Below are 121896 nucleotides of genomic sequence, written 5' to 3'. Positions count from 1 at the left end.
ATGTGATGTTTCAGTTTTTTGTATCCTTCCATCCTCTTTGTAAACCTGCTTTATCCTGAGCAGGGCTGTGTGGGAAACCAGAGCCATCCCAACAATCATATGGCACAAGGCACAAACAAGCCCAGGACAGGGCACTTTAGTATCAAGGGGTCAATTTAGTATCGTCAATCCACCTGCACGTCTTTGAGGGGAAACTCATGCGGACATGAGGAGAACATGCAAACTCTGTGCAGGGAGGTCCTGGGATGTGAATCCTGGTCTCCTTACTGCACAGTAGCAGTGCTACACTACCGTGGCATCCTTATTTTTATTAAATTTGTGAGAATGTACAAGATCCAGTTTCCGATTTCCGAACATGAATTTTAGCACAAGGCCATATCACAGCAAAATGTGAAAAACGTGAAGAGGTCTGAATACCTTTGGAATCCTCTGTAAATCTTTCTCAGGTCATCTTCAGATAAATGGCACTTCCAGAAATAAAAAAAGATTGTAAAATAGTTTATTTCCACGATACTACTTTCATCGACCATATATATTTGTGCACACCTGTCAACAAAATATATTGGGTGGTATGAACTAAATTGATTACAAAATAGATCTTTACACATCACAAAAAAAAAAAAAAAATGAAGACACCTTCACATGCTATTTGTCTCACAAAAGCCTTGGCATGTGTGGCTCACGGTGTGGAAAGATGTACTAATCACCTACTACAATTTTTAAGAGTTTTATTGCTCTTTTTCCTTGATGCTCCCACGGATGGCTCTGCAATCTTCACTAGGGCTTGTGGAGAAGTTCATAGTGGAGCAGTTGAGAGCTTCTAAGAAGTAACAAATGCCTGGAATATCACTGGGGAAGTTGGCTGGGAGGTCCTGTCTAGTGCGGGGTGTAAAAACAAAGCCAGGATGATCTTTTAAAAGCCTGAAAAAGGAAAAATAAATTAGTGTTTTTGTCATGTTAGGGTGACCAGATTCTGTGTTTAATAAACTATATTATGTGGTCCTTACCGGGAAGCCCCCAAATCCCATACAGTTACCACACTGCCAGAATTAACTGCTACTTTCCTCTTTCTTTTACATTCAACAACACCTGGCAATTAAACAGAGTACCACAACAAGCAGTTTTGGTAGAAAAAGTAGAAAAAAGTACAAATAGAAAAAAAAAATACAAAAACAACTATGTTTTGTAGATAACATGCCCAAAATAATCAAGAAAGTAAAATGAGAGTAACTAAAATACCATTACAGCCTAAGTAGCAGTTGATCTGGTGTCCCTGTGCTTACTACCTGGTGTCTGTCTTACAGTATTAGTCTCTGGTCTGGCTTGGTTTTAATCCAGCATGTCGCCTACTTAGGGCAAAGCAGCATGGCCTGTATGAATATGGTTGTCAAGAAAGGTGGTCCCCTAAGAATTGAAAATGTCAGAGAGAGTCCGTACAGACGTTTTTCAAAACATGGCAGGATCTAATCAGTAATATTTTAAAATAAGTTCATGAAGCATAGAGAATTTATTAATTTAGGTATGTTTAAAAGCTGTAAAATTTTTATGCCGTTTGGCTTGCTCTCTCTCTCAAGGGTGGGGATCGATCTGTTCTTAACTCTATTTTTCTTTTTGTAAAATCTTGATTGCTTTGTATGGAGTGCAATAAAATTAAAAAAAAAAAAAAAAAAAAAAAGAAAATGTCAGAGAGAGACAGTTTCTTTTTTACCCTGTCTTTATGTTTGTGCAGCTTCCTTAATGCACCTCCCAGAACAATGGGATATCATAGTGCAAGGCGTCTCCCTGTTTATTTCCAATCCTGTTTAGACAGGACTCAGCCCAGGTAGATTCAGCCTCCATTCCAGTCCATACTGACCTCCTGGAGGGAAAAGGTGTGTCAAACGTTTTGCCTGTTCCAGTCTATGCCAGCTTGTTTAATGGCCTTTCAAATTAGCCCACCTGTATTCTCTCAGGCTAGCTAATCAGAAATTGTCTGAGATTGTATCTATAGATAGATAGATGATAGATAGATAGATACTTTATTAATCCCAAGGGGAAATTCACATAATCCAGCAGCAGTATACTGATACAAAGAAACAATATTAAATTCCATCCATCCATTTTTTAACCCGCTGAATCTGAATACAGGGTCACGGGGGTCTGCTGGAGCCAATCCCAGCCAACACAGGGCACAAGGCAGGAACCAATCCTGGGCAGGGTGCCAACCCACCGCAGGACACACACAAACACACCCACACACCAAGCACACACTAGGGCCAATTTAGAATCACCAATCCACCTAACCTGCATGTCTTTGGATTGTGGGAGGAAACCCACGCAGACACGGGGAGAACATGCAAACTCCACACAGGGAGGACCCGGGAAGCGAACCCGGGTCTCCTAACTGCGAGGCAGCAGCGCTACCACTGCACCACCGTGCCGCCAATATTAAATTAAATAGTAATAAAAATGAAAAGAATTAAAATAAAATTAATGTTCGCATTTACTCCCCCGGGTGGAATTGAAGAGTCGCATAGTGTGGGGGAGGAACGATCTCCTCAGTCTGTCAGTGGAACAGGACAGTGACAAAAGTCTGTCACTGAAGCTACTCCTCTGCCTGGAGATGATCCTGTTAAGTGGATGCAGTGGATTCTTCATGATTGACAGGAGTTTGCTTAGTGCCCGTCGCTCTGCCACAGATGTTAAACTGTCCAACTTTAATCCTACAATGGAGCCTGCCTTCTTAACAAGTTTGTCCAGGCGTGAGGCGTCTTTCATTTTTATGCTGCCACCCCAGCACACCACCGCGTAGAAGAGGGCACTCGCCACAACCCTCTGGTAGAACATCTGCAGCATCTTACTGCAGATGTTGAAGGATGCCAACCTTCTCAGAAAGTATAGTCTGCTCTGAGCTTTCTTACATAGAGCATCAGTATTGGCAGTCCAGTCCAATTTGTCATCCAGCTGCACTGCCAGATATTTATAGGTCTGTACCCTCTGCACACAGTCACCTCTGATGATCACAGGGTCCATGAGGGGCCTGGGCCTCCTAAAATCCATTAAAACTATACTAGTTTTAATCATTATCTATTACAACAATTGGTTTCTAAAATATTTTTCTTTCTACTTTTTTATCATAATATTACACAGAGGGTGGCACAGTGCCAGCACTATTGTTTTGCAGTAAGGAGACCAGGGTTTGCATCCTGGCTCCTCCCTACATGAAGCTTGTATGTCCTTCCCATGTTCAAGTGGGCTTCCTCCTGGTTCTCCAGCTTCCTCCCACAGCCCAAAGACATACAGGTTAGGTGGATTGGTGATACTAATTTGCCCAGGTAAGCGTTTACTCTGCCATTGCCTGAGCATCTTGGATTGATCCATATACAGTGCATCCGGAAAGTATTCACAGCGCATCACTTTTTCCACATTTTGTTATGTTACAGCCTTATTCCAAAATGGATTAAATTCATTTTTTTCCTCAGAATTCTACACACAACACCCCATAAGGACAACATGAAAAAGTTTACTTGAGGTTTTTGCAAATTTATTAAAAATAAAAAAATCTGAGAAATCACATGTACATAAGTATTCACAGCCTTTGCTCAATACTTTGTCGATGCACCTTTGGCAGCAATTACAGCCTCAAGTCTTTTTGAAGATGATGCCACAAGCTTGGCACACCTATCCTTGGCCAGTTTTGCCCATTCCTCTTTGCAGCACCACTCAAACTCCATCAGGTTGGATGGGAAGCGTCGGTGCACAGCCATTTTAAGATCTCTCCAGAGATGTTCAATTGGATTCAAGTCTGGGCTCTGGCTGGGCCACTCAAGGACATTCACAGAGTTGTCCTGAAGCCACTCCTTTGATATCTTGGCTGTGTGCTTAGGGTCGTTGTCCTGCTGAAAGATGAACCGTCACCCCAGTCTGAGGTCAAGAGCGCTGTGGAGCAGGTTTTCATCCAGGATGTCTCTGTACATTGCTGCAGTCATCTTTCTGTTTATCCTGACTAGTCTCCCAGTTCCTGCCGCTGAAAAACATCACCACAGCATGATGCTGCCACCACCATGCTTCACTGTAGGGATGGTATTAGCCTGGTGATGAGCAGTGCCTGGTTTCCTTTAAACGTGACGCCTGGCATTCACACCGAAGAGTTCAATCTTTGTCTCATCAGACCAGAGAATTTTGTTTCTCATGGTCTGAGAGTCCTTCAGGCGCCTTTTGGCAAACTCCATGGCAGGTTGCCATGTGCCTTTTACTAAGGAGTGGCTTCTGTCTGGCTACTCTACCATACAGGCCTGATTGGTGGATTGCTGAAGAGATGGTTGTCCTTCTGGAAGGTTCTCCTCTGTCCACAGAGGACCTCTGGAGCTCTGACAGAGTGACCATCAGGTTCTTGGTCACCTCCCTGACTAAGGCCCTTCTCCCCTGATCGCTCAGTTTAGATGGCCGGCCAGCTCTAGGAAGAGTCCTGGTGGTTTCGAACTTCTTCCACTTACGGATGATGGAGGCCACTGTGCTCATTGGGACCTTTAAAGCAGCAGAAATTTTTTTTTGTAACCTTCCCCAGATTTGTGCCTCGAGACAGTCCTGTCTCGGAGGTCTACAGACAATTCCTTTGACTTCTTGCTTGGTTTGTGCTCTGACATGAACTGTCAACTGTGGGACCTTATATAGACAGGTGTGTGCCTTTCCAAATCATGTCTAATCAACTGAATTTACCAAAGGTGGACTCCAATTAAGGTGCAGAAACATCTCAAGGATGATCAGGGGAAACAGGATGCACCTGAGCTCAATTTTGAGTTCCATGGCAAAGGCTGTGAATACTTATAAACATGTGCTTTCTCAATTTTTTTTATTTTTATTTAATTAAAACCTCAAGTAAACATTTTTCACGTTGTCGTTATGGGGTGTTATGTGTAGAATTCTGAGGAAAAAAATGAATTTAATCCATTTTGGAATAAGGCTGTAACATAACAAAATGTGGGAAAAGTGATGCGCTGTGAATACTTTCTGGATGCACTGTACCTCCCTATTAATTAAACTTGAGTAACACTCACGGCACACCACTGTGACATGGCACACTGGTTGAAAAACACAGATCTATTTTATAATGCCTTTCATATCTATCTATCTATCTATCTATCTATCTATCTATCTATCTATCTATCTATCTATCTATCTATCTATCTATCTATCTGTCTGTCTGTCTCATTTTACATTTTTTTTATTAAATGGTTAGTTTTCATTATTCTGCTCAATGTGGCCCATGTTATTATATATAAATGAATGAAATGCTCTGTGACTTCAATAGTGTTTAGCTCTGCTGCTTCATAGCTCTAGGTTCCCGTGTTCAAATCTTTACACAATCTCCCCGTTGTCTGTTTGGGCTTTCCCCTGGTGCTCTTGCTTTTCTATTACATCCCCAAAGATGGGCCTACTAGGTAATTTCCAACATTGACCTTAGTCAAATGAGTGTAAGTGCAGGTGACTGCATGAGTGGGCTATTTGATAGAATGGCATCTGGCGTCAGGGCTAGATCTTGCCTTGCACCTGATGTTGCTCTCCCATGATCCAGATCTGGTTTCACAGTAGTTTCAACGGCTCCATACATTATACAGTACCTATATGAGGTTGGGCTGATGTTGATTTTCCTTGGCATGCTGCATGATTCAAATTTGTTGGCCAGGGTTACGTTGTTTCCAAAGAGACAATATCGTGGCATTTTCACCCCAACTACTCCAGCCAGGACAGAACCAGAGTGAAGGCCTATGCGCATCTGTTGAGGAAACAGATTTGAATATAAGTCTTTTAGCACGTCAGATTTACTTACTTGGTTCTTGTTTCTGCATTGGGTTGATGTAAAAGTAAAATCTGTTGGAGACAGTCAGTGTGATCTCATGGCTAAGACTGCTGGTTCATTGGCCGTCTCAGAATCACAGCCTGAGCCTGAGTAAATCACTCGTGGTTAAACATATCTACTCTAGGGGGTCTAATCTTCAATGCCCTTGGATGGTTTTCATCATAAAGTCGGGATCTTCATTGATGCTTTTGGAGGGCTGTAATGGCTGCAGGTTTTTACTTCTTAATTAGAACCCATTAATTTGCTAAAGCAAGATGTTTTGTGGCTAAAATTTTGTTAACTCACATGTTACAATTTAGAAGCCCCAACTGTTCATTTAAGCTTTAAGCAGCTCCATTTTGGTTTTAATTGTTTCCTTAAGCAGCCACCGTTAATGACGAAATGCAAATAACAAATAAAGAACTGGTACCGGCTCTACTGCTAACTGGGCTCCATTTACAATTGTGAATGTGCATCATGAAATATGTGTGTTAATAAAATGTCTACATAAAATTAGAGAGAAAACGGAATGATCATGAAGTAAAAATCTGCTCTGCTCTACAAAACATATATAGTAATCCCTCGCTATATTGCGCTTTGACTTTTGCGGCTTCACTCTATTGCGGATTTTATATGTAAGCATATCTACAGTAAATATATATCGTGGATTTTTCTGAGCTTCGCGGATATCTGTGGACAATGGGTCTTTTTATTTCTGGTACATGCTTCCTCAGTTTGCCCAGTTGATTTCATTCAAGGAGCAGTATTGGCAGATGGCTGAGAAGCTGCCCAATCAGCATTCGGTTAAGTTCCTGGGTGCTGATTGGCTCAGCGATGGAGAGCAACATTCGATTCTGCTTTGTGTTAGCCAGCATCTCGTCTCGCTCATTCAGCATCAACGTATTTCACTGTGTAAAGAGTTAACTTTTGTGCTCTTTTGTGTTTATCTTTGTGTGTAGCCATGCCCTTCGTTATGTCTCCAAAACGATCTGCTCCTGCTACTGCTTCTGGGGCCGTGCCCAAGCGCCAATGGAAGATGCTAACGATTGCCAAAAAGGTAAAAGTTTTTGATATGTTGAAGGAAGAGAACAGCTACGCCACGGTGCTACACAGTCGCCTGAAAAGGTTCGTTTAGAAGAGCTGTAACGCTCTCCTTTATTGTGTAGTAACATTTATATCATCATTATCGGACAAGTCATCGTGTCATTGTTGGTGAGTACCCATAACTAATTTTCTACATACTTAGTACATGCACGTACGTTAAAATTTTAGTTGCGTTGTACATATTTATTGCTAGTGTATGTCTGTAACATATGTGATATCTGTTTTATTTATAAATAAATATATAAAAATAACCATATAAACATATGGCTTTTACTTTTCACCTAAATTTTCAGCTTTCGTGGGGGGTTCTGGAAAGCAACCCCCGCGATCGAGGAGGGATCACTGTACGTAATGTTCTTAGAAAAGGAAACTCATTAAAATGTGCCTTGGAGGAGTGAGAGCATTAACAAGGAAACTAGTTAAACACCAAATATCATGATCAGCAAGGACTGACTTCTAATTAGGAAACTGGTTGGGATGAAAATCTGCAGCCACTGCGGCCCTCCAGAACTGCAAGTGAAGATCCCTGCTCTAAAAAGGCTCTACATAAAATAAGGAGGACTTATCTTACCAGATATGATAGTACTGTAATTACAATTTAACCAATTAAATTCTACATAAAGCACATTGACAGAGATGCCATTATGAAAATGGACCAGCGGGGCATGTTTCATGAATGTCATTAAATTTTAAATAGATAAATTTCCCATTTTTACCAATCAGTCTACACTCAATAACCCATAATGACAAAGTAAAAATGTTTTCAGAAAGGGTCTGAAAGTTACTACAAGTCAAAAAATGAAAATATCTCATTTCTATAAGTACTGAGGCCTTAAACTCAGTACTCCATAGATGCCCTGTTGCCAGAAATTCCAGCTTCAAGTCTTCTTGGTAAGTCTCTTTAAGCTTTTTATACTTGAATTTAGGCTGTTTATCCCATTCTTCCCAGCAGACCCCCCTCAGGCTCCGTTAGATTGGATGAAAGGCCTCTGTAAACTTTCATCTTGAGGTCTGTCTCTCCACACAGTATTCCATGGGCCTTAAGTCTTGGCTTTGGTCGGGCAACATAAGGACACTCAGAGACTTGTCTTAAAGTGTTGTCTTGGTTGTATGTTTTGGATATTTTGTGCTCTAAGGTGAACCATCACACCAGTCTAAGGTTTTGTGTACTCTGGAGCAGGTTTCCTTCAAAGACCTCTCTGGATCTGGCTACATTCATTCTTCCCTCAATTCTGATCAAGTTTTCCTGTCCCTGTCGCTGAGAATCATCCCCATAGCATGATGCTGCCACCACTATGCTTTACTGTAGGGAGGGTATTAGGCAGGTGATGAGCAGTGTGTGGTGTTCACCAGGCATAGTGCTTGGTGTTCAACCCAAAGAGTTCAAGTTTTGTCTTATCAGATCAGAGGATCTGCTTTCTTCATGCTTTTCAGCGTCCTTTAAATACCTTTTATCTAGCTCCAAGTGGGCAGTCATATGTCTCTTGCAAAGGATTGGCTTCCATCTGGTTGATGGTGTGGTGCTGAGATGATCATCCTTCCAAAAGGTTCTTCCATTTCAGCTGAGGGCTTCTGAAGCTCTGTTAGCATGACCATTGGGTTCTTGGTCACCTCTAGTTACTAAGTTTGGCCAGACAGCTATCTCTAGAAAGTGTCCTGGTGGTTCAAAATTTCTTCTATTTCACAATTATTGAGGCCACTGTGCTCCTCAGAACATTCACAGCTTTAGAAATGGTTGTATCCCTTTGCCCTGATCTGTGCCTCAACACAATTTGATTGTGGAGGTATACAGAAAGTTTCTTAGGCCTCACGGTTTGGTTTATGTTCTCACATACAGTGTGAATTGTGCGACCTTCTATACACAGGTACATCTGTGCCTTCCTAAATGATGTCCAATCAATTCAGTTTGCCACAGGTGGACTCCAATCAAGTTGTAGACACATCTCTGACAGAATTAAAGCAAACATGTGCTACGGCAAATCATCTGAATACTTCTAGATATGAGAGATTTCAGTTTGTGATTTTCAACAAATATGCAAACCTTTCTAAAAACATATTTTCATTTGGTTATTATGGGATATAGAGTATAGATTGATGGGCAAAACTGGCAAAATTAAATCTACAACACAGTAAAGTGTGCAGAGAGAAGGGGTCTCTGAATCCACAGTATAACAGGCACACTTTGACCAGAAGTTAATACTCCGCTACAAAAATATGGACAAATATTTCTGACATAATTAACTCCCTTTTGTTTTTTGCTCTTCAGTTGCCAATAATCCTTGCACTGCGGTGGCCATTTTGTTTATGGGTATGATGTTCACTGCCAGGCATGATGTCAGTTCGCAAAACCTATTGAAGATGGTGGCTCACTTAATCTGGTATGCAAGCTTCTGAATAAATCTAAAGAATACTCCTACAATTTGGTTGGTTTAGTTATGGTTAGGACTCATTTTCAGGTTTGTTTTTGATTTTGAATTTTGGCTCTCAGTTGTTCTTTGATGATCTGTAATGTTTTACCATTTGGTATACAGAGCCTGGTCTGCCTCATGACTGCTCTTGATAAACAGTGTGTCACACACGTGCACTTAGGAGACAGGCTAAGGGCTTAAGTGAGAGCGGAAAACATGAGTAGGCTTTTTGAAGTGCACTAACCTTTCTTCTGCTTCTCCTACAGATCCCCCTTGCCTAACTGCGCCTCCTACCAAGGTCACTTCCAGCCTCAATTATTGGACCCCACCTCTTCCTCCCTGGCTATTATAAAAGCCCAACTCCTTTTGTGTTTCGTTGTTGCTGTTTTGGACGTGAAACCAGATGTTGCTCTGTAGCCATTTATTAAAACTTTGAGTTGTTTTGCTTTGTACGCTGTACAATATAGGGGACGGTTCCTCAAACCTTTTTCTGCCTTCTTTGTGTATCTTTACAAGTGTATGAGTGCATTATCTCCCGGATGGATTACCAGCCATTAATCAGCTTTTCCTCTGCCTGGGAATAATTAAAAATAAGCACCTTCCTCAGATAATAGATGTTTCATTTTAAACCAACCTTAATTATCTCTCCTTCAGGAGTGAGCACCTCATCTGCCAGTTCCATCATCTTTAAGGCCATCAGTGCTATCTGCACAGCGTGAGTCTGGCTCTCCTTATGTAAACCTCCTGCTACACAGTAGGCATCTCCAATGGTCTCCACCTAAGACAAAACAACAAGGAAATTTGAAAATAAAATTAAATTCAACGCTTGCTTATGGTACATGGCACACTTCCATATAGAACAGTCTAGAATTAAAACACAAAAGCACCATCTCTATATATGTAAAATCCAACGTCTGTCTGTCTGATTGTATGTCTGTCTGCTTTTCACAAGAGAACTACTTAACAGATTTAGATCGGGATTTTTTCTATAAATTGTTTGAACAATTTCAAGTTGATTTTGCGACTCCTCTCACTGCCCTAAGTATCATAGTTCACTTGCGGTACCAATTTATTTGCGCAGATGCAAAAGAGATGTAGCGGGCCAAGGGGAGGGGGGCGGGGCCCTCCTTAGTCACGTGCTAGCCTCAGGGTGTACCTTACCTACCTTTATATCAAAAATAAGGAATCCTGTTATCTTTTGGGACACTTCTGGCAACCGGAGTGGTACTTTAACTGAATACATTTACGAATTTTCAAGTAAACTATGGTTACAATTACAGATAGATGATTCAAATTTTGTATATATATTAATAATGATAAGAAGCAAACAGATACAAAATTTGAGAAAAATTATTCACCCGGAAGTATTTTATTTAAATAACCATCCAAATTTTTTGTATAATGGAAAAATAAATGTGTACACAATATTAAAAACTGTATTCAATACATATTCTTCAATAACTATTATTAATTTTATTTAAATTTATACATCATCAGTTTAACAATAACGTGTAAACATTGAGCATGCCATGTTAATATCTGTAATGGGAACAATAAGCTGCCACGTCCCCGTCGTGTTCCTGGTAAAACCTTTAACTTTGATTTTTTTTTTAATTCCGCCATCATTATCATAATTAAATGTAGCTAAATGCAGTTTTACCTATAGCAATTTATTGTAACAATGTGTCTTTGTCTTGTGAACTACGGCCGGCCGGTCATCCCGGCCAATACCCCAAAACCGCTAGATGGAGCCCTTCCGGCAGCATGGAGGTGCCCCGAATTCCAGCAGGGCATCATGAATATTGGAGTATTGCTGGATACCATGGGGACCGCAAGGGGACGCTGCAGGTAGGCTCAGAGACTTGTATTTGCCCTATACCCCGGAAGTGCATCCTGGTCACAGGGACAGAAGAAATGACGTACTTCCAGGATGAAAAAGAAGAGTTTTTATCTGACCAGGAAGTATTACCAATCACATGGACTGAGAGGAGCGAAACACTTCCGGGTCAGGGACTATAAAGGATTGTGGGAATGCCCAGATGATGAGCTGAGCTGGGTGGAAGGGTGGCAACGCGTCTGGGAGAGTGGAGGATTATTGATTATTGTGATTGTGTATTGTTTAGTATTGGTTTATTGTTCATTAAAGTATAGGGGAGGTTGAGGTGCTTTGTGCACTTATTTATAATAATAAATATTATTATTGGTCTTTTACCTGGTGTCTGACGTATAGTCTGAGGGTTCAAGGGGACGACAAAAGCCATAATCTGTCACAGTCTATGTTTGTCCTTTTTTCACGAGAGAACTACTTAACGGTTTTTTTCTATAATTTGTTTGAACATTCCAGTTGATTTTGTGACTTCTCTCATCGCACTAGGAATCAAAATTCGCTTGCAGGAGCGATATATTCACACTAATCCGAGACAGAGGCTGTGGGCCGAGGGAAGGGGGAAGCGTGACGTCAGGAATAGGGAGCCGGGCAGGGCCCTCCTAACTGTCCCATTTCACTAGTACGCGGGCAGTCGCGGGGAGATAGTAAGTCTAATATATACAGGGAAAAGTACAATATACACTATATGAACAAAATGTATGTGGACACCCCTCCAAAGTATGGAGTACTCAAGTACATAAGAACATAGAAATTCAGTCTCCATTGACAAACATTGGGTGTGACCAAAGAGCTCAGTGACTATAAATGTGGCACTGTAATAGGATGTCTCCTTTGCCACAGGTCAGTGGGTGAAATTTCTGCTCTTCTAGATCTGCCTCATTGTGAAGTGGAAACGTCAAGGAAGAATAACAGCTCAGCCATGCTGTGGTAGAGCAGGCAGACTCACAGAGTGGGGCTGCCGATTTCTGAAGTGTGTCAATATCACTTATCTTTTGTTGCATCATTCACAATAGGTTTCCAAACAGACTCTGGAAGCAACATCAGCACCAGAACTGTTTGTTGGGAGCTTCATGAAATGGGTTTCTATGGCTGAGGAGCTGCACATGACCCTAAGATCACTACGTGCAATGACAAGCGCAGGCTGGAGTGGCTGTAAAGCACGCTGCCATTGGACTCTGGAGCAGTAGAAATGTGGAGTGATGAATCACGCTTGACTATCTGGCAGTCTAATGGATGAATCTGGATTTGGCAGACGGATTAGAATGCTACCTTCTGGACTGCAAAGTGTGTACTGTAAAGTTTGATGGAGGGAGGATAATGGCCTGTCGCTGTGTTTCGGGCTTGGTGCTAGGCCCCTTGGTTCCAGTGAAGGGCACCATCAATGAAACAGTAATACAAAGACATTTTAGACAATTAAGCATGTCCAAATTTGTGACTCACTTGGATATGTCAGAAGATGGCATTCAGTCAGAGATCGGCACATACAGTACATCCCAGGAACGTTTTAGAAAGACTAGACAACAATGAACTTGCATAAAGAAATCCATTTGACAGAGAACTAATAATATTTGCTAAAAATCTTGCCCGTTACATGATCAAGCCAGAAAAACTATACTCTCTGTCAGCCAAAATGGAAGTGTTGGTAATGTTTTGCTTTATGGCAACAATGAAAAATGCAGCTTTGCAATTGAGAAGATTTGAGTAAGTTACAACAAACCATTTCTCAAATTTTCCACCCAAATTTGAATGCCCTTACTAGACATGAGGTAATATGCAGACTACCACACCACATGAGGGTAATGTTAAAGCAATACACCATTCATGCAAATCGAAATGTACATAAAGGTCATTGATCCCAAATGTGGAAGTGAATTTCAAGTGATATCACGTAATCAACCTACAGGTGCTCGCCAATGCAAAGTGCATTGTAGTAGGCGGCATATTCCCCCTAAAGTAAGCAGGGCTGGACTGGTGATTGACTGTCAGATATCACACAGGTACACTGAGCTCTGCATTCCACAAACCACACTGATGTTTCTTATCACATTTTCTAAGCCCGGGAGAGCTCAAGAAGACAGTTGGAGACTCCTCGGACATTGGATAAATAGCATCTCACAGAAAATAAGGGGAGATCATGGAGAAAGCAAAGACACATACTGCTTATGGTTTACAAAGCCTTAAATAATCTCGCTCCATCTTATATATCGGAGTGTCTGACACCTTATATTCCAAATCGTAACCTTAGATTCACAAATGAGTGTCTGCTTAGAATTCCAAGAGCAAAATGTAAAAGAAGTGGTGAGGCGGGCGGCCTTCTGCTGCTATGCACATAAAATCTGGAATAGCCTGCCAATAGGAATCCACCAGGCTAATACAGTGGATCACTTTAAAAAACTGCTGAAAACACATTACTTTAACATGGCTTTCTGATAACTTCACCTTCATTTAATCCTGATACCCTGTATTTTCAATTCTTCATAATAACTATTCATGGTGGCTTTAAAATCCGTACTGACCCCTACTCTCTCTTCTGTTTCTTTTCCCGGTTTTCTGTGGTGGCAATCTGCGCCATCACCATCTAATCAAAGCACCGTGATGTCCTACATTGATGGATTAAAAGCCAGAAGTCTACATGACCACCATCATCAAGTCCTTCCAAGAGAACCCTAAATACAAAGAGGACTGTTTCATTAATGTTAGGCAGAATGCCCAGAGGGGACTGGGTGGTCTCGTGGTCTGGAATCCCTACAGATTTTATTTTTTCTCTCCAGTCATCTGGAGTTTTTTTCTGTCCTCCCTGGCCATCGGACCTTACTCTTATTTAATGTTAATCAGTGTTGTCTTATTCTTATTCTTACTTTGTGTTTTATTTCGCTTGTCTTCATCATGTAAAGCACTTTGAGCTACATTATTTGTATGAAAATGTGCTATATTAATAAATGTTGTTGTTGTTGTTGACACATGAGTCTGGAAGACGATCGGAAATACTGGAAGAGTGAACATGACGTCAGACACATCTCTGGAATAGCTGTGGATAGTTTGAGTAACTGTTATGTTATAAGGTGCTTCCTGAGGCCATAACAGCAGAAAATGATTGTTCTGATAGTATGCCTGTATGTAGATTATTCATTGTTAAGTAAATGTGCCCAATAACTTTTCTATCAGTGTGTCTCAATCTATCCATCTGACCACAATTACATGCAGCTAGGCGCAATACCCTATCTTATTATGTTCTTCTTCTTCTTCTTCTCCTTCTCCTAATACTTTGATGATGATTATAATTATTACTAGCTGTGTAAGCTCATGCTGTAAAAAGCCTGGGCTCCTAGAAACTATGGATTCTGACACTTCAATCAATCAGTCAATTGGTTGTGCATTAGCCGCTAAGTAAAGTTTTCTTTCCTCATCAGTGAGTTTTTCTCTCCTCGGAGGTTTCATTTTGCCGATATGCTTGCCTCGCATGTGTATTAGTGGCTAAGCGAGTTTCTCGTATGTCGGTGGTTTCACTTTGGCGACAGAGTCGATTTCTTTGACCTTCATGCTATACTCTTGCACTTCTGGGCCTCCTTATACTTACGGGCTGGACAGACAGACACACACATTTCCATGTGTAGAGGTTTATATATAAGATTATTATTATTATTATTGTGAAGCCTTAGTTTTAGTTTTAGAAAACTACAAATTGTCATCATAAGTGGCAAATTGCAGTTCAGAGTGACATAAAATTGTAATGTCATTTCTTCTTACTCGAAAGTGTACTCGGATGCTTTAAAACTACTGCACTTCTTATGTCCTACTCAGAAGCCTGACTTATATTGCAATTCCTAGGGGTAATTCTAGGACACTTGATAAATACGGGCTCTGGAACAGGTTCCCACACAGTCTCCTCTGCTTGAGACTAAACAGGTTTAACACCCTGTGTCACAGTAGAACATATCCTGAAGTCCTGTGATGTACCTGGTTGCTCTCCTCTGCCTGGTTGCTCAAGTGCTCCTTTGTGTTTGACCAGAACTGCACACAATACTCCAGATGTGGTCTCATTGGTGCATCATGCAGTCTGAGCATACACGTACCTTATATTTTACAGTTAGTACAATATAACCTAATGTTTCATTTGCCTTGTTTATTTGCTTCTTCACATTGCTTTCGACAATGAGAATGGTGCACCAATTTCCTTTAGGAGAGTATCATCTAGTGACATCTAGTATTTATAATTAACTAGCAGGAGTACCCGGCGTTGCCCGGGAATCTAGAACCAGTGAATTTCCGAAATGAAAGAAACAGAATATAGAAATAGAACAAACAGTTTTCTGATTCACATTTTATTGTAATAGGTAATATAAGTCTTTGGATACACTATATTTTTTGTTTTCCCTTGTGGTGAGAAAATCAACAAATTCTGAGGATTGCCCACACTAGAACATGCTACGTAGAGTTGTTCCTGTGAAAAGCATGGATTTTCAGTGTAGTGATTGCCCTTGAGACTTATTAATTGACAAAGCAAAAGCCAAACGAACAGGAAATTTGAGCAGTTTGAAATCAAAGGGTAAATCATTCAGAATCAGCGGTGTTCTTAGTATGAAAACATCTTAACGTCTTACGCAACGTGCCATGATAGTTGCTTCAATAATATTTGGATAGAGAGTCTTGACACAAAGACGAGTGGTATTACACAGTAAGGAGCGTCTGTGTTGAACCGTGCTGCCATCTAACGGACGTTGGCAATGGTAACTACAGAGAGAAGTGACATACAACAGATGCTGTGTGTGTGGAAAATGGCGGGGGAAGGATGCTGTCTTTTTAATGCAAGTCTCTGTTCAAACGTGCTGCCATATAACAGACGTTGACGAATGAAATACAGTACTATAAGTGCGTGTGGGAGTGTGACTCTCAGAAACGCTGGTGTGTCAGCCGGTCACGCGCACTAGGTTGTTTTACATCGATACAGCAGTTCCTCTTCACCCGATCAAAGCAGTCGGCCTTCTCATACTTGGACAATTCCGCCATCTCTTGGCAATTTAAAGAAACATGGTTAAAGAGCGACACACAGGTACCAAAGCTGGCGCTAGATGGCGCCACGGTGAAGTTCTGTTGCAACGTGCGGCCATCTTAAGTACGGGGACGTGTGCCAAACGTCGTGTCGGTGAAAAGGTGCCCTGCGGTTCACCATGAACATACTCCATGACCTTCACCTGGTCACAAAGGAGCCCCATTCCCAATTTGGTGGTGATCGGACGCCCGGTGCAGATTTGTATGGCAGACAAACAAACATACACACACACATACTGTACATCGACTCTGCTTTATATATTAGATGATCCTGTTGCTCCTTTGTAACACTTTGAACATTTGTACAATAAACTGCATTTTCCAAGTGTTTACCCAGTTCTAAACATTGTCCAGGTGTTTTTGAATTATTTTTTCTGCCTACTCAGTATCTGTGAATTTCACAAGTTTACTAAACTACACCAAAATTTATATTATTAGTATTGTCACATATGTGCATATGGAAAACATATTGAAGGCTTGGGTGATGGTAATTCTCTGCTGAGACAGGAGGTGGCACTGTGAACTAATTACCTCTCTTCTTCCCCTTCTGCTGAAAGGATGACTGACGCCATTCCACCTGACATTAGCACCGCAGTTTGTCCACCTGGACCCAACTCTTCCTCCCAGAGCACCTAAAACTAGTCAGCCTTAGACAGAAGTCAAGATGACAATAACACACATTTTCTTTAAATTTATTGTTGAGAATTATATGGGGTTGGATGCAAAGGTGTCCCAAAAGTCTAACCCTGTCCTGTTGTTACTTTTACAGCATAAATCAGAAAAAATAGGCGTCCAAGGGCAGACCCCTGAGAGACTACACTGACGAGTGCACTCAACGTATTCCCTCACTCTTACCTGTAATTATATGCATTACCCCATCATTGCGTTGTAAGTGTCACTAAAGGTTCTTGGTTAAAGGAAACAGTTAGATTGGTTGATCTACTGAATATGGTAGCTGGATCCTAACTGACCAAGAGAATCAATTGTGGAGTGGAAAATGGTACAAGGAAACAAGATACACTATCGTGCAAGGACTAGCGTGAGGTGAAGTGGTGGGCTTCTTTGGTAGGACCTGCTTAGTGACTGATTACCATTCATGTCCACTGTATAAAAATCAACTAAGTAATAATACCCTGTAAATAAGAAAGCAGAACAATCATAAAGATTTGGGGAATCCATCAAATATTGTCGCTACCAACACAATATGGTCAAGAGTAGTCATAAAAGACTGAGTCACATCAGATTGATCTAGTGAGTGGTAGGTTCGTTCTTATATTTTCTTTGCAGGAGGAGGCAGGATAGGAAGGGAAGTGAGGTCAGTAGAAGGGCGTGGTCTGGAACCGGAAGTGGGTAGAGTTTTAAGTGATCTTTCCTTCTGAAGATCAGTGGAAAAGAGAGAAAACGCATAAGCCCTTAGACTACTTCCCACGAGCACGTGTGTGACAACACCTAAGCTTTAAAATATCAAATACCTTTACTCGAATCTGGCGAACAAACCCGTTTCACTATGTGGCACAAATTTCTGTTTTAAACTTGATCAAACTGGATCAAAGTCAAACTATTACATTGCACCTCATTTGGAGCACAAGTGGCACTAACAAATTTTATTATCAATAACTTTTTTCCTTCTCTGCAGCTTCGCTTGATCAGTATAATCCTTTAACACTAGAATTACCAGAGCCTACGAAAAAACTCGTATATCCGTCCCACCTTAAATCGCTTCTTAAAACCATGAGGAGGACGGGGGGGGTTTGATCGTGAACGCGACTGAGAGAATGGAAGTGAATTAAAAAAAAAAAAACCTTTACAATTATCATGCATTTACACTGGCTCTTACAGACTGATTGAAATCAAATGTATGTTTTTATTCTAAAATAGTACAGTACATGCAATATTATTTGAAAACGAACAGCGTCAGATCAGGTTTGAAACACGCTGACGCTCTTACAGAAGGCATCAGCTTATTCAGTGCAGCAGTTTCAACGCACCGTACATGCAATATTATCTGAAACCGAACAGCGTCAGATCGGGTGCATATTCAAACCCGATCTGACGCTGTTTGTTTTCAAATAATATTGCATTAGTGCGATGATGTTTTTACATATATTGTCTCTTTCATTCATCTTGCGGTTTGTAATCAGTGGTCGCGTGTTTTTTTCCCCGATCTTGCCAGTTCGCACATGTTGCTGTATGGTGGTGTTTCTTTTGTACTCCAGGACATGCAGAGGACAGAATAGTACAGAGCAGTAAGTTCAGTGCTATATGCAATCAGACAGACAGACAGGCAGAGAATGCACTAGATATATAAATAAACAGGGAAGGCACTGTATAATAGATATATAAAAAACAGCTAAGGGGATAGATATAGATAGATAGGAAGGAAAGGCATTATATGATAGGCAGACAGGGAAGCTCCTATATAATAATAAAATTACTGTTATTACTATATAGATAGACAGGGAGTTCAGGCAGGCAGAATGGCGAAGGTTATTTATTTATTTATTAATAAAAACATACATTTGAGTTCAGTCAGTCTGTAAGAGCCAGTGTAAATGCATGACAATTGTAAAGTTTAGCTTTTATTTTTTTTTAATTCAGTTCCATTCTCTCAGTCGTGTTCAAGATCCTTCCCTACCTCCCCCCCAATCTGACACTGCTGTTTTCACATAAAGACGCGCTATAGCTCAAATGTGATTTATTTGGAGACGCGCTATAGCTCGAATGTTATTTATATAGGGAAGAAAGTACAGTGTCAGGTGCTCATTCGGTGTAATAGGAACCATAGCACAGAGAGATTTGTACACTGCAACAAGTGCACATGTCGTGAATGTAGAAAGGGTGTGTGGGAATTGTTAATATTTGAATGTGATGATTTTATATAGCACGGATCAGAAATCAGCAGTCCTTAGCATTGCACCACGCAAGCTGTCGTATCAACCATCTACTGTAACTTGCTTTATTTTTTCTTCACTTATAGTCTAGAATAAAAGTGCACTTGCTTTGTTATACTTGTACATTAACATATGTTCCTGTGTTTGAGCGACACGGGTATGCTCAAAAAATAGACGTGTAATGCCACGAAAAGTGCACGCAGGCACTGCAGTTCACAAGCATTGGTACGAGAATGCAGTCACAGGTACGCTGCAGAGCTACAGCGCATCTGTATGTGAAAACAGCATTGTCAGATTAGGTTAGGGAAGGATCTTGAACATGACTGAGAGAATGAAAACTGAATAAAAAAAAAAACCTAACCTTTACAAATATCATAAATTTTTGTAAATTAAAGAATAAGAGCAGTTTACTTCTCAAGAGAGAATTGTGCAGGATCGAACTCATGACCTTTTGATTACTAGTCAGCAGCTGATACCATTACACTACCATGGCATTTGTGATAAGTATGTGTCAATGTGGCATGTTAAGGCGGCTTTTTTTCTGCAGTTATATTTTTGAATAAAAGCATACTTGTTCTGTTATATTTGTACCATTTGTGAAACTGTTAATTTGATATTTGGACTTCAGGCTTCATACATTATATAGTTTATGCCTACATTTTGTCATTTACTACTACAATATGAAAAATGTTTCTGTTTTAAAAATGTGTTTACACAGATTACTGTAGAAATGGAACACACGTGAAATGCGTGTATTCCAAATAATGATCTATTATTTCCACTCTAAAACTCCACTTCACTCCCAGATAATCAATCGAGGCATGAGCTGGGAGAAGTTTGTGCATGTTCTAAGTCGGTGGAGGGATGGAATAGCCGGCTAATTGCAACTTTTCCTTATCAGCACATTTAGATTAACAAAAGACGCTGTCGGAGAGGTGAGAACGGTTTTAAGAAGTGATTTAAGGTGGGACGAATCTACGAGTTTTTTCGTAGGCTCTGGTAATTCTAGTGTTAATAAATGCTTTTGATATGTTAAGTTCGTGTCTACAGCTCAGGAGTCAATTAAAATGAAGATAAATAGCAGTGAAAATAGGTCACTAAATTAGAAAAGGGTGTGCGGGTGGCTGGAGCCCTTGCCTAGCTGGGACAAAATCCACGATGGAAAGAACGTGTGTGCTTACACTTGTGCTCCCTGCATTTGTCTGTGCCAGGGTTGCCACAAGATATTTTAAAATGGGCCCCCTGCCAGTTGAAGGCCAGGAAGTCCCATCTGGGATGCTATTTGTGAAAGCCAGCCCCAACCCAGACAGATGCAGGAGGTACAAGTGCAAGCACACACAAATTTTATTTTCCTTTTTCTCTTGTGAGAAACACCTTCCCTGTTCCCCACAAGCACAACACATTCCCCAGCACACAGCACAACACAATGTTTCTCCTTTTCCTCTTTCTTTCTTCCTTCTTTCTTCTCCTTCACTCCTCCCGGCAAGCTTCATCCTCCTCCTCCTTACTCTGATTCCCCGAGTAGTGTCTGTTGGCCCATTTTCTAAGGCACCCGGAAGTGATCCAGTTGCTTGTTGAAGAGTTTTGGGCACACTTCTGACAGAAGAGCTGCCGAGAAGGGCTCAGCAGCTGTTGCAGCACCTCCTGGTAGTGCACACGGATCCCAACTTGGGCTGAATCCAACTCTCATTCCCATGGAGCCCTGTGGGAGTCCGAGGCACCATTGCAACCTAGGGGGTCTGCCACCTAGCGGTCTTGGGGAGGTAATGTTCTGGCCATGCTTCTTCCCCTGATCCTTCAATCGTGGCGGTGTCCCGGATGGGTAAGGGCTCTGGCCGCCCGCCACTAGAGTTAGAATGAAAACTTGCAGCCACTGCAGCTTTCCAGGGCTGGAGTTGAAGACCCCTGCTCTACAGCATTGTTATCAGTCCACTACTTTTTGAATATAGGAATGTTTTGATGCAAAATCAAAAAAATTATCTTTGTAATATATATATTATGCATTATTGTTGTTAGAAAAATTTCGTAATTAACATATTGTGCACTTTTCAGGAAAAAAACATGCCCGAGAAACTAAAGAGTCTATTCTACATTATCTGTCAACAACTTTTCAAAACATTTCAAGTAGAATTTTTCAACTCAGAAATGTTTCTTCCCATGCTTTTGTGATTTTTGATTAGAATTCATCCACTGGAAACGAGAAAACCATGGAGGAAAAAAACAAAAGTGTGACGCTTTCAGTTTTCAACCATTCAGTGTGGAAGACTTTATAGCGACCTTATGAAAGACCCAGTCCATAAACCAAACGCTTTCTTTTTCCATGGCATCTGGGTGAACGGCATATAGACTTCCTTACAACAATTATCTTTAAAGTTGTTATCGCAGTGGATGAAAGTAAGGAAAGGCGAGTCTGTTTAATTCTTTAACATTCTTTCCCTTGTTTCTACTGTTTAGTATATTTTTGGTGCAGTCAATAAATGTGACTTTTAATGGATAATAACCGGTTCAAGTCAAACCTTTTAGTAAGCTCATCTAAAAGCATGCTTTAGTTTGCCTGCAAAGCTTGTCAAGTTAAAATCACAACAATAACTTTTAAGTATATCATGAAGTATGAATTATTGTGTTCCCTTAAATAGACTTATTACTTTAAAATAACATGGTTGCTTGTCTTGCCAGCTATAAATCTCTGGCTTGTAAAGCTTTTGTCTTAGTGTGAAATCTACCAAGAAATTTTAAGAGGTATGGGGATTTATTTATTTATGTATGAATGCATGTAATTTATAGTGTAATTATCACAGTATGTACAGTATGGTGCCCAGCATATAAAAACCATTGTTTAGCCTGTGACAGATAGGGGGCGCCATCGCTCCCTTGAACCCTCGGACAATACGTCAGACACCATGTAAAAGTCCAGATTTTGACTTTATTAATTAACAACAGTGCACAAAGCACCCTCCTCTCCACAGTACTTATTGCCGCCCTCTCTGTCCACATGACTAGGAACACTCAGATAAAAATCCTTCTTCTTCAACCCGGAAGCACGTCATTCCTCCTGTCCATGTGAGTCGGACGTACTTCCGGGGTGCAAGGAAAATACTCTTTGTTCCTCCCTGCAGCGTCCTCTAGTGGCCCCTATGGTATCCAGCAGGGTTGTAAATAAACACCCCATTGTCCAGGATTCCCTGCTGGTCTTCAGGGCACCTCCATGCTGCAGGGAGGGCTCCATCTGGCGGCCTGGGGGTATTGGCCCAGGATAAACGACCGGCCATATGCCACAAGCCTTCATCCTTCAAAGCGGATATGGCATGCCGTGAATGTCCCTTCAGTTCAAGTAAATAAGCCTGACTGACTTTGTGAGCCTGAATCTTTCCACCCTACTTTGAGTGTCCAAAGAGCGTTAAAAGAAGCCTGACCCGTGAAATGGCGCATATGCAGAGTGATCGGAGTTTGTTTCAGTCAGGCACTTGTTTCTGGAGGCAGGTACCATCTTTAGCTCAAATGATGTCAATTCCATGTGCATGTTGTTTTGTATTTTCACTGCATTGCATGTGTTATTGGTTGACTTATAAGCTGAAGTGTGCATTGTAAGAGAAAATTGAAATTAAAACGGAAACTAATGTGCAGTTTTTTCACTAAGCACTTGAGCCTATGAGGTAGTGTGGGTGCTTCATCGTGATGGACACTTTGATTATAATCATTGCAAACATTCATTGGCCGTATTTCTCCTCAGTGAATTGATTGCCTCGATTTATTAAAATGAATCTAACTGGGAAAGCTGCCCATTATAGAGTGACTTTTAAAAATCACTGAACCAATTATAAGCAACTTGCAATTCAGCCATCATGTAAAATTCCAGATTTGGGTGCCTTATAAAAAAAAATGATCACTAAGTGCTCTGGCAATTACAGACTGCCAATAATAACAACAATAATAATAATAATAATATTGACCCCCAAAGTTCTACCACCTTGTTGTGGTGGATGTCTTGTAAATTCTTATGGTCCTTAGATCGATACCAGCAAGATCTTTATGCTCTTGGTGGGGCCATCCATGCAGGTAAGATTGAGGTGACAGGGTGAGATGAAAGGTAAACCACTGCTCACTGTGGCAGAGATATTAAACATTAAAAATATTTATAGAAAGAAATACTGACTTATCATTACTTATAGACTAGATCTGAAGATGCCGGCCTGTTTATGAATCCAAGGATTAATAAAATCACAGTGGGAGATCAAGCTTTTAGTTACAGGGCCCCAAAGTTGTGGAATGGTCTGTCTGCTACTATAAGGGATGCCACTTCTATCTCATCTTTTAAATCCTAGCTGAAGACTCACTACTTCAGTTTAGCACACCCTGACTAGACCAACCGACTAGCTGTGCACACTGCATCATTGTTGTTAGCCATTAGCACTAATATATAAGTAATACAATATTTATAAACTGTTACTCACCCTCCTCTATTCTGTTTCTCTTCTCGGTATCATCATGTGTCACTTGGTGCCACTGCTCTATTGACAAATTGTTTGCCTGCCTATGGAAAAGTCAACGCAGATAAAGGAGCACTGGAATCTTGTAGTAGAAGGGTCCTTTCATCTGATTGGCTGGCCCAGCACCGACTCAGCTGTTGTATGACCAGTTGAGAGTAAATGACTTGTGGGTCGAGGTCTCCAGGATTCTGACTGTGTCTGGCTTGTCTGACTCCTTTTCTACAGTCTGGCTGTGGTTCTACAATTAGCTGATGGACAAATATTGTTGCTTTTTATTTTTGTTCATTGGCATGACATCTGCACAGAGGAAGTAGGAAAAGGAAACCTGGTGGTGGAGTGGGGAAGAAGAGGAGAGTATACAGAGGAACAGGTTGTCAAAGAAGAAGTGGGATAGTCAGAGGGATGCAGAAAGTGGACAATACTACAAGGAGATAAGGCACAAGGTGAAGAGAGAGATGGCAAAGGCTAAAGAAAAGGCGTATGATGAGTTGTATGAGAGGTTGGACACTAAGGAGGGAAAAGGACCGATGAGCTAGACAGAGGGACAGAGCTGGAAAAGATGTGCAACAGGTTAGGGTCATAAAGGATAAAGATGGAAACTACTCAGAAGTGAGGAGGGTGTGTTGAGAAGATGGAAAGAGTACTTCGAAAGGCTGATGAATGAAGAGAATAAGAGAGAGAGAAGGATGAATGATGTGGAGATAGTGAATCAGGAAGTGCAACGGATTAGCAAGGAGGAAGTAAGGGCAGCTATGAAGAGGATGAAGAATGGAAAGGCCGTTGGTCCAGATGACATACTTATGGAAACACAGAGGTATTTAGGAGAGATGACAGTGGAGTTTTAAACCAGATTATTTAATGGAATCTTGGAAAGTGAGAGGATGCTTGAGGAGTGGAAAAGAAGTGTACTGGTACCGATTTTTAAAAACAAGGGGGATGTAGTAACTACAGAGGAATAAAATTGATGAGCCACAGCATGAAGATATGGGAAAGAGTAGTGGAAGCTAGATTAAGAAGAAAGGTGATGATTAGTGAGCAGCAGTATGGTTTCATGCCAGTAAAGAGCACCACAGATGCAATTTTTGCTCTGAGGGTGTTGATGGAGAAGGCCAGAAGGAGTTGCATTGTGTCTTTATGAACCCGGAGAAAGCATATGACAGGGTGCCTCGAGAGGAGCTGTGGTATTGTATGAGGAAGTCGGGAGTGGCAGAGAAGTATGTAAGAGTTATACAGGATATGTACGAGGGAAGTGTGACTGTGGTGAGGTCTGCAGTAGGAGTGACGGATGCATTCAAGGTGGAGATGGGATTACTTTAGGGATCAGCTCTGAGCCCTTTTTTACTTGCGATGGTGATGGACAGGTTGACAGACAAAATTAGACAGGAGTCCTTATGGACTATGATGTTTGCTGATGACATTGTAATCTGTAGCGAGAGTATGGAGCAGGTTGAGGAGACCCTGGAAAGATGGAGAATTAATTAAGAAAATTCTTTAAACAGGAGAGAAATGAAGGTCAGTAGGACCAAGACAGAATACATGTGTGTGAATGAGAGGGAGGTTAAGGGAATGGTGAGGATACACAGAGTAGAGTTGGCGAAGGTGGATGAGCTTAAACACCTGGGCAGAATAACAGGGAGTGAGGAAGAGAGGTGAAGAAGAGTGTGCTGGCAGGGTGGAGAACACTGTCAGGAGTGATTTGTGACAGACGGTTATCAGTAGGAGTAAAAGGGAAGGTCTACAGGATGGTAGTGAGACCAGCTATGTTATATGGGTTGGTGATGGTGGTTTATTGGCTGTGACGAGGATGGACAAGATTAGAAATGAGGACATTAGATGGTCAGCTCAGGTTGGAAGGTTGGAAGACAAAAGTCAAAAGTTCACAGGGTTGCAGGGGGTGCCAGAGCTTATCCCAGCATGCAAGGCAGGAACTAACCCTAGACATAGTTCCAGTCCATTTCAGGGCAAACACACACAAAAACCCCAACCACATACTAGTGCCAATTTAGTATTTCCAATCCACCTAACTTGCATGTCTTTGGACTGTGGGAGGGCGCACCTGGTGGTATCCCATACAAACACTGGGAGAACAAACCGTGCTCTCCTTACTGCGTGGCTGCAGTGCTGCCACTGATTACCATACCATCCTAACATATAATAGAATTATAGAATTAGAAATAGACACCAATTACACTTAGCATTTACACAGATATACCTGAAACTGCCAATCACAGAACAAAGAGTTTCAGATCAGTGATGAACTATCCTCACATTAAAACATCATCCCAAAAACAAGACTCAGCAAATAAAACAGTGATTTGCTGGTAACTGTCAGAAACAAACAGAAAATCCCAACAAAATCTCATGTGACACAGGTAGATAACACATTCAACAATGCAAATACTAGAACAGTATATGCAATAAATATGATACATGTGAACAGTACATGCAATAAATGATATTATTATGGCCAAAACCACCAAGACACATCAAAGATTATACCTTATACTAATACGACACAAACTGAGAGAAGACATTGAAAGAACACTCATACAATGTACAGGGACAGTTCCCACTCAGTGTCCCCTTATGCCAAACACACTAAACACAAAGAAATTGTCATGGAACAACAAAACTCATTAATAAAAATATACTTCCACAATACAGAGGTAATGGAAAGGCTAATATGCAGGTATGCATTGGCAGTCACCACCATCACCAATGTTTTCTTTTTTATTTTTTACAACTTATAGGAAATGCTGGACTTTGAACACAATATTGTGTGGCAAATGCATTGTGACTGCTGCTGCAGAGGGACGAGACTGCTCTTCAGAAACCCCCTCTTAAACAGTTTTTCAATGGGAAACAAACACACTCTTACAGCTCCTCTTTGTGGGATCAGCTGCAGGCTTGCTGGATTTGGCTTCGAACATTTAAAAAACTGAGCAGCGGCCATTCTGAGGTCTCACTCTCTTGTCTCTCTTCCCCCAGACTCCCTCTGCTCTGGCTGCTTCTTCTGAGCTGCTGTACCCCCTTGATGAAGAAGCCTTTGTGTTCTTTTGAGCAGGAGTTGGGGCCGAGGCTTGAGGTTTGACAGCTGTTCCCTGTGAGACCGGATCACCTCTATAAGACAGTTGTGTTTGTATCTGCCTGAACAGCAATAAAAGTTTCTATTCCTTGGAGAACCTGATACCACACAGCATATATACCGCGATTATAAAAGGAATAACTTTGACTTGAAAAGTATTGAATGTATCCTTTATTATACACATGCGAGTAGGAGGGAGCTGTATGGACCAAGTGAAGGTAATTCCACTTCAGGCCAGGGGGTGGCAGGGTGCACTAAACCCTCTTCTGTTGTCTCTACACACCAAAAACGGAAAAACCTGCCAGATTCACCCGTAAAGACATCCCGTCCGGTTCCGGCGCCCAGGAGAACGTCACTTCCAGTTCCAGTGCCCAGAAGAACATCACTTCCAGTTCCGCAATGTCACTTCTGGTCATGGCCTTTAAAGCCGCCGTGTTTTGAAGAGTAATTCAGTTCAGTTCAGGACTCGATTTAGTGCACCTGAGTTCTCATTCTAAACCCTTTTGCAGCCAGGGACAATATATAGGTGGCTGCCCCAAACGTTTTTGTGTGTGTTGAGGCTGTTCATTTCGCACCTTCAAACAAAAACCCTAAGTTAAAACACAGATACAAATTACGCAAAGCTTGAAAAAACATGACTCACAATCCCAAAACAATGAAACACTATTCAACATACACATATTGAATAACACAGCATTAGACACTAATGGCAAACCGACAGCTCCCACAGTTATTGGTCCTCCCACTTGTCGAATGAGATTCAGCATAATAGCACGGTAGCTCAGATCAAGGAGGAGCGTAAAACACGGATAATATAATGTCTTAACAGATCTCACAGAAACAATAAAAGGCACCAGGACTGGATGGTGTTCACAGTTTCTGGTATTAGAGGATCACCACTCTGCACTTGATACTTACAGACAATTTGACAGACATTCTACACAACCCACAAGAACCCCCTCAGTTTTCAACAGAAGGCATCACATACTTGAAACCCAAGTCCAAAGATACCACAGATCCCAAAAACTGCAGACCTACCACCTGCTTGCCGATGCTCTACAAAGGACTTACTGCATGTACAGTATAACAAACAATATAGACACACACATGGTTATAATGAACTGCACTTTGTTGATTCTGTGATGCCCCAGCAGGCATACAAAAGATACAGAAACCAACACACGGGATTCATTGACTACAAAAAATCAATTGAGAACATCCCACACACATTCTTATTTATCAAATCGATTCCAGTATGTACAGAAATGTACTGACAGCACCCCATCATTATACACAGGGCTCAGTACTCGGACCTTTAGTATTTTCATTTTACATGCTTCCACTGGGATCTCTCATTAGGAAACATAATGTTAATTTTCACTCGTATGCAGATGACACCCAGTTATACCTTTCATTTAGATCAAATGAAGTTTCTCCGATGTTGTCTTTAATTAGTTGTGTTAGTGAATTAAAGGAGTGGATGGATGAGAACTACTTGTCTTTAAACACAGATAAAATAGAGATGTTAATTGTTGGAGGGAATGACGCTGATCACAACAATATTTTGTCATCATTTAACTCAGTTGGAATCCCCATTAATTTCACTGAATCAGCCCGCAATCTCGGAGTTCTCTTTGATTCTAGCATGTTATTAAAAGCGCATATTACAAAGTTGTTCAAATCATGTTTCTTCCATCCTAAAAATGTTAAGAAATTAAGGCGCTTTCTAAATAAACAGGATTCAGAAATTCATTCATGCATTTATATCTAGTAGGATTGACTTCTGCAATGCGGTGTTCGCTGGATGTTCAAACTGTTCTTTATACAGCCTCCAGTTAATCCAAAATGCGGCTGCAAGAATTATTACAAGACAAGTTAAGTTAAGTTTAGGGCAGATTTCAAAATCCTCCGTTTAACATATAAAGCGTTAAACGGCCAAGGTCTGGCTTACTTGTCTGAACTTATCATGACTTACAAACCAGAGCGCACATTAAGATCTCAAGATGCCGATCTGCTTCTAATTCCAAGGATTAATAAAATAACAGTGGGAGGTCAAGCTTTTAGTTACAGGGCCCCTAAACTGTGGAATGGTCTGCCTGCTACTATAAGAGATGCCCCTTTGGTCTCAACTTTTAAATCCCGGCTGAAGACTCACTACTTCAGTTCAGCATATCCTGACTAGAGCTGCTGATTAACTGTACAGACTGCATCTCTGTTGTTAGTCATTAGCACTAAAACATAAGTAACATGATAATTATAATTGGATACTAACCCTCACATATTCTGTTTCTCTTCTCGGTACTCAAATGTGGCACTTGGTGCCCACGGCCCACGTGCCAAGTTGTTTTGCCTGCCTAAGGTAAAGTCATCCCTGATGGAGGATCACAGGAATCATGGGAAAGAGGGGTCCTTTCTTCGGATTGGCTGGCCCAGCACTGTTTCAGCCATACAATGGCCAAATAAGGGAGGCAGCTTGATGGATGAGATCTCCAGGACTCTAAACATATCCAAATCATATTATGGGATATCATCTACTGTTAAATTGTGCTACGTACTTCTAAAACTTTTATTTTATACTGCATTGAGGATTTGTTCTTTTCTGTGTATTGTATTGTATTGACCCCCTTTTTGACACCCACTGCACGCCCAACCTACCTGGAAAGTGGTCTCTCTTTGAACTGCCTTTCCCAAGATTTCTTCCATTTTTTCCCTACAATGTTTTTTTTTTTTGGGAGATTTTCCTTGTATTGTTAAAGCCCATTGCAGCACTACTTGTGTGATTTTGGGCTATACAAAAATAAATTGTATTGTATTGTATTGTATGGCTAGTCCAAATATTACACTAATACAATATACACCTAGTATTCATATACTGCCTATAAACAGTAATGGAGCACTGGAGAACAACACTACATGGATGTATGGACAGCACATCAATACACATTGACTCAGTACAGATACAATGAGGTGTCTTCCAGGGAGACTCTTTAAGTCTATTCTGGTCCTATCTCGCTCTTAACCCATTATCAGACTGAGTAAATAGCACACAACATGGATACAAAAGCCAATAATACCAATACACCCTATTACAACTATTCTACATGGGCGACATGAAGACATATGCAAGAACAAACAAACAAATCACACAGTTACTGGAAATAATCAAAATGTATTTACAAGACATACAGACTGAGTTTGAACTGGACAAATGTAGAACACTTCATGTAGAAAAGCTAATCCTTATAGAAGGTGGGTATCCCCTTGAAAATGTCAAGGTTGTGGTAGATGGTGAACTATACAAATGCACTGGATTCCAACAGGACAAACATATACAATGCAAACAAAATTAAATATAATCTTGCACAAAATATATACATCACATTTTTCACAAATACTAAAAACACACCTACAAACGTTATACCAATATTCACAAACTCCTTCAGAGTGATACAAACAGAACTAGAACAGCTTCAAAGGAAAACTACTGACAAAACACACACAACACCACCCTAAAGCTGCCACAGAGCAACTCCAGGTCAGGTCAGGTTGGGGAGCGTGCACTGGTACAGCGCATTGCTGTACCCACCACATGACACAACAGTTTGGGATCCCAGTTGTGAACCCCTCAGGCAGACAGTGGTCCAGTGTCACCCTCCAGAAATGACCGTCTGTCTGCTGCAGCCACGAGTTACATGGGCGTCTCCTTGACCTGGTCCAGCCACTCGGGTCCTCAGCAATGAGCATCTAACTAACTAGATCACCCTCTGGGAAGGGCGCCACATAGACATAGTGCTTTAACTGACACTCCCTCACAATGCAGGTAATGTGTCTCATTTGGGACTCAACCACAACCACTAGTTTGACACAAAGTCAAACCAATGGTACCCAAGGACTCTCCAAAGAGACACAGTACAGAACGAGTCCAGTCTCTGTCTCAGGTCACTGGATAGCTTCCACGAAGAATTGGACCTTCATCCTTTCGCAGAGATATTGGGAGCGCCACACACGCCTTTCCATTGACCTCATGACCCCCTCATGCTCTCCCAATCCATCTACTGACTTCATAGGAAGAGTCACCAGAGACATGAATGTTGCTGCCTAGGTAAGTTAACCTCTCGACGAGGTTGACACTCTCTCTGCAGACAGACACACTGCTGATGGCTGTGCCTAAGAGGTCATTAAAGGCATTGGTTTTTGTCCAGGACACTCGCAAGCTCAGACACTCAGATTCCTCACTCAATCTCTCGAGAGCCCTGATCAGAACCTCCATTGACTCTGCAAAGATCACAGCACCATCACCAAAGTCAAGATCAGTGCTTGGGATTAATAAAGTATCTATCTATCTATCTATCTATCTATCTATCTATCTATCTATCTATCTATCTATCTATCTATCTATCTATCTTTCTTTACCAACAGATGTCCCACAGCCGCTGGACCCCACAACCCTGCCCAACACCCAGTCCATGCAAGCACTAAACAAAGTAGGAGGAAGAACACACCCCTGATAGACCCCAGAATCAACTGGGAAAAATGCAAAGGTTCTGTCTCCACCCTGCACCACACTCACAGTACCAGTGTACAGGCCGATCATGACATCCAGGAACTTCATGGGAATCCTGAGTTGAACGCTTTACCAAAATTGACAAAGTCTGCAAAGAAACACTACCGATACTTGTGTTTGCGTTTGATTAGAACCCACAGTGCCAGGATGCAGTCGATGGTAGACCTCTTAGGTGTAAAACCAAACTGCTCTGGTCACTGGTGAGCAAGTGATCACAGATCCTATTGAGGATGACCCTAGCAAGGACCTTACCAGGCATAGAGAGCAGTTTTATCCACTTGTAGTTGCCATAATTCAGGCAAACACCCTTCCCTTTCCAGATAGAGATGACAAGTCCCATTTTCCAGTCATTTGGGTTGCAACTCCATAGGAAGATATCTCCTTAATATCTTTTGGTTTCTCCTAGACAACAGTGAGATCAGAAAGAATATAAAATGGAGACATTATCTTTTATCTCCTGCTTTTCAGATTTTTCTCCTGAAAAATTTAATCCCCCATTATTGTCACAAGTGTCTCCTCTCAGGGTTCAGCGAAGATCTCAGCAAACTCACACAATGAACTCAGGTTTTCAAAGTGAGGTCTTGACATTTTTTTTTTGCAGTATGAAAGCATTTACATTGTGTGCTTAGTAATATATGGTGAACTGGATGGACAGATGATTTTGGTGATAAGACACTGTACTACGATTACAGATCTGTAGTCCTTGCTTCAGAGTAATACTATTACATGCTCTAATTTACAGTATTTTTCTGTGCTTCAATTCGATCAAAGTCATTCTGGAAGAAAATACCAATACCAATACCCACAAACGCCTTCAGAGCTATACAAACAGAACTAGAACAGCTCCAAAGGAAAACTACTGACAAAACATACACAACACCACTCCAAAGTAGTTAAGACTTTGGACTTCAATCCCTGAGGTTGTGGATTTAAATCCCACTACTGACACCACTGTGCCAGAACAAGAAAGTCACTTCATCTATCTACCAGTGCTCCAATTGAGAAAGACAAAAGAAATGGAACCAATCGTATCTCAGACGTTGTGTCACTTCAGTCCAATAATAAGTGAAACATATGAAGTCTTGAAAGAGATTAAAACACGACTAGAAAGAGACTATAACATGCTTTACAAACCAAATTCTCAATTTTGACTCCTGTATCTCATGTTTTGTCTAAAGTTGATTTTTCCAAAGGAATTTTAGGAGAAACATCTGTGACAAAGTTAATTCTTCATTGAAACATAAATGAAAATCTCATGAGCTATCAAAGATCAGCTTCTCAGCAGTAAGATTTTCTGGTGGGCCCAGGATCGGAGGTGGACACCCCTACACAGTGGAATTAACAAGTTCAAAAAATTAATAAAACTTTTGTCATTATGAGATTTGACAAAATACTGTATAATATGCATTTCAAACCGAATTCTCAATTTAGACTCCTTCTCCCTCAGGCGAGTCTCATGTCTCCTTTATGTCTAAAACAATTTCTCCTAATGAATTTAAGGAGAAACATCTGTGACAAAGTTGAAATAAAACATAAATGAGAATTTCTTTTAAGCTTCGTGATCCATCAGAGATCAACCTTGTAGCAGTCAGATTCTCCGATGGTGACTCCCTCTTTCACATGCTGAAGAAGGACAGGGTCTCATAGATATAACTAGTTTACACAACATGCAGATTCATAATTTACGAAAATTCTTCCACACAAAACAGCATATATCAGTCAGTCATTTAATAAGCACTGGGGTTTGCTGGAGCCTATTTCAGCCAGCATAAGGTGCAAGGTGGCATCACAGCCGGGATGCCTCTTCACTGAGAGGACTGGGGGAGCAAGCATGGCCAGAATAGTTCCTTCCCCGAGATGCTAGATGGCAGCTCCCATGGGTTGCAGTGGTGCCTCGGGCTCCTACATGGCTTCATGCGAGATGGAGTTGGATAGAGTCCTTTTGGGATCCAGGAGATGCTACAGCTGCTGCTGAGCCTTGGAGAGCAGCTCTTCCGCCAGACCAGGAAGTGCTGCCAGAATTAGGTCAACGAGCACCTGGATCACTTCCAGGTGCCTTATAAAAGGGGCCAGCTGACACTACTTGGAGAGCCGGAGTTGGGAGGAGGGAGACAGACAAAAGAAAGAGAAAGTATGGTGATTGTGTTTAGTGCTTGGATTGTGTTGTGGGCTCATGGGGACGGGGAAGATGTTCCACACGAATAAAGAAAAATAAAAAACAGCTTGCGATTTCATAAGTGTGCCTCCTGTGTCTGTCTGTGTCGGGTTAAGCGCTGGTATAGCGCCATCTATTGTTACAGCAGGAAACAAACCTTGGACAGGATGCTACACAAAGCACAAAGTACACACCACAGGCAACAGAGGACATAACAACCACACAACAAGAAAACATTGCATGGCAGACATCCTCGTGAACTTGATTGGCCTTTTTGAAGATACGATTCCTGGGAGGCCTTTTTAATGGAATGTTGTCGATGGATGGGCATCAGAATCGGATTGGTTAGTGACACTTTTCCCTGTCAGAAGGTTGTCATAATGACCAAAAACTGAAATCTCTCATTCACAGAACTATTCAGACCCTTAACCCTATGTACGTGGGCCTCTCTAAATGATGTCCAATCAATTCAATTTGCCGCAAGTGGACTCCCAACAAGTTTTCACCACGTCTCAAGGATAACTAAAGCAATCAGGATGAGACTGAGCACAACATGGAGTGTTGCAGCAAAGGGTCTGAAGACTTATAGAAAAGAGAAATTCCACTTTACGTTTTTTAATAAATTTGCAAACCTTTCTTAAAACATGTTGTCAATTTGTCATAATGGGTTAAGGCAGCGTTTCTCAACCTTTACGTATTTGCAACCCGAGTTTTCATAACAGTTTTAATCGTTTTTTTGAAAGGAGCCCACTAATACCAATTTGTTCTTTTTAAATTAATGATATATCATAGATGCATATTTTATCATACCTACTTAACTTTTATCGACATTTATCTGACTCTATATTTATTTTTCTAGTATCAGAATGTAGTTTAAGTTAATTTGTTTTGGCTTCAATAGATGTATTTTTCATATGTTCGATTGTTATTTTCTTTTTTTCACATCTTCGCACCCCCCTTTTTGTTACTTTGTGCCCCCCTAGGGGGGTCCGCCCCACAGTTTGAGAACCACTGGGTTAAGGAGTGTAGATCGATGAGCACGAATAACAAATGTATCCATTTCAAATTAAATTTACAACACAATAAAGCATGAAGAAAGTGACGGGGTCTGAACACTTTCTGAATCCACTCCAGGAATTAAGGAAAGAGCAAACCCTGAACGGGACACCAGGACGTTCAGGCAGACCCTAAAGCTCACAGTCACAAAGAGTCATTTAGAGAAATAGCGTAAGTTAAGCAGCATGTCTTTGAGGTGTAGAGACCACTGACTGCTATGAAGTGCCAAACAATAACTTGAGGAGCTGGTGGGGCTGGAAGGTTTACTTAGACCCTCTTTGGTAAGATCTTCTTAGTGACTAATTATGTAGCAAACTATTTAACTAATCTTGTAATATCACAGGAGATAAAAACACTGTCACCAACACCCTTCACAGTGATGTGCCTGAATCCCTTCACTGATACATACAAATAGATGCACCCCACTCCTGGGTGGTCCCATGGATGTGTAAAAAGAGTTGGACTCACACATGCAGTGACCTATCTGGAAACTGAGCACAGGTTTCTACAGCTGGAAGTGTCTAACACCTGTGTCACCATGCTTTTTAAACTATTTAAAACAAATCTGTCAACCTGCTTGTGTGGCCTTCTCTCTTGGACTCTTTTCAAATATTCTCAACAGCAGGTTGTTTGGCCGGCATGCAGAACCCAACACATGATTTATTTCCACTGTACCTTATACACGTCCAGCTCTCCGCAATAGAAGTCAAAGCGCGTGTATAGCTCACTCAGCATGGTGACCACCTGCATCGGGGTGCACTTGGCACAGATGGCGGTAAACCCAACTATGTCGGAGAACAGCATCGTGACATTATCGAACTTCTTGGCCTGGACGTGCTGCCCTTGCCAGAGTTGCTGGGCCACTTCCCCTGGGAATATCGCAAATAAGAGATCCACCGTCTTTTTCTTTTCTTCCTCCAGAGCTTGGTGGGCCTGCTCCAGATCGGCCTTTGCCTTGCTTAGTCTTTTCTTCAAGCCATCTTGAGCCTTGGCTTGTTCTCCCACCAATACCACATCTCTAAGTGCATTATGGATCGGGATGTCAGAGAGGTAGAGCCCGCGACCCATCAGCTGCTCTAATTTGTCCACCCAGGGTGAGCCCAGGAAGAGGATGGTGTTGGATTCTGGGACATAAATCATCTGACCTTTAAGATCCATCAGCTTTAATTAAAGAGAAAAGAGAGAACAACATTAAACTTAACAAGCACCACCAATTGCTACAATCATGAAATAATTGTAACTATAATGAAGTATTGTCATAGGAAATGCAGTTAATGTCAGCAACTAAATTAAACACAGCTTTTAAGGTTTACTTTCTGATAGGGAAACAATGTTGGTGATTAGGGCTTTTTTTAGGATCCTTTTGGATTGGGAGAAATGAATATAATGAGGTTTTTAGAAATACACTTGATCCATTAGGCTTGAATGTCAAGACAGAGGTAAAGAATTTAGGGGTAATTATTGACAGCATTTTTTCACTTAAGAAATAAAGCAAAAGTTAGACCCCTTATAACTTTGCAAGATACTGAGATTACTAGATTACTGTAACACACTCCTCTCAGGACCACCCAAAAAAGACATCAATCAGTTACAACGAGTGCAGAATGAAGCTTCCAGAATATTAAAAAGGAAAAAAAATCTGAGCACATCACGCCAGTTCTGATGTCACTACACTGGTTATCTGTGTCATTTAGAATTGACTTTAAAATACTGTTTATGGTTTACAAAGCCTTAAATAATCTGCTCCATCCTATATTTCAGAATGCCTCTCACCTTACACTCCAAATCGTAACCTTAGATCTTCAAATGAGGGTCTGCTTATAATTCCAGACTTAAAAGAAGTTGTGAGGTGGCCTTCTGCTGTTATGCACCTAAAATCTGGAATAGCTGACCGGTACAAATTCAACAGGCTAATATGGTGGAGTACTTTAATAAACTGCTAAAAAGTAATTATTTTAACAATGGCCTTCTCATAGCATCATTATAGTTTAACCCTGATATTCTGTATATGCATTTAATTATCATTTTTATCATGGCTCCACAATCTGTACTAACCCCTACTTTCTCTGCTGTTCTTTTTTCCCGGTTTTCTGTAGTGGTGATCTGCACCCCCAACACCTGATCAGGGCACCGTGATGTCCCTCCATTGATGGATTGAAGGCCAGAGGTTCACATGACCGTCATCATGTAATTCTTCCATGTGGAGCCTGAAAACCGTGAGGACTGATCGAGATCACTTATGTTAGGTAGAGTGTCTAAAGGGGGCTGGGTGGTCTAGTGGCCTTGGAACCCCTGCAGATTTTTTTTTTTCTCTAAACATCTGTTTTTTTTTTTTTTGTTTCTTCTGTCCTGCTTGGCCATCGGAGCTTAGTTTATTCTTTGTTAATTAGTATTGCCTAGTTTTATTTTTATATTTTTTCTTTTTTTTCTTTCTTCATCCTGTAAAGCACTTTAAGCTACATCATTTGTATGAAAACGTGCTATAAAAATAACTATTGTATTTATTGTGCAAAATTAACCCTTAACAAGTTTCGGACAAATTTTGGACTCCATTGGACTAATTCCCTTCATAATTTTAAACTCTTCAGTCATGTCTGCTCTTCACCTTCTTTTGCTTAAACTGTAAAGGCTCAGCTCTTTTAATCTTTCCTCATAACTCATCCCCTGTAGCCCTGAATCAGCCTTGTTGCTCTTCTCTGGACCTTTTCTTGTGCTGCTATGTCCATTTTGTGGCCTGCAGACCAAAACTGCACACAGTACTCAAGATGAAGCCACACCAGTGTGTTATAAAGCTTGAGCAGAACCTCCTGTGACTTGTACTCCACACACCATGCTATATAACCTAACATTCTGTTTGCCTTCTTAATGGCTTCTGAACACTGTCTAGAAGTTGATAGCTTACAGTCCACAATGACTCCTAAATCCTTCTCATAATGTGAACTTTCGATTTTCCGACCTCCCATTTTGTATTCACATTTTTACTTCCTAAGTGTAATTCTTTACATTTACTGACGTTAAATTTCATCTGCCACAAGGCTGCCCAAGTCCCGTCTGCTATCCAAGTCCTTCTGTAATGATATAGCGGATTCCAAATTACCTGCTAATCCACCTATCTTGGTATCATCTGCAACCTTAACCAGCTTGTTACTTATATTCCTATCTAAATCATTTATATATATTAAAAACAGCAGCACCCCCAGCACTGACCCCCGCTGGCCACCACTCTTGTCGATTCTGAGTTGGTTTCTCACACCATCACCCTCTGTTTCTGTGTCTGAGCCAATTCTGCACCCATCTACACACATCACCCTGAACTCCCACTTCTTTTAGTTTGATGCCCAACCTCTCATGTGGCCCCTTATCAAATGAGTTCTGAAAGTCCAGATAAATAATATCATATGCACCACTCTTGTCATAACCTTTTGTTGCTTCCTCATTTACAGGCTGCACATTTAGATATTCCACACAATGAACTGAATGCTTAAATGTTTGGGAGGCTTGTCTAACAATCAGGGGTCACCCTTTAAAGTCCACAGATCTCAAACATGTATGTAAAGAATTCTGGAGAGCTTGAATTGCAGGACACCTGTAAAGCAAGCAGACATGCATGTAAATGTAAGCTATTTTGGAGAGTGGGATGAGGTCCCCTCTGAAGGTCTATAGATGCCAATGTATATTACAATGGAGTAGCTCGTAAGTTACCTGTGATTTTTAAACCAAGCTTGTGTTCAATCAGAGGATGCCATCTCGCCTCTACTCTCTCCCTGCCATTTTGTTCCTAGTGAAGCAAAACCAATGATTACAGCCACAGTACCTAACCCCCTCACTGGAGCTTTATAGCCAGCTTGCTAACCATTGAGCTTCACCAAACATTTTCCTTCCATTATACACTTTACCGCAATCCCCAAACCCGATCAAGTCTCTTTTTTCACGCCCAGGACACCGTCTCTTCTTCACTTATCCTTTCTCCCTATTGGTTAGTGGTGTTGTCAATCACCTCTGCTGTGGTCTTCATTTGCATAAAGTCTATTCTCTGCGTGTCTTTTTGACACCCGCTGAACGTCCAATCTACCTGGGAAGGGGTCTCTCTTTGAACTGCCTTTCCCAAGGTATCTTCCATTTTTTCCCTACTAGGTTGTTTGGGAGTTTTTCCTTGTCTTCAAGGCTGGGGGGCTGTGAAGAGGCAGGGCCTGTTAAAGCCCATTGCGGCACTTCTGGTGTGATTTTGGGCTACACAAAAATAAATTGTATTATATTGTATTGTATGTGCACTGGCATAATATTAATACAAATAAAAAAATGATCAACAAAAAAAATGAAACACAGGTCAGCTAATATTTCTGTTCTCTTCTCCAAAATTCAATCAAACCACTCAAAGCATTTTGGAGTTTTTCTAATGTGTGTGGTGGTGGTGGTTTGGTCATTTTACCTCTAAATATTGATATATCAAAATGTCCTTTCTTAGCTGATGCCTAGTGCCTTAAATCACTGGTTCCCAAACGCAGTGGCCTGGGGCTGCCGATTTTTGTTCCAACCAGATTCACAATCAGTCAAAATAATTAATAAAAACTGATCTCATTCATGCCCTGTGGTGTGCTGGCGCCTTGCCTGGGGTTTGTTTTCTGCCTTGCGCCCTGTATTGGCTGGGATTAGCTCCAGCAGACCCCCATGACCCTGTACAGGGTGGTCCAGATCTAATTATGCAATTATGAAAAGGCGAACACATCGCACCCGCTGTTCGACTGACAACCATCTCCCCGCCATTTTGGAATGGAGGGCAGGAGCTGCCATCTATCTGCAACAAAAATAATTTTTCGTGAATTCTCTATGTAATAAACTTAATAAGTTATAGTGTGATGAAAATTGCATAATTAGATCTGGACCACCCAATAGTTATGATATAGAGGGTTGGATAATGGATGATCTCATTTTTTTTTTGCTCTCTTTCCTTATTCTGCATTCAGCACAGCAGTTTGACTTTTACCTTATAAGACATTTAGAAATATTTTTAATTGTTCAAAAGCTTTAAACGCTGAACTCTTTTTTGTTATTTTCCAATTATTTTCTCTTATTCTGTGTAGTTTGCTCCATTCGTTGTATCCTCTTCTTCTTCTTTTGGATGCTCCGAAGACTGACAATTAAAAACAAGCAAAGAGGGCACCCGGTTAAACAACACTAAGTGATGAAAACTGCTCCAGCATCAGACCGACTAATTAGTCAATAATTAAAAGGCAGAATGGAAATCAGGATGAACATAAAAACTTTATCCACATTGTGGACCCCAGGGGGCACTCCAGCTCCCCAAACCCCACGCGCAGACACGTTCCAGCACTACACAGGCTTTTATTTAGATGTGGGAAACTCCTCCCAAACGTTTCCCACCTAAACAGCACAGTTCACAGCACAAATAAAGTAACATACAGCACTTCTTTTCTTTGGTTTCTCTTCTTTCTTTCTACTTCCAGTCCTCCTCCGGCAAGCTTTGACCCTCTTCCTCCTGACTCTGGCTCTTTGAATGAAGTGAGGCGGTCCCTTTTACTGTATGCTGCGCTCAGGAGCACACCAGGTGGCCCATCAGCATAAACTGGAAGTGGGCTCCTCAGTGTCTCTTGTTGGCACCCATGGAACCCAACAGAGCTGTGTTTAACTCCAACTCCCATAAAGCCCTGTGGGAATCGGAAACACTGCTGCAACCCAGGGGGGCTGCCATCTAGTGCTCCGGGGGAGGTAGTGCCCTGTGCATGTCCTCTCCCCTGGTCCTTCCACTATGGAGGCATTTCAGCTGGGAAAGGGCCCTGGTCGCCCTCCAAAACTTATTTTTATTAAAATGTATTAACACATTAGCTTTTCTAATTTCTTCATTGACACCAAAACTTGGAAATTTGGAAATAACAGTTCATTTAATTAGGGTAAGAGTTCAATCAAGAATAAAACTTGGTTGGAACAAAAACCTGCACCCTCAGGGGGTCTAAAGGACCGAGTTTGGGAACCACTGCCTTAGACGTTGCATCCTACCAAATATCAGAACAGCTTTTTAACTAAATGGGAAATAGTGCTTGTATTGATGAGAGAGTGAGTGTGTGAGTGAGTCAGTCACCCTTGAATTATTTAAAAATAGATAACTTTCATGTAAAAAAAGGATATAAAGCAATGGCTCTCAAAGTGTTTTAGATTGAGGACCACTTTGTCAAAGTCAACAATATGGAGGACCACCAATGGCCAACAGCCACTCATTACCTTAAATTCCCTCTTTACAATTATCACTTTCTTTTTTCCACATGTACTTGTGTGATAAATACTGTCAGGACCCGAGGTGAAAGGAAAAAGAGTTGGCACACAAACTCACCATCATACAAACTAAATTATGAGTATGTTTGCCCGAACACAGCTGCTTATCACAAAGCACCTCCTTAATTTACAGTAAGTTATGGCTTTATAAGATATTCTAAGAAAGACAACAAAATAAATAATGGGTGATATTATTATATTGTTGATATTATTACGATGGACGTTCAAAAAATTTCGTCATTGGAAAAAGTGAAGGCGGGAGGAGTAGTAATCAGGCATTAAAAAGTTGGTACGACGCTGGGAAAATTGCATGGCAAACGTAGTTGACTATGTAGAAACGGATTTGTTTTTGAAATTGTTAATAAATAGAGTAAAAAAAGTGCAAAAATTTTTCCAGCGTCCCTCGTATATTATTGTTGCGTGTGATGTCAGACCGCTGTGACGGTTCATTCTTCAGAATGACAATGAATCAAGGCATGCAGCCAAGGCAAGGATGGAGTGGCTTCAGGACAAGTCTGTGACTCTCCTTGAATGGCCCTGATGAACCCCAGACTTAAAGCTCATAGATCATCTCTGCAGAGACCTGAAGATGGCAGTTAACAGAAGCGGCCAAACCAGTCAAACGGAGCGTCAGAGGATCTGCCGGGAAGAATGGGATTAAAAAGCCGAAATCCAGGTGTGCAAAGCTTGTACAGAATTGCAAAAAAAAAAAAACAGATCAAAGCTAAAGGGGCAGATTCTGAATACTTAAATGAATGAGAGATTTTTAATATATTTAAAGTGGTGTGAAAAACTATTTGCCCCCTTCCTGATTTCTTATTCTTTTGCATGTTTGTCACACAAAATGGTTCTGATCATCAAACACATTTAACCATTAGTCAAATATAACACAAGTAAACACAAAATGCAGTTTTTAAATGATGGCTTTTATTATTTAGGGAGAAAAAAAATCCAAACCTACACGGCCCTGTGTGAAAAAGGAATTGCCCCCTTGTTAAAAAATAACCTGTGGTGTATCACACCTGAGTTCAACTTCCGTAGCCACCACCAGGCCTGATTACTGCCACACCTGTTTCAATCAAGAAATCACTTAAATAGGAGCTGCCTGACACAGAGAAGTAGACCAACAGCACCTCAAAAGCTAGACATCGTGCCAAGATCCAAAGAAATTCAGGAACAAATGAGAACAGAAGTAATTCAGATCTATCAGTCTGGTAAAGGTTATAAAGCCATTTCTAAAGCTTTGGGACTCCAGCGAACCACAGTGAGAGCCATTATCCACAAATGGCAAAAACATGGAACAGTGGTGAACCTTCTCAGGAGTGGCCGGCCAAACCAAAATTACCCCAAGAGCGCAGAGACGACTCATCCGAGAGGTCACAAAAGACCCCAGGACAACGTCTAAAGAACTGCAGGCCTCACTTGCCTCAATTAAGGTCAGTGTTTACGACTCCACCATAAGAAAGAGACTGGGCAAAACGGCCTGCATGGCAGATTTCCAAGACGCAAACCACTATTAAGCAAAAAGAACATTAGGGCTCGTCTCAATTTTGCTAAGAAACATCTCAATGATTGCCAAGACTTTTGGGAAAATATCTTGTGGACTGATGAGACAAAAGCTGAACTTTGTGGAAGGCAAATGTCCCGTTACATCTGGCGTAAAAGGAACACAGCATTTCAGAAAAAGAACATCATACCAACAGTAAAATATGGTGGTGGTAGTGTGATGGTCTGGGGTTGTTTTGCTGCTTCAGGACCTGGAAGGCTTGCTGTGATAGATGGAACCATGAATTCTACTGTCTACCAAAAAATCCTGAAGGAGAATGTCCGGCCATCTGTTTGTCAACTCAAGCTGAAGCGATCTTGGGTGCTGCAACAGGACAATGACCCAAAACACACCAGCAAATCCACCTCTAAATGGCTGAAGAAAAACAAAATGAAGACTTTGGAGTGGCCTAGTCAAAGTCCTGACCTGAATCCAATTGAGATGCTATGACATGACCTTAAAAAGGCGCTTCATGCTAGAAAACCCTCAAATAAAGCTGAATTACAACAATTCTGCAAAGATGAGAGGGCCAAAATTCCTCCAGAGCGCTGTAAAAGACTCATTGCAAGTTATCGCAAACGCTTGATTGCAGTTATTGCTGCTAAGGGTGGCCCAACCAGTTATTAGGTTCAGGGGGCAATTACTTCTTCACACAGGGCTATGTAGGTTTGGATTTTTTTTCTCCCTAAATAATAAAAACCATCATTTAAAAACTGCATTTTGTGTTTATTTGTGTTATATTTGACTAATGGTTAAAGGTGTTTGATGATCAGAAACATTTTGTGTGACAAACATGCAAAAGAATAAGAAATCAGGAAGGGGCAAATAGTTTTTCACACCACTGTACATACAGCGGAACCTCGGGTCACGAACGTCTCAGACCACGTACAAATCGGGTTACAACCAATAAGTTCACCAAACTTTTGCATCTGTTCACAACCACACACTCGGGTGACTAATAAGCCAGTTTCCCTTCCGGTTCGTACGCGGCGATGATTTCCGCACGTGTTCAGTCTCTCCCTGTGCATTCACTGTGCAGAGAGCGAGAGAGAGAGAGCACGAGAAGGCAGTTAAAGAATACACCAGGCTTGTTTTTAAAGAGACTGCTTCCAGCATTGTTTTAATCTCGTATTTAATGAAGACTTTTTTCTATTGGATTTTAACCGCCACTTCACTTCTGTTTTTATTGGATTATTTATTTATTGAAGGATTCTGAAAACACTGCACTTTATTGAATTTGGACTTTGTTTTTGATTGTTGTTTTGTTGATTTTAATAACTTTTTGCACCATCTGATTGCTCCATTGTAGTGATGGTGACGGATTTAAGGGCTCCCGGAAGCGAAATGGGAGCATACAGCGAACCCGCATCATCACAGACTTTACCTCAAAACTGTAATCTCCTCTCCACCCAGTTCCTCCTCACTTCCTTCATGCCAGAACTCGACTCATGCAAGGTTAGTTTTCTTGGTTGTTTATGGTTAGTTTTTGTATAAATTACGGATTTTTCAAATTTTTCTTTTTTTTCCCTGTGCTTAAAACTCATTAAAAAAAGTGTTTACAGAGAGCGGTTAGTAGCGCTATATCGTAAACTCTTGCAATGTTAGTTTTCTCTGTTGTTCAAGGTTTTCTCAGTATTATTCAATGTTTTTCCATTTAGTTTACTATTGCACTGTGCATTCTATGGTATAATTAACTATTTTTGTGCTTAAAAACCTTTAAAAAGATATATTTACATACAGCTCGTATGGTCCAGAATGGATTAATTGTATTTACATACAATCCTATGGGGGAAATTACAGGTTCCATTGTAATGGCAGATTTACAAGATGGTAGTTTACAGATGCTTCTCATTCAATCTAACGTAACCTGAGAGGATCTGCCAGTAAAAATGGGAAACTCCTACGTATGTAAAGGATTTTGGAGAGCTTGAATTGCAGGACACCTGTAAAGTAAGCAGACATGTATGTAAATGTAAGCTATTTTGGAGAGCGGGATGAGGTCCCCTCTGAAGGTCTGGGTTTTTAATACATTTACATAATGGCAAATTTACAAGATGGTAGTTTACAGATGCTTCTCATTCAATCTAATGGAGCTTGAGAGGATCTGCCAGGAAAAATGGGAAAAAAATATCCAAATGCAGGTGTACAAAGCTTGTAGAGCCTTACTTCAAGTGGAGTTGCTGCCAAATGAGCTGTACTGAAATTTCAGTTTTTTTACTTTGTTCTTATTGGTTATTGAGTGCAGACTGACAAGCTTAAATGGCAAATGTATCCAATGTCATGCATGTGCGTTGCAGGACTCCCTCGTAGGTTCTGTCAAGGTATGTAATAACCCACCAAAGCAACAGGGGGTGCTGCCACTGAAGTTCTCTTGTCTTTCTCTCCCTGCAGTTTCAAGAAGCCGCCCAAGTGAGGGTGATTAGCTCCACCCCTTCCAGTCCCACTAAACCCAAGTATCCCAGAAAGAGGCATCACTGTTGGCCAGGGCAAGCTGCCAGACACAGCTACACTATAGCCAGCCACCTAAAATCTATTTCAAATCCCCATTGAAGGGCCATGCGCCAATGTGCACTACTTAAGTTCTTTTCTTTTTTTTTTTTTTTTGCCCTGGGAAAAATAAAAGGGACGGCCCAGTTGGTGTCCAGAAATTTCTCGGCTGTCCAGTTTGTCATTTCTGCATCCGGCCACACCATTGAAAATCAAATCTGCAGCACAATAAAGTGTGTGGTAAGTGAAGGGGTCTGAATGCTTTCTGAATCCACTGTGTATCATTACATTCATTAACCCTTACTTAAATATTCAGTCATTATTCAACCCACTGTATCAGAACACAAGGTCACGGGGGTCTACTGGAGCCAATCCCTGCTAACACAGGGCACAAGGCAGGGAACAAACCCCAGGCAGGGTGCCAGCCCACCACAGGGCACACACACACCAAGCATACACTAGGGACAATTTAGGATTGCCACTGCACCTAACCTGCATGTCTTTGGACTGTGGGAGGAAACCCACACAGACACGGGGAGAACATGCAAACATGCAAACCCAGGTCTCCTTTACTTAAATATTGATTTTATTTATTTATTTATTTGTATAATATCAGTTTCACAAACTAACGTAGGTTTGATTACCTGAGGCGCACCATCAAAATCACTGGCAGCTTGCTTTATCCTCAAAATGAAGAGGGTATTCAGCATGGTTAAAATGCCTTGGAAAGTACTTCTGATTCCCGGAGACAAGATGACAAAGTACTCCTCAAAGGTGGGCTTTCTCTGAACATCTTTTCGAATCAACCGCTTCCGGAAGCCATTGCCAATTTGCAGTAGGGTCATATCCTCATCAAACAAGATGTGAAAGGGAAATGTCCGACAAAAGAAGGCCACAGGAATTTCTAACCCTGAGTGGGCCTTCAGTGGGCTGAGAGCTAAGACGTTGCTGCTGTTCAGGACGACATTATAGAGCAGATATGGCTGCTGATGGAAATCTTGAACTCTTTCGTTGAGGCTCAAGTGCTGCACCGTGATGTCCACTTCAGTCTGGTATAACGTGACAGCTGCTGCTTTGATAATCCCAGCAAAGAATAATTCGGTTGTCTTTCTTGGATGGAAATAGTAGACGGTCAGAAAGCCAGGCTCCTTCTCCACACAGAGAACGGAGGCTTCATTCTCCATGTCACCCTTACAAGCCTGATGACAGCTGCTTTGTTTCAGAAGCTCGTTGAAGCTGTTCAAGAAGTCGTTCAACGTCCCCCCAATCGCGTCTAAGATATGCTGATCTTCTTCATAGCAGATTTTGAAGAGCTCTTCACCGAGGGAAATTTTTAAGGTGTTCATTGGAATTCCTGTAAATAGGTAAACGCTAGAAAGATCACAGTATTCAAAAAAACATTCAACTTACTGAGAGTAATCACACATTGGCCTTACCTGATTTTTCTGAGAAACTCTTCATCACTTTTATAAAACTTTCTGAATCTTCCACGTTTCTGTGAGCATCCAGATACCCAGAGCTACGGAAAAACACAACTGCATAATTATACAGCGCTAAAGAAATAATGGAAAGAAATCAGAACAAGTCAGAATTAGCGTTAAGCCTAAGTTAATTTGAGGTGTTTCTAAGAAATGCAATGGTTTACTTCATGAGGAACAAGAACAGTTTGAAATATTAAAATATTTACTTCAATTTTAATGTTTAAAAACTAAATATTCTCAATTGAAGCAGAAATTTGTCACTGTCACCCTCTGATAGGGGGCTTGATCCCTAGTAAAGGATCAAAAATCAAAAATAACATCATATTCGAAATCGCTGACCTTAAATAACCAATCAGTTTTACTCTGTTTGTGAACTTGGAGAGGCGTCAGCTCCCTCTTAAGAATGACCCAGTGCTGAGGATGTGCTTGCTGCCCCACTGGCTTTTGTAAGAAGACACTGGCGATACCATACCTCAGCTACATCGCTGGAATATGAGTCCTATTAATCTTTGTCTCGAGAAAATACCTCCAGATACGCAATGTTTTTAGTGAAAGTTGCCACTGTCTGCCGCCATGATTAGTGAGCATTAGAGTTCTAATAAACATCTGATGCCTTCACTTGGACTCATACCTGACATTATCAGGAATTTCTAAACTTTTCAAACTACTATTCACCCTCCACTAGGTGACCCGACTGAGGCTGATTAATTAAGTAAGCCACAGCCTGTGTCCAAGTGACACGCTACACCCGTCTTTTGTCCTCTTTTCAGCCAATGCCAGCGGTTCTCCACCTGTGGGGTGGGCCCCCCTAGGGAGCCACGAAGTAACAAAAAGGGGGGCGTGAAGATGTGAAAAAAAGAAGAATCAAAAATATGAAAAATACATCTATTGAAACCAAAACAAATTAACTTAAACTACACTCTGATACTAGAAAAATAGATATAGAGTTAGATAAATGTCGGTAAAAGTTAAGTAGGTATAATAAAATATCCACCCATCATCCTAACCACAGGGTCACGGGGGTCTGCTGGAGCCAATCCCAGCCAACACAGGGTGCAAGGCAGGAACACACACACACCAAGCAGTCACTAGGGACAATTTAGGATTCCCAATACACCTAACCTGCATGTCTTTGGACTATGGGAGGAAACCCACAAAGACAACAGGGAGAACATGCAAACTCCACGCAGGGAGGACCCGGGAAGCAAACCCGGGTCTCCTATCTGTGAGTCAGCAGCGCTACCCACTGCACCACCGTGCCGCCCCATAATAAAATATGCATCTATGATATATCATTATAATTAAAAAAGAACAAATTGGTATTAGTGGGCTCCTTTAAAAAAAATGTTAGGGGGGCGCGATTAAAACTGTTATGAAAACCCAGGTTGCAAAAACTTAAAGGTTGAGAAACGCTGGTCAATGCCATCTCAAAGTTCTTTCTGCAGCTGTTAATGGCTCTTGCCCTGCTTGCTCCCTGGTGATGACAAAGATTCCTTACAGGCCTACCTCAAAATTTCTTACCTGCAAATGTTCAAAATACAGTTTACAACAATATTTCATTTTGAAGATTTGTGACAATTATTAAATTACAGTAATAATTCTGATTATTTGTACCGCTAACCATAGTAAACATACAATGATGACAGAAAAGCAAAACTTAATGTGTGATTTTAAAAATATTCTCAAAAGAGGTCAATCTTTTTCCTCTGGACTGGTCTGTACACCAGAATATCATGCAAGTGTATGCTTTGAAAAAGACTGCATTGTCCCTACTAAATAAAACAACTAAAGATAAAAATGCCGGCAGCTGTGAGTCAACAGCCTTAACCACGGTGTCATTCTTGATTCTTCATTTATTTACATTCTTAACCCTCTTGGTTATGGGTCTGCATCCTTTAGTTGTCAGTCAAGATACCTCAAGGCTTATATTATGTGGCCCAGTATTCTTTTAGGTGGATAATTAAAACCAAGATGGTAAAACATGTAAAATGTTTTAATTCCTTACAGTTAAATCCTCTACTAATGATTTTTAGGAATGCAAATGTGTGCATAATATAAATAGTTAGCTAAGCGTGAGACATCGAACAACAGTGCCAGTGTCTCATTTTTTTCCTTATTTAATGTTTGCCCTGGGCGGTGGAGTTTGCATGTTATCTCTGCGGGTTCCCGACTTCCTCATGCAATACAGCTCCTCTCGAGGCACCCTGTCATATGCTTTCTACCTTATAAACAGTGGTAAGTCTGTGAGATTAGGCATTCTGAGAAAGGCTAATTATCAATAATACAAAAGGGGAACTTAGAGCAATATATTACTCTACCAAGACAAAACATACAGTAACGCATGTTAATTTTTTTAAGTAACATGGGTATTTTTACTTGAATAAAATAAGTATTGCATTATGTTACTCTAAAACGTAATCTGACTTTATGTAACACATTTTAACACATTGCCCACAACACTGCTTACCATATGTCAGGAAGTCACAAAATAGGTGATTGAAATGAAATGTTGCAAAATTCATCCATCCATCCAACCTCTTCCGCTTATCCGAGGTCGGGTCGCGGGGGCAGCAGCTTAAGCAGAGAGGCCCAGACTTCCCTCTCCCGGCCACTTCTTCCAGCTCTTCGGGAGAATCCCAAAGCGTTCCCAGGCCAGCCGGGAGACATAGTCCCTCCAGCGTGTCCTGGGTCTTCCCCGGGCCTCCTCCCGGTTGGGCGTGCCGGAACACCTCACCAGGGAGGCGTCCAGGAGGCATCCTGATCAGATGCCGAGCCACCTCATCTGACTCCTCTCGATGCGGAGGAGCAGCGGCTCTACTCTGAGCCCCTCCCGGATAACTGAGCTTCTCACCCTATCTTTAAGGGAAAGCCCAGACACCCTGCGGAGGAAACTCATTTCAGCCGCTTGTATTGCGATCTGTTCTTTGGTCACTACCCATAGCTCATGACCATAGGTGAGGGTAGGGCGTAGATCGACTGGTAAATTGAGAGCTTTGCCTTACGGCTCAGCTCCTTTTCACCACGACAGACCGATGCAGAGCCCGCATCACTGCGGCGCGCACCGATCCGCCTGTCATCTCACGCTCCATTCTTCCCTCACTCGTGAACAAGACCCGAGATACTTGAACTCCTCCACTTGGGGCAGGATCTCTCCCCAACCCTGAGAGGGCACTCCACCCTTTTCGGCTGAGGACCATGCTCTCGGATTTGGAGGTGCTGATTCTCATCCCAGCCACTTCACACTCAGCTGCGAACCGATCCAGAGAGCTGAAGATCACGGCCTGATGAAGCAAACAGGACAACATCATCTGCAAAAGCAGTGACCCAATCCTGAGTCCACCAAACCGGACCCCTTCAACACCCTGGCTGCGCCTAGAAATTCTGTCCATAAAAGTTATGAACAGAATCGGTGACAAAGGGCAGCCCTGGCGAGTCCAACTCTCACTGGAAGCGGGCTCGACTTACTGCGGCAATGCGGACCAAGCTCTGACACGGTTGTACAGAGACCGAACAGCTCTTATCAGGGGTCCGGTACCCCATACTCCCGGAGCACCCCCACAGGATTCCCGAGGGACACGGTCGAATGCCTTTTCCAAGTCCACAAAACACATGTAGACCGGTCGGGCAAACTCCCATGCACCCTCAGGACTCTGCTAAGGGTGAAGAGCTGGTCCACTGTTCCGCGACCAGGGCCGAAAACCACACTGTTCCTCCTGAATCCGAGGTTGACTATCCGGCGGACCCTCCTCTCCAGAACCCCGAATAGACTTTTCCAGGGAGGCTGAGGTGTGATCCCTCTATAGTTGGAACACACCCTCCGGTCCCCTTTTAAAGAGGGGACCACCACCCGGTCTGCCAATCCAGAGGCACTGTCCCGATGTCCATGCGATGTTGCAGAGGCGTGTCAACCAAGACAGTCCTACAACATCCAGAGCCTTAAGGAACTCGGTATCTCATCCACCCCCGGGCCCTGCCACCAAGGAGTTTTTTGACCACCTTGGTGACTTCAGTCCCAGAGATGGGAGAGCCCACCTCAGAGTCCCCAGGCTCTGCTTCCTCGTGGAAGGCATGTTAGTGGGATTGAGGAGGTCTTGAAGTACTCCTCCCACCGACCCTAGCGTCAGTGAGGTCAGCAGCGCACCATCCCACCATATACGGTGTTGACACTGCACTGCTTCCCCTCCTGAGGCGGACGGTGGACCAGAATCTCCTCGAAGCCGTCCGAAAGTGTTCTCCATGGCCTCTCCAAACTCCTCCCATGCCCGAGTTTTGCCTCAGCAACAACGAAGCAGCGTTCGCTTGGCCTGCGGTACCTATCAGCTGCCTCCAGAGACCCACAGGACAAAAAGTCCTATAGGACTCCTTCTTCAGCTTGACGGCATCCCTCACGCGGTGTCCACCAGCGGGTTGGGGATTGCCGCCGACAGGCACCAACCACCTTACGGCCACAGCTCCGGTCAGCCGCCTCAACAATAGAGGCACGGAACATGGCCCATTGGACTCAATGTCCCCACCTCCCTCGGGGCGTGGTTGAAGTTCTGCCGGAGGTGGGAGTTGAAGCTACTTCTGACAGGGGACTCTGCCAGCCTTTCCCAGCAGACCCTCACAACACGTTTGGGCCTACCAGGTATTGACACCTGGTTGACACCGTCTTTAAATATTGTTGTAAACTGTGTTTTGAAAATTTTCAGGTAAGAAATTTTGAGGTAGGCCTGTAAGGCAGTGGTTCTCAACCTGTGGGGCACAAAGTAACAAAAAGGGGGGCGCGAAGATGTGAAAAAAAGAAAACAAGAATCAAAAATATGAAAAAAACATCTGTTGAGACCAAAACAAATTAACTTAAACTATATTCTGATACTAGAACAATAAATATAGAGTTAGATAAATGTCGATAAAAATTAAGTAGGTATAATAAAATATGCATCTACATTTCAAAAAAAATGTTAGGGGGGGCGTGATTAAAACTGTTATGAAAACTCGGGTCGCAAATACTTAAAGGTTGAGAAACGCTGCTGTAAGGAATCTTTGTCATCACCAAAGGGCAAGCAGGGCAAGAGCCATTAACAGCAACATGGAGGCTGCAGAAAGAACTTTGAGATGGCATTGGCTGAAAAGAGGACAAAAGACAGGTGTAGCGTGCCACTTGGACACAGGCTGTGGCTTACTTAATTAATCAGCCTCAGTCGGGTCACCTAGAGGAGGATGAATAATAGTTTGAAAAGATCAGAAATACCTGATAACTTCAGGTATGAGTCCAAGTGAAGGCATCAGAAGAACTCTAATGTTCACTAATCATGGCGGCAGACAGCGGAAATGGCTTGCATGTTGATTAGAAATATGCCAGTGAGAATTTCATTGTACAGTGGAATCTCGATTCACAAACGTCTCAGAACACGTACAAATCGGTTTATGAACAAAAAGTTCACCGAACTTTTGCATCTGTTTATGACCACAGACTCGGTATGCGAACAAGCCAGTTTTCCTTTCGGTTTGTGCACGCCAATGATTTCCGCACGTGTTCAGTCTCTCCCTATGCATTCCCTGTGCCGCGAGAGAGAGAGAGAGAAAGAGACACATACACATACAGACGCCCACGAGAGAGAGAGAGAGAGAGAGAGAGAGAGAGAGAGAGAGAGAAAGAGACACATACACATACAGACGCCCACGAGAGAGAGAGACGGCTGGACGCATAAGGCTTGCTTTTAAAGAGACAGATTCGAGCATTGTTTTAACCTCGTTGTATTTAATGAAGACTTTTTTCTATTGGATTTTAACCTCCACTTCACTTTTGTTTACAGCGATCGGTTCGTAGCGTGCATTGTTGCAATGTTACTTTTCTTGGTGGTTTATTAAATTACGGATTTTTGAAATGTTCATTTTTTTCCCTGTGATTAAAACTCATTTAAAAAAGTGTTTTTAAGAAGCGGTTCGTAGTGCTACAGCGTGAACTCTTACAGTGTTAGTTTTCTCTGTTGTTCAATGTTTTCTCAGTGTTATTCAATGTTTTTACATTTAGTTTACTATTACGCTGTGCATTCTATGGTATAATTAACTATATGTGTGCTTAAAAATCTTTAAAAAAATATATTTACATACAATTCATACGGTCTGGAAGGGATTAATTGTATTTACATACAATCCTATGGGGGAAATTACTTCGGTACAGTATGTACTTTGTGCATGTGACAACGAGAACTCAATAAATCTGTTAATGTATAGTGAACGTATGAATGTACTGTAATCTCTTCACTTTATGTTCTCTTTCTAGTGTTGTAGATTTAATTTTAAATGGACACATTTGTCATTTTTGCCCATCAATTTACATTCTTGACTATGTGAAAACATGTTTTCAGAAAGATTTATAAACATATTAAAAATCAAAAACTGAAATCTCTCATTCATTTAAGCATTCAGAACCTGCACCTTGAGCAGAAATTCCAGCTTCAAGCCTTTTTTTGCTATACAGGCTTTGCACACCTGGATTTGGGCTGTTTATCCCATTGTTCCTGGCAGATCCCTTAAAGCTCCTTTAGACTGGATGGGAAGTATTTGTGAATTGTCAGTGCCTTTGTCAGGCTCCTCCAGAGATGGTCTATGGCATGGGTGTCGAACTCCGGTCCTGGAGGGCAGCTGTGGCTGCAGGTTTTCATTCTAACCATCTTCTTAATTAGTGACCGGACTTTACTGCTAATTAACTTCTTTTGCCTTAATTTTGACTCAGGCCCCCTAGTTGTCTCTTCTTCCATAATTAGCAGCCAAACAATAATGAGTCGCGAAACGAGCCGCCACATGACCATTACCTGTGCCCACCGCACAATATCTGAAAATGAAGAAAGGTGATGGTCTCGGAAAGGTTGATCTCTCAGGTCACCAAAACATTTTGACAGTGTTCTTAGAAAAATCATCACTTTTGGAAATGTCTGCTGTGGTAGAATGAGAGCAGCAACAAGCCATGGAATTAAATAACAGGTTTAATGACCAGCAAGGATCGGCTTCTCATTAAGAGATTGGTTGGAGTGAAATTGGTTGCAGTTTGAAATCCCAGTTTAGCTGGTCATCTGTTGGCTAGTTTCACATCTGATTTCTGTTTGGTTGTCATTTAATGAAGAAACAAATCAATTCAGAGGACTGAATCCTTAAAAACAGGGCTGTTAAAATGAAGGGAAAAGGAGTTAATTAGCAGTGAAAACTGGTCACTTATTAGGAAAAGGGTTAGAATTAAAACCTGCAACCACTGCGTCCCTCCAGACCCGGAGTTTGACACCCCCGGTCTATGGGGTTTAAGTCTTTTCTTTGGCGCTGACCACTCAAGGACAGTCTCAAAACCACCCCAGCATTGTCTTGGCTGTATATTTCAGCCTATTGTCGTGCTGAAAATATGAAAATAAACTGTCACCACTGCCTGAGGTCACATTCACTCTGGAGCAGGTCGTCTTCAAGGACCTCTTTGTATGGCTGCATCAGAGACACGGACCACAGTATACAGTATACCATACAGTGCCTGCCCAGCTGTATACGTGGGACAAACACCTTAGTGGAGTGGTGGATCTGAGGCTAGGGATCTGCACTGGTAATCAGAAGGTTGTCGGTTTCAATCCCGTAAATGCTAAAAGAGACTCTGTTCTGTTGGGCCCTTGAGCAAGGCCCTTAACCTACAATTGCTGAGCGCTTTGAGTAGTGAAAAAAGCGCTATATAAATGCAAAGAATTATTATTATTAAACACAACATCCTTCCCTCAGTTCTGACCAGTCTCTCTGTCCCTGCCGATGAGAAGTATCCCCATAACATGATGCTGCCACCATCATGTTTCAACACAGGTGATGAGCAGTCCCTGGTCTTCATTAAAAACGGTCCTTGAAGTTTTGGCCAAAAAGCTCAATTTCTGTCTCATTAGACCAGAGAATGTTTTCCTTATGGTCTCAGGGTCCAAGCAGGCTATCACATGCTGGTAACTCAAGACTGGCATCAATCTAGCTACTCGATTACAAACGCCTGATTAATGGAGTGCTGTTGAGATGGTTGTCCTTCCGATTGGTTCTCCCATCTCAGCAGTGGACTTCTAAAGCTCTGTTAGAGTGACCTTTGGGTATTTTTGGTTGCCTTCCTAACCAAATCCCTCCTTTTCTGGTTACTCAGTTTGATGTCCAGCTCCAGGAAGAGTCCTGATGGCTCCAAAGCTCTTCAGACTCAGAATTCCGGAGGCCACTGTGCTCCTGGGAAGATTCAAAGGTTCAGAAATGGTTTCATCCCCTTGCCCTGATCTGTACCTCACCACAATTTTATCACCGTGGTCTACAAAGAGATCCTTAGGCTTCATGGCTTGGTTTATGTCCTGACATACAGTGTGAATTACGAGACCTTCTATGCCGCGGTGGGCAAAGTCAGTCCTGAAAGGCCACAGTGGCCTCAGGTTTTTGTTCCAACCCAGTTGCTTAATTAGAAAACAATCCTTGCCAGTAATGTAATTTCATGGCTTGTCAGTGCTTTAACTCTGTCCATGCCTGGTCATTCTCATATCCGAGATTGTTTTTAACTTTCTAAGGATATCATCCAAATAATCTGAAGTCTAAAATGGATGAGTAATTCTTTGTCCTTCACTTTTTTCTCTTCACTTTCCTTCCAAGTATTTAATTAAACCAAATAACGGCTGATAAATACACACGGGTGCAAACGGAAACACGCTAAATGGAGGACTGCTGCTTTCTTTTGTCATTTGCTTTGTATTGCTAACAAGGAGCAGTTAAAAAACAAAAACACGGCTGTTTAAGACTAAAATAAGCATTAAGGGTTCAAAATCTTAATGAGCGAGACAACTAAAATGAAGCACAAGTGTTACTTGAGCAATAAGTGCTTCTTATTAAGCAGCTGGGTTGGAACAAAAACCTGCAGCCACCGCGGCCCTCCAGGAACGACTTTGCCCTCCCCTGTTCCATACGCAAGTCACACGTGTGCCCTTCTAGATGATGTCTGATCAGTTCCAGTTTGCCAGAGGAGGACTCCAGTCAAGCTCTCGACAGGACAATAAAAGCAAATGAAAGGATTTGGAGTACCAGAGAAAAGGGTCTGAATACTTCTATGAAGGAGAGATTTCAGTTTTTCATTTTTAAGAAATTTGCAAATCTTTCTGAAAACACGTTTTTACACTTTACCATTAGGGGCTATTAGGTGTAGGGCAAAAAAAAAAAAAGGCAAAATTACCCATTTGAAAATTAAATTTACAACACATGAAAATATGCAGAAAGTGATGGGGTCCGAAAACTTTCTGAATGCACTTGCTAATCATAGTGAATCTGATTTAAGGTGGATTCCGGCGTCGCATCCGAGTGGCAGCCTTTCCAGCAGCTCCGTATATGACTTTATCTTTTTACCTTTTTATCTCTATTTTTCTCTATTTCATTGATCATTACTATTTAATTTAATATTGTTTCTTTGTATCAGTATACTGCTGCTGGATTATGTGAATTTCCCCTTGGGATTAATAAAGTATCTATCTATCTATCTATCTGAAAATGGACAGATGGATGGACATGATGTGAAAGGAATGCTTTTTATCATGCGCTGCAACCTTGAAATGGCATTCCCGGATGGAGGCACTACATTAAAAACATTAAAGTCACTGTATAGATCAGAGGTTCACAATCTTGGTCCTGGGGACCCCCCGGGGGCTGCAGGTTTTTATTCCAAGTAACTTCTATTTTTAATTAGACTGCTAGCCTAATGAAGTGATCTGTCATTACCCAGTTCCTGTGTTTTGGAGTCAATGTAAAAATCACAAAACTAAATTTGGTAAATTGTTATTAAAAGTTTAAGCAGTTAAATGAGAAATGAATTTCTTTTACTTTTAAACACTATTTTTATCCTGATTTTCATTGTTCTTTTGCAGGTTTTCTAGTTATTTAATCCATTATTTATGAATTAGTGGGTCTGACTCTAAAGTAGTTGCAGCCCTTCATGATTCAGTGTCGTTCTCCCAGGTTTCTCTCTGGTCTACCTCTTTTTAATTGTCATTATTAAGATACATCCATTTTCCAACCCGCTGAATCCAAACACAGGGTCACGGGGGTCTGCTGGAGCCAATCCCAGCCAACACAGGGCACAAGGCAGGAACCAATCCTGGGCAGGGTGCCAACCCACTGCAGGACACACACGGGCCAATTTAGAATCGCCAATCCACCTAACTGGCATGTCTTTGGACTGTGGGAGGAAACCGGAGTGCCTGGAGGAAACCCACGCAGACACGGGGAGAACATGCAAACTCCACGCAGGGAAGGCCCGGGAAGCGAACCCAGGTCCCCTAACTGCGAGGCAGCAGCACTACCACTGCGCCACCATGCCGCCTTTATTAAGATACAATGAAAGAAAAAAAACTACACAGTAAAAGGTCAAAATAATAGAAAAAAAATTAGTCGAGTATTTAAAGATATTGACAACAATAGAAATACTTCTAAATGTTTAATAAATGTAAAAATCACACGATTGTGCTTTTCTGAATGTAGAATAAGAGAAGGAAAAAAAAGAGCAGCTAATTAAATGAGATCAGTTATTGTCACTGATTGGGAATCTAGTGGGAAGAAAAGCCTGCAGCCACAGAGGGTCCCCAGGACTGAGTTTGAGGACTCCTGGGTGGCCAACTCTGATCCTGGAGAGCCACAGTGGCGGCAGATTTTTGTTCCAATCCCAGTTTCTTAATTAGAAGCCAATCCTCACCAATAACAAATCTTATTTAACTCTTTGAGGGCTGAATATTTTTTCCAAAGAACTCAGTTTTCTGAAAAGCACACAAAGCAATGGTTTCACACATAAGTCAATATAAAACGTCAGTTGCTTTGTGCTGTGGCTGCTGTTGGCGCATGTTGGGCACCTCTGGTGACAGTGGCTGCGTTGGGGGAACCTCGATGGTCAGCAGGAATGCATGGTGGGCAGCTGCCTGCCTGTCTTCGCACAGCAGGTAGGTGGCGGTGGCAGTCGCAGTGTGACGCAATCTGGTTTGTACCTCTTGTCATCATAAGTGGTGGTCCTCCCAGGCAAACAATGCTGTGGGCACATGAGCTACATTAAAGTGTTCAGCACCACGATCACCTGGGGACCGATCAGATGATGCTGGTACCTCACTTTCACTTTTGATCTCCATCTCCAGATCACTTGCATCAAATTCGGGAGTCTGACAAGTCACAAAATTACGTGAAACATCCATGGAGTATTTTGCTTTGCACATTCGCTTTGGTCTCTTGCCAGATGTCGGTGCCATTTTAGAGGATGTTTGCTCTTCGCTACTCATGCACACGTAGGGAATCGACGTTAAATCAACAAAGCTATGTAACTTTCATCCTAGCAAAGAGAATCGAACTAAAATGTGAGGGCAAGTTTTGTTACAGTTTACAGCCGATTACCGTCCTCCTGAATTTTGACAAAAGTTGACATCAGCCCTAAAAGAGTTCATTTTATCTCTTGTTCATGTTTTAACTCTACCATGCCAGCTCATTCTAAAATAATAGATTTTTTGTCCTTTCTAATGATACACATATCCTCCAAGTGATCTGAAGCCTAAAACAGACGAGTAATTTTAAGTTCTTCACTTTCTCTTCAGTTTCCTTCTAAGTACTTCATTAAACCAAATAGTGAGTGATGAATACACACGAGTGGAAATGGAGACAAGTGAGATGAAGAACTGCTGGTTCCAACGTCATTGGCATCTTACTGCTAATAAGGAGCAGTTAAAACAATGAATACAGCTGTTTAGGACTAAAATAAGCAATTAAGAGTTCAAAATCTTAGTAAGCGTGATAATTAACATGAAGCAGAAAAGCGTCACTTGAGCAGCAAGTGTGTCATCAGCAGTAAATGACTTCTCACGGAGCAATGGGGTTGGAATAACAACCTGAAGCCCCTGCGGCCCTCCAGGACCAACGCTGCTCACCCCTGATGTAAACACATGTCTTAAGTGCTTTTTGCAAACAACATATTGTACCATGTTCTTGTTTAAATATTTTTTATAACATAAAACTTTGGCACTTTAAAAAAGAAATGGAGTTTCAGTGCTTCATAATAAAATATCACAGAGAACAAGATTTGTTGTTCAGAAAAATTGCAGATTTTGACTGAATACTTTTACAGGGTAATGTTGTTATTAAATCATTTAGAAAATGGTAAATAATACAGTAATGTTTTGGGAAAATGAGCCACCCAAACCCTCCAGAAAATGTTGGGCTTACGATCTGATTCAGATTCAGGTGAGACTGAACTAGACATAAGATAACTTAAGCCGGAAAGTCTGAACTGAACGCAGAGGCAGGGTCTGTGTCTTAAATAACAAATTAATTAAATGAAGTTAATTAGTAGCAAAAACAGGTCACTAATTAAGAAAAGGGTTAGAATGAAAACCTGAAGCCATTGCGGCCCTCCAGGACGGTCATTGCTCAGCCCTGATTTAAAGCAGGGGTGCCCAACACCAGTCCTGGAGGGCCGCAGTGGCTGCAAGTTTTCATTCTAACCCTTTTCTTAATTAGTGACCTGTTTTGCTGCTAACTTCTTTGAATTAATTTTAATTGACTTGGTTTTTAAGAAATGTTTCCCTAAATTTCTTCACCATTCCTCTTTATTGCTTCAGTTCTTTCCTTAAATGGCACCCAAACAGAAGTGAAATGTGAAGTAAGTGAGCCAACAGAAGACCAACTAAGTCAGGGCCTCAAACTCCAACCAATTCACTCCAACAATCTGCTTAATGAGGTGCTGATTCTTGTTGTTAATTAAACCCGTTCTTTAATTCCATGGATTGTTGCTGCTCTCATTGCGCAATAGCAGACATTTCTGAAATTGTGGATTTTCTCTTTTCTAAGAGCATTTCAGCATTCCTGAGACCTTCACCTTTCTTTATTGATGTAGATATTGTATGATGGTCACAGTTTGCTGGTCCTGTTTTGGCTCATTTTGTATCTCAGTATTGTTCGGCTGCTATTTAAGGAAAAAGAAACAAATGAGGGGTCGGAGTCTTGAAGAACAAGACAAACACAATAAATTCAAAAGAAGTTAATTAGTAACAAAATCAGATCACTAATTAAGAAAACAGAAAAAACCTGCAGCCACTGCGGCCCTCCAGGACTGGTTTTTAGCACCCCGATTTAAAGGGCCTGAATCTTAAATAGCAAATAAATTAAATTAAGTTAATTAGTAACAAAAAATGGTCATTAATTAAGAAAACAGGATGAAAACCTGAAGCCACTGTGGCCTTCCAGGACCAACATTGCTCGGCCTTGATTTAAAGGGCCTAAATCCTAAATAGCAAACAGTTTAAATGAAGTTAATTAGTAGCAAAATCTCGTCACTAATTAAGAAAATAGAATGAAAACCTGCAGCCACTGTGGCCCTCCAGGACTGACGATGCTCATTCCTGACTTAAATGGTCTGAGGCTTAAATAGCAAATAAATTAAATAAAGTTAATTAGCACCAAACGCCAGTCACTAATTAAGAAAACAGAATGAAAACCTGAAGCCACTGCGGCCCTCCAGGACTGGTTTTTAGCACCCCGATTTAAAGGGCCTGAATCTTAAATAGCAAATAAATTAAATTAAGTTAATTAGTACCAAACGCTAGTCACTAATTAAGAAAACAGAATGAAAACCTGAAGCCACTGCGGCCCTCCAAGACCGTAGTTGCTCAGCCTTGATTTAAAGGGTCTAAATCTTAAATAGCAAATAAATTAAATTAAGTTAATTAGTAGCAAAATCTCGTCACTAATAAAAAAAAAATAGTAAAACCTGAAGCCACTGCGGCCCTACAGGACTGACTTAAAAGGTCTGAGGCTTAAATAGCAAATGAATTAAACAAAGTTAATTAGTACCAAAATCTAGTCGCTAATTAAGAAAACAGAATGTAAACCTGCAGCCACTGTGGTTCTCCAGGATTGGAGTTGGCCACCGCTGGTATAGATAAAGACAGATCAATATTTGTATAAAGTGAAGACTGAACAATGTAGACTATTTCCTGACTTTCATGTACTTGTTTGGCTTATGCTTTGTCCGGCCCGACTTCAAACATTTGTTTTGCAGGCAGGTGACGTGACTTGTTCGTGGTCACACAGTGTCCGGATCTGAACCCACAACCTTCACACTTTATCCACTACGCCACACTTGAGCCAACTGTGTTATTAGGGTGGACTCCATCTCCTTGCAATCCCAAATTAGATTACGTGGGTTTGAGAGTTTAGTGTTATGCTACCTGACTTATTAGATTTTGACTGTCTTGTGTCCTACAAACACACACACACATATTAACAAGTGGCAATAAGGCAGTACATTTAAATTAGAATTATAGAAGGGCTGCATCACTGTGAAAAAAAAGTAAATAGGGTAAAGAGACTTTTTTCGGTTATGCAGCCTTCATTCAAGAGCCAAAATGTGTTTCTCATCCTTTGTTATTTTCAATGTGGGAATAACCTTTATACTTTTTTCCTTTATTTATAAGTTTACATTCATCACAGAGCAATTGGATTACATCGTTAAAATACAATCACTGCAGCATATCTGAATCTATAGAACTGTAAAATAGCGTGCAATGTTTTCACAAGCAGCTTTTCCTTGTTTAGAAAATGAAATGAAATGAAAATGAACTTATTTTTAATTCCAACATTTTAACATTCTTTTTCATTGTTCTATTAAATAGAATGCAAGGAATGTGCAAACATTTGGCATACCTGATCACAGCAGTCTCACCGACTTAAAAAACCCGTTCTGGCAACGCTGGCTTGTGCCAAGCACATCCACACACTCTTCATTAAATTTTACTTTATTTACTTTTACAAATGTCATGTAAATATCATGAAAGATGCCTTACCATACTGACTCTGTTTTGTGCTGTCGGATTATTCTGAAAAAGGCAACGTTCAGCCTGTGGAACTGGAAATGACAAAAGGGCACAGCTTTTACAACTGGAAAGGGTAATGATGGGCATTTATTACATGTGATAAAACTAAACATAATATAAGCGCTGCATTACATATATTTTATATTTATTACTAATAATGCTGCAGCTGTTTAAAATGCACAATCACTTTTATTACATAATGTACATTTTGCAAAATAAATAAATAAAACATCAACTTGAGTTCAATGAGACCTTTGACAAATCATGCAGGGTCAGGTTTAAAGGGCAATCTTGTCAATGAATGAAATGTTTGGCATGGACGAAACTAACGTACTTTTGAAGCAGCAACACATCCATTTATTTTACCTCTGGGTACACTAATTTGCGGACGCTCTCCCCCAGGCTGTGCAGGTTAACTTTACTCCGGCTCGTTTTACGTTGCGGTCCGAGGCTCGGTTCGGTGGCAACGACTTCTTTGGAGACGGGCTCAGCGGCATCGGGAAGATTTGTATCGGCGCTTTCCTCGAATTCACCTGGCTCCTCATTTTGCACCAGCATTGAAAACGGACATTCTCCTGTAATTTTGAGCTCCTTGAGTTTCGCACAGAACATCCTGAAACGTGTGAATCGCTTTTGCGTAAAGCCGCTCTACAGTAAGTGTTGCTTCTTCAGAGAGGTTCTGCTCGAAAGCGGGCACCCGAACCTCCGGACCGGAGCATCCCTTCGCAGCTGATGCCGCCGTCGCCGCCGTAGTCACTGGCGCTGCCGCTTGACAGCTCTGCCTTCCCGCTCTCTCTCTTTCTCTCCCTCTCTCTCTTTCTTACTCACTCGCTCTCTGTTTCCTTCACGTGAAAAACCCGAAAGACTGCAAAATTAATATTGAGCTGGTGTGCAAATCGGTTTAAAAAATTATAAATAACGCGCCCAATTGAAAACGAGAGCTAAAATCCCTCTGACCAATCACAGTTTACATGGCTACTATATAATTCACCGTTTAAGGCAGCAGGGGTTTAAAAGGGGTTAAGAGCTTTGGCGTGAGCAGCGTTCACAATTACTTGGACTTTATTTTTCCGAAATATTTTGAGAAGATGGAGTCTCGATGATTGTTTTCCAGGCAGAAGCACCCTTTCATTTTATTCTTCTTTTTGCGCGATCACAACGACAATGTCCATCCTTTAAGCGACCTTATTTAAAAAACCTAATTCGCCATCCACGTACGACCCCAATTCCAAAAAAAAAAAGGGGGGACAGTAAGGTAAATGCTAATGAAAACAAAAAGGGGAGAATCGTAAATTCTTTTCACTTTGCAACATATTAAGAACACTACAACGACACACAATTTGATGTTTTACAGTTGAGCAACAGAAAAAAGAAAGAAACTGTCAAGAACTGCTCTATCAGCCCAACGAAGCTGGCCTATTCTAACCTTTTCTGTTCACCAAAGAAGTAAAGTTTTGAACGTCCCTAAAGTTCTGTCTATCACACTCCTTGGTCTGTGGTTCTCTCTGTATAGAAAACTTCTTAATGTTTGGGTGAAATTTACCCTTAACGAGTATCCAACTGTGCCCCTGAGTTCTTGTTGAACTTAACTTAAACACATTTTAAACACTTCAATCATACCACTTTGTAATCTCCATTTGCATAAACAGAAGCTCCTTCAAACTCTCCTCATAACTCTTAGGTCTCATACCTAGTTGTTCTTCTCTCAGCTTTCTCTAGGACTGCTATAGATATATCTGGGGGGAGACCCCTCAGCTTAAACCATTGTTTGGACCTTGCCACCCTCCACAGCATAACTAGCATGTAGTGTTAAAGTTTATCAATCTATATGCTTCCGTTAGGTCAGATTATCTCAGGTTACAATGTGAGCTACCACAGCTATGCTGATGACACACAGCTGTACTTATCTATAGCACCTGATGACTCCGACTCTTTCGATACACTAACACAATGTCTTACTGGTATTTCTGAATGGATGAATAGTAATTTTCTCAAACTAAATAAAGAGAAAACTGAAATTTTGGTAATTGGCAATAATGGATTCAGCGAGGTTATCAGAAATAAACTTAATGCACTAGGATTGCAAGTTAAGACGGAAGTAAAAAATTTAGGGGTAACCGTTGACTGTAATCTGAATTTTAAATCGCATATTCATCAGACCACTAGGACAGCATTTTTTCACTTAAGAAACATAGCTAAAGTTAGACCTCTTATATCATTGAAAGATGCTGAGAAATTAATTCACGCTTTTGTTTTCAGTCGACTAGATTACTGTAACGCACTCCTCTCAGGACTACCCAAAAAAGACATAAATCATTTGCAACGAGTGCAGAATGGAGCTGCTAGAATCCTAACTAGGAAAAGAAAATCCGAACACATTTCTCCAGTTTTGATGTCACTACACTGGTTGCCTGTGTCATTCAGGATTGACTTTAAAATTCTGCTTATGGTTTATAAAGCCTTAAATAATCTCGCTCCATCTTATATATTGGAATGCCTGACGCGTTATATTCCAAATCGTAACCTTAGATCTTCAAATGAGTGTCTCCTTATAATTCCAAGAGCAAAACTTAAAAGAAGTGGTGAGGCCTTCTGCTGTTATGCACCCAAAATCTGGAATAGCCTGCCAATAGGAATTCACCAGGCTGATACAGTGGAGCACTTTAAAACACTGCTGAAAACACATTACTTTAACATGACCTTTTTATAACTTCACTTTAACTTAATCCTGATACTCTGTATGTTCAATTCTTCATAATAACTATTCATGGTGGCTCTAAAATCCGTACTGACCCCTCTCTCTTCTGTTTCTTTTTCCGGTTTCTTTGTGGTGGCGACCTGCGCCACCACCACCTACTCAAAGCATCATGATGCACCAACATTGATGGACTGAAAGCCAGAAGTCTACGTGACCATCATCATCAGGTCCTTCCATGAAAACGCTAAATATAAAGAGGACTGTTTGATTTATGTTAGGTAGATTGCCCAGAGGGGACTGGGCGGTCTCTTGGTCTGGAACCCCTACAGATTTTATTTTTTTCTCCAGCCTTTGGAGTTTTTTGTTTTTCTGTCCACCCTGGCCATCGGACCTTACTCTTATTCTATGTTAATTAATGTTGACTTATGTTTATCTTTTATTGTGTCTTCTATTTCTCTATTCATTTTGTAAAGCACTTTGAGCTACATTTTTTTTGTATGAATATGTGCTATATAAATAAATGTTGATTGATTGATTGATTTATGAATCGTCTAATCTCTATATATAAAAGCCAAAAACCACTGACTCACTCATCACGAAATCTCCCAAACCATGAGGACTTGGGACTTGAAATTTGGAATGTATAGGTTACCCTTGGCCCATTGGTGCTCACTAAAGAAACGGTTTTAAAAATTTCGTGGTCCAAGCCCAAAATTTCTTATAATTTTTTAGACTCATTTGTATGTCTGTCCGCTTTTCACAAGAGAGCTACTTAACAGTTTTAGATTGGGTTTTTTTCTATAATTTGCTTGAACATTCCGTTGATTTTGTGACTTCTCTCATCGCACTAAGTATTATAGTTCGCTTGCGGTACCGACTTATTAGCGCGAATCAGAGAGAGACTCATCAGGCTGCATAAAGGGGGGCAGAGACCTCCTCACTCATGCGGCTGCCTTCGGTGCATAACCTTAACTTTGTTTAGTTAGCAAACGAGAGAACTACTTAACGGATGTAGATCTTTTTTTTTCTATAATTTGCTTGAACATTCCAGTTGATTTTGCGACTTCTCTCATTGAGCTAAGAACCATAGTTCGCTTGCAGGAGTGATATATTCACGCTAATGCGAGACAGAGGCTGTGGGCTGAGGGGAGGGGGAAGAGTGACGTCAGGAGTAGAGAGCTGGACGGGGCCCTCCTCACTCTCCTGTTTCACTAATACGTGTGTGAAGCTGCAGGGGATGGCTAGTCTTGAATAAGCATGGGACAGGTATGTGGATAGCCACAAAAAAAAACCAGAAACAACGCCTGAGTTCATCTGAGTGGCAGTGCTACCCGTCTATGATGGGTAGAAATGATTAATGTAGACCTCAGCTTTAACTTTTGCAGTGCACCATCTATTGGAATTAGATAGATAGATAGATAGATAGATAGATAGATAGATAGATAGATAGATAGATAGATAGATAGATAGATAGATAGATAGATAGATAGATAGATAGATAGATAGATAGATAGATAGATACTTCATTAATCCCAATGTGAAATTCACATACTCCAGCAGCAGCATACTGATAAAGAACAATATTAAATTAAAGAGTGATAAAAATGCAGGTTAAAACAGACAATAACTTTGTATAATGTTAACGTTTACCCCCCAGGGTGGAATTGAATAGTGTGGGGTCTCCTCAGTCTGTCATTGGAGCAGGACGGTGACAGCAGTCTGTCGCTGAAGCTGCTCCTCTGTTCTGGAGATGATCCTGATTCTCCATGATTGACAGGAGCCTGCTCAGCGCCCGTCGCTCTGCCACGGATGTCAAACTGCCCAGCTCCGTGCCTACAATAGAGCCTGCCTTCCTCACCAGTTTGTCCAGGCGTAAGGTGTCCCTCTCCTTTATGCTGCCTCCTCAGCACACCACCGTGTACAAGAGGGCGCTCACCACAACCGTCTTATAGAACATCTGCACCATGTTATTGCAGATGTTGAAGGATGCCAGTCTTCTAAGGAAGTATAGTCGGCTCTGTCCTCTCTTACACAGAGCATCGGCATTGGCAGTCCAGTCTAATTTATCATCCAGCTGCACTCCCAGGTATTTATAGGTCTGTACCCTCTGCACACAGTCACCTCTGATAATCTCGGGGTCCATGGGGGGCCTGGTCCTCCTAAAATCCACCACCAGCTCCTTGGTTTTGTTGGTGTTCAGTTTTAGGTGCTTTGAGTCGCATCATTTAACAATATCCTTATTTAGGTTCCTATACTCTTCCTCCTGCCCACTCCTGATGCAGCCCACGATAGCAGTGTCATCAGCAAACTTTTGCACGTGGCAGGACTCCGAGTTGTATTAGAAGTCTGATGTATGTTGGCTGAACAGGACTGGAGTTAGTACAGTCCCCTATGGTGCTCCTGTGTTGCTGACCACAATGTCAGACCTGCAGTTCCAGAGACGCACATACTGAGGTCTGTCTGTAAGATAGTCCACAATCCATGCCGCCAGGTATGAATCTACTCCCATCTCAGTCAGCTTGTCCCTAAGGAGCAGAGGTTGGATGGTGTTGAAGGCGCTAGAGAAGTCCAAAAACATAATTCTAACAGCACCACTGCCTCTGTCCAAGTGGGAGAGGGATCGGTGTAGCATATAGATGATGGCATCCTCCGCTCCCACCTTCTCCTGGTATTCAAACTGCAGAGGGTCGAGGGCGTGGCGGACCTGTGGCCTCAGGTGGTGAAGCAGCAGCCTCTCCGTGGTCTTCAGCACATGTGATGTCAGAGCGACAAGCCAGAAGTCATTTAGTTCACTAGGACGTGATGCCTTTGCGACTGGGGTGATGCAAGATGTTTTCCAAAGCCTCAGGACTCTCCCCTGTTCCAGGCTCAGGTTGAAGATGCACTGTAGAGGACTCCCCAGTTCCGACGCACAGGCCTTCAGCAGTCGTGGCGATACTCCATCTGGACCCGCTGCTTTGCTGGCACAAAGTCTCCTCAGCTCTCTGCTTACCTGGGCTGCTGTAATTGTGGGTGGGGATGTCTCACCTATGCTGGTATCAACAGAAGGATGGGTGGAGGGTGCAGTACTCCAAGGTGAGAGTGGGTTAGGGTGGTCAAACCTGTTGAAGAAGTTGTTCATTTGGTTTGCTCTCTCCACGTTTCTCTCGATGGTGTCACCCCGCTTCGAGCTGCAGCCAGTGATGATCTTCATCCCATCCCACACTTCCTTCATGCTGTTATTCTGCAACTTCTGCTCCAGCTTTCTTCTGTCCTGCTCCTTCGCCGCCCTGAGCTGGACTCGGAGTTTCTTCTGCACGCGCTTGAGCTCATGCTGATCATTAATTTTGTAATGTAGTAATAAAATGCTTTGCATTTGTCATTCAAACAGATGATGCTGAACAAACATTTGTAGTAATAAAATGCCTTACTATAAATGTTTATGATATGCCATTAGTCGGAATGACAAATGCAATGCAAATGTCTCTGTTATATGCCATTTGACATGGAATTTATAAAGGCAGTGTTAGTGTTTGTGATGGCCCATCTATTGGAATGACAGAGACATGCGCAGACATAGAAACACAAACGCTTGTCCTTTTATGAAGGTGGATATATATTTTTGCATTTTGCATATTTGTAGCTAGATATCCACAAAGGGAGAAAATGAGTCACATATCTTAAAATATATTTTTATTTAAGTTTTCGACAATCTATCAGGTGTTATCATCAGAGGAAAATGATTAGACACACAGGAATCAAAGGCAATATATAGCAAATGAGGGGTACAGGTGTAGGGGTAGTTTGAAGGGGAGGGGGGGTTAATAAGGTGAGATTAGGAAGGTGTTAATCATAAAGTCTTTTTTATTATTTGGATGTTCTTCTTTTTAAGCCTGCATATGCATGGTTCAAGTCCAACAGTCTGTTACTGGCATGTTCTCCCTTTGTGGATCTCTACTTACATATCTATATAGTCACGCATGCATGCCAGAGGGTCACATTCCAGGTTTGCCTAAAGGTGGCAATACCAGCACAGAGGGGGTGCTGTCGCTAACAGTCTTGTCTCTTTCTTCTCTCACTGCCCCTTGAGGGCGCTGAAGCAAAGGAAGCCCCATCCCTTCCAGTCTACAAATTATAAAAGGAGAACACTCCCAGAAGGTGGTGTCTCATTTCGGTGTCAACCCTAATTCTGTGCTGAGCCAAGCCAGAAATATTCATTTGGTGTTGCAGAGAGAGGACTAGCACAGTGATAAAGAAGGTGCATTGAGGCACATAATTTTCATGTATTTTCTGATTTTAGGTCTAATTAAATAGGGTTTTGTCCAGTTGGCACCCCAAGCAACTAACTCTGTCTTGCACCCTCATTTCATCCCACTACAATATTAGGTGCCAAGGAGGAACAAGAGGCATTCTGGCCAGGATGAAGAAAGGATACTTGCCCAGCCAGGAGGCCTTAAAGAATGAATGAGCTGGCATACCTGAAGCAGTTCGTTCCCCCATACGCCAGGTGGCAGTTTCCCCCCTAGGCTAGACCAGTTTAAGACACCCAACAGGATGGCATGGGAGTTGGAGTCAGGAAATGCAACCCTCTTGGGCTCTTTGGATACTACCAGAGAGTCCTGCTGGGGAAGGACAGCCATGATTTCCGCACAACCCAGAAGTGCTCCGGACAACTTGGACAAGAGACCATGGGCAGTTCTCAGGTTGAATTTAGAAGAGAGCCTATTGCCTCATTTAAAGGAATCAGAGTCAGGAGGGAGTGGGAAACACTGTCTTGGAGGAGGAAGGACAATTGCATATTAGTGCAGTTTTGCTGGTGTCCTGGAAAAGAAGGTGTTGATAAAATATAATAACCTTTATTTGGACCTGGAATTGTGTTGAGTATTACTGTGTCTGTGGTTGTGGGCTCAGTGGCGACCACTTGTGGTTACTATATAAATATATAGTTAGTGTAGGGCTGCATTAGCGTGCATCTGCAAAGGATACAATTTCAAGCTATTTCCCTGTTGAAAAGGAAAGACACACAATTTCAGCTGTATAGCCTTCATCATGTTAGGTTTGGGCCAGAGTCCTCCTCCTAGTTGGAGGTTAAAATGCTGTTCTTATGTCTGATTTGTCCATTTCTGATTATTGTTTTGGTTACATTTGTTGGTCATTTTGCTTTTGTATGAATCTGTGTATCTTGTCCTATGTTCCACGTGTTTTGTTAGTGGTTTCCAAAGAGATGGGGTCAATTGCCTCCATCACCGTCAAGGGACTGCCCTCAGCCCTGCAAAGGCGGGGGCAACCCACAGTCCCTTGCAGTTCATTGAATGCACTTTGGAGTTGGTGAGTTTTGCTGATTACTGCGTTGACATGATGTACTGGATTTTGTGAGCTTATGCTGTGATTTTGACTTTGTCTTGGATTTGGCATTGGAACTTGGTTTGCCTTGGATTGCATCTAATGTTTCTGGCACTACCTTCTGCCATTCTGTGCTCAATTGAACTTATTTTTGCTCAAGAGCAGTTTTTGGGAAAATAAATCTTTAAGTTTAAAAGAAATTCTTCAGGTTTGGGTTGGTGATGGGCTGACAAAAAATTACCCCTGAGACTTTTGTGCTTTGGAACTCTTGAGTTCAGATGTAGCATATGTAGGAAGTGAAATATGGAATAAAGCCAGAGCAGATGAATGGAGAAAAGGTGAGAGATGGTGTGACAAAGCTGCCATTAGAGGAAATGAAGGGAGAGATTAAAACATTAGTCGGTCATTAAGACCTGGAGAAATGTGTGATCCCAGGATGAGGATGAATGCAGTTTTTTCTGTTTTTCTTAGAAAAGTGTCTTTAAAGCCATGTGAAAGAACACAAACAGAGGGATCAGTGTGGCTGTGTTCATGGGATGTGAAATGATCTACAATAGGCTTGGTAAGATCTTTGATCATAACAGCTCGAATGTGCTCCCTGAAACGTTCTACTAGCCGCCTTCTTGTCTCACCTATGTAGATGTCTGAACTCTTCCTGCAAGAAATACAATAAATAAGATTTTTAAACTGGCAAGAGGCCAGTTCTTTAATATTGAATTGACCAGATGGACCAGATGCAAGGGTATTGTTGGTGACATATTCGCAAGTGACACAGCAGCTCCTGTTACATCTCAAACTGTCTGGTGAAGAATGTGGCTCTTCACTGTGAAGGGAGCTGTAGATGAGACGTTTGCGTAGGTTAGGTGGTGGGTGGATGGAGATCAGGAGAGGGTTAGCATTCTGTCTCCTCTATCTCTCTTTCTACATACACACACACACACACACACACACACATATATACACATATATATATATATATATATTTATATTTATATATATAGACACCAATCAACATTAAAACCACCTGCTTAATATTGCACTGAAAAAATGGCATGTCAGATTAAAATAAAAAAAAATATGTACATCGGTTGCACATAATAAAATAGTTTTTATCAAAAATAATTTAATTATGCTTAAAAGCAACATATTTTTATTTAAAATGAATGAAAATTTTCATCCATCCATTCATTCATTATCCAACCGGCTATATCCTAAATGCAGGGTCACAGGGGTCTGCTGGAGCCAATCCCAGCCAACACAGGGCACAAGGCAGAAAACAAACCCTAGGCAGGGTGCCAGCCCACCACAGGGCACACACACACGGGACAATTTAGGATCGCCAATGCACCTAACCTGCACGTCTTTGGACTGTCGGAGGAAACCCGTGCAGACACGGGGAGAACATGCAGGGAGGACCCAGGAAGCGAACCCAGGTCTCCTTACTGCGCCCACTTCAATATAAAGTCAGTCATCGGTCATCATCCAACCAGCTATACCCTAACACAGGGTCACGGGGGTCTGCTGGACCCAATTCCAGCCAGCACAGGGAGCAAGGCAGGAACAAATCCCCGGGCAGGGTGCCAGCCGACCGCAGGGCACACACACACCAAGCACACACTAGGATCGCCAATGCACCTAACCTGCATGTCTTTGGACTATTGGAGGAAACCCATGCAGACACGGGGAGAACATGCAAACTCCACGCAGGAAAGACCCAGGAAGCGAACCCAGGTCTCCTATCTGCGCGGTAGCAGCGCTACCCACTGCACCATTAAACAGTAAACATGTTGTATCATTTAATCATACACACTGAAAAGAATTGGCACACTGTCTGGTGGAGAAGTTTGCATTTGTGGTGTTTGGTGTCCTGCAGGTGTGCCAGCTTATCGAATACAACCCTTCATGAATCAGCTTCCGTAACCTCAAACAACCTTCAGCACGCAGGGAACAATAAGTCTGTTAACTTTAAGTTCTTTTTCCCTACTGTGTAAACGTATGCGGATCACCAGGAACAATACTGTAAAAGGGGGTGTGTCCTTATGCAAATATCATTTTACAGTTGTTTACCGTCGCTATTTAACAGTTTGACACTGTAACACTAACAGAGATTTTTTTTAAGTCTAACTGTAATGTATCAGTAAACGGTATCTAGCATATTTTGAAGGTAGAAAAATATCAATTTTTATAGAACTTGGCTATAAAAAATAATGAAATGTATAGTTTAAGATATACAGGAAGTTTTCAGTAGAACATAAGGTAACTTTCCTTTTTTCAGAAAAGGTATTTTGCTTTTACCATTCACAGTATTTTTACCATTAAATTTACTAAGTTTCTAACAGTGAATGACTGCGGCCCAGGACGCAACAGCACACAGTTTGGGAACTGCTGGTCTAAGTGCCCAAAACCACCACCACCACCACCATCTCCTACACTGCAAAAAATGAAATCTGAGCCGAGTGAAAAGTATCTAAATCATGATGTTCTTATTGTAAGAATTATTAATTTATTCAAAGATTTGCATTTACAATTATTTTGCTTTCTAAATTGGCCCTAGTGCGTGCTTGGTGTGTGGGTGTGTTTGTGTGTGTGTGTCCTGCGGTGGGTTGGCACCCTACCCAGGATTGGTTCCTGCCTTGTGCCCTGTGTTGGCTGGGATTGGCTCCAGCAGACCCCCGTGACCCTGTATTCGGATTCAGCGGGTTAGAAAATGGATGGATGGATGGATGGATTATTTTGCTTACTGTAAGAAGTAAATTTTGCTTACCCCTTTGGCAGATTTTTTTTCTTTTTTTGCTAAACACAAACAATACAACTCCCATTTAAAGTTTTTTTTTGTCTGGTTTTTGCATATGAATTTTTTGTACAACAGAGAAAGGTATGGAAAAAGTAGCAGGAGCCTTACTGAATTTTTTAATGAATTCAATTTAATGAATTGCCGACATTAACGAAGGCAAAATGGATAAGTAATTAATTAAGAGTCAAACCTCTCCTCACCTCCTACACATCCCATTTGCGTGTCTCCCCATCTCTAGAACTGGAATCTACAGTATAATGCAGTGACTGGACATTTGTGAAGAGCTGTCACTAACACCACACACAGATTCTCCTTCGTGCGCTTCACGTTCTGAGCTGAGCTTGGATCTTATCTGTCAGCTGCTGTTCACAGGGCCATTAAACTCGAGGACTACGGTGTGCTTGTGATGACAGCTGGACGAGTTATGTCAGAAATATCTGTAATGAAGTTAAAGAGGAGGGCATAGTCAGTCAGTCTAGAGGCAGGGATATTCCTTCAAGAAAAACAAAGAACTCCTTGTGTACATAAATGTTGATTAATTTCAAGGCCCTTGTAGCTCATGGAGCCTTGGATGCAGCCCAGGTTAGTCTGACTGGCCTTTGTCACAACCTGGAGAACAAAATTGCATGCAGTACTCTAGGTGATGCCTCACTAATGTGTTATAAAGCTTGGACATAACTTCCTTTGACTTGTACTCCACCAGTGCTGGATTAACCATATAAGCAAAATAAGTTTAGGGCATCAAGGGTAAAGGGGGCACCACAAACATTTTTCATGGCCGAATTTATCACATAAATGATTAAATTAATTGAATTTATAGCCATTTTCAAAATTTAATGATAAAATGAACAATGCCTCCCTGTACCTCCCTATGCCATCATTGTTCATAGATGGCGCCTTACACAGTGCGTTCTGCATGCTGGTGCCATCTACAATGGGGAATTCCCGTTTCATGGTGATTCCCTTAAACGCCATGTTATGTCAAAATATTGTGAAAATAATTTGATTCAAAACAATATGTTTTTATATTTTTAAATAATAGTTAATAGTTGATTAAAAATTATTATCACGTAATTGTTGCGTTTTGTGAATTATCTGTTATTTAACTTAAAATAAATTTCTAGTGCGTAGAAAGCGTTATTTTCTGTTTTAAGCAAAAACAAAAAATTGTCCCAGTTTGAGGAAAAAATATTCTGGTAAGTCTATTTAATTCTATTCTTGGATATTTTTAAATTCATTTACTTTATGTAAAAGTGAAAATCGTACAGCTGATTACTATTGGATAAAATTGTTTATAACTTTTTTACTAATGAAGATTTATTAACAAAATTTTCACAAAATATTCTTCAAATCTTGTACTAAGAATATGTGTAAATAGGTTTGCTCAATTGACACAAAACCCATAAATAAATTAAATAATAAAAATGGTAAATCTACGGTTTTCATGTCAAAATTTAAAAAAAAAACCTTTAAAATCGACTCCAAATGTTAAAATTTGTAAAATTTCGGATGCCATTTTCTCGTCAAGTAATGATAAAAATGCGATCAGATCTTTACCGAAAAGCAGTGCAGCACAAAATAAATTTTTAAATCAATTTTGGGGTTAAAGTCAATTTCTACAGGTTATGGCAGGAGATTGGATAATGTGTAGTCCTTAGAATAATGGCATCTAAAATTAATATTTGTAGCCATTTAAGCCACTTTGTAGTCACTTTGAGACCTAAAACATCTTTAAATATGAGATGAAACAAAATCTGCGCGAATTGATATTTTGCAATTTGGTTTGCTTCATCAAAAACTAGAGATTTTCATGAAAATTTTGGTCCTAGTCTCATTTTGATACGACAATTTTCACGACCCCTATGTACTATAACGATTAAAGTCATATGGCTTACGACATGGAGACGGCAGTTTTGCAGTTTTTAATGCATATAACCGCTCTAAGCATTACATTGCCGTACGACTTTAACGGTCATGAATTTTTACCTTTTTTATTATTTAATTTATTTATGGCTTTTGCGTTCATTATTTAGCAAACCTTTACATACATTCCTAATATAAGGCTTAAAGAATATTCTGTGAAAATTTGATAACTAAATATTTCTTAGTAAAAAAGTTATCAATAATTTTATCCAATAGTAGTCAGCTGTACGATTTTCACTTTTACATAATGTAGTTTATGGGTAATTCTTTTTTCTACTTCCTGCCCAAAATTCATACAATCCTTCACTTGTCACCCCTCAAAAAAAAGCACATGATTCAGCATCAGCAGTAAGCTGGGAATTAAAATGTCTGTATTATTCACTTTATGAAATGCATAACTGTGTTGAATGCCACATAATAATTCAAATAACATATTCTGGACGCCTTATTTCTATTATGTATAGAAGCAGATGTGTTACGTAAGATTGATTATGAAGATCTAATCAAAGAGTTTGCAAGGAAAAAAGTAGGAGAAAATTATTAAGATAAAATTAAAATGAAGCATACAAAAATAAATATTATTTTCCTCCTTACTATATGTATGTTTTGTTTAATTTTAAATTTCCGATAATAAAATAAAATTTCATTTTCTAGTTTGTTATTGTTTTAATATTTTGAATTACTAGTGTAAGGGGGCACCTAATTACTTAGTGCTTAGGGCATCTAAGGGTCTTAATCCGGCCCTGCATTCCACACATCATGATGCTGTATATCAACAGTGGAAGGTCATCCTGGTGTCCTTGTATAAAATCCAAAAATTTCTCATCCAAGCAGAAAGCATTTAGATGTGACAGTCCAGCAAGCTGGTCCTTGTTCCTTGTTTTGCTTAGTAAGGGGCAGGCAGCCCAGGAGCTCTGATGGATGACTAGTCCTTTAGGGTAAAACTATGGCACAAAGGGGTGCCTGGGAAATGTGAGCCACTGGAGAGGACAGTAGGTGTGTGACATCAATGGCATAAAGACCAGAAGTTTGAGTGGTGCCTTAAATGTGAAAGGGGTGACAGGTGCCTCCTGACACATTAGTGACATTGGTGACAATAACAACAACAACATTTATTTATATAGCACATTTTCATACAAACAAAATGTAGCTCAAAGTGCTTTACAAAACAAAGAATAGAAAAATAGAAGACACAATAAAAAATAAAAATAAGTCAACATTAATTAACATAGAATAAGAGTAAGGTCTGATGGCCAGGGTAGAAAGAAAAAAACAAAAAAGAAACTCCAGATGGCTGGAGAAAAAAAATAAATAAAAAATCTGTAGGGATTCCAGACCAAGAGACCGCCCAGTCCCCTCTGGGCATTCTACCTAACATAAATGAAACAGTCCTCTTTGGATTTAGGATTCTCACGGAAGGATTCGATGATGATGGTCACGTAGACTTCTGGCTTTCAGTCCATCAATGTTGGAGCATCATGATGCTTTGAGTAGGTGGTGGTGGCGCAGGCCGCCACCACAAAGAAACCGGAAAAAGAAACAAAAGAGAGAGTAGGGGTCAGTACGGATTTTAGAGCCACCATGAATAGTTATTATGATGAATTGAACATACAGAGTATTAGGATTAAGTTAAAGTGAAGTTAGGAGAAAGCCATGTGACAACACTGAAATGGTGGGAGATGAGAAGGCCAGTAAGTGTGATAGAGGGGACGGCACTTTGATAAAAATGGAAAAATTCATCACTGTTATAGATGGTACCCATTACCTGATTGGGTAAAAGGCTTTATTACGCTGTGTTGTGTATTTCACTCTCCTTTAAATCCTTTTAAACCTTTAATTTCTATGTTTGGTGGTTCAAGGACTTATTCAAGTTTATGTAAGCCACTACATCTTTTAGGACACAATTAGGTCTTATTGCAATAGCATGGTCCACTATCATGTCAGATTATAGCAAGAACTTACTGGGGCAGTGACTGGGGAAGGGGGGTCTCAAAAAAGTTTATTTTGCAGTAACTATGGTGGGCTTGCTAATGACCTTGCTCACCAAATGATTTCATCATGCGACTAACTTAAAGAAACATTTTTTTCCCAGTGCCCCATGATACTTTGAGAGGCTAGCATAACACATGTTGTACATTCCTGGGTGGTTCTGGGATAGATCACCTTGGTAACGACTAACATGATCACTCCATAATAATAAACAACTATGGTACTGAGGCAAGATTGTAAACATTTTCTACTTTTTCATTTCGCCATTAAATGAAAAGAGGATTTTAGTTTTAGATTAGTTGAAGTTCAAAACCTGGATGTATACTTATTGAAAATCCTCCAGGGAAAGCTCCAAAAAATTGTAACAGAGGGTGGCATGGTGGCACAGTAGTAGCGCTGCTGCCTTGCACTTAGGAGACCTGGGTTCACTTCCCGGGTCCTCCCTGCGTTGAGTTTGCATGTTCTCCCCGTGTCTACATGGGTTTCCTCCCACAGTCCAAAGACATGCAGGTTAGGTGCATTGGCAATCCTAAATTGTCCCCAGTGTCTGCTTGGTGTGTATTTGTGCCCCGTGGTGGGCTGGCAACCTGCCCAGGATTTGTTCCTGCCTTGCGCCCTGTGTTGGCTGGGATTGGCTCAAAGAGACCCCCGTGACCCTGTAATTAGGATATAGTGGGTTGGATAATGGATGGATGGATGAAATTGCAACAGACTGCTAATCATAACAATAAAGCGGATCCCTTGCTTATTCAGGTTGTTAGTAGTGACACAGAGCGTGACAAATAGAAAAAGGACTCGAAGTGTTGTGCCCTCACGGCACAGAATGAAATCTAAGTAAGTGAAAAGTATTTATATCATGTCATTAAATCTTGGTTTTAGCTTAGTGTAAGAATTATTGACTTATCAATCTTTCCGATTTTATATTTCTGATTGGGTGGCACGGTGGCGCAGTGGTGGCACTGCTGCCTAGCAGTAAGGAGACCTGGGTTCACTTCCCGGGTCCTCCCTGCGTGGAGTTTGCACGTTCTCCCCATGTCTGCGTGGGTTTCCTCCCACAGTCCATAGACATGCAAGTTAGTTGTATTGGTGATCTTCAATTGTCCCTATTGTGTGGTGGGTGGGTGTGTGTGCCCTGCGGGGGCTGGCACCCTGCCTGGGGTTTATTTCCTGCCTTGCACCCTGTGTTGGCTGGGATTGGCTCTAGCAGACCCCAGTGACCCTGTGTTAGGATTCAGTGGGTTTGGAAAATGGATGGATGGATATTTACGATTATTTAGCTTACTTTAAGAAATATTGTCAAGCAAATTTTGCTTACCCCATTGTCAGATTTTGTTTTGCTAAATAAAAGCAAACAACTCCCATTTCAAGTTTTTCTGGTCTAGTTTCTGCATGTGCATTTTTGGCAGTGCTGCTCTTTGTGATTTCATTTTTCATACTTATTTGGAGCTGCTGTCCGATATAAATATTCAAACGTTGACTTTAGATGTTCAGAAATGACTTTATATGCTGTAAATAAATATGCAGGAGTCAAATAAAGTGGTGGGAAACCAGCAGGCCCCTGGTTAATTCCAGCAGCTGGTAAACAGCAACTGGTATCTCCTCCGTGCTCTTGAGACCTTCTTACAACGGAATGTATGGATGTCCCATCCAAGAGGAGCTGGACTACCTGTGCGACCTGAATCAGCTGCAGGCACGGCCTCATGCCACCAGCAGTGACAAGGACACAAAACGCAAAACGCAAAACTAGAGAAGAATCAGGCAGGAAGAATAAGGAGAGAGCAGCTGTCTGTGGCCACATTTCCCTGTTTCTTGCTGTGCCGTCTCCAGTGCGCCTGTCGTCACTTTCATTTGCACCAAAGCAGGTGGCATTGATTCACAGTCACTTAAGTGTCCTACCTGGACAGACTGATATCCCTGAAGCTTCATTTATTTGCTGTTAGACTGGGATGATAAAGCTCTCTCTTAATTTTTTTGAGCCGTGTATATTCAGGAATAACCATATATTGAGAATCGACTTTATATGTTCAAACTTTATATATTCAGTAATGACTTTTTATATTCAGAAACTGATTTAATAAATTCAGACTTATATTTTCAAAAATGACTTTATATGTTTTAACTTGGACTTTATATATTTACATGTTGACTTTATATATATGCAAACTTTTACTTTTTATATTTGCAGTAATAACTATTTATATTCAAACACTTTATATATTCAGATGCTGACTTTAATTTATTCGAAAATAACTTTCTATATTGAAACTTTGACTTGATATTTTTAAAGGTTGTTTTTAATTTATTCAGACTTTGACTTTATATATACAGGTATGACTTGATGAATTTAAAATTTGACTTTATATATTCAAACATTGACTTCATATATTCAGAACTAGCTGAAATACCCAGCGTTGCCCGGGAGGAAAATAAAGTGTTTTTTTTTTTAATTGCTTGAGAAAAATATAATAAAAAAAAACACAACTTTAAAAATAAAAATAAATTAACAAACAATAAAGACTCACTAATGTGCTTGTCTTGAGGCCTTGTATGTATGTTATCATCCAGTTGACGCTCAGAACCGGCCAACTCTATTTAATTTGAAAAGCAACAGACGGGCACGCGGCAGTGCTGCTCAAACATACAGAATGCTGGTAGTCGCCTGCTATAAACTAACTGTGTAAGCCGATCCTAGAAAGTATTTAAATCGTCAGAACTACTCTGGGCATCTCCCTGCTATGAGGATTCGTGTTGCTGATGTGCTCACATCATTTGTGCGTTAGCAGCTATGTGACTGTCTTTCTTAGGAGGTTTCCTTTTGCTGGTGTGCTGACTTCGCTTGCGTATCCTTGTTGCTGGAGCCCTCACCCCGATTCTATACCCAGCGTTGCCCGGAAGGAAAATAAAATGTTTTATTCTTAATTGTTTGAGAAAAACATAATTTAAATAAACAGAACTTTAAAAATAAAAATAAATTAACAAACAAAAAACCTGGGTTTGTTTCCTGGATCCTCCCTGCGTGGAGTTTGCATGTTCTCCCCGTGTCTCCGTGGGTTTTCTGCGGTGGGCTGGCACCCTGCCTGGGGTTTGTTTCCTGCCTTGCACCCTGTGTTGACTGGGATTGGCTCCAGCAGAACCCCGTGACCCTGTAGTTAGGATATAGCGGGTTGGATAATGGATGGATGGATGAAGACTCACTGATGTGCTTGTCTTGCGGTCTTGTATGTATGTTATCATCCAGTGGACGCTCGGAACCGGCCAACTCTATTTAATTTTAAAAGCAACAGGGGCGCGCGGTGCTGCTTAAACATACAGAATGCTGGCAGTCATCTGCTATAAACTAACTGTGTAAGCGGATCCTAGAAAGTATTTAAATCGTCAGAACTACTCTGGGCATCTCTCTGCTATGAGGATTCGTGTTACCGAAGTGCTCGCATCGTTTTTGCATTAGCAGCTAAGCGACTGTCTTTCTTAGAAGGTTTCCTTTTGCCGGTGTGCTGGCCTCGCTTGCGTATCTTCGGAGCTGGAGCCCTCACCCCGACTCTACATCTCACTTCCAGGCCGGACAGACACACACTTCCACGCGTAGAACTCTATTCAATTTCAAAAGCAACAGGGGCGCGGTGGTGGCGCTCAAACATACAGAATGCTGGCAGTCACCTCAAGTTCGCCCTCTGGTGGTTGTTCTGAGTGTCAACTGAATGATAACATGCATACAAGACCGCAAGATCACCCCCCACCCTACCCAGAAGGGGGTGGGTTACGACTGATTTCACCCTACGGTATTTTTAGTCGACCAATGAGGAGCATGTGCACCAAGTTTCATGAAAATCGCTCCTGCCGTTCGGACGTGATGCTGGAACATACATACATACATACATACATTGACTTTTATACAGTATATTCAGAATTGACTTTATATTTTTAAAAGTTAAATTCATATACTCAGAAATGACTTTATATGTTTTAACTTTGACTTATATATTAAAATATTGACTATGCTAAACTTTTACTTTATATTTTCAGTAATGACTATTTATTTTTAGACACTAACTTTATATATTCAGACGCAGACTTTAATTTATTCAAAATGACTTTACATGTTTTAACTATGACTTATATATTTAAATGTAGACTATACCCAAACTTTTACTTTATATTTTCAGTAATGACTCTTTATAGTATATTTGTAGACATTAACTTTTTATATTCAGATGCTGACTTTAATTTATTCAAGAATTACTTTAATTATTCAAGAATGACTTTATATAATCAGACTTTGACTTTATATATGCAGGAATGAATTTATAAATTGAAACTTTGACTTTATATATTTAAACATTAACTTTACATATACAAACGTTAATTTCATATATTGAGAAATTATATACTGTATTCAGCATAACTTTATTTATTTAAACTTAGACTGTGACTTTATCTATTCAGAATTGCTTTTCCTTTACTTTTTATATTCCGACACTGTCGTTGTACATGCAGAATATACAGACACTGACTTTTATTTATTCAAGAATGACTTTGTGTCTCACAATGGACTGGCATGCCGTGGTTTATTTCTGTAACGGGTACACAAGGTGTCAAAAGCTTTAAGTAGGGTGGCATCAGGAGACGTAAAGTAATAGCAATGGTGAGCCAAGGTTAAATCCAGGAGGACCTGATACAAATAAACAGAGTCCAAGACATGAGACGAAATCATCAATTGAGAGACACAGTGCGAAAGTCAAATACCAGAATATTACGTGAAAACACGAGGTGTAAGAAAAATCAAAGTTGAAGAACACAAAACACTTTTTAGCCAAAGAGATCTTAAAAACAATGATGCCAGAGTTTTTAAGTATGGAATAAACATGGACAGTTAAAGAGTGTATAAGGCTGTCCTTTATGCCATTGTGGGAACTATTGTACATCACACAGCGCCGGACATCATGCCCAGCAGCAGCCTGGCACACCTGCATTACAAACAAGCAGTTATGGTGCAAAAAAAAGGCGCCTTGGGAATCATAAATCATAAAACAGATAGGACCTGAAATTCCGTTTCCTCTAAAACCTACAAAACATAGAAGCCAAGAAAAGGCTTTAAAAAAAAATAATAAAAAAATAATAATAGTAATTATAAACAGCTAAAAATGAAAAACAAAGTCCATGACAGTTAGGATGGGCTCTAACCTAAATAACTCTGACATGAAGATTTAATAATGGATTTGAAAGGTTTTACAAGAAAAGAAGAATAAGAACCAAAAGGTAAGCAAACCGTCCATTATCCAACCCGCTATATCCTAACTACAGGGTCATGGGGGTCTGCTGGAGCCAATCCCAGCCAACACAGGGCGCAAGGCAGGAAACAAACCCCGGGCAGGGCGCCAGCCCACCGCAGGACACACACACACACTCACCAAGCACAATTTCAGATCGCCAACGCACCTAACCTGCATGTCTTTGGACTGTGGGAGGAAACCCACGCAGACATGGGGAGAACATGCAAACTCCACGCAGGCAGAACCCAGGAAGCGAACCCGGGTCTCCTTACTGTGAGGCAGCAGCGCCACCACTGCGCCACCCCATAAGCGAACCATTTTTTAAAACCCTTTAGTTTAAAATAACATTTAAGTTTTTAGTTGTAATTGTACATGGGAGAAGAACAGAAAGATGGAAGAGTAAAGCTATTAAGATTTTAAATTCATATTTTTATTTTAATTAAATCTATCTCAAAATAAAATGACAAAACGTCTGGAATCCAGAATCCATGCCTGGGCGTAATGTCATCCGGAGTCCACAAAAGGGTGGGGATGTCTGATGAACAAAAGGCAACACGATGCCCATGTGATCAAAACTGTCTTCCTTTTTAAGAAATGAGCGTTTCTCTATGCTAATATGAAATAAAATAGGATTAGAACACAAAAAAAGATTTGGTAATAGATGGACAGGTGAATGGAGAAGTGAGCTTCATTTAATTTCACTCTATTTGTATAATTGCATGATGCCAAAGGCTGAACCGCACTGCATGAAATTCCTGTTCCTGTCATTCCATGATCTGCACCAATGCCCACCTAACCCTTACCAAGTGTTATGAAGTGTGGTAAAGTTGAAGCTCCAACGTTCCGCTTATGCTCCAGGGATCACATTTATAAAGCTTGAATGCACACAAAAACAGGCTTGAAACGTGCACACATAAACGTCAGGCTTTATAAAATCAAACTTGACATGGGAACGTGTGTATGTATATTTAGACCAACTGTGACCCATTTCAGAGGAACTGGGAAATGACGACACCCTTGACCAATAGGGAAATGCAGCCAAACCAGCCAGACAACGACTCATACATATAATAATTCATGACCCAGTATCTGCCAAATGATACAAAGAGTACACAACATGTGTTTCGCCCTTATTGGAGCTTCTCAGGTATACGCACTTTTGCATGTCCTTACAGGGATCGATCCTCAGACGTCAGCACCTGAGGCAAAGCCTCTGACATTGCACCATAGTGACTGGTTCGCTTATCTGACAGAGTGAAGATTGAAGTACGGTATTACATTCTTAGTTCTGAATTGCAATCTGACTATTTAGGTGGTAACGCTTGTGGTTAGTCGGCCAGTAAAACAGGAAGATTCATACGCAAAAAAAAATAAGATTTATAAACTCTGGGATTTTTGCACATTTCTACTCAATTTACCCTTTATAAATCACAAGCCTCGACTGTCGCCTGGAAACATCCATCATTGCTAATCAGCCTCATACATATGTAGTCATGAGGCTTCAGAACTTCATTGACTGCCTCCCACCTGACGATTCGAGACCCCGCCACTGGCAGTTGAAGGCTGACCTGTGGAAATGGCTCCAGTTCCCAGGGTCCATCACAGCAACCACACTCAGGCCAGACATAGTGCTGTTGTCGGGCATATCAAGACAGGTGGTCCAGTACCCTGGTTAAGACTGGATGGAGGCTACCACAGAGAGGAAGCAAGTCAGGTATGCAGAATTGGTGGAGGAGTGTCACAGACAAGGGTTTGTTCATGCTGGCATTTCATCTCCGGGGTATCAAGGGGGCATAAAAGAGCAACCAATCAGGAAGAGCACAGAGGCAGTGGAGGGAGCCACAAGATGGCTGTGGTTGAGGAGAAGTGAACTGTGAGCTATTGCTACTCATATACAGGCAGGGGTCTGGTCAACCTCTGCTAGGCCACCTAGGCAAGGGTGTATGATAATGAAAGACCCAGAACATACAATGACCCCTGTGTTACAACACTGATGATGTGCACGAGTGCTTCAGAAGATGTATGTATTGTGGCATCACCCCCAGCTGGGACGCCCAGGAGGACCGGAGGAGGGCTTTTACCTCCTCCAGACCACGAGGGGGCAACCGCCCTGGTTGTATTGGGCGCCAGGCGGCGCCCCAGTGCCTGAAGAAACCTGGAGCCCAGCACTTCCGCCACACCAGGAAGTGCTGGGGAAGAAGACAGGGGACACCCGGAGGGCTTCCGGGTGCGCAGCCGGCACTTCCGTCACACTGGGGCGTGTCTGCGGAGGAATGCCAGGAAGCAGCTGGAGCCCATCCGGGTTCCTATATAAGGGGCCGCCTCCCTTCATTCAGTAGCGGAAGTCGGGTGGAAGAAGGATGGAGCTGGAGAGAGGACTGGAGGCGGCCAGGAGAAAGGCAGTTGGACTGTGAGGCCTGGACTTTGGGGGATCGGTGCAAGAGGCACTGGGACGTGCACTGAATTGTAAATATAAATAGTGTGTAAATAAACGTGTGTTGGGTGCAACTACGATGTCCGTCTGTCTGTGTCCGGGCCAAGTTCCACAGTATGAAGTACTGGTCACCAGACTAGTCATTATAGAACCTAAATAAATGAAAGTTTATTGGACAAAGAGTAGGAAAACTAAATAACGCCAGTCTGTTCACTGGATTTCACAGGTTACAATTTCACCTTCACTGTAAATTAAACGGGTCAAACATCTCTTGACTCATTTTACATAGGATGAAGACATAACCGAATTGAAATAGTTTTTTGCTTTAAAAGCTTCATTCATGAATATAATCTTCAGAAATGTCCATTAAGATATAAATAGCATTCCAGGTAATTATGGAGCCTTACAGTTAAAGCTGAATTTAACCAATTTAGTCATAGTCTGTCACTAAGAACATGATTATAAAAACGTCATGCTGTACACATTCATGAGAATTCCTGTTCTTAGAAATTTTGGAACAGTCTGGGGAAAAAAAAACACACACACAAACTCACGTACACGTTGGTGCAAAGCGTCCGTACTGTTGAATGTGCTACACAGAATGTCTTGTCCTGGTGGGCCGCATGAACAGAGGTGCACCATCAGGCTGGAAAATGCAGCATAGAAGAGCTGCTGCAAGAAATGTGCTGGAGTTTATAACAGTATAAAAAAAGGGGGCTCTGGTAGTAGAAATGCTCATCGCCATCGCAGGGCCAACTAGTGCCAACTAGGACGATAGTCTCCATCTCCTTAGTAAGTGCCCTAGAAATATGTACTCCTGGAAAGGGCGTATTACATTGGCACTGGGGGGATTAAAGTTAATTAAGGCAGCAGTTCCACAGTCTGAGAAGCCCCTTGAGTAATACTGTATGTGGCCCCTGTTGTGGTGGTACAAGACTTCCAAAGGATAACCTGGTCCTATTAGGTGTGGACTCAGGCCTGCAGAGACACCTGGAGCCAGTATATGGAAGGTGGCCCAGTAGTTCCTGATCTCAGAGGGAATTAGAAGAGTTAGCCTGGAGATAATCTCTGGGTAGGGTATAAGTGCTCCTTCCAGTCATTATTCTGGTGAGCTTAGAGTCAGAAGATGACACGGGGTTTAAAACTTGTTTGGCGGAAAGAGGAGAAGCCAGAGGCTATTAAATGAGACAAAGAGAAGGGCTTTGTTGGTAGTTTGTAACAAGCAGGCATAAGAGCAGGGCAGGACTCAAGCTGTTGCCGCACACAGTGGATTTAGAAAGTATTTAGATCAATTCACTCTCTGCACACTTTAATGCGTTGTAGGTTTCATTTAAAATGGATAAATGTGGCATTTTTGCCCATTGGTCTATACTCAATAATAATAATAATAATAATAATAATAATAATACATGTTCTCCCCGTGTCTGCGTGGGTTTCCTCCAGGCGCTCCGGTTTCCTCCCACACTCCAAATACATGCAGGTTAGGTGGATTGGCGATTCTAAATTGGCCCTAGTGTGTGCTTGGTGTGTTTGTGTGTGTGTCCTGCGGTGGGTTGGCACCCTGCCCAGGATTGGTTCCTGCCTTGTGCCCTGTGTTGGCTGGGATTGGCTCCAGCAGACCCCCGTGACCCTGTATTCGGATTCAGCGGGTTAGAAAATGGATGGATGGATGGATGGATGGATAATAATAATAATAATACATGATCTCAGGACAGTTTGCAGATTTATTAAAATCTAAAACTTAAATATTTAATTCATATAAGTATTCAGACTCTTGATTTTGTACTTTTTAGAAGCCCCTTTGGCAGCAATATCATCTTTGAGTCATCTTAGGTAAGATAGATAGATAGATAGATAGATAGATAGATAGATAGATAGATAGATAGATAGATAGATAGATAGATAGATAGATAGATAGGAAAAGGCACTATATAATTAATAGGCACATATAGATCAACCCATGATGCCCAGTCAATGACAGGGTGAACACCTGCCTGGTCCAAGAACCATATGTACTCACGTATAAGTCGGATCTTGAAACCCAAAAAATCGATCATAAAATCAGACCCCGACTTATATGCCCATTCAAAAATACAACACTTAAATTTATTTTTTTTTACATCTTCTTGCATCCTCTAATCTCGTATCAGTTCCCCAGACGCATCAAATTTTGTTGCAGCAGCACAGTTACCAATTTCTGTTGCTACTTCAATGACATTTAATTTAAAACCATCTTCATATTTTCTTCTGATCGTACATAAGGGATGCTCTTACGATAAAAGGGGTATGAGGGTGTGAGACACAAAAAACGTAAAACAGTGCAAACGTCACTTCAGAATAGTTCCGGTATCACCATGTGGTCACGTAGGCACAATAGAGATGGAAAGAGAGAGAGAGAGGTTAGGAGCACACGCTGATACAGCATATTGTCGCACGCACATAGAAAAATAAGGCAGTGTGCTCTATGCTTACTCTCTCAGGTAGGCGTTAGCATATCATAATCTCTTGGACCAATAGCGGGAGTTTTCTGCATTTGACTTATACGACCGACATTATAAAATATCAGAAATGACACTGTTAAATCAAGTCCCGACATCTGCGGGTGATCTTATCTGCGTGTATATATGGTAGTATCATCAGTCCACCTAACCTTTATGACTTTGGTCTGTGAGAGGAAACTGGAGCACCTGGAGGAAACCCACGTGAACATGGGGACGACATACAAACTCCACACAGAGATGATCCAGGATGAGAGCACTGGTCTCCTTACAGCAAGGCAATAGTTCTGCAGGTCTGACATTGTGGACAGCAGCACAGGAGCGCCTCAGGGGACTGTACTTTCTCCGGTCCTGTTCAGCCTATATACATCGGACTTCCAATACAACTCAGAGTCCTGCCATGTGCAGAAGTTCACTGACGACACTGCTATCATGGGCTGCATCAGGAATGGGCAGGAGGAGGAGTATAGGAAGCTAATCAAGGACTTTGTTAAATGGTGTGACTCAAACCACCTACAACTGAACGCCAGCAAAACCAAGGAGCTGGTGGTGGATTTTAGGAGGACCAGGCCCCTCATGGACCCCATGATCATCAGAGGTGACTGCGTGCAGAGGGTACAGACCTATAAATACCTGGGAGTGCAGCTGGATGATAAATTGGACTGGAATGCCAATACTGATGCTCTGTGCAAGAGAGGACAGAGCCGACTATACTTCCTTAGAAGGTTAGCGTCTTTCAACATCTGCAATAAGATGCTGCAGATGTTCTATCAGACGGTTGTGGCAAGTACAATACAATACAATACAGTTTATTTTTGCATAGCCCAAAATCATACAGGAAGTGCCGCAATGGGCTTTAACAGGCCCTGCCTTTTGACAGCCCCCCAGCCTTGACTCTCTGAGAAGACAAGGAAAAACTCCCAATAAAAACCTTGTAGGGAAAAATGGAAGAAACCTCGGGAAAGGCAGTTCAAAGAGAGACCCCTTTCCAGGTAGGTTGGGTGTGCAGTGGGTGTCAAAAGTAGGGGGTCAATACATTACAATACACAGAACAGAACAATTCCTTAAGACAGCATAATAATAAAAATTTTAGAAGTACGGTTTAACAGTAGATGATATGACATAATTAGGATTGGATATTTTTAGAGTCCTGGAGACCTCATCCATCAAGCTGCCTCCCCATTTGGCCATGCCACGGCTGAAACGTTGCTCCGATGAAAGGACCCCTCTTTCCCATGATTCCTGTGATCCTCCATCAGGGATGACTTTACCACAGGCAGGCAAACAACTTGGCAGGTGGGCGTGGCACCAATTGCCACATTTGGGTACCGAGAAAAGAAACAGAATAGGTGAGGGTTAGTATTCAAATATAACTATCATGTTACTTATGTTTTAGTGCTAATGACTAACAACAGAGATGCAGTCTGTACAGTTAATCAGCAGCTCTAGTCAGGATATGCTAAACTGAAGTAGTGAGTCTTCAGCCGGGATTTAAAGGCTGAGAGTGAAGGGGCATCTCTTTTGGAAGCAGGAAGACCATTACATAGTTTAGGGGCCCTGTAACTAAAAGCTCGACCTCCCACTGTTATTTTATTAATCCTTGGAATCCTAAGCAGACCGGCATCTTGAGATCTTAATGTGCGCTCAGGTTTGTAAGTCATGATAAGTTCAGACAAGTAAGCCGGACCTTGGCCATTTAATGCTTTATATGTTAAAAGGAGGATTTTGAAATCTGCCCTGAACTTAACTGGGAGCCAGTGTAAAGATTTAAGAACTGGGGTTATGTGTTCATATTTTCTTGTTCTTGTAATAATTCTTGCAGCGGCATTTTGGATTAACTGGAGGCTATATAGAGAACAGTTTGAACAGCCAGTGAACACCGCATTGCAGTAGTCAATAGTAGTCAAGTGTCCTCTTCTACGCGGTGGTGTGCTGGAGAGGCAGAATAAAGAAGAGGGATGCCTCACACCTGGACAAACTGGTGAGGAAGGCAGGCTCTATTGTAGGCATGGAGCTGGGCAGTTTAACACCCGTGGCAGAGCAACGGGCGCTGAGCAGGCTCCTGTCAATCATGGAGCATCCACTGCATCCACTGAACAGGATCATCACCAGACAGAGGAGCAGCTTCAGCGACAGACTGCTGTCACCGTCCTGCTTCACTGACAGACTGAGGAGATCGTTCCTCCCTCACACTATGCAACTCTTCAGGTCCACCCAGGGGGGTAAACGTTAACATTATACAAAGTTATTGTCTGTTATACCTGCATTTTTATCACTCTTTAATCTATCTATCTATCTATCTATCTATCTATCTATCTATCTATCTATCTATCTATCTATCTATCTATCTATCTATCTATCTAGTGCTGGCACTGCACCACCCTCTGTGTAATTTTATGAAGGATTTTAAAAAGATATCTGGACTCAAAATGAATTTGAATAAAAGTGTGCTTTTTCCCAGTGAACTCTCCAGCACACAATATTAGATTGGGCACCTTCCCTTTTATCATCGCAGACCAGTTTAAATACCTTGGGGTACACATCACAAGTAAACATAAAGCTTATTTTCAACAAAATTTTGCTGTCTGCATGGGAAAATATAAACAAGATGTGCATATGTGGCCTACTCTCCATCTCACTTTAGCAGGGAGAATTAACATTGTCAAGATGAATATCCTTCTTAAGCTTCTTTTTCTTTTTCAAAGTATCGCCATATACATTAACAAATCATTTTTAAAGAAATTAGATTCAATCATAACCTCATTTATTTGGAATTAAAAACCTCCATGTATCCAAAGGGTGACCCTACAATGACCTAAAGCAGACGGTGGCATGGCTCAACGTAATTTTCAATTTTATTAGTGGGCGGCAAATATACAAGCTATAAAACCCTGGGCATGGACACAAATAGATGAACACAAACAGGTTTGGTCCACAATTGAAATAAAATCCTGCAGTACTTCTTTATATTCCTTGCTTTTACCCCAGTAAATACAACGTATCACCAATATACTAACAACCCAATTGTCCTTCATTCACTCAGAATATGGAACCAATGTAGGAAGCACTTCAAGATAGCAAAGCTTTTTATCTGTTGTACATTTACATAATAACCACCTTTCTCCTCCTTCTCAAACTAATACAGTTTTTAATGTTTAGAAAATGGACAGGATTAAATCACTTAGAGATTTGTACATAGATAATGTCTTTACATCCTACAAACAATTACAATCCAAATTTAGCTTCCCATCAGCACAATTTTTCCACTATCTCCAAATCAGAAACTTTATTAAACAAAATCTTCCCAATTTTCCTCACCTCCCACCTATTTCTATTCCAGAATAAATATTGATCAGTCTCTGAAGACTCAGACAACATCTCTATAATATATAAAAACATTTTAAAGTCCCTTCCTTTCAAAGATCCCAGAGTACAGTCGGAAAAGGATCTCTCACTCAACATTTCTGAAAAGGAGGGGAAGGCAGCCATGCACAGAATTCACTCAAGCTTCAAATGCACAAAGCATACAATTATTCAACTTAAAATCATTTATCGAACACATCTATCTCATTTCAAATTGTACAAAATGTTTCCAGGGCAAGATCAATCCTGCGAACGTTGCAGTCGAGCTCCAGCCTCACTGGGCCACATGTTTTAGGCCTGCACCAAATTAAACATCAGTCTGGACCAAAATCTTTAAACACCTTTCAGACAGCCTGGGTGTCACAATCCCTATTAATCCACTAACAGCTGTGTTTGGTGGGCTTACAGAGGGGCTTAACGTGGAGAAGGAAAAACAAACTGGAATTGCCTTTCACTATTAGCACATAGACTTATTTGGTTCAAATGGAAGAATAATAGCCCACCTTTTTAAGTCAGTGGGTAACTGATGTTATATAGAATTTGAAATTGGAAAAAAAAAATCCAATTCCCACTTAGTGGATCTGTTCAGAACTTTTTAAAAACCTGGCAGGATCTACTCAATAACATTTTAGAATAAGCATTTATATTGGGGAAAAGGATTCTCCTTCCATTTTTCTTCTCCTAAAAGTTTTATTCTGGCAGTTGTCCTTCCTCTTTTTCTCTAGGGTGGCAGTTGAATTGAATTTAGCTTTGTTAAGTTTAACTTGTTTGTATGGAATGTTACTTACTTTTAATAAGTTCAACTTAAAAAAAGTAGAAAGAAAAATATTTTAGAAACCAAATGCATTCACTACTGGTTAAAACAATTATAGATGCAATCTGAGAAACCTTCTGGTCAGCTAGCCTGAGAGAATACAGGTGGACTAATTTGAAAGGCCATTGAACAAGCTGGCATTGCCTGGGATGGAAGAAACAGGTACAATTTTTGACACCCTTTTTCCCTTCAGGAGGTCATCACGGGCTGGAATGGGGGCTGAGTCCTGTCTTAACAGGACTGGAAATAAGCAGGGAGACGCCTTGCACTGTGATACTCCATTGTTATGGGAGGCACACCAAGAAAGCTGCACAAATTTAAAGACAGGGTAAGAAAGTAACTGTCCCTTTATGCCGTTTTTTTTTCCTCAGAGGGAAATTTACCTTTTAACAGAATCTCAATAAATAAATATTGTCTATGTATATAAAATGCCACAATGACAAAACATCCAGTGTTCATATATGGAAGTATTGTTGTTTGGTGTCCACATGAGCGTTGGGTGTCTTAGTGTGCGAGTAGTGTAATGATTACCCACAGCCCACTGGGTATCTCTCGAAACATGGAATGAAAAAGACGTGTGACAGACATGGATCAAGACGAAGTGGCCCACAGAGACTGCTTATGTATAGGGCCCAGAGTTCTGTGCTACGCCCCTGACAAGAGAGCTGCTACGTCCAAAGAATAAAGACAACATAGAGCGCAAAGAAAGAGGTAAGGCCTAGCACACAAAAGTTCCTAAATAGATGACGTCATCACAAGAGACAGACCATTGTGCCCATTTTAATGAATGGTTGTCTCAAATATGCACCAGAATGGCTAAAAACAAAGAAAACTTCTGACTTGGCAGTCCCAGTTTCAGTGAGGCCTTATGCAGATGTACTGCCATTTGGTATAAAGGAGCACCAGTTGCATTTCTTGACACACTTCTGCTGAATAACTTCTCAGCTGAAAGTCCTCAGTGTTGGTGTGTCAGAAAAGGGAGGTGCAGCTTTGTTCACAATCTCTCTGGCAGATCCACTCAAGCTTCGTTTGATTGGCCAGAAGCTTCTATACAGTGCCATCTTATAGTCTCTCCACACTTGTTTATTGTTGGGGTTAAGTTTGCATTTTGGCTTAGACCGGCGGTTCTCAACCTGTGGGGTACGAAGTAACAAAAAAGGGGGCGCGAAGACGTGAAAAAGAAAACAAGAATCGAAAATATGAAAAATACATCTATTGAAACCAAAACAAATTAACTTAAACTACATTCTAATACTAGAAAAATAAAAATAGAGTTAGATAAATGTCAATAAAAGTTAAGTAGTTATAATAAAACTTGTGTATTTGTATAGGCAGCAAAAAATGTAGGAATACATTTTATTAGGGTTTCAAAAAAACGTTAGGGGGGCGCGAATTAAAGTGTTATGAAAATTCGGGTGACAGATACTTGAAGGTTGAGAAACGCTGGCTTAGGCAAATTCCAAGCGGGCAGTCATTTGCTTTGTCAATAAGGGTGGCTTCCCTCTGGCCACTCTACCATAAACACCTAATTAAAGGAGTGCTGCTAAGATGGTCATCCATCAGACAGGCTCTCCCATCTCCACAGGGAGTTTCTAAACTTCAATTAGAGTGACCAGTAGGTTCTCGTTCTCCTCCCTGACCAAGACTCTTCCTGCCTGTTTAGTCAGTTTGGACAGATGATGAACTCTAGGAAGTCTTGGTGGTTCCAAACATCTACCATTTCACAATTTTTGAGGCCACTGTGCTCCAGGGAACATTCCGAGCTGTAGAAACAGTTTTATCACCTTGCCCTGATCTCTGCCTCACCACCATTTGATCTTGAAGGTCTACCTAGACTTCCTTGAAATTCATGGCTTGATTTTCTTCGTGACACTCAGTATGAATTGTGAGAACTTACATACACCCAGATACATGTCTACCCTTCCAAACAATGTCCAATTAATTCTGTTTGCCACAGGTGGACTCCAATCAGGTTATAAAGGACAATTAAAGCAAAAAGGACACGCATAACTATAATTTGGAGTGGGTCTGTTTACTTGTGTGAATAAGATATTTCTGTTTTTAAATTTAATAAATTAGCAAACTTTTCTGAATACATTTTCACTTTGTCATTATAGGTTACTAGCTATGTATGCCTGTGCTGTAAAAAGCCCGGGCTCCTAGAAACCATGGATTCTAACACTTCAATCAATCAATCGCATTGTTTATGCATTAATGGCTAAGCGAGGTTCTCTATCCTTGGAGGTTTCGTTTTGCCAACATGCTCGTCTCCGTTATCTGTCAGCGGCTAAGTGAGTTTCTCTCTCCTCTGTGGTTTCGTTTTGCCGATGTGCTCACCTCACTTGTGTATTAGCGGCTAAGGGAGTTTCTCTTTTCTTATTGGTTTCACTTTGCTGACAGAGTTGCTTTCTTTGAGCTTTATGTTGTAGCCTCGCACTTCTGGGCTGGACAGACAGACACACACACTTCCACGCGTAGACGTTTATATACAAGATGGGTGTAGATTGATGGCCGAAAAGAGAACATGTATCCATTTAAAATAAATTCACAGCTCAATAAAGTGTGCAGAAAGTGAAGATACGCGAATACTGTACCTTCTGAAAGCACTGTATGTAATAAACTTTTAAAAATGTCCATGTCTAATCCTCTGGTTTAAAAATGAGTCAATAGGGTATCGGTAAAACCTTGGAAATCATGGAATACAATGGATTACTATGTCAAAACGTAGAAAGTAATGACAGACAGTCTACAGAAAATTTCACAGATGCCATGTACAATGACAGAACTATCATCTTATAAATCAATGTGATGGCAACAAAGACTTTCAGTGGCTGTTCATTTCTCTGGAGCTAAGGTACCCCAATCCATCTAGGAGTACTGTCACCAACTGAATACATCAGAAATCTTCTGAAGTGATTCAACAGCTGTCATTCACTAGCTATTTGACTAACAACTGAGAGTTATATGCTGGAGACCCAAACTGCACACTGGATGCCAGACGAGGCCTCACCAGAGTGTTATAAAGCTTGAGCAGAACCTCCTTGGGCCTGTACTCCACATATCAAGGCGCTATATAACCTAACATTCTGTTAGCCTTATTAATGGCTTCTGAACACTGACGGGATGTCGATAGTGTCGGGTCCACCTTCTCATAAGGGCTCTTAATGGCTTCTGAACACTGTCTGGAAGTTGATAGCTTAGAGTCCACTATGACTCCTAAATCCTTCTCATAAGGTGTACTCTCGATTTTCAGACCGTCCATTGTGTATTCATAGCTCACATTTTTACTTTGTATGTGTAATACATTATATTTACTGACATTAAATTTCATGTGCCACAAATCTGCCCAAGCCTGTACACTCTCCAAGTCCTTCTGTGATGATTCAACCGATTCTGGATTATCTGCCAATCCACCTATCTTGGTATCATCTGCAAACTGAATCAGTTTGTTACTTATATTCCTATCCAAGTTATTTATATCTTTTAAAAATAGCAGCAGCCCCAGCACTGACCCCTGCTGGACACCACTCTTAACATCAGCCAATTCTGATGAGGTTCCTCACACCACAATCTTCTGCTTCCTGTGTGATGTCTGCTGTCCATCTAAGACTGCTATGAATTGTGCATGTTGAAATTTTTTTTCCCTCTCTTAAAATATTTTTTACAACAAGATATTATGTGCAAATTTGAGCTAATTTAGCTATTTCGGTAGCACCTTCTGTTTGGGCTCTTCTCATTTATATCTTTGTTGAATGTAATAATTAATTATTTACAGTGCAACAACATTATTTGGTTTAAGAATCAGCTGCTGCCAGGTGATTATTCCCATTAACGGTATGCAAATTGCAGATGCAATGGAAGTTCCATAGCACTCTTGTGTCATCAGTGTGACACATTAAATAAAGGAGAAAGACTCATTTGGTATCCATGACTGGGATAAAAATGCATATTCTTTCTTTACTTTCTACCATTTCTCTTTCTAACTTTGATTTCTGGTTTACGATTTGGTTTTGGTGTATAGGATTTGGTCATGATTTTGACATATTTCTGGTGTGACAAACTTTTCATCTCCTGGTCCTCTTCTCATCTTTGGGTAGCGGGTTGAAATCTAAGTAATTAATGGAGACCTCAGCAATAATTTTTGCAGTGCACCAATATATAAACGTCTATGTGTGGAAGTGTGTGTGTGTGTCTGTCCGGCCAAGAAGTGAGAGGTGAAGTCAGAGTAAGGGCTCCACCTCCGAGGACACACAAGCGAGGCCAGCACATCGGCAAAACAAAACCTCCGAAGAAAAACAAAGTCACTTAGCCGCTAATGCACCAGTGAGGCAAACACGTTAGCAAAACAAAACCTCAGAAGCAAGACGAAATCGCTTAGCCGCTAATGCACCAGCGAGGTGGACACGTTGGCAAAACAAAGCCTCCGAAGAAAGACAAAGTCACTTAGCCTTAGAATTCCAAGAACAAAACTAAAAAGTGGTGAGGCGGGCGGCCTTCTGCTGTTATGCACCAAAATCTGGAATAGCCTGCCAATAGGAATTCACCAGGCTAATACAGTGGAGCACTTTAAAAAACTGCTGAGAACACATTACTTTAACATGGCCTTCTCATAACTTCACTGTAATTGAAATCCTGATACTCTGTATATCCAACTCATTATAATAGCTATTCATGGTGGCTCTGAAATCTGTACTAACCCCTATTCTCTCTTCTGTTTCACCGTGATGGTCCAACAATGATGGATGGATTAAAAGCCAGAAGTCTGTATGACCATCAACATCAAGTGACTCCGTGAGAACCCTAACTACAAAGAGGACTGTTTCATTTATGTTAGGTAGAATGCCCAGAGGGGACTGGGCGGTCCCGTGGCCTGGAACCCCTGCAGATTTTATTTTTTTCTCCAGCTGTCTGGAGTTTTTTTTTGTTTTTTCTGTCCACCCTGGCTATCGGACTTTACTCCTTTTCTGTGTTAACTAATGTCTTATTTTAATTTCTAATTTTGTCTTTTATTTTTTTATTTTTCTTCATTATGTAAAGCACTTTGAGCTACTATTTGTATCAAAATGTGCTATATAAATAAATGTTGTTGTTGTTGTTGTAGCCGCTATTGCACCAGCGAGGCGAATACGTTGGCAAAACAAAACCTCCGAAGAAAGACAAAATCACTTAGCTGCTATTGTACCAGCGAGGCAAACATGTTGGCAAAACAAAACCTCCGAAGAAAGACGAAATCGCTTAGCCACTAATGCACAAGTGACGCGAACACGTTGGCAAAACAAAACCTCCGAAGAAAGACGAAATCGCTTAGCCACTAATGCACAAGTGATGCGAACACATTGGCAAAACAAAACGTCCTAAGAAAGACGAAATCGCTTAGCCGCTAAGCAATCTTCTAGGTCATCAGCTTCCTGCCTGGAGAGGAAAAGGACAGGGATGGGAGCTGCAGTTGTTCCTTGAGGTCCCATATAAATTGGTTTGGAACATTCTCACACATAGCAGTGAATGATCACTCATGAGTTGTGATCAAAATTTGAATCCCAGGTTTCAATACAATTCTAATATGATAACATGTGATGCCATGGTGGCACTGTCACCTCACAACAAGGACACTAGGGTTCACGTTCTCGGTCCTTCCTGCACATTCTCCCCGTATGCACAGGGATTTCCTCCAGGTGTTCTCACGGTCCAAAAGACATGCCAGGTAGGTGAATTGGCAATGCTAAATTGGGCCTAGTTTGTGTGTGAGTGTGTGTGTGTGACACCCTGCCAAGGTGTTGTACCCACCTAGTGCCTGATAATTCCTTGGACAGGCTCCAGTGTTTCTATGCCCTTTCCAAACCTGCTTAATTTATTATGAGGTTTCACAGTGGCTGGTAGAAATTAGGTCCCGACCCTGAATAGGGCACCTGCCCATAGCAAGACCCCTACGTACAAAAGTTTTAAATGTATTGCATGGGGAAAACTTGCATAAATACTGCAGTGATAATATAAAATGATTCAAACCCAGGAAGATGGCTCATTGAGGCAGAAGTGATAACCACTGTGCCACAATGCCTCCTTCAAGTGTAACCTTTAGACCCATCTATTAAAACACTTTAGCGGCCCAAGAATGGCAAATAAAAAACAGAAAAGACTCTTTCATTCATGTAAAGATCTGCAATTTTCTCTTGCATCGCTATGCAAAATAATTTCTGAAGGGAAGCACTGTGGGATGTGAATGTGATCAATAATTCATTAACTGACACATTTTATGAGTTTGTAAAGCTCCATGTCTGATTTGAGCCAATTCTGCTGACGAACAGAGAGAAGTGCCCTTGCAATGGGGGCACAACATCGAGGACTCGAGCTTTCCCAACAATGTACTGAGCTAGAGATATATTCTTTATATAATTTATCCATCCATCCATTTTCCAACCCACTGAATCTGAAAAACTGAGTCATGGGGGTCTGCTGGAGCCAATCCCAGCCAAAACAGGGCGCAAGGCAGGAACTAATCCCAGGCAGGGCGCCAAGCCACCGCAGGGCACACCCACACACCCAGCACACACTAGGGACAATTTAGGATCACCAATGCACCTAACCTGCATGTCTTTGGACTGTGGGAGGAAACCCACGCAGACACGGGGAGAACATGCAAACTCCACGAAGGGAGGACCCAGAAAGCGAACCCGGGTGTTTTTACTGCGATGCAGTGGCACTACCATATATAATTGAAAATAAAATTTAAACTCATTTGACACTTAGATCTGTAGGAATTTTATCTACATTTGGTGTTAATGTGGGACAAACATAAACAGGGGTGCCCAGATCTGTCCTGAGTGGGTACGCCAACAGAATTATGGAACAAAACATAAACTACATTTGCCCATTTTATAAATAGGAAATCTGCACAACATTTATCAGAGGTGAGTTTACCAGTTTGTGGAGTTGCAATACCTTATATATTAGATTTGCTAAACCAAAGTGTAAGAGATACAAGAGGACAACGATAAAGAGCTGGGGTACCAGCTTGGTATAACTGGATTGCAAAAAACAAAACATGCAATAATTGTGGAGACGTCTTTCCAGACACAAGTTGAGGATAAAAGTGACAAAAATGGCAGAGCTTCTGGTTTTCAGTCCTCCCAGCAAGAAGAGGCGGATCACAGTAGGCTGACACAGGAAGTGATGTCAGCGATGGTGCAGCCATCAATCATCTGGTCTGCAGAGGGAGGAAGAGAGAAAAGAATTAGGACAAAGTGTCAACCCCTGATGTGGTGGTAGAATTACAGCCACTAGAGCCCTTCAGGTGTCCCCTTGTGACATACACTAAATCATCTTGACATCCTCTGCCTTTAAATAATATTTCTACCTCAGCTCAATGCATCTACAGCATGGATTCCCAAATTCAGTCCTGGGGACCTCCTGTGTCTGCAGGTTTTTGTTCCAACCAGCTTCTGTTTTTAATTGGACTCCTGAGCTAATTAAGTGAATTGTCATTTCCCAGATTCTGTGTTTTGGGGTACAATATAGAAATTAAAAAAAAACTAAGTCTTCTCACACTCAGCCATAGCCATGGGAGTTGGTTTGAATTCTACAGAAGATGTAAAAGAAGCTTTTACAAGTGTGACTTGCACTTGGTGAGATGGCGCATGCATGCAGTTTTACATTTTTTCGGCAAGTGCCTGCACTTCAGTTCTCAATATGAAAGACATACGTTGAGTGTGTTTGTGTATTAGTGTGTTTGTGTGTGTGTGTGTGTGTGTGTATGGAGCAGACCACTTTGCTCAAGCTCAACCACAGCCACGGGAGTTGGTTTAAATTCTACAGAAGATGTAGAAGAAGCTTATACAATTGTGTCTTGCACTTGGTGAGATGGCACAGGCATGCACTTTTACATTTTTTCGGCACTTCCGTGCACCTCACTTCTCATTCAACCCAAGAAGACAAACTCAGCTTTGTGGTTACATGCATGTTGTACGCTCACACAACGAGCTACCATACGTTCAGTCTGTCTCACTCAGTTTGTGCCACAGCTGCACTCGACTACACCTCTGTCTCGGTCCACTTAGCTGACAATTCTGCAACTTCACCAATATGGTAAACTGCTGGGGAGAGTCTTTTCACGAAGACCACATGCAACTAGTTTGTAATATTCTGAAATTTCCTTTTTTTTCAGTTTTTGCTAACCTAAAGTTTAAATTTAAACATCTGGCAGTTCACTGCTTACCTAGTCACCATTTAAGGTTAATCATTGGAATTCGGCTAATTAAAATTGAACAAAAACTCAAAAACTGGAGAAACTAAAGTGCTCTGAAACTTTCAACAGGTAATCTATACATATAAAAGGCAAAGCCCTCACTGACTGACTCACTGACTCACTCATCACTAATTCTCCAACTTCTCGTGTAGGTAGAAGGCTGACTCTATCTTCACGGAATTTGGTAGGCGGCTTCCCTGCGCTAACCGAAACTGATGTACGTACTTATTTCGGTAGTATGATGCCACTGTTGGCCACCATATTGAACTTTCCAACGTCACTAGTTCTCCAACTTCCCGTGTAGGTAGAAGGGTGAAATTTGGCAGGCTTATTCCTTACAGCGTACTTACAAAAGTTAAGCAGGTTTCATTTCAAAATTCTACACGTAACGGTCATAACTGAATCCTACTTACGTACATATATACGGCCATAGCCTGCAGCTCGGTCACCGTGTGAGGTGGAATTGCATCCCCCATCACCACGCCTCCCACGTAGTTGGCTGCCAGCCTATATTGCGTCCCCCTTACCCACGCCTCCCATGTAATTGAGTGCCTGCCCATATAAGGCCATCCGTCATCAGCAAACCAATAGACACGCTGCCGCGACGAGGCGTTTGTCATGCCTAAAACGAATACGATTTTCGCGAGATACAAGTTTAATGAGAAGACACAGGGTGTAAACGAGACTTTTGATCACTTTGTAACGGAGTTAAAATTGCTGGTGAAGGACTATGCTTATGCAAACGAAGATGAGATGGTGAGGGATAGAATAGTGTTTGGCACAAACTCAGCGAAAGTGCGAGAGAAACTTTTAAGTGCCAGATCTGAGCTAACATTAAATAAAGCCGTGGACATCGCAAGATCGCACGAGATAGCACAAGCACAGCTGAGAACCTTCGATGCATGTACTCAGAGCGGCTCACGTGAACTGACTGTGGACGCAGTACGCACACAAAAAGCAAGAGCTCCAAAGAGCGCTGAGCAAAAAACACATTACACAATTGAGAAGGCAGCAAAAGAATATGAAGCGAGTGACGCATACAAGCATATTCATAAGTGCAGGTACTGCGGAAACAAAACCCATGGTGGAAAAAGTCAATGTCCAGCTAAAGGAAGACAGTGTAAAAAATGTGGTAAATTGAACCACTTCGCTAAAGTTTGCAGGACTGGGAAAGGTAAACCCGTGCATGCAGTGTGTGATGTCTCAGATAAAGAGGAAGACGAGCTGTTTATTGATGCAGTAAGAAAGGAACAACCCTCTGAATCTGAACCAATAGGAGAGCAAGGTGTAAAGCTTAAGTTTAAATTAAGTTCATAGACATGCTGCCGCTAAATACTCACAGGCAAATCCACAACTTAATACCGGGAATGCCTGTTAAACATCTTAGATTCACGAGTACCGATTTGCATAGTGAACACTTCGATGAATGAAACTGTTATCTTTACAACGGTTGACAAACACGGAATATAACTTGAACACAACACGTCCTCCAAATGCGAACCTGATTGAAAGAAATAATGATAATCAAATCCTTGATGACAGCAACACTCATAACAGTCACAAAACAATTACATTGACAATCATGTTACGTTATTTTTAAAATGTTTCCTTTTCTTTTTCATAACTTCTTTAGCACACTACTTCTCCGCTGCGAAGCACGGGTATTTTGCTAGTCTATACATATAAAAGGCAAAGATCCTCACTGACTCCTCACTAATTCTTCCAATTTCCATATAGGTGGTAACCTGAAATTTCACGTGCTCATTCCTTGCAGTGTACTTACAAAAGTTAATTATGTTTTATGTCCTGTTGCAACACCCAAGGGGGGGAAACAGGTGTACCCCCTAAACTGATATATAGATAGGGGAAACCCCTCCTCACTATTTCTGCGACTTCCAATATACGTAGGAAGCCCAAATTTCCCATACTCGTCCTTTACACTATACTTACAAATGTTAAGTATGTTTCATTTCGTGCTGTGCCCTGCAATGAACTTTCGAAAATAACATCTTCTATTTGGCGGTTCTCACTCTTATGCCGTTATTTTGTCGGTTTCATTCCTTATTTCTGTTAACAGAGGATTTATTTCATGGCAGAGACGCACAAGGGCCACCCCCGGTCCCCCTTCCTTTTCCGCATGCCCTCTGTCCACGCACTTACCACGTGGTTGGCTCCCTGCCTATATACATTAGCGACATCCCATGTGCCTCCTCACTCGCTTCCTTACTTTCCTCAGCTGTTCGTTGTGCTCACTACTCCCTTCTTCTTTACTCCACCGCTTCATAAATTAAACTCTTTACAATAATTAAATTCACTCTCAATACTAAAATAATCCTGCAACAATTACATTGACAATCATGTTACGTTATTTTTAAAATGTTTCATTTTCTTTTTCGTAACTTCTTTAACACACTACTACTCCACTGTGAAGTGCGGGTCTTTTGCTAGTCTACTTTATATAAGGTGGACAGCGTTTGTGAGGCGGAGTGGAGGAGGCAGTGAGAGACAGAGACCGAGAAAGGAAGACAAAGAACTGTGTGCTATACAGTCCTTTATTGTACTCGTGGCTGTGGTGGTGGGAAACGCTTGCTGAGAAGAGTTTTCCCACAATTAAAGACTCTTTGTGCTTTTACCTTGTGTCCGTGGCTGTTTGTGTTGGATGACTGGGGAGCTGGAGCGCCCCCTGCTGTCCATGGTGCAAAAAGCAAAGGGGTCTGAATACATTTGGAAACCATTGTACACATCGTCTTGCACGTGGGTTCCATGAGTGTCTTACGAGGACAGATTTTTTTTTTTGGACATTTGGGAAATGGAGGGGGATTACACCATTTATAACAGCAATTTCCCTTCCTGTGTGTCAAATAAAGAGGAAGTCCTGCCCAAAGACTGAAGTCACATCCAGCACCTCCACACTCTTCCTCCTCTTTCAGAATCGAGACAGTAAAAGAAGCCCACCCCAAGAAGTCGTCCTCCTTTAACTAGTGTTCTGAAACTTTTGACTGGTAATCTACTTTATTCGTTGCACCCCTGATGTCTCTGTGTTTACAGTTGACTAATTCATGGTCAGCCTAATCTGTGCTCTGTGCCTTGTAAATGAATAAGCATGTTTGCATTTTATGAGCGTTTAAACTCTGTTGTTATCTTCTCACATGCTCTAGTCCATCCTCTGTAACAAACTAGTGCTGGAGATGTCCTGACAGGCGCCGGTACCCAAGGCTGCGGGAGTCGGGACCTCACACTGATAACTGTAAGTGTACATCAACAACCACTGTGCCACCTTTCTGCCCAGATTTAACTTGCCACCTGCCTTTTCCATTTATTCACAGACAGCTCTTTTCTCTTTCACACATTCACACACACACACACACACACACAAAGGTGTTCTTGCACAGTCAGTAACTTCCAGAACTCTTGATTTGCACAGTGTGCATATCCTGGGCTTGCCAGGGAGCACTTGATTTATTCAGCAGAACGCGTCATGCAGCTGCCATCTCAGAATCTTGCTGTGTGAGCCGAGAGTCGCAGTAATAGCAAGACCCCCATGTTCATCCTGCAGAAGACAAATGACATCTCATAAGAAAGAAGACAGGCCGCATTGTGACTGCTGAGCTCCAATGAATTATTTGTGTAATTTAAAACAAAACTGGATGAATTAAATCATTTATGAATACACCGGGGTTTCAACCAAAGCTGCTGATCGTCTGGTTAGTAGAAGGAGAATGAAACAAGAAATGTCAGGATATGACACCCCCCTTAGCTTGTCTTTCTTTTTTAGTTCACTGCCCATATTTATCAAGTGTTGTAACTGCCTCAAAAATTTCAGGGGTAATGCAAATTCGGTTCTACTCTTAGGAGGTGTAAAAGCATTTAATCAGTTTTCCTAATTTAGGGAACTACTCCTAACCTCAATGGGATTTAGGAGAGCTTGGGTAGAACTCCAGCTACATCAAGCAAATACCAGGCAGTGGTCATGATCTACTGTCTTCCATCCCTACAGTGAAACATGGTGGTGGCAACATCATAGCATGTGAGTGCTTCTCACTGGCAGGGACAGGGAGACAGAACTGAGAGAATGATGAATGCAGCCAAATACAGAGAGGTCCTTGAAAAAACCTGCACACCACCTCATACTGGAGTGATAGACCACTTTTCAGCATGGCAATGACCCAAAGCTTACAGACAAGAAAATGCTGGAGTGGCTTCTGGACAAGTCTCTGAATGTCCTTGAGTGGCCCAGCCAAAGTCCAGATTTAAACCCCACAGACCATGGGTGTTGAACTCCAGTCCTGGAGGGCCACAATGGCTACAGGTTTTCATTCCAACCCTTTTCCTAATCAGTGATGAGTTTTCACTGCTAATTAACTTCTCTTGCCTTAGTGTTAATTCACTTGACTCAGGTCCCTTAATTGTCTCTTTTAACCTTAATTAGCAGCCAAACAATAATGAGACACGAAAGAAGCCACCACATGACCAGCTCACCTGTGCCCATCACACAATATCTGAAATTGAAGAAAGGTGAAGGTCTCAGTAAGGTTGATCTCTCTGGTCACCAAAACATCTTGATGGTGTTTTTAGAAAATGTTTTGGAAATGTCTGCTGTGGTATAGGTGATCAGCGCAGAATTTCCAGTCATCCTAAGAGCTCATTTTTTGGAGATGTACAAAGAAATATGGAATACCATCAAAATACATCATGTACTGTAGATACGGACAACCCATGCAAACTCCACACAATAGAGGCTGGGTGTACGATTCATACACGGACACTGGATCTGCAGCCGCTGAGCCACACAACACCCTGCAAGGCCTCCTCACTTATGCTTGATTTGAGGAATATTTCCATTAACGTGTTTAAGAATAAGTTGAGTAATTGAGTTTGGATTCATGGTTATATACTGTATTACGATTCTGGATAATTAATTTTGGTTTGAATTACAGTGTGGATTTATTATTCTGTTTAGGACTTTTCAAGAGTTATGCTTAAGCTTATTCTAAAGTGTTTAGATTCTGGTGTCTGAGCAAGAAATACATCTGCCTAATGGATTTAGGAAAACCTCGTCTTAATGATTTGAAACTTGGCAGTAATGAATTTAAGTTCTCTCTTACCATAAAATCTGGGGGTGTCACAAATTTAAAATGAATGTCAACCATTAAACGTTGATTTGGACAACCGGAACATGACATCTAACCATAGGGACAAAACGGAAATCTATCTATCTATCTATTTTATAGTGCCTTTCGTATCTATCTATCTATCTATCTATCTATCTATCTATCTATCATATAGTGCCTTTCATATCTATCTATCTATCTATCTATCTATCTATCTATCTATTATATAGTGTCTTTCAAATCTATCTATCTATCTATCTATCTATCTATCTATCTATCATATAGTGCCTTTCATATCTGTCTATCTATCTATCTATCTATCTATCTATCTATTATATAGTGTCTTTCAAATCTATCTATCTATCTATCTATCTATCTATCTATCTATCTATCTATCTATCTATCTATCTATCTATTATATAGTGTCTTTCAAATCTATCTATCTATCTATCTATCTATCCATCTATCATATAGTGCCTTTCATATCTATCTATTTATCTATCTTTTTGTCTTAGGAGATTCAGATCCTTTAATGTGCATAGAGATTGTTAACAGCCAAACCTTACCTACCTAGTTTCATACTTTTCCCTCTAATGCAGAAACCTGATCTAAATGGATCATTGCTATCTGGAGAGAGCTTTACGGTTATTCCCCATATCCAAGTTTGTAGCCAGCATTTTAAAAAAAGAGGATTTTCAGGAGCCAAGGTCTGAGGCAGGGCAGTGACAGTTGAAGAAAGAAGTGATCCCTGAGTTGTTTGAGTGGAATAATTTCTCCGTTCCACATTCAAGACCAGGGTTTTGGGAGAGAAGAATGTGACCAGCAGAGGTTGACACACTAGGCGAGGAGGAATATCCAGCAGTTGTCGACATAGAGGAGATCTACCAGCTAAGGAAACAAACCGAGAGCCTTACAATGAAGCAGCAGTTTGGCATTCACCATTTTGCTGGCTCAGACTGAGACATTCACTTTTTTACAAGGTAAGATGTCCAGCAGTGCTATGTTATTGTGTATTGTAGCATTGGCACTGAGCACCACAATGGATGGATTCTGTGCTCTTTACACCGCTGTTTGAGGTGGCTTGCTATCTTTAAAGGTTTGCTTGCCTTTTGTTGGGAAAGGCGTGTGTGACTGTGCAGAGTTGCCATTTTTATAGGCGCTCCTGCTACTGATGATGTAATGCCAGCTTGTTCTTTGGGTGACTCATCCCTGGCTGATTTAAAGTGTCCAGTGCCGTTGCAGTATTAAGCTTACTTATATATTCACCTATCCCTGAATAAAGTTTAATGACTAATTCTGCTTTTTTAAAGAAGCCTAATGTAATCACATATTTGTCCCATGTAAGTTTACAGTAGACCCAAGTTTTTAAAACATCCAGATCTTACCTTTGTAATTGTGCATGTAGCTTGAAAAATGTTTGAAGCCCTTCTACTTTTTAGCTCCTGACATTTGGCATAAAATTTGAATTTCGTCTGGGCACATGTTGAGGCAATCAGGTGAAATTTCGCCATAGCAAGTCCATTTTGAAATGAGTGCTGGAAGTGCAGCCGCTGGCTGTCACAGATTCCGGAAGAGAGTGTTCATACCAAATACCAAATATAGCCTACTGACTGCTGCGCAAGTCCACATGTGAATACTTGGCTGCCCAATTCCTCATCACAACCATGGAGCTGCTCCACCCTGCTACCGCTTGAACCTACTCTCCCATATCGCCACACAACATTTATTTCTTTAAAACTAGGGGGCTTCGCCCCCTGCTCGCTTTGCTCTCCAACCCCTGCCTGCGCTACGCTCCAGCCACTTCACATCTCTGCCACTCACGTATGTGGATTTCACTTTCACCAAACAACAAATCTTTTAATTCTCATGGATAGGCCTCTTCATTGGGAGAAACACTACTTTTCCCTGATGGCAACATGAGTCTCCAACTTAAAGTTTAAAGCCAAACAACATGTACATACTTCTGTCGTATCGTATGTCCACATATTTGATCTCTTTTTGCTTTTAGCTTTTCGTCAATATCGCATTGAATTTTGATTCCATGTTCGAAATTACATAGTGACAACATGACGTATAACAGCCCGTGAGTGAATATCGTTTCTTTCTCTCTACACGAACTGTGTCTGACAATAGCATTCACACAAATGAGAGATGATTGAACCGTGCGCGTGGTTGTAAATGTTTTTGATGTGGGTAGGACTTTTCCTAATCTCTTTGCATAAAGTCTTGTCTCGCGAAGCTTGAAATTTTCACTCGCGGGATTTCACTTTCACCAAACAACAAATCTTTTAATTCTCGCGGATATGCCTTTTCATTGGGAAGAAACACTACTTTTCCCTGATGGCAACACAAATTAGACGATGTACAAGTCTCCGAATTAAAGTTTAAATTCGAACAATATATTCAATCTCTTTTCGCTGTTCCATTCTTTCACCGAGTAATATTTTCCGTTTGTTTGCGCTAATGCGATCTTTACTATCATTTTTTTCAGACTTTTGAATTTTCGTACTTCCTTTATCTCTGACCTGCTCTGCATGTGTATCGCCCCAACGTTTTTGAATTCTTTATGATGTTCTACTTTTTCATCTACTCTTTGTCTTTTATTTCCGGCCCCAGGTGTGGTTAAATCTCTTGGCACAGAGTCTCGTCTCATGGGACGTGAATGTGTCTCTCTGAGAAAGTCACGTCTCGTCTCTCTTCCCAAGATATTTTTATTATAATAGAGAGAAATGCTCAACACCACAAACTCTAATGTACGTCACCATAATGCTTAATTGCTGTTATCCAGCAGAACAGCAAAATGGTCAGATTTTAGGGTGAATGGTGCTTCAAAAGACCCTGGGGTCCCCAAAAGAGAAAGAGATGACATTTGTTGTCACAAAATGGAAACGCATTCTGTGTCAGACAGTTAGAGGTATAGACATCCAGACATGCAATCAGTTGGATAGTATATTATACATGAAAAATGTAATGCATAACCAGATGAAAGAGGTGCTAAGATATGATCTTCTAGCTGCTGATCAGTTCTTAGGAACTCGAGGTGCTGAAGCATTTCATAGTTGTTATTTTTCCCTGTCACTTTCATCTTACCGAGCAGCTTGATCACAGTGTGCCTCTGCCTCTGTGTGCTCTGCATATTGATATCACATTTGCATCCTTTGAGCAGCTGCACTTAAAATACAACCTTTGTTAACACGGCCTTTTTATAACTTCATTTTAATCGTAATTTAACTTAATCCTGATACTCTGTATGTTCAATTCTTCATAACAACTATTCATGGTGGCTCTAAAATCGGTACTGACCCCTACTCTCTTTTCTGTTTCTTTTTCCGGTTTCTTTGTGGTGGTGGCCTGCGCCACCTCCACCTACTCAAAGCTTCATGATGCTCCAACAATGATGGACGGATTAAAAGGAAGAAGTCTACGTGACCATCATCATTATGAAGCCCTTCCGTGAGAATCCTAAATCCAAAGAGGACTGTTTCATTTATGTTAGGTAGAATGCCCAGAGGGGACTGGGCGGTCTCATGGTCTGGAATCCCTACAGATTTTATTTTTTCTCCAGCCGTCTGGAGTTTTTGTTTTTTCTGTCCCCCCTGGCCATTGAACCTTACTCTTATTCGATGTTAATGTTGATTTATTTTTTTATAATTATGTCTTTCATTTTTCTATTCTTTAATATGTAAAGCACTTTGAGCTACTGTTTGTATGAAAATGTGCTATATAAATAAATGTTGTTGTTGTTGTTGTTTGTTGAAAACATTCCTTTAATTAAATACAAGTCAGGGGATGAGCAGAACAGCACTTTACAGGTACAGCACTTCTTTATTTTTTTAAATTTCTATAAATTAAGCAATGAAAAGTGAAATTATCATCCAATGGAGGATCAATGAATGGAGAAACAATGAGAAAAGACCATTCAATCACAATAGCTAAGCTGTCCTAATAGCGCATCCTCATATATACTTTTCAAAAATTGTCAAGGTTTCTATATCAACCCCATGCCTCAGTAGTTTGCTCCAAATTCCCAAAACCTCTTCTGTGAATTTCCACCATGCCCTTGCGTATGTCATTTAGCATTTAATTGACGGAATTATCGTTGATATATTTTATCACCATCTTTGAGAACTCAAGCAGGTTCTCATACAGCCTGCTATGAAGAAGTTTAATTCCCCAAAGCCAGTGGCAAAATACATGAGTTCTAGTTAGAGGGGATGACTGTAGTTGCTGATCACACCACTTGCATACTTCAGATTACACGAGAAGACTGTAACAAACTTAGAGCCAAACAGAAGAAAGGTTTGGGGTTTTCCGGCCCCATATATTGTCTACAATCCAGCTCCTAATAAACAAAAAACGGTCAAACAGAAAAACAATACAATTGCATCTGTGCGACGCCATACTAGGCGTTGGCGGCCATTTTATATGGGAGGAGCCGGAAGTGGAGGAATGCTGGGAAGGAGGCGTGAGGGATGCCGGGACTGGTGACGTCAGGGAAGATGGCGGAGGAAGGGCGGAAGTAGACGCACTGCGGTATAGTGGCTCATGGCGGAGCGTCTTTACTTCTGGAAAACAAAGGAAAAAGGTTAGTACCCCGCCATTCCCCGCCGGCGAACGTCTCTCAATGTGTTTTAAGGTCCTTCCGTGGCCTCCTAGTCGCGCATGCGTGACAAGACAAAATACAAATGCAGCCAGTAGGGATCCCACTCCGTTGGGCCCATAACCTGAAAATTGCACCGGGGTGCAGTACAATGGCTGATCCTGTGCTCTGACCTCTACAGGTCATGCCAAAAAACAGTTTCCCCACTGGATTAACAAAGTATATCAAATAAAATGAATAAACAAACAGAGAGAAAATCAAAATAAAAGTTTCAATTTTTAAAGAATAACTAAGCACAATTAACTTTGCAAAGTGTCCCTAGGAGATGATTGCTTAGAAAGGGCCGAAAAGTACCAAAGTTAAGCTGATTCTACTTTAAAGAGCTGTGAAAGCAGATGTCTTTTATATTTCTTTCAAGTGACTGCAACCCTAATTGCTGCAGCACATTAGAACTCTGATTGCATTAACTCTTTTAGGGCGGATGTCGACTTTTGTCGACAGGAGGGGTTGAGGGTGCATGTCGACTAAAGTCGACATCCAGGGATAGAGGGCGATAATCAGCTGTTAATGGCGACAAATCTCACTGCCACGTCACAGGCATTCCCTCTGTGCTTGGAGGAATGCTAGACTTGTTGACTCGGCAACTAATCCTTGCGTGTGCGTGAGTTGCGAAAGGTAAACAATTGCAAGATGGCATCGACATGTGACAAGGGAGCGAAGCAAGTGCAGAAAAGAAAACACTCGGCAGACAATGTTTTGTGCATTATCGTGGAGTCGGACTCTGATTTTTCAGAATCGGATTTTATTGACAGTGATCAGGAGATTGAGCAAGAGAGTGAGAAGCCGGCATCAGCTGATCAAACACCAGCCGATGCCGTGCCAGTGGATCTGCTCCCAGTTGAGCACCTTCGCGCAGCCGATGCATTGACGGCAAAGTTCGCGTGGGATAAATACACAGACATTGATCCGTTGAGAGCCGATCTGGCTACTGGACTTCACAAGACCGCATGGCTTGCTGTTGGACACGACAGATCACCAGCTGCTTTACTTCAGGCTGCTCTCTCCTGATGCTGCTTTTCAGCCACTGTCAGACGAGACAAACAGGTAGGCAGAGAAATGTTTTGAATTGCGGGCTGCATTTGCATCACATTCTCGTTTTTCAAAGTGTAAACCCACAACAAAAGATGAGATGAAGCGTGCTGTGGTATTACAAATAGAGACGGGACAGAACTGGTGATATATCTTCAGGGAGCATTGGTCCAAACGTGATTTGTCCCCTGGTGGCTTTGGACAGGTTATGCAGCATGGTGATAGGTACGTGCTGCTGCAAAGTTTTATTCACTTCTGTAATAAACAAAAGCAAATACCGTGGGGTGAGCCAGGCTATAATGCCATACATAAAGTTCATAAAGTTTCAGAAGATGAAAAGAGGTGACAATACGGTTTTCATGCGGGCAGAAAACTTGGTGGCAGTGGAATGGCACGATGGCAAAAGGGTGACTTGTCTCTCTACAGTACACAGTAACAATATATGTGAGAAACAACAGACAATTGAAAAGTAGGCACCAAAGCAACACGTATTGTAAGCAGTGCAATGTGGCAATGACTGAAATTGGCTGCTTTGAGCGAGATCAGACTTTGCAGTGTAAAATGTATGTGATATGTATGTGAAATCATAGAGTATGCAGGCTCATACAACATGCAAGACATTTGTTGATTTGATATGTTAGTTTTTGGAATAATATTCAGCCCTGGGAAACAAAAAAAAATTATCCCTAAAAGAGTTAATTAGGCTGGAGACACATCATATGACTTCTAGTCGGAGGGGAAGTCAAAATTGATGACTGCCACCACTACTCTTGTCACCTGATGTTTTCAGATTACACAATTAGCTAAAATACAAAACCAGGGAAAAACAAAATTAAAGTCTCCATATTTAAAGAATAACTACACAGACAAGGATAATAAACTTTGCAAAATGTCCCAAAGAGATGATGGCTTGGAGACAGCCTCAAAGTACTAACGCTAAGCGAAATGATTTCACAGTAAAGAGCTGTGAAAAGCAGAAGTCTTTTATATTCCTTTCAGGTGACTTCCACCTTAATTGCTGAAGCATCTTAGAGCTCTGATTGAATTAATTAAGCTGGTGGTATATTGCACAATTGCTAGACAGAGTGGATGTTAAAACTGATCAATTTTAGTCGTTGATCTTGTTACCTGAATATACCAGATTACAGAACTAGTCAAATGCAAAACCAGACAAAAACAAAAAAAAAGTCTCCATTTTAAAAAAATAACTACACAGATTAGAAATAATCAATTTTGGAAAGTGTCCCAAAAAGACAATTGCTTAGAAAGGGCCTCAAAGTACCAAACGTAAGCTAAAGGATTCCACAATAAAGAGCTGTGAAAAGCACAAGTCTTTTATATTCTTTTCAAGTGACTTCAACCCTAATTGCTGCAGCACCTTAGAGCTCTAATTGCATTAATTAAGCTGGAGGCACATCATATGACTTCCAGTTAGAGTGGATGTTACATTTGACAACTGCAGTCGTTGATCTTGTCACCTGAGTATACCAGATTACAGAACTAGTCAAAATGCAAAACCTGACAAACCCAAAATAAAAGTCTCCATATTTAAAAAAGAACTACACCGACGAGCTTAATCAACTTTGCAAAGTCCCAAATAGGCAAATTGCTTAGAAAGGGCCTCAAAGTACCAAATTTGTGTAAGATGTAAGTCTTTTATATTCCTTTCAGGTGATTGCAACCCTAATGGCTGCAGCACTTTAGAGCTCTGATTGCAGTAAGCTGGAGGCACATTGTACAATTGCTAGTCAGAGTTGATGATAAAATTGACATCATCAGTCACTGGTCTTGTCACCTGATTATATCAGATTCCACAACTAGCCAAACACAAAACCAGGGGAAAACAAATTAAAAGTCCCAATTTTTAAAGACTGATGACACAGACAAGCACAGTTAACAATTGCAAGATGGCCCAAAGGGACGATTGCTCAAAAAGGGCCTCAAAGTACCAAAGATAAGCTAAAAGATTCCACAGTAAAAGAACAGTGAAAAACAGAAGTATTTTATATTCCTTTCATGTGACTGCACCCTTAAAGGCTGCAGCATCTGAGAGCTCTGATTGTATTCAGCTGTAGGCACATCACACAACTTCTAGTCAGACTGGATGGCAAACTTGACATCTGCAATTGCTGGTCTTGTTGCCATGTTGGGCAATGATTTATTATTACCAGTAATGGCGCAATGCACGATAACGTGCAGTGAATACACTTGTCTGAGAGTGTTCTAGCTTTTCTCATGTGATCAGCATCTCTTTGTCATTGCTGGATGGTGTTTTGTTCTGTCTGATTTGCCTTTGCAATTCTGGCATGTTTGACCACTGATTTCCGACACTGATTAGCCTCTTCCTCAGTCTCATGTGATCTTACGATTCTTTTTTGCTCAGTGTTGGCCTGTCTTCGTTTTTATGGTCAGTTCTTTGATCTCAGTTGCTCGAGCAATTCTCTTTCACGCTTTCAGCCCGTTGTAAATGTTGAGTGCGCTCTTCATAGATCTCATGCTCTATATCTGTATTTTTACCATTCCTTTGCTCAGAGGTTGATGTGCTAGCTGCTTCCTGAACAACTCTTCTTTTCTCCACCCTAGCAGCCCACTTCTTCTCTTCTTTTCTCGGCATCTTTTCACGTTAAAACTGATTAAGTCAGTTTTTGTGTTGCAATTACATGGTATGTTTTCTTTTATTTTTCACTTAAGCTGGCACTCAAGTCTTCAATCTGTCTCAAGAATGATTTAAGATATGAGGAGGTAGGGGAAGTGACGGCAAAGGTGGTAGAGATGAGAATGGTGCCCGTACACATGTGCGCACAGCTTCTCTGCTGCCCACTGCCATAAAGTTGATTCTACAATAAAATAAAAATAAAAAGAGTAATAATTCCAAAACTCTTTGCTTTTAATATAATGCTGTAGTGCAGAGTTTCAGCGTAGTATATGTCTACCAAATTTCAGGCTACAGGTTATTAGATTTTTGACCTTGACCTTTCTGGGTTAACCTTTGGCCTTGGAGGTCAATCATCACACCCCAAAAGCAGATAGTAGAGGTCATGTAGTATATGTGTACCAAATTTCAGGTCAAACCGTTTGCAATCTACAGGTGATTTAAAATCCTGGGCAGACAAATGGACAGCCACGGTAGGGTTTTATATAAGAAGATATCCAAAAGTTAATCATCAGGGTCATTGGAGCTCACACAACTATTCAAAACCTCCACCATATCATCATGAAATGTGCTGTTTGGTCCATGCTGATATTATGCGGGGGTATATTTAGGAGTGGATGAGACTCTCAGTGTCGCTCTGGTGTGGACACAGAGGTGAACCAGTACATTTTGTTTTGCTCAAGGTGTCAGTTAAGCCAGTTTCCCAGATGACATCAAGCTCACTTAGTGTCATCACCATTAGCTGATATCCCCTTTGAAAGGATTATGGTGATATGGTGTGGATGCTTCAGCCCTCAAGCCCAAAAAGTATTTCCTTGCAATTGTGGATTATGCCACCCACCATCAAAGTAATTTTGCAGGTGGGAATCCCGACAGAAAATTTAAAAGGACCAAGAGGATCCCTTTACTTGAGAGACATTTCTCAAATGGCCAGACTCCTTCATATTAAGCATTTGAAGACATCCATTTCTCACCTTGGCTGGTTGGATGATGTAATATGACCCTTAAACAGATGTTTGCTTCCACACATTCCCACCCAAACAGGTATTAAAGGAAGTCATACGAGCTGCTTCATCTCAGGCAGGTAATGCAGTCACATATTAGTTTTTCACTGAGGGATCCTGGACTTGACCCAAGAAGAATGGGCTGATCAGATTAGCACCCATCTTAATATACTGGAACATGTCACTCAGTTGATTGATTGATTTGAGAAACTGCATGTGCAGAAAGACCAGCAGATGCAGACCCGGCTTTACAATACCCAGAGGAATTGCTCATAGACATAGTGAGGATGTTCACAGAGACGTTGACCATGTGTGGGATCTGAGTCCATTACACAGCAACAACTCCCAAACCCCAGTGGGCCACCATAACTCAAACCTAATAAAGATAAATGAATGAAATTAATCCCCAGTATAAGGAGCAATTATAGGATGCTGGTTCATTAGAATATGAAAAGGCCAAGGGCAAAGTAATGGAAAATGAAGTGTGACAGACATGGACACTTGAGCCTATTTTTAAACTTCCCGAGAGACTCAATAGCATAAAAAGTTATTTCAACTATAGTGTAAGAAAAATGAGCGGCCATGTATATCAGGCTGTCTTTTAAAATAAAACGGAAAGAAAGTTATATTATACTTATGGAGATCTCTGTGAGGTTGATGTGGGCGTTTGGCATCTAAGAAAGAATCAACGCCAAGTTTAAAAAAGAAAAATACAAAGAAAGTAAACAGGAAAAGGTGGGAGTTGTATACTTCTCTTCATATACGAGGCCAAGAAACAGGTCCCTATAGTATGGCAAATCCCCGCTACCGCACAACTCGCCTCTGCTTCGAGGATGCAGCATCATTCAGAAGTGATTCATCCTTCCCGGCCAAGTAATTAAGAGAAAAACATTATGCTCACTTTGCTTGGACCGACTGCCACTTTTGAAATTCTTATGTTTGGTGTCAGGGTTGTGTAGTGGGTGTATCAAAAAACTGGAAGAATGTTAAGTTTGGATTGGAAATTGTCTTTTTGTTTCTTAAATCCACACCATCATTTCCATATCATAACAGATGTTTTTTCCAAACTGGCTTCCATCTGCTCATTTGCTGAGAGGTTAACATTTTCTTATTCACTTTCTAACAAACTATATCATTGGACAACATCACCCAATATAAAATGAGTTAATTTAATTGAGACATTTCCGTGTTGGTAACAACAAAATGTCTTTAGTAGATGAAAATCTGGAAAATAGACAGTAGGTTAGTGAATAATGATTTGGCTTTGACCCCACTCTAAATTAGATTAATAACGTTTAAGAACATTCTATTCTGGCATGCTGTGTTATGCCATGTTATGTGATGCTGTAATTTACGCTCAATGGTCACTTTATTAGGTACACCCGGCTAGTATAGGGTTGGACCCCCTTTTGCCATCAGAACTTCTGTAATTTTTTGTGGCATACATTCAACAAGGCACTGGAAACATTTCTCAAGTATTTTGGCCCATATTGACAGGATAGCAGTTGCTGCAGATTTGTCGGCTGCACATCCATGATGCAAATCTCCCATTCCACCACATCCCAAAGGTGCTCTATTGGATTGAGATCTGGTGTCTGTTGGCCATTTGAGTACAGAAAAATAATTATTAATGTTCAAGACACCAGTTTGAGATGATTTGAGCTTTACGAATGTCAGGTTATATAGTACCTTGATGTGTGGAGTCCAAGTCCACTGAGGTTATGCTGAAGCTTTATAACACACTGGTGAAGCCTCATCTGGAGTACTGGGTGCAGTTTTGATCTCCAGGCTACAAAAAGGACACAGCAGTGCTAGAAAATGTCTGGAGAAGAGCGACTAGGTTGATTCCTGGGATACAGGGGATGAGTTATGAGGAAAGATTAAAAGCGAAGCCTTTACAATTTACAATACAATACAATTTATTTTTGTATAGCCCAAACTCACACAAGAAGTGCTCAAAGGAAATTGCAAATAGCAGTGGTGATAAAGGGCATACTTGTCTTGTACCATATTCTAGTTTGAAGTAGTCTGAAATAATGTTGTTAATACAAACTGAAGATTCTGGACTGGAATAAAGTAATCTGATCCATGCACATATGTTCGGGCCAAACCCAAATTTATACAAAATGGTGAATAGGTATTCCTATTCAACCATATCAAATACTTTTTCTGCATCCGAAGATAATAAGATCTCTAGAGTGTTACACTTTATGGGTGAATATATTACATTAAACAGGCATCGAAGATTGTAAGACAAATGTCTACCATTAATAAATGCGGTTTGGTCTTGTGATTTTACTGAAGGGAACACTTTCTCAATCCTTCCAGCTAGGACTTTGAAGAGTATCGTAACATCACCATTCGGAAAGTTCCTGTTTCTCACACTCTACCATTTTGAAGCCACTTGTTCACCTTGTGTTCATTCTTGATTATCTATCTATCTATCTATCTATCTATCTATCTATCTATCTATCTATCTATCTATCTATCTATCTATCTATCTATTGTCACAAACGTATGATTAGGAGGCAGCTAAAGGGCTTGAGTAATTGTAATACTACATAAGACCAGGGGGTGGCGGAGTGTGCTGACTGTCTCTCAGCGACTCTGATGACACCACTTCCGGTCACTAAAATGTCACTGCCAGTTCCAGCATAGATGACATCATTTCCTCCACCAGCCCTGTTGTGATGTGGGATTTTGCATATAACTTGATAAATGTTTTGTATGCCTTTATTTATAATTTAGGCAAACCAATGTAATTTAGAGGTATTCATGTTTGCCTTCCCCCATCCCCCTTTTTACGACTGTCTCTTTGTAATTTTATGACAGGATTTGGGGGGATGTCTTAAACCAGTTTTCCTCCACACAAAGCCAGGTTAGATTAACATATGGTCTTGGGGGGTTGAGGTGTTAAATGTACTATTTCTCCCATTGGTCTGAGATATGGCTGTTTGGAATTGGCTTGTCTCAGAGGCCTTTAAGTACCATGATGTCCTATTGGTTCTAGGAATTGGAGAGAACATCTATAAATGTACTTGCTCAACCACATTCTCTCTCTCTCTGACCCACATATGATGAAGAAGCATCTCTCTCTCTAACCAACATATGATGAAGAAGCATCTCTCTTGCTAACCTGTGATGATGAAGACAACACAATGAAGAGCACAGCTCAGCAGCCATATTGAACAGACATGTGGCTGAAAGCTGAGCACCAACGATGCCTTAACTAGAGACATTTTAAGTAACTGCAAGTCTGTGTGCCACCTGAATTACACACCACCATTTTATCAGGTTGTATGGTTGCCAATATTCAAATGTACTTTGCATTTTGTTATTATTTATGAATATTATCAGTAATACATTATTTTATGTGTAACTTAACTCCTGCTTGTCTTTTTACTACATCTAATTGCCTGAGGTTATAGATATAGAAGGGAAGGTGGGGATAAGTTATATACAGTGGTAAGTCTGTGAGATTAGGCATTCTAAGGCTACATATAAATAATACAATAGGGGAAAGTAGAGCAATATATATTACTCTACCAAGATAAAACAAGCCCTTAAAACCGTTATCTTACCTCCACATATTCAGTCCTGTTTTGGACTCAATCATTTCAACCTTTTTGCAGCATAATATATGGTTAGCTGGTCCAAACCTTTTCAACTGTCTGGAGTCTTATTGTGACAGTGGCGTAGTGGCAGGATGGTGTATTCCCAGAAGAAAATTGGACAGGACCTTAAAACTACCCAGGTGGGAAAATACCGGGGCCGAGTTTCCAGGTGAGGAGTTAGTATGGGGGTCAGGTGTAAGTCAGAACAGGCTTCGCTCCCTATATATGAACCCGGGCTAATATATAACCACAGGGAGAGTATGGAGGAGACTTACAGATATGGGATGGTTCCTGGGGAAGAAGCGAAGGGAGCTCATTATGTTCTCTCGGAGGAGAGAGCTGTGCCACCCATTGGGGCTGAGACCCCAGATAAATGTGGGCTTTCCCAAGACCAGCAGGTGAGGAACCTAAAAAATTGGGTTGTTCAAAACGTTTCTGCACTTTTTTAAACTCTGTTCATTAAGAATTTCAAAAACAAATTATACCACTTTTCTACATAGTCACCTTCCTAAGGCTGTCATGAATCAGGGCATAGGTAAATATTCAGCTCTCCTGCAACCTCTTCAACTGTTATTCTTCAGTTTTCACAAATCAGTTCCAGGGTTCTTTCTTCATTCCTCGTGGTCGTGGCTGTAGCTGGACGTCCGGAACACTACACCCGTCACACTAGTACGGCCATTTTCAAACATTTCGATCCACTCATAGACGGCTCTCTTTATCCCCAAACTCAGCACACATGCAGAGATGAATTTGTGCTCCCAGCACACCTTCTGCCCATAAAAAAGTGTATGACAGGACACTGTTCCTCTTTGGTGCAATTTATAAGTTTTGTAGCCATCTTCACCACAGGGTGACAACTCTTATACTAAACTGCAAGGGTAGCCGGCTTGCCAGACAGAACAAGTCACATGACGCTCTCAGACACGAGCAATTACTATGTCCTCCCGCCTTCACCATTTCCAATGAAAATATAAAAATGCAGAAACTTTTTGAATGTCCTTCGTATCTACAGTATGTTTATCTTGTGTTATGTGATGCAATGGTAGGCCTGGGTGTGTGACATATTGCCAGATACAGAGAGGTCCTTGAAGAAAGCCTGCTCCAGAATGCATGCGAGTGACAGACTGGAGTGAGAGTCCACCTTTCAGCAGGACAATGACCCGAAACATGCAGTCAAGACACCACTGGAGTGGCTTTGGAACAAATATCTGAGTGTACTTGAGTGGTCCAACCAAAGTCCAGACTGGCCAGATGACAGTTTACAGATGTCTTTCCTTCCATTTTAATGGAGCTTGAGAGGATCTGCCAGAAGGAATGGGCTAAAGTGCCCAGATTTGGATCAGAAAAGCTTGTAGAGACTCACCGAAGAAGATTCTTAGCTGTGATTTCTGCCAAAGCACTGACGTAAGGTTATGCCTGTGAAGGAGAGATTTCAGTTTTTGATTTTTAATAAATTTGCAAAACCTTTCTGAAAATGTTTCACTTTGTCATTGCAGGTTGTTGAGTGTAGATTGCTGGACATCAATGGCAAATGTATCCATTTAAATGTACATCTACAAAAGAATAAAGTGCAGCAAGAGAAGGGGTCTCAATACTTTTTGAATCCTCTATAGACTGGCTACTACATGATCTGCATTCCCTCCTCAGTGTTTCTGCCATCTTTCACTGTCTTTCTCTAACGTTAATATTAATTTTGCTAAATTCTGGTAAATCTTTCTGCTCGCAAGTGATTCTTAAAGACTGTTTCCTTCCTTGTCTATGCTCAATGCTTCTCTCAAAATTCTTCTCTCATAAATAGTGTACGGATGCCTATTTCAAGAGTTAAACTAATGACTTAATCAGGGGTCTCACCCACGTGATGACTTTCCAATTCGTCTTTTATTTCTGGTGATAAGCCTTTCTTAAATAAAGAAAGCAAAGTAACTTTCCTCCCACCCTACATCTGCTACAATGGTTGGAAATGTAATCACGTAATCACTAATATTCTCATTCCCTTGTTTAAACTTTAAGACTATTTACAGCAAATTGTTACTGCACCAGAACATTGAAAATCTTTTCTAAATGCTTTAATAAATAGATATTAAGAATAAGAGCTGGTTTGGTTGGAGTCAGAAGAATTAGATGACCAGACATGTGGACAGCCATCTAATAAAGAGATGATGAAAGCTTCTTCTGCACGATCTGACAACGAAGGCTGAGGTTTTGAAGTCAGGGTGAAAAACAAAACAGAGCTGCACAGCCAAATCACAAAACCAAAAGAGAGCAAAGATCTACAGCGTTGAATTAAGCAAACGTTACATTTAACCACACAAAGATCTCTCTGTTGTGTTTCAGCCAGGTTCTGATCCCAAACTAAAGTGTGCTTTCTTTTATTTTAAAGTTTTTGCTGTTTTTCAAATATTATTTTTCACCATCTGTTAATTTTGTTTTTGCATGGGTTTTATCTGTTTTAAATTTAAGTAATGGGCACAAATGCCAACAGACACAATCCAAAATGTTGTGGAAAGCCTACTATGGGGTCAACTGCATATTAATGCCCATGGTGAAAAATGTGTGAATTTCCCCATTGGGTAGAATAAAGTATCTATCTATCTAGATTCTGGTGTCTGAGCAAGAAATACATCTGCCTAATGGATTTAGGAAAACCTCGTCTTAATGATTTGAAACTTGGCAGTAATGAATTTAAGTTCTCTCTTACCATAAAATCTGGGGGTGTCACACATTTGAACTGAATGTTGATTTGGACAACCGGAACATAACATCTAACCATAGGGACAAAAAAGAAAATGGAATAAGTGAGAGTCTTACAAAACTTTTAAACATGTTATTGTTTATAATCGGTTTATGTGTGGCAACTCACTTGTAATGCTTATCTGTCTACCTGTAAATGGTATGTAGTGCCTTTCCTATCTATCTATCTATCTATCTATCTATCTATCTATCTATCTATCTATCATGGTTTTGAAATGGGCTGTCCAATAAGCTTATATAGATGTGTCCACAAACTTTTGGCCATATACAGTATTGTTTAGTATTTATGCATTGTGCATTTAAGTTGTTTGAATCATTCCTTTGTGGGCGGAGCCCCAAGAGGCGGGGCAGTCATGAGATCACTTCTTTGGGGCCACCCCCAGTCTTCATACGGGTCATGCAGGCAGTTCCATAATTGTGTCACTACAGTTTATGAAGGAGAGATCTTTCTATTGTGAGTAATATTGGAGTTTCCGTTTTTTGTGAATTTGTGAAAATACTGTTTTTGGATTTTGCTTTTGGATTGTGGATTTGGACTAGTTTGCCTTGGATTACCTTTTCAGGTAATTCTTTTTTTGTCTTTTCCAGTTTTGTTCTCTTTTCAAATTTTTGTGAATGCATTCTCCAGTTATAAAGATTCTTCTTCAGCTTTGTCCTTTAACTCTCAGTGCCAGGACACAGTCGATGGTAGACCTTCTTAGGAGGAGTTTCTTTGCAGCCTTTGTCAATTATCATAAAGGATTCGACTCAGTTAATCGAGGTGCCCTGTGGGACATACTGAGACTTCATGAGATCCTCCCGAAGTTGCTGGATATCATGGCCGGCCTATACACAGGAGGCAGATCCTGTGTATTTTTCCCTGTTGATTCTCTGGTTCATCAGGGGTGTGTTTTTGCTCCTACTCTGTTCAATGTTTGCATGGGTGTTGGGCAGGTCATGGGGTCCAGCAGCTATAGGGCATCTGTTGGTGAAGAGAGATTCACTGATCTTGACTTTGCTGATGATGCTGTGATCTTCACAGAGTCGATGGATGCTCTGATCGGGGCTGGCAGAACTGAGTGAGGAGTCTGAGTGTCGGCCTGTGAGTATCCTGATAAAAACAACACCCAGGCCTTTAATGACCTCTTAGGCAAAGTCATCAGCAATGTGTCTGTCTGTGGAGAGAGTGTCAACCTCGTTGAGAGGTTTACTTACCTCAGCAGTGACATTCATGTCTCTGATGATTCTTCCTATGAAGTCAGTAGATGGATTGGGAGAGCATGGGGGTGATGAGGTCACTGGAAAGGGGTGTGCGGCGCTCCCGATATATCTGCAAAAGTATGAAGGTTTAAGTCTTTAGAGTCTTCTTGTTTTGCTACATGATTGTGAGACATGGATACTATCCAGTGATCTGAGATGAAGACTGGACTCCTTCAGCACTGTGGAGTGAAATGGGCTGTCCAATAAGCTCATATAAATCTTCAAAAGATCCTTGGGTACTGCTGGTTTGACTTTGAATGAGGGGTTGCTCACGGAGTCAAGAATGAGGCACATTATCTGCATTGTGAGGGAGTGTCAGATAAGGCACTACAGGTGATGCGGCTCACAGGATTCTCGTTGTTGAGGACCCGAGCAACTGGACCAGGCCAAGGGGATGGCCAGATAACACCTGGCTGCGGCAGATAGAGGGTCATTTCTGGAGGGGGGTACTGGACCGTGTGTTTTCCTGGTCATTTGCCAACCAGGATCCTGAGCTGTTTTGTAATGTGGTGGGTGTGGAAACAAGCTGTACCAGTGCATGCTCCCTAGCCTGACCTAACCTGACCTTTCTCCTATTGTTAACCCCATCATGTCTTATGGTCTTCACACATGGAGAAGAAAATGAATGGGTCCTCTGCCAAGATGTCACCTGTAAATCCTCTTTTATAATGATTCTTGTGGGACTTGATTTTCTTCAAGCTGGGGTTTCATGGTATTCCTTCTGTGAAACATATTTTCAGATATTTAAGAGTGTCATTTTCATTTTCCACCTTGCCCGAGAAAGGGGTCTGAGCTGCTTCAAAAGCTTGCATATTGTAATCTGTTCACTTAGCCAGTAAAAGGTGTAATTTTGCTTGACTTCTTATTGCATTTTGAACTTTAAAATCCTTTTTTCCGTTATGAGGCCTAGCACGAAGCCTTCCAATTTCCCAGGGTCAGGCTTTCCTGGGTTGAGGTGATATTTTTGGGGCAGCACAGCTAAGATTCAGGTGTTTTGTGGGAATTTTTGAAGTCCTCGACTCTTTGCCATTTGTGTGCTGCAGTTATCATTACGTCAGGTAATGATGCTACAAAGACAGCAGCATTTCCATGTTTTAGTATCCCTTGTTTGGATTATCAAAGACTTTAGCATAGGTAGCTTCTAAGCAAGTAGGCCGAGTGTCAGGATAGTGTTTTTGAATTTCCTTTGTGCCCTTGACTTTCAGTTTTTCAGTTTATCCTCATGGAAACCAAGAGCACAATGATCACTCTGGCTTAGCTTAGGAGAACCTGTGTGTAAATAGGAGAAACATCCAGAAAAACAACCAACAATGCAACCAATCT

The 121896-nt window shown here is 41.2% G+C and overlaps 1 protein-coding gene across 1 annotated transcript; it reads right to left on the bottom strand.

Moving 5' to 3' along the window:
- Positions 1-482: 482 nt before the first annotated feature.
- On the bottom strand, positions 483-62108 carry gucy1a1 (guanylate cyclase 1 soluble subunit alpha 1). The gene is made up of 8 exons (XM_039750290.1): positions 61535-62108; positions 61139-61200; positions 46263-46345; positions 45471-46180; positions 35181-35666; positions 9965-10108; positions 5601-5755; positions 483-921 (listed from the first exon to the last, which is right to left on the bottom strand). Exons 1-8 carry the CDS (start codon positions 61778-61780, stop codon positions 729-731), a joined length of 2079 nt encoding a protein of 692 aa, XP_039606224.1. The 5' UTR covers positions 61781-62108; the 3' UTR covers positions 483-728.
- Between the last annotated feature and the right edge of the window lie 59788 nt (positions 62109-121896).

The sequence above is a fragment of the Polypterus senegalus genome, chromosome 4 (assembly GCF_016835505.1).
Source record: "Polypterus senegalus isolate Bchr_013 chromosome 4, ASM1683550v1, whole genome shotgun sequence".
NCBI classification, from domain to species: domain Eukaryota; kingdom Metazoa; phylum Chordata; class Cladistia; order Polypteriformes; family Polypteridae; genus Polypterus; species Polypterus senegalus.
The sequence above is the reverse complement of the archived record's forward strand: the minus strand, read 5'-3'. Positions and strand labels throughout refer to the sequence as shown.

Coding starts and splice junctions, on each gene's coding strand:
- gucy1a1 (XM_039750290.1), bottom strand. CDS start 61,780: ATGTTCTGTGCGAAACTCAAGGAGCTCAAAATTACAGGAGAATGTCCG. Junction 46,346..61,138: donor CACAAAACAGAGTCAGTATG/GTAAGGCATCTT, acceptor GTTTTTCCGTAG/CTCTGGGTATCTGGATGCTC. Junction 46,181..46,262: donor GAGTTTCTCAGAAAAATCAG/GTAAGGCCAATG, acceptor ACCTATTTACAG/GAATTCCAATGAACACCTTA.